Source organism: Liolophura sinensis, chromosome 6, assembly GCF_032854445.1.
Source record: "Liolophura sinensis isolate JHLJ2023 chromosome 6, CUHK_Ljap_v2, whole genome shotgun sequence".
NCBI lineage: Eukaryota > Metazoa > Mollusca > Polyplacophora > Chitonida > Chitonidae > Liolophura > Liolophura sinensis.
The window spans coordinates 26955048-27094729 of record NC_088300.1 but is presented as its reverse complement, the minus strand read 5'-3'; the positions used below and the strand labels follow the sequence as shown (position 1 = coordinate 27094729).

General features: G+C 40.0%; 2 protein-coding genes across 2 annotated transcripts; one reads left to right on the top strand and one right to left on the bottom strand.

Annotated features, from left to right (window-relative positions):
• The first annotated feature begins 72820 nt into the window (after positions 1 to 72820).
• On the top strand, positions 72821 to 107827 carry LOC135466214 (sodium channel protein type 4 subunit alpha B-like). The gene is made up of 27 exons (XM_064743617.1): positions 72821 to 72935; positions 74684 to 75025; positions 75682 to 75800; positions 76107 to 76193; positions 77399 to 77527; positions 78251 to 78342; positions 78830 to 79027; positions 79815 to 79872; positions 80480 to 80624; positions 81215 to 81379; positions 82276 to 82515; positions 84357 to 84836; positions 85960 to 86065; positions 86761 to 86817; positions 87216 to 87457; positions 89036 to 89209; positions 90252 to 90587; positions 91185 to 91493; positions 93157 to 93537; positions 94330 to 94503; positions 95452 to 95574; positions 96956 to 97222; positions 97907 to 97960; positions 99783 to 99920; positions 101002 to 101109; positions 101707 to 101977; positions 103223 to 107827. The coding sequence occupies exons 1-27, from the start codon at positions 72846 to 72848 to the stop codon at positions 104332 to 104334; spliced, it is 5997 nt and encodes a 1998-aa protein (XP_064599687.1). The 5' UTR covers positions 72821 to 72845; the 3' UTR covers positions 104335 to 107827.
• Positions 107828 to 113029: 5202 nt separating this feature from the next.
• LOC135469101 (beta-microseminoprotein-like) lies at positions 113030 to 116458 on the bottom strand. The gene is made up of 3 exons (XM_064747629.1): positions 116169 to 116458; positions 114099 to 114222; positions 113030 to 113549 (listed from the first exon to the last, which is right to left on the bottom strand). Exons 1-3 carry the CDS (start codon positions 116263 to 116265, stop codon positions 113426 to 113428), a joined length of 345 nt encoding a protein of 114 aa, XP_064603699.1. The 5' UTR covers positions 116266 to 116458; the 3' UTR covers positions 113030 to 113425.
• Between the last annotated feature and the right edge of the window lie 23224 nt (positions 116459 to 139682).

The following is a 139682-nucleotide window of genomic DNA, read 5'->3' as shown; positions in this document are numbered from 1 at the left end:
AATAGACCTAAATCAGAAACCGGCCCCCTACCCCCCCCCCCCCCCAGGAGATTCCGCCGCACCTGAAAATTTGATTATCTCACGTGCCTTGTTTAAGACTCCAATAACGACCCACTTTCTTGGTTAAAAATGGCCAGGTTCTCCAGCCATCGAGAATATTGGAGCCTCCATTTATTGACTTATTTATTTGATTAGGGTTTTACCCCGTTCTGAAGAATATTTCACTTATACAACGGCGACCAGCATTATGGTGGGAGGAAACTGGACAGAGCCTGGGGAAACCCACGACCATCCGCAAGTTGCTGTCAGACCTTCTCACTTACGGCCGGAGAGGAAGCCTTGGAGCTTCCAGGAACTTTGCCTGGTGAGGTAGGAAATTAAACAACAGTCAATTAAATAAATCCAATCTATCCCTTCTGGTTATTCCCTTTGGGGGCAGAAGTGACAGTGTGTGACACTGGTTGACGTAGTGTTAGAAAATTGACTGGTTCGTGTCAGTACGAGAAATATGTCAGCTTTGAGATCGGCCAGTGACAAGGAGACACAGCCACAATGTGGTTGATATACTGTTTAAACGTCAGGCAAACGAAAGAAACATACTGTAGCATGGGAATGTATAAAAGAAAAAAATCAGATCAGTTTTTGCAATGTGAGTCACTGGAACAGGAAACTACATATATCCTCAAATTGAATACACTGATTCACTGGTTGAATTAATGGGCCATTATTGACATTGCGTAAAGGTGCTTTTGCCGTAATCCATTAGCCCTCACCGTTAACTGACCTTATCTTCTGTTTTATGCCCGCCAGGAAGCTTATCCACTACTTCTAGGTTTTATGCCTTATTTTAGGCCCTGTCCTGTATTATCATATCACCATTGCTGCTACTGAATAACCTGAAACAGGTGAAGGTGGTTATGACCGAGTCGCAAGAACACACCAGGTGCATATTCAACTCCAGCGTTGGACAGGGGTTTGTGGATTCCTAGCTCTCACTGCTCGCGGGACTTTGTTAACAATAAGTGGTGCTTACGTTGCTTGTCTTTCACCATTAAGTAGCCCTGTCTTAATATGTAGGCTTGATGTTGAAGAACTTACCAGAGATGAGTGTGTTCTTCGGCAAACACAACTGATAACCATCGGATAAGTGAAAACTTCTTGAGTATTGCGTTAAACAACCATCAAATAAATGATACTTCTGAAGGAGTTCAAATACATACAAAAGTACTTATGGATAATTATTTATTTCGCCAAATGGCATGGTAATGCCTGTGAATTCACATGACAACCTTACTAATTTATTATTTATAAACAATCTGGTACGTTTTTCATCACCAACCAGTTTCTAATTGCCTCTCAAAGTAGTTCTTACGTTTGATTTATTTGTTTGATTGCTGTTTTATGCCGAACTAAAAAACATTCACTCATACAACGGCGTTTAGGATTACTGTGGAAGGAACCAGGTAGAGCCCGGCTTAAGGTTTGATGTGTTACTCCAGACTATGTCACGTGTCTTGTATCACACAACTGTCTGACCACTTCTGTAACCATGGGATCGAATGACATGAAATGGTAGCTCCTATACACCTCATCTCTGGAACTGAGGTTAACCTATGAAGATCGGGTATCGTGTGCTTTACGTCTGTATTAACCAGTTAGTATTGACTGTCAGTCTGGTACAGATGGTCTCCATGGACCAGGCTGTAATAGTAGATGCAGAGAGCAGGTGTACTCTTTGGTGGATCATCACTGTTCATCAAAGGTCAGTCTTACTCGGCGGTTAAATGTCATTAGTGCTATCACTATCGAGTGCTGTGTGTAACCGAGGGGAATTTGAGAATTTCTGACCAGCCAACGTCTCAGTTACAGAGTGATTGGTGTGGAGGATAGCTTAAGTGATTCTGTGGGTTCGAACCGAAAAGTAATTCTTGTCTCACAAGGCTGACACAAACACACGCTATTATTCGTAACTGGAACACGTGCATACAGTACACCTTAAAACTGAAGTGCTGTGTATAACTTTAATAATGTTGAAATAATAATGTTAGATTAGATTTTTAATAAGGTTTTGGAATCTTAACACATAAGAAAATGCTCGGAGAATGTTGTGATCTAATACTACTTAGCATAGTGTGAAATTAACGTATTTATGTCCGTGATGCGTTTCATGTTATACATGTATGTAGGCTGAAAAAGTACTGTAATCCATCGTGGTGTTCAGTTACTTTGGATGTCAATGAAAGAACCCATGTCTCTGTTTTCTTTTATACAGATAAAGAAAACAGCAACCCATATACCAGTCATGTCTTAATATACCGAGGCAGTGTAAAATGTATGAAACGTTAAGATAATTTCTTCGAATATATATCGTTTAACGAAACAGTACAGAAAGCCCAAATATTACAAAATGATGTTAACATTTTAAACTGCAGCTCGGACGATGGAAACATGAGACACATATCGTTCTTTCCATGATAAAGGTTACAATAAAGGTTGCATTGTTATTGTATGTGCTTAAGATAATTTTTCTACACCGGAACCGTGTACATAATAGATATATAGGGTGCGCTGGGGCAGGCAGATTATAGATTCAGTGGTCGCGGGGCCATTGGTGACGAATGGCTGAGTGCTAGGCTCATGCGTCCATTTATGCATTCTAGCGTTCGTTGAAGACTACTTGTCCTTCACTAATATGGCCGGCATATCTGTGCCGCACAAATGGTTTACAGGTGTTTTATCCACAGCATTCCGGTTTCCTCTGGCCATAGTGCTGATCACCATAATATAAGTGCAAAAAGTCTTCAGAAATGCTTTAAACAAAAATAAAAAAAATGAACATAGAGCTTGACACGCATGAATTGAACGAATGTTATAAGTTATCAAACACAGCAACATTTCTCGGATAATACAGCTTCCACATGGTCATAAGGATATTTGCTAATGATGAGTTAATAACGCCATGGCGTGATGATAATTTGAGTGAGTCATGGGGAGTTAATTAGTCATGGATCTGCAACTTACACCTGTAAGTTTTTTTATGTTGGCAGAATGAGTAACAAGAGGTGTGGGACAAATGAACCCAGAGAGTGTGATAATGGAACATAATGCTACTGTTCAATACTAATTTGACATGGGCGCACAGATAGAGCCAGCGCGTAAGCGAGAAAAATCCGGCTCCAGCTGAATGTTTGGACTATACGTATTTCTGTAGGGATGAATGAATGAATGCTTGGGATTTAAGGCCCTACATTGCAGTTTTTCAGTCATATGACGACGAAGAGTCATTAGGTGTGGGTACATATATTCTGTCTTCTTTTGGCAGGGCGCCCATACCGTCAAAGAGCCGCCGCCACTGAAGTATCGTGCCGAAAATACCAGACATGACACCCCACACTGTCCATTATGCTGATACCAGGCCAACCTGTCCTGTTTCCTTGCTGTAACCCCAAGCGCCAAGCGAGGCAGCAGCAAGTACCATTTTTAAAGTCTTAATTTATAATGTACGCATTATTAGTTCAAACCACAACAGTGTCCATGCACACTAGCTTTCTGTTGAAGACAACAGGGATCCGTACCACGAAACGTAGCCTGGGCTACATAATGTTATAGGGGGCCGTAACCACGATGGAAGTCAGTATATGGCCACAGACCCCCATAAGTTTTCCATAAGCGACAATGTTAACATTTGGCGCTGTAGCTCAGTCCCAAATATTCCGTGGCCAATAAGCTTTGGTGCATACCTGGCCCAGCCTGTGAGAAAGAAGCCATAAAAATCTTGACATAGGTTGACCGTCAAAATCTGGACCTTTCTATGCCGGCAGCTGGGAGGGGTGCCTAGCAAGGCCAAGTGGACGTCACTCGCAGCCTCATCACCACCTGTCTCCTTGTGTCCTCTTGCCCAGAATTTCAAACTTTCATCATTAAGACTCATACCTGCCCAAAGCTTAGAAAATTTCCATCATTTTGATACCAAGCATGCACCTGTACACCAAAAACGGCAGGCTGGCAGCAAAAAAAGACTTTACACCCTAAAAAACACAGAACTACAATCGTCCCTACCGAAAAACGGAAGTTGTAATGGGGGTCTGTGTCCATATCCACTTGCACGAAGCCCTCTCTCTTGACGTAACGAGTCCGTGGCTGCCCTGGCGATGTAATGTCTTCAGTCCTACCACGGTTGCTATGGTCCGGGATAACAAAGTACATTGTCATATTGTGTCAGATCTGACTAATATTTAAACTTAAACGTTCGAGCCTTGGTAAAACTGGCCTATTTGCTGTGTATGTAGCTTTGGTAATTATGTTAACGTTAGCCGCATATGTATAGCCCTCCAAACCCAATTCAGTCACAGTATATGTCGTCCCATAATTCTGAAATCGGTTGGCTATCGTCTCAGCTCGGGTTAAGGTCATCCTACTTCTTCTCAATATCTAATTAGTTCCTTCAATTAATTTTTAAAACAAAAACTTAAACTTAAGGCTCCCAAACAAGTTGCCCGTCACCCTTTGTATGGGGTAATATTCTTGGTTACAATCCAAATATTCCACGAGTTCGTCTTTACGAAAGCGGCCGACTCGTATCGAAAATGAAAAAAAAAAGGCGCTTAGCAAAGTTTGGTTTGCTGACAATGCTCCAGGTAGGTCTACGTATTCGTATTTATATCGATTCTAGATAGCAGCATCTTCTATAAAACAGAAGCACTTGTGGTACAGTTATTACAGGCTTTTATTCATCATATATGCCATATATTATTCATTATTTAGTTATAGTTATGTGATTGTAGTTTAACGTCACACTCATTTTTCACATGTTCGATGACGGTCAGTTTTATGAATGAAGGAAACCGGAGTAGCCGAGGTAAACCTCGATCCTTTGACAAGTTAATGGCAGACTTTCCCACGTTTGGCGCACAGATATTGGTGAAAGACAAGTTAAACTGCGCAAACGGTCACAAAAACGATGTCATATTCCCTGTCCGAGGTCAGGATCGAACCCGCATCTTGTGTGTCCGATGGCGATTGAAAGACAAGAGTCTTAATCACTCCATCACCATCCGCCTCTGTGTGCGACGCGTGTGTATTAAAAGCAAATTCGTGACGTCTTACATGAAAGCTCTTAAAGAAGTCCACGTGTGCAACCAATTAAGATAACTAAAACGCATGGTCTAAAGGATAGAATATCTTCTCAAGTATACCGGTGGTGTGATAAGAAATCTCCAAAGATCCATCTGTTGTTACTTATGCAACCTAATACTTCCGGGAACGTCTACCATTCCCCTGTCTTGGAGGTCTTCCAAGCATTTCTTCTGGTTTGTGGGAATATTTATAAGCGAGGCATCTGGTCATATCTGTCAGCACTTCAGTTTCACCAACCTATATACAAAACTGATGATATACCACAGTAAAGCTCTCTGTCTGTCAATACATTGGCTGAAAGCCCGGATGGTCGAGATGGATTGTTCAAGACAGCAGATCGGCAACACTAAGGAATTTATGTTCTCTGTTTCCAAGTCTTGGCTGCCGTGTCAGTCAAGTTTTGTTTCGGTTGGTTGTCATGACCGCTACTCAAATTATACTCAGGATACATGACTTCCTCCCACATACTCCTACTGGCTATAGCGTGCTGAGACTCAGGAGCCTCTTCCTAATGCAATGACTGTGAGTTCAAGTCCAGGGTCATGCTGGCTTCCATTCTGGTTGTATGTGGATATAGGTCAACCAGTATCCTGTGGACTTTCCTCGCCCCCCGCCCCCCGGGGTTTCCTCCCACCATAATGCTGATCTTCGTTGTTTAAGTGATATATTCCTTCGTCGTAAAACTCCAACTAAATAAATACATAAATAAATGCATCATGAGCTGTTTAATTTATCCTGCTGGTCATTCCAGTTTGATTATAGTGTATTGACATGCTGTATTTATTTGGTTGGTGTTTTACGCCGTACTCAAGAATGTCATTTCCAGGACGGTGGGCTATGATGTAAGATGACACTATCTATACAGCTTGGACCTTGTGTATCGTTGAAAAACGAGGCGGTCTCCGCCACATTTGATCGATGGGAGTGGAAGGTAGTCGAAAGTTACGGATACACGATTAAGGGCATGCTCATCAACACAGTGGTCTTACTTTTTTCGGTTTGAAGAGATCTTCCTATACATAGCCTCCATATTGTCTCAGGCGACAGTTAAATTTATTTACACTGACATTCAATACTGCTGAGTACTTACTAAATGTGCATGCACCAAACACTTAATTCGTCGTTAACAGCTCTGTGAGACATTACTCTTCATAATCACGATAGGTGAGGATGGCAGAATATTGACTTGCCAGCTTGACAACAATGATGCCGATTTTCTTTACCTTGTTTCCTAATGTGTCCAAGCATCTCTACCAAAATTTCTACTAACCTAAGAAAACACACCTGGCAATACACGTCATTGCTTGCCCTATGAAATGACTTCCACCAATGTGCAGACAAATAAGTAACTGGAATAACGAACGTTTCGCCTGGAACCAGGGAGTAATGGTATCACACATGTATCTCTCTGGAGCAATTCTATGTTACTTTCTGTTGTTCATAAGGTCAATGAAAGCAAACGTTCGCCAGTTTAACTTACCAAAATTCCTTGCTTTATTCTCTGAACACTCTTGCTTCCTTCACCCATAATACAAAGGCGGCCATTTTATAAGTGAAAAACTCAAACGTATGGCGTTGAAGAACGGTCAATAAATTAGTCAGTTAATCAATAAACCCGTCAATCTAAACTGTGAAAGAGGATCCTTATTCTACTAGCAGGATATACGATACTTAGTATACAGATAGAGGGGCTGGTCAAATTTACCACGAATTAAGCACACCAAGTGCAATCAAGTACTTACGTTCTTCCAAAAAATCGCTTCAATAACATCAAAAACTGTTAAGGCTTTCTTTGTGACTTCGCAAGTTTTGTAATGCTCAAAGACCCATTCTCCTCGAATATACGTAATTAGATGTCAAATTTACTTGCTCTGTTCGCAATTACTCCAGCAGAGATTGCCATGGAATATCTCCCAAAAACTTTAATGCCCGATTGGTGCTCATCTTGGTTGCAAATCTAAATTGAATTTACATTGATTCAAAGGCTCTGTGTAGCGTTGTGTTGAAGGAATCTCCGCAGATATACTCGAATATCATACACTTCCTTGCACATCTTTTAGATAATGTAGGATGTGTTTCGAAGGCCAGTATACAGGTTGGTTTTTACATTTAATCAGGATTTGATCATAGATATTTGTTAATTTTTAAGAGCTAGAAATCACTGCCCAGTTGATGTACATGTACGATAATCGCACATTCCGCTTTGTGAAACCGTGCCCAGGTGATTTGCTGCAGAGACATTTATGGACAGAACATATGAGGACCGGAAATAAATGGAATACATGAGTGCCCGTATGTGGACTCAAATATAAGCCAGTTGGGATTAAGACCGGGACTGGCTTTAGAGTCTAACGCCTTCATCAGATCTCAGCTTAGTGACCAGTTATCGTAAACTGTTCACCTTCCCTTGGGTCAGCGTCTTTATCGATTGCTTACCCTTCGAAAGTTTCCCATCAGAGAGTAATTGAGTTGACTTTGTTACAGATCCATTAAGAGGAGTTGCAGATTCATGTTCATAGGAAGCAAGGAAAGAAAAGAAAACTAAAGACAAATAGCTCTTTCTTAACCTTTGGCATGCTTTTGTTTCAGGTCCAATGTAAAGACCGTGTAGCACTGCGTATGCTATGATGAGCGACTCCCAATCATTTGCAAAGGTTGTGCAAGTTCATTCCAGGCGTCGGACACGAAATTTCTTGATTTCCCCACTTCCGTTATTCGTCAGACCTTAGTGACAATGAGCGGTCGACGATGCAGTGGTATGTTTGTTGAAGATCTGTTGTCTACCACTGATGTATAGCGTCCAGATCTTTAACTTGTCAAAGGTTGATCTGAACACCATAGCACATGTATTTACTGTTTGTATATATTTATATCATCTGGATTGCTGAGTAGGAACCATAGTGGCCACTAGTTTGGGGACATCCTCTATATATAAATAAAGCATTAAATTAAATTAAAAGAAATTTTTGTATTTATGACGCTAAACAGCAAGGAGACATGTTAACAAATTTATGACAATGGTGTAAACTATGTATTTTCATGTTTTTGTCATTTTACTTTAGCCGATAAATGCGACAGGCATGCATATGCAGATCGTCAACTGTGAACCTAAATTAACGTTCAACTAAAGTCATCTAAAAGCTGAGAAAATATCGGAAATTAAAAGCTAGTAGTTTCCAATGACGTTCGAATGCTCTGGGCATATACTTAGTGCGATTTCGATGATTAGCCACACGAACAACAGTTTCAATTCCGGCCTTGGACAAGCCATTGTAGACTCACCCCTCCCCCCACCAACATTCGCCGAAGCTCTTTTGTCTTGTGTACAATATTGGGTACAAGTGGCAACGTTATTCAGTAACTGCCAAAGGTTATTGGTTTCCTACAGCTTCACCGCCATCGTACATGTGAAAAATTCTTAAGAGTGGTGTTTAAAGACAAGTAATTAATTATTATTTAATACTAAACACCCATTTTAGAAGACTGCTGGGTGCATCTGAGTATACGCATGCAGTGACGATACGGTTTAGCACGCTATACATGTACCCACCCAATATAGAAGTGAGTTCGGAGAATTGAATGAGTCAGTGTGGCTTCACACCGATTTTAGCAAAACGTGGCGATCTGATCAGCTGCATTGATACAAATGCTCCATTTGTGTTTACCAGCATGTACAATACACACATTATGAAATTTAGGAGACATATGTTTAGTGTGAAATATTTTTATGGAGTATTAGCAACTCTGTATAATTTTTTCAATCTATAATTTATGTCATTCTGCACTTATTTTCGATTCGACTATAATTTTAAATTTACGCTTAACACATACCAGTGAATACATTAGCAGATTTCTGGCGTGTATGTATGCATGCTATAGGTTTGAGCAGACAGATACAGGTCTGGGGCAACAGGCCATACTGTGTTCAAACTGTAAATAGAGATATCGACAAAACTTTTCCCCGCGGGACCTACGGCCGAGGTGGAGCTTAATACAAGAACAGTGCCACCTAACTGGTTTCAACGTCAGCAAGTCAGGTTAAGGCAAATGATGGGTGAGTAGAGTGAGTGAGTGCTTGGGTTTTAACGTCGTACTTAACAATTTTTAAGTCATATGTCGACGAAGCAGTTCTTAAAGTGTATGTACGTGTAATGTGCCTCCTTGTTGCAGGACGGATTTCCACCGCTCTTTTGTCTAGTGCTGCTTCACTGAGACGACTTATCGAAGGTAAGTAAGCCGTCCCACCCGAGCCATTATAATGATACAGGTCAACCAGTCGTTGCACTATCCCCTTGATGCCGAACGTCAAGCGAGGAAGCTACAACTTCCTCTTTTCAGGTCAGGTGTGACCCGACCCAGTATTGACCCTGGATTTACCGCCTCCCAAAGTGGACGCTCTACCAACTGTGCTATCGGGACCTGTACGGCAAGTAGAAAAGGTGCTGAATGAATATAGTCGATGGTCAGAGAAAGAAGAATGGGTTTGTAGAGACTTTACATGAAACGATCGTATCCACAAGCAGATACCGCGGACAAAGACTATAATCAGTATCTAGTGGACTTGGTTTTGTCAGGCTGTATCGGTTAGACTCTAAATATTACACAGTAGAGACATAAAATGCACATTTTGTTTGGGGATGGGGGTGTTGATGTCGGTCTGCTTAAGCGTTTTAGCTGTGTCTGTTATTTGGTCGGTCGGTCGGAGGGGACAGTCGTTTTACATCTTGTCTTTTAACGTTTGCAATTCATCTAACCAGGAACCGGTCGAAAATGACTTCATACTGGATGTTGCAGCTATCGTAAAGCATTTGTGCTTTTGACCAGTTGATTTATCGATAAACCATTTAGTTTTCTGATGTAAGATCGAATTCAAGATTCATTCCTCCATCAATCTGCAGTTTAATGTATAGAGTTCCGCGATGTGTGGAAGTATGTGTAACTCGCGACGTAAGACATCGACGTTGCGGCCATAATAACCTTCTAGAGCCCCAACAGTCGTCGAAATTGCTGTATTTATACATCTACAGACGAGAACTGTTACAGACGAATTTATTCTTCGCGGATTTGTGTTGCATCATCGCAACAGGGCTTTTCTTTGCGGTATGGGCCTATATACCTTAAAATGTGTATACTCACATAGCTTGGATTTGGTGAATAATTGCTTAATAAGTACACCCAGGCATTACCTAAAGTCATCTTTAGAGCTCAAAAAAAAAATTCTGGCTCATTATAAATGGGTAGAAATTTCAACCCCTTTGTCAAAGAACTCTCTAGAAGAAACAACAACTTTCATAATAAAAGTGCTTCACATCCTACCGTGTCTTAGTCCCCTAATATAAGTCTATATATAATCCAATCGGTCAGTGTTAAATAGACACAGATGATGGATTGTCCGAGGGCGAATGTGTAAAGCTACAGGGGGCTCTTGTACAAAGCGACCGTAGCATTAGTTGATTGTAACTACCGTGGCAGCCTATGTTTTTAACATGTGTCGATGTGGTAGTCATCGTCAAATTAGCCTTCCTTCCCTTTGTGCAAGCGGACTCTGGTCAAATGGGTCCTAACTGTCAATTTAGAACGTCATCTTCCAGTGTGAGATCATCGTTTTACAGGCCATACAGATCCCTGCTGGGACCTTTTTCCTTATAGATCTCACAAACAAGCAATATATATAGGGAGGAAAGTTTTACCTTCCCGAGTGAGGTTAGACCTTCGAAAATGAGGTTAGACTTTCGCATACATGTGGACAGGGTAAAGATGTTTGTATAAGATTTGAACAAGACATTCGAAAAGCCAGTAGTAAGTGGATGAAGATGTTAACGAAGAGGTAATAAATGGATCGTCTTTCTCATGGAACAGCCAACTTAGGAAGGACATCAGAAGAAACAGAAAACAGCAATTTTACATCTTTCAAAGACGGTGCAGGCGAACAGTGCCTCCCAAATGAGACAAACTATCCTGCCCTTAAATACAAATTGGAATCCATCCGTAATGAAGACGGATTACAGGAAAATGGAATTTGCAGATTTGGAAGAGTGATTTAAGTACATTGGTGTGCTGTCAGGGAATGAGTAAGGATTGGCGTTCGGCGTATAAACGCTAATACAGACTAATTAGTGGGTTGCAGTTAATCCTGTACGGCCAGGATTTTGGACTAGCACCATATAAACGCACGGATGAAATCACTCCCGCAATGTCGCTATATTGTTGAAGAATTGCAATAATCTGCAAATGATGTCCATGCAAATTTGCGGCTTTTGATGGCCCGTCTGTCAGTGACAGTTGTTAGGCCTACTCAGTACTGTCTCCATATCCATGGTTTGATGCCGCGGAAAATTGGGATAAGGTTAAAGCCGTATGAATACTAATCTCTTTGTGCGAAGCTTGGCCGGCTATATATGCTGGAAAGCTGTGGAGACAAGGGGTCCAGGTGGGTCTCGTATACAGGAACTCTACCTCACTCTCTACAGTAAGTCTTCTCCAACGTAACGATCGATCTCTGCAAGTGGCTGGTCCGCAGTTATATATCCGCCCGCCACCATGTGCAGAAGATGGTGAGCGGACTTGGTAAAACCACTCCTGAAGGAATTGAAGGAATTAGTTGTTCACCGACGGGGGGCCTCTGGGGTTCACCGCAGCCGACCAGTTAAATAAATATAAGAGAACCAAGCCCGCGAGAATTCCCAGCTCTTTATACCTCCCCGCCAGCCATGATGTAAAATGGCAGCCCGTTCCAAGACGAAATGCAACACTGCGGGCGCAGGCTTAGATGTGGAAGCAGAGCTGTCTCAGCCTGTCACTTTGTCCTAATATGGCTTTAAGATTTACGCTACACCAGAGACGCCCAGAGGAAATAACACAGCGAACAGGAAGCTTGAGCAAATTTAAAGCTTTTTCAGATTTATTTCGTTTGCCAGCAAAATGACATGGAACTACGTAGAGTGTGGGTTACTGTGTAGAGGTATCACGTTTGTAGACACAGCTGCGGAACGCTGACTCAGAAATAATTCAGACATTTCAAGGAGAAATATTTAAAGATCTTTTTGTGACTAGTGTTACAGAAGCCTAGGGTTATCCCTGCTTCAGAAATAACCGTGAATTTCTTACACACCTTAACAACAGTTCTGACACAAAATGCAGCTGATTCCTTCACTTCATCCAACTAAGATTTCAGTCTCTGACAATACATATTTATTTGATAATTCTTTAACTCCAGACTCAAGAATGTTTCACTTATACGGTGGCGTTCAGCATTACGGGTGGAGGAAACCTGGGGAAACCTAAGATAATCTTTTGGCAAGTTTCTGATAACTTTTCCACGTGTGATGTACAGATCTGCACACCATGCATATTCGTTAATGGAACGTGGTCTTCAACCAACTTTAGACGGAACAAATCGCTACACGAGCATCATGGATTGCTTCCTGTCACTAAGACTTCACGTCAACAGTGAGAGATGTGGAATTTGCAAAATTGGCGATTCAAGACTGGGATTGAATCCGCACGTGTCTTAGCGTTTGAAGGAAACTCGGCTTGACCATTGTGCCAGAATCATCTTCCTCTGAAATTACTGACAATGACGAAAACTTCGTGACTATTTTATCTTGTTGCCTCTAGATAGTATGGTGAAATGAATGTACTGTACCAGATTTGCAAATATCTTGACCCAACATAAACAACATGTGGATGTGGGTCGTACAAGTGAAATATTCTTGCGCACAGCGTGAAGCACCAATAAATTAAATAAATTAATGAATAAACCAACATACATTATTGACGTAAAATATCTTAACTTGTTTGCATTCTAGGGTCGTCGCTGGTTCATTCCACCTAAGCACCGATCTCGGGCTGATCAGGGTTCACAGCCATCAGGATGTCGTTATTTTGACTGCTGTTAAGAAAGGACCTAGTAAAGCAGGAAATCTGTCTCAGACAAATTCGATAAGAAAGTGCAAATCTCGAAACCCGCGCCCAATTCTGTAAATTCAAGAATCAGACAGGAGAAAAATACACTCGTAAAATTTCGTGGCTATTGCTCCTGACCTATGTTTTTAATTTTATACATGAATAGATCGACGTTAACCGTTAAATATTTTTATTGAAACTTTCAGCATGCATATCTACTTGCGGTCAATCTATCGTTTTGGTTAATGTTTGTCTTCATATGTAAACTATAAACTGTAACTGAATTATAGAGCTGCAAGTTTTTTTTATGTGGTATATACATTTCGACATTTTACAGTGCTTAATGATAACAAAAATTATTTCAGTGTTGAATCTCCCAGTTGTTTGATTTGAAGACTTTTACACTGCTAAGAAGATATAACCTAGCGCCACGAAAGAATTAGCCTTCCTCAACTGGGTATCTGGTGTCTGCTGAAGCTGTATTCGTTTTCGATTCTTCTAAGTGCTCAGTTTCTTGCACTTCTTAACATTCCTGGTTCTTTGTCAACTTTTGGTGGTTGTTTCGTCTGAGTTCTACTGTTTCCTCAACCCATGAACTTGACCGCCCTGGTATAAAACCGTTGAATCACAAATCAAATAATAATACTACCAATAATAATAATAATAACAATTATAATTCTAATCCAAAAAAGAATTCAGGAGGATATTTGGGACTTTTTGTTTGGAGTTTTAGTTTTTGACAGATTAATAGAATATGAATTCAGCTGAACTAATGTCTTAATTTATCTGATTGATGTTTACGCCGTACTTAAGAATAATTCAGTCATACGAGGGTTCCCAGCATTGTGGTGGGAGGAAAGAACAAAGAGACCGGGTGAAACCCACGACCACCCGTAGGTTTGCTGGCAGACAGCTGCAACTAATGATAAGAAAATACATGAAGTACCAGGTCAGATAAAAGCGCATATCAAGCCTTGTAGCAAACGTCAAGCCTCAGAGCAAGCGTCAACATCATGCACGATGTACTTTCCCAAACATACCAGTTGGATTGAGCGAAGGGTCTCTTAAGTGGTTCAGCCAAAGTATACATATACTCATTGATATCACAAAATATATATTATATTTGAATATATATGTGTATAGTTGTGTTTGTCAAAGTATATATATATATATATATATATAATATTTGTATATACATGTGTATAGTTGTGTTTGTCAAAGTATATACTCATTGATTTCACTATATATATATATATATATATATATATATATATATATATATACATATATACTTCCTTCAATATAACATTTGAATTTTTGCATAATCGGCTATACACGGTAATCCACATCACACTAATATTACGCACTGCTCTGTCCACATCTGTAATATCTGCTACGCCTACATGGATTACCTGTGTAATCCACAACCACGCTCACATCTGTTCCATCTACGTGTCATTTGTCTCCTACTAGTCATCCACTGCTCTGTCCACATCTGTAATATCTGCTACACCTACATGGATTACCTGTGTAATCCACAACCACTCTCACATCTGTTCCATCTACGTTTCTTTTGTCTCACACTTGTCATCCACTGCCCTGTCTACATCTGTAATATCTGCTACAGCCTTGTATCATTTGTCTCACATTTCTGTCATCCACAGCCCTTCTTCACATCTCTAATAGCCACTACAGCCTTGTATCATTTGTCTCACATTTCTGTCATCCACAGCCCTGCTTCACACGCCACTACAGCCTTGTATCATTTGTCTCCCATTTGTGTCATCCACAGCCCTTCTTCACACCTCTAATAGCCACTACAGCCTTGAACCATTTGTCTCACATTTGTGTCATCCACAGCCCTGCTTCACACCTCTAATAGCCACTACAGCCTTGTATCATTTGTCTCACATTTGTGTCATCCATGCCATGTCCACATCTGTAATAGCCACTACAGCCTTGTATCATTTGTCTCACATTTGTGTCATCCATGCCATGTCCACATCTGTAATAGCCACTACATCCTTGTATCATTTGTCTCACATTTGTGTCATCCATTGCCCTGTCCACATCTGTAATAGCCACTACATCCTTGTATCATTTGTCTCACATTTGTGTCATCCATTGCCCTGTCCACATCTGCAATAGCCACTACAGCCATGTATCATTTGTCTCACATTTGGATCATCCATTGCCCTGTCCAAGCCTGTGATATCTGCTAAAACTTCGTATCATTTGTCTCACAGTTGTATAATCCACTGCCCTGCTCCACATCTGTGATGTCTGCTAAAGCTGCATGTATCTTTTTCCTCACATTTGTATCATATCATGTAGGTGGTATGTAACTAGCTGCTGTACGGCTGATTTGTCACTAAATGTACTTGATGTACATTACACAGTGGTATGCTTAGTGTCACCTAATCTAAATTTACTTTTTACCACAGCTGTTTTCATTCACCCATGCATGTTCATCATTTCCATTCAGGCGTACGGAGTTTTGATTGCACTGTATACTATAACATTTTCATCTTTACTTCAATTCCTCTTCCGCAGGATAATGGTTATGTTGTACAGTGAAAGGATACTGGTTGTGTTGTACAGTGAAAGGATACTGGTTGCATTGTACAGTAAAAGGATACTGGTTATGTTGTACAGTGAAAGCATATTGGTTGCTTTGTACAGTTGCTGATGACTGGGGTACTATGACTGTAGTCTGTGATCATGTGACTGTAGTCTAGGATCCTGTGACTGTAGACTGGGATCATGTGACGGCTGATGGGAATACAATGACTGTAGTCTGTGATCACGTGACGGTAGACTGGGATTATGTGACAGAAGAGTGAAATCATGTAACTGTAGACTTGGTTTGTCCTCCACTTTCAGCTGTCTCCTCATCTTGTAGAATGGAGACCTCTTTCTCCAGCAGTAGCTGAAGGTTTGACTCCTGATATTCTGGTCAGGTCAACATAGCCTGGAAAAGACAAATACGTTAAAGAGTACTAAGCAGAAAAAAAGGACTAACAAAGTTCAATTATTTGTCAATTAATGCACCATGAGAGGACTTATTGACAGTTGCCGGGGTAATCCACAACCATCAACAACCTGTACTATTAAAGGAACGCATATACCATACCATAGGTGTACAATGTATACTCAACAAAATTATGAACACACAAGTACAAGTACAATTCCAGGAAGTTTTACAGTCCATCATTGACTATGTGTTTATACAGATGATTAACACTGCCGCTGTAGTGACTGTCATATAAGGTATATATTTGTATATACATGTGTATAGTTGTGTTTGTCAAAGTATATATATACTCACTGATTTCATCAAATGTATATTATATATCTATATACATGTGTATAGTTGTGTTTGTCAAAGTATATATATACTCACTGATTTCATCAAATGTATATTATATATCTATATACATGTGTATAGTTGTGTTTGTCAAAGTATATATATATTCATTGATTTCACCAAATGTATATTATATATGTATATGCATGTGTATAGTTGTGTTGGTCAAAGTATATATACTCACTGATTTTACCAAACATATATTATATATGTATATACATGTGTTTAGTTGTGCTTGTCAAAGTATATATATATATACTCAATGATGTCACCAAACATATATTACATATGTATATACATGAGTAAAGTTGTGTTTGTCAAAGTATATATATACTCACTGATTTCAGAAAATGTATGTTATAGATGTATATACATGTATATAGTTGTGTTTGTCGGGCCGAATAGTTCATTAGAAATATATCTACAAGGATAAAGGCGGGTAATTTTTTTCAGAACTGGGGTAATTTAGGTGCCATATTAATGAACTCAATGATGATTTTGCCAAAGAGACCTTTAACGTGGCAAGGATTTCGAATTTGTAATCTCTCTAGACGTATTAGCTGTATATTTGAATGGTTGCGTCTTATAACGGCTTTAAACAGGTCAATGTCATATGTAAACAGGGAAAATGTCAATAAGCAATTAAATAACGAAGGCACTTCATGTATGTACACAGAACAGAGGAAGACATTGCTTCTATGTACACATCTTACAGATGAAGACACTGCCTTTATGTACACAGCACAGAGATGAAGACAGTGCCTTTATGTATACAACACAGACATGAAGACAGTCTTTACGTATACAACATATACAAGAAGACACTACCTTTGTGTACACAGCATAGAGATAAAGACATTGCCTTTATGTACACAACACAGAGATGAAGACACTGCCTTTATATATACAGCATAGACATGAAGACATTGCCTTTATGTTCACAGCATAAAAATTGCCTTTATGTATATATTATAGATGTAAAATTCGTTCCAAGTCGATAACCGCAAGATCCATTTCCAAAACAACGTTAAACACTAGCTCTCAAAGACAAAGGTATGTAAGAAATTATACAAATAGGAAGTAAAGCCGGTAACATTGCTAGTGAATAAAGCCAGTGAAGACACTGCCTTTATATACGCAGCATAGAGATGAAAACAATACCTTTATGTACACAGCATAGATATGAAGGCACTGCTTTTATGTACACAGCATAGAGACGAAGTCACTGCCTTTAGGTACACAGCAGAGTTGAAGACACTGTTTTTATGTATACAGCATAGACATGAAGACACTGTTTTTATGTATACAGCATAGACATGAAGACACTGTTTTTATGTACACAGCATAGAGACGAAGTCACTGCCTTTAGGTACACAGCAGAGTTGAAGACACTGTTTTTATGTATACAGCATAGACATGAAGACACTGTTTTTATGTATACAGCATAGATATGAAGACACTGCTTTTATGTACACAACACAGAGGTGAAGACACCGTTTTTATGTACACAGCATAGACATGAAGACACTGTTTTTATGTATACAGCAAAGACATGAAGATGTGAAGACACATTTTTATGTACACAGCAAAGAAATGAAGACACTGCTTTTATGTACAAGGCATAGAGAGGAAGACACTGCCTTTATGTACACAGCATAGACATGAAGACACTGTTTTTATGTATACAGCATAGAGAGGAAGACGTGAAGACACATTTTTATGTACACAGCATAGACATGAAGACACTGCCTTTATGTACACAGCATAGAGAGGAAGACACTGTCTTTACGTATACAGCATATACATGAAGACACTACCTTTATGTACAAAGCATAGACATGAATATAAGCTTCATGCCCGACATTCATATACCATGCGTAGTCCGTAAAGGGCGTTCCAAGTCGATAATCGCAAGATCCATTTCCAAAACAACGTTTAACTTTAACTCCAAAAGACAAAGGTATGTAAGAAATTATACAAATAGGAAGTAAAGCCGGTAACTCACAAGAGAGAAGCGGTCATCAGTTTTCAATAATGCCGGGCAGACAGTGGATGTTCCAGGCATGAATTCCACATCAGAGTTCAAATTCGTAGTCCATGAATGAGTTCCAGGTCAAATAACAATTAAACAAGGTATCTCAGTCGCGATTTGATTACAACTGTTCATAAAGGCATCATGCAGATGTAATGAGCATGGCTGCTTTTACGGCCCTTAACCCCAGATTAAGTGGTATTAGATACAGTTCGAAAATGACCCGCGTTACAAACCTTAACAGAACAGATTGTGATTCAAAAGTAACGGACGATTACGCCTTTCCCGTTAATAATTAAGGATCGCATACTACAAGAGGGACATGACCTGCTGGTCTGTATAAAAGCTGTCTACAAGACAGACGGTTACGCTCAGCAACCATCGCCATCTATGTTGTTAAATACCATGTGCGCGATAGATATGTACATCAGGATAACATCGCCGTCTATGTGGTTGATCACAACGTTGATTCTTAACGCTCTGTCCATACCTGCTATACAGCATAAACATGAAGACATTGCCTTTATGTACATAGCATAAAAATGAAGACACTGCCTTTATGTGTACAACATAGACATGAAGACACTGTCTTTATGTACACAGCGTAGACATGAAGACACTACCTCTATGCACACAGCATAGACACATAGTATTCCAGAATTGCATTGTTTCTTGAGGGGAAGCTTACATTTCTTTCCTGTTATATCTTAACAACTGGCTACACTTGTATGAAATATCAAGTTCACGAAGAGCACTTCATGAAGTGAATGCAGCTAACAACTTCAGTGCTGATGAGGATTTTTTTGTTGGTAGTCTTTCGACAATTGGCAGCATAGGGAATACCAGTAGCAAACCATGGACAGCCGACGTCTACCTGAAAGAACATGTGATTTCATTTAAACTTTATACGGGTGCAGTCGTTACCCTCCTCCCCGTCAGTGTGTACACTAAATTAAGACAGCCAAAGCCACTGAAACCATCTAGTAGAAGACTGTACAGGCCCTGCAGATATGAAATGGAGTATAAAGGAACATTTACAGCGTCATTTTTCCTGTGAGAGACAGCAGTAGAGGAAATATATGTCATAGAAGGGTGAGGACAACCATTACCAGGCAGCCAGGCTGCCGATAAGCTCAACATGGCTAGCCAAAGTGTTGACTATCTCTCTGTGTCAAAGTCATCAGACTACAAGTCCACAGCATTGAAAAATCAACCTAAACTCTTCAAGGGATAAAGAAAAATGGACTCTACATACAAAATAACATTTAAAGAGGATGCCAAACCGGCATTTCCAGACAAATACGACTTCCGCTGTGATTTGGACGAAGGTACAAAGAAAGAGCTAGGCCGCATATTAGAAATATCAATGTAGTAGACAACCCAACAGAAAGGCCCGCCTTTTTATGGCAGTAATATCAAAAGCGAACGGAAAGATAAGAAAATGTGCGGATTTCTCTTTGCCTAACAACTACGTATAGTGCCAAACCATCCACAAGCAGCAGTCGACAAGACGTTCAGCAGATAAGCAAGACAAAGCATTCTGGAAAATCGACGCTAACTCGGGATTCTTGCCACTCACAACATTCATCACCATATGTCTGTTTCTACGCATAGATAGATACCAATTCAAGGTCCTGCCATATGTAATCATCTGTGCATCAGAAAAGTTTCAGAAGTGTTTGAGTCAGGTGTTGGAAGACCTTGGAGGACTCGAGGCCAGCATCGATGGTGTCTTGGTTCACGGAAAATCGCAGGCACAACATGACCAGAGACTTGAAGATGTCCAGAATAGTCTTGAGAAAGGTCATATAACAAGGGCAAAAGTCAGTTCAGTGTCACAGAAATAGAGTAACTAGGGCACAAGATGAGCGGGAACGGAATAATACCAGACGTTTCAAAGATCAGAAGCATTGAAGAGATACCACCGCCCATCATCAAAGAACATTAAGGAAGGTCGAATGTTTCTAAGACTGGTTAACCATCAATGGACAAAACCAAACCGATAAAAGAGTTACTTCAGTGCAACATGGACTGGGTATGGGGACAAACTCACCAACATACCTTTAAACAAGCCAAGACTGAAATGACGAAAGCCACAGTGTTAGCTTTGTATGACACAACTCAAGAAACAAAGTTCCTGGCGGTGCACTGTCACAGAAACAAGACGGCGATACATGGCCTCCAGCCTGCTTCATGTCAAACTTACTCTAACGTTGACATGGGCCTGTGAAACGAACAGAGACATAATAACCGGGAATTAGCGGACTATTTCTCTCGTTAGGCTGATGTAGCAGTGATGACAAACACCACGAATACTATAGAAGTTACTACAGCTCTGAGGTATCTTCTCATGCCATGGTATACCAGAAGAACATCGTTCGGACAAGAGTTCTCATAGACAGTGCGGAATTCGTCCTGTTTTCCAAAGAATTGGGATTTCCACATGATACCTCAAGCTCATGTCAAACACAAAGCCAAGTGTGCGTTTTAGACCACCAAGAATATTCTAATTAAGGGATTTGACGTAGCAAAAGTTTTGCTACCTTGCAGGTCGACTCCACAAGCGTGCTTTACGCACCACAATACTAGTCATTCACACAGAACTGACTCCATGATGGCCCAGTTTGGAAAAACAAGCGACGTGGGAGAAAAAGAACAGATTAAGCAGAGAAAGCATACTATGACAGACACCATGGTGCTCGCTCGCTTGCACCTATTCCGCGTGGGACACCAGATAACGTGAGGGATTTGGACAGAACAGGAACATTTCTTCAGAAGGGAGATAACCCTAGGTCGTACATTGTTGAGACATCAGGTACAATTGTGGCCAACGGACATCACTTGATTCCATTTCCTTCCCACTTTACTCCACTACAGTCAGCAGTACCACCTTCACCAGGAAGACAATAGGAATTTCTCTAACCATCCTCTGCCAAGTCTGCAGTCATGTCCCCCAGGTGTGTTTCCGCCCATCATAATGCTGACCGCAGTCGTATAAGGGAAATATTTTTGAGTATTTAAATAAATAAATCACGTCTCCGACCAACAGTCTAACGATTTAAGTTCAGCTTTAATACGTTTAAATTTCATACTATTTCAAAAAATTGTGTCGCTTTTAAAGCTGGAGATGTAATCTAACCTAATACATGTTACATATACATGTTAGCTACATGTGTTTTTGTTCAAATATAGTCCTACCTCACAACATTACGTGACGGGGTCGAAAAAAAAGTGTCAAGTCTCATGTATGAACGCTCGTTGTCAACAACATAACAGCTTTTATCTGTCGAGCCATAGTTCACACAACCTGAATGGTTAGTTAGCTGTTAGTTAGCTGCCACATCCGCGTGAATATAGCTAGTTAACTCACTGACCAAACCGGTGTAAATGGCCAGCTAACTGATTGATGTTGGGTATACACACGGCCACATCAGAGTGGATATAGCTACAGTCTATTTTTTTAGCCAGACGCCTATATTCAATGCGTGTAGAATCAGGCAAACTCACTACCAAAATTGAGTTTAGTCAGTGCCAGGTATCAACACACGTTAAATGAAGCTAAAATACTCAATACATTAAATACATTATACATTAATACATTAATTCATAATGTTAAACTACATCACTTCGGTTTCGACGGTAAGAACGCATTGCCTCAGGTGACGTCACAATTAGTTAAAAAAAACACTGCCATGGTAGAGAGTATGACTAATTTTGTATATAACAGCGCAATAATAGATACATGTGTTTAGTCACCTTAGACCCAAACATGTGACAGTTTACTTTTCTGACGAAAAACAAACGATCATAAAAAGGAGTAAAAAAAAAACCAAAAAAAAAAAAAACCCCGGAGGTTTATTGATCTAAAAGTCCAAACGACAGAACAACATTCCATTGTTCAGTACCGGTGTAATCATTTCATACAGGGAGAAGATGCCAATAACCGTAGGCTCAGATTTGATCAAACAGAAATCCCTATCAATTTTGACATGGTGTTAAGTAATCCCTGTTTACATGCAAGACATGTACAAGCAAGCAGTTCCTCAATAAAAACTTCATATTGAGATAAATTCAGGTTAGCTTGGTTTTGTTTTAAAATCCTTTGAGCTGTTTAAGCGCTCTTGTTTTTTTCGTAAAAAAAAAAAACTGTTTAGTTAGGACATTCGTCTTTGATCGGTGGAAGATGGAGATAATGTCTTAGGAATTATCAGGATTTAACGATGTTTTGTGAATGTGATGTGATGATATAGAGTCATCTGAGGTCCATCTTTAACCTCGATTGCACAACTGTTGATAGCGAAATCGAAATGTAACATTTTAGGAAATATCTGATTAAAATGTAATGCAAGGTATAATATGTATTGGTACATATTGTGACCATAAATAAGCCTGCATTAAGCTATTTGATTGCACCAATGTTAGCTTTGATGTATTTATGTGAGTATACCGTCTACATTTATGCAATTAAGAAAAGGTCCCTCAGCCTAATATTTAAATTTCAACGAAATATAATGAATAGGTGTGTCTCTATCCGACCCACAAGGTGGCGTGCTTGTCGACTTATCCAGCGCCACCTGGCAGTGCTACCTATAAAGCAGGTGAATGGATTTGTTGCAGGTCGAACAAAAGACTAAACAATGCAGTTAATTTTGACATGTAATTGATTTAATATCACCACCGATGTCCTATGATGAAGGACAGCGTAATGGTGTAACACGTTTAAACAATATCCATTTGAGCTGCATAGAAATCGATTTTCAGTGTTCCAGAACTAACAAACACAGAAGTATAGCTTCTGTGCATAGATACACCACATTCGTTTATCTCATTCGCTTTGGAATATCCACATTAGCACCATGGTATTAAAAATCAAATTAGTGTGGCGTTAAAGAACTCAAACACAGATAAATAAATTATCAGTAAAATGTGTTTAATTAAGGCCAATATATTTTCGTGCATATTCAGTAGAATGGACTTTAAATGCTCCAACGGAATTATTTAAAAATAACACACACAAAAGTTCTTAGCCATGTTTGCACAAACTTTTCTTTTACCAGATGTGTAGTTTATTTAGTCTCTCATATGATCTGGTGAAACTTAAAAGGATTCACATGCGTTTTTGTCAGCTTATATTTGTAAAGCTTTATTTCAAAAAAGCTGTAAAAGTAAAAGTTAAATTTAAAAAATACGCGCCTTGCATGCATAGTGGTGTCAGTGGCGAACCATACTTGTCTCCTAGATTTCATGCAAGCATTGAATGGTATAAGGCTGAGATGCAGCAGTGAATAGATTCTGGGGGAGAGGGTTTCAAAAGGTTCTTCGGAATATTTGATGAACAGACTTATCCTGTCGGACTTTGGGGGTGAATTTCAGGAGTGGTTGTGCTGAATATTATAGTGTACATTGGGCCTACTGGATCAGGGAGTACATTTTGTCTGCAGTCCCCCAAGCGTCTGGGAGTTTCTACTGCTCTCTACACAGATCGATAATATTCTCATTTCCTATGCTGATATTGTCGGGCGCTATAGCACTTCTGCCGTGCCGGGAACACGAGACAGAAACATAGCTCAGCTCTCTTTTCAATACAACCTCCACCCATCCAAGACCGGCCTTTCCGACGTAATACAGTTTCTTCAATATTGTAAAAATCTACAGCCCCTATCGCCTGTATTCTAGCAAAATGGCGGCCGGACTGCTGAGCTATGGCCTCCGCGTGGACTAGAGGTGAGGCGGTTACCGTACCGAGTGTCGTCTGGTTCCACTAGAAATAGTCAATATGGCGGACAGCGACGGAAAGGATTGCCGTTTCAAAAATTGATTGCGCTGGCAATGGTTGTGGGGCTGTTCGTAAGCTTCAGCACAGGTTAACACCAACACATCCAGGTAGGTGCATTCCATTCTCCGCTTCTTTTTTATCCAATTTTCCTCAGCAAATAGTTACAGCGCTCCCATAAATTTAAAAGATTGAATCTAGCACAGTGACGGAATTATGGGTTGGAGAAGTGTGAAGGAAAGGGGTTAATATGATATTGATTTTCTACACTGGACATAATGGCAAACCGGTGGCACGATGTATTCAGATACTAAACATTATCTCTGATATACCCGAATGTTATTCCATACACTAAACCTCTGCTCGTCCAGACGAAGGCATTTTCATAATAAATTCTATGCCTATAGCACCAAAAGCTCAATCTTATTGCGCCTGTAAGCTATTACCTCAATCCGAGGTTCCCTCGTCTTCTGGGCTGTGTTCAACCAATCATGTCTACTTCTGTCATTTGCCGTTACTGTGTTCAGTTTAGTGGCTTCTCACTTTTGTGGTCTCGGATTTGTTCATGAGCAGAGGATTCCACGCAGAAACCTGCTAAAATCCACATTTGAGAATAAATGCGCAGATATCATAGGTCGGCATTAAGGCTTCTGGTAAGCTTAAATATGCATGTAGATTGGCGTATGTGTCGCCTGTGGTCTCGCTAACCTCGTATTCAGCATAATAGCAATGGGGCTTGTGTCCACTAGCTTATATCGGATTTTGTTAGCGCGGATAACTTATCTTTCGACCTGGAAATTTCCAATGGTTTCTCTACGCCCATAAAACAAGATCTTGTTCATATACCGTGGTGCTATTATACAAAAGACGACCGCATATCTTTACTTTACCTTTTGCCTATTTAGTGACGTGCAGCTTTAGGCAAATTATATACAGGCGGTACCGTCATCTTCATTGCAGTAAGGTCATATGAGATAAGAGGTTGTGGGTGAAGCTATTGCAACATAGCAGCCTTAACTCTTATTCCCTGTTCTCAGTGACCAATTTTGGTTTTATCATTTGTGGAACCTGCTAATCCAGTTACTATGGCAATATTATTTGCATAGGTGTACAGCGCTGATTGACAGATAGTCCGTCCATAGCGTTGCTTTGAAATGATACTACATGGCTCCGTGAGATGAATGGTCATCTAAGCAATAACAGAGGTATGTAATGGTAGAATACCAGCTTTCTGTTGATAAGCAACCCCATTCCCCAAGTTCTCCATTCCTAATTGATCACTTCTCGATTCAGAACAAATTATCTACTTTATCCTGCTAGAAGAGAAAAAGAAACGCCTTTTGAATTTTTTGTTTGTCCAAACTGTTTTCTTTGGTGCATTGCATGCATTGGTATTGCGAAGGATACAACAGAATTTATGATCTGTCAGATGCATACTTTAGTCAAACAATGACAGAAGCTTTCGACGCCATTGGGTTTTCTTTTTATTGTCATTCCTTGAGTGCTTCTCCTCAAGACAACACCACTCAACAAGGCAATGTTTTTTCGTGAGATTGCCTTTCGCTCCCTGGTCATTGGTAGTGCAACCTTTATTGGCTACTGTCTCATTCATTAAGCTTCGAAACAAACAGCACATTTTCTCGAGCATGGCTTGATTTGTAACACGTTGCACAAACAGTTGTATTTATTGCTTGTGGGATGCGTTTGTGTTTGGAGAAATAGATGTTACTTCCTTTTTATGACACGAATTTATTGTGAGTTTTCACACTGGTCATAATTTGACGCGGCTCATTCAGCCAAAATGTTTTGGTGTCATCAAGTTGCAGCAACATGGCTGTTCTTCCATAATGGCATGGCCATTTGCATGCGTCTTGTCGTCTTTTAACATCTGTAACATTTAACCTTCGTGTCATACCTTTTCCCAACTCGGTAGGATTGTCATAGCAGCTGATTAGCCTCTCAAGTATACTACGTTTTACCTCAAATGTACTCTTGATCTCTGGTGTTACACAACATGTGACGTAGTAGACATTTTTCAGTATTCAGACTCTGGTATGATGCAATTAGTGGAGGACTTGCTGCTTGTACGTGTATCCGTATAGTATAGGGTGAGACAGGGCTTACTTAATCCCTGGTAAACATACCTCACTATTGATTTACCCCACTTGATCTGTTGATTAGCTATTCATTCTCCACGTGCAGTGTACAGAAGCTTGCTCGTTATACAACTTTGCCTAGTGAGTGGATTCGCTGATGATAATAGTACTGTGTCACATGTTCAGGCTGGGCAGATCGGGTGGAATTAACATATTGTGTTATGACACAAAACGATTCAGACATGATTATTTTATTTTACTCTTTATTCATGAGTATGATATTAACGGTGTTTTATTTATTCATTTATTCATATTTTCTCGTCATATGGAAAAAGCTTTCCGACCTGACGTTAGTCGGGTCTGTGCTGTGTGGCAGTTTGTTTATTCCTGCCTTTGCGATGACGTTTTGTGATCGAACTGGTGCCGTATTACTCATGTAGGACAAGATTCAAATCATCTCGGATCCTATAGTCACCAATGTGCAGGAAAATTTACTCATTGCATACACACACTCGCCTCAGAATGAACTCAGGTAGGCTTTCACATGGCAAGATAGGAGACACTCGACGCTCATCAGTCACGCACTACAATAAAACAAACGGAGATATTTAAAACATGACAATGTGCTGGAGTTCCCGCAGCTGTGTGCCCAGCGTGTAGCGCCACTTTTCTTGCTATTATTTTCCAGATAGCATCGATGTTAAGAAACATGTCAAGGCATGTTCTCGAAGTCTGCATATTTAGGGTGTCGTCAAAATGTTCTTAAAGCTTATTGTAGGTAAATACACAAATGTACTGACAATGACTTCTGTTCTTGTGGTTTACTGTCATCCGCAGTGTAGACCTTCATTCGATATATATCAACTCCGTGGTAGAAAAACCGTTGGACACTTTACCCAATGTTAATTCCAGTCAAATGTGACATATCCTTGTCTTCAGCTAAAAACTTGGTGTTCACTACTAGAGCCTCTATAGGAAGGGGTGTCAAACCATTATATGGATGATACTTGGAGGTATCCAGTTTTCAAGTAACCAGTTATAACTTCACATTCATTACTATTTTTTTTCTCAAAGGATATAATTACGATTAATGCAGATTGTTGAACCAGATTTCAGCCACGTCTTGATAATTTGGTTTAGCGAAGCAAGCTTTGCACTTCAGAACACTATTATGGTCTCTTCAAACCTTGATTAACATAAATACATGTATACCAACTTTTGTTGTCGAGTCTATATTTAAATTTAATTTTAACTAAGCCGTTTGCAAGGTCACAGGAGACAAGGAATGAAGATTATAATCACAATAGCAGTTGGATATGCCTTCCTGTGTCTGGCTGTAAAGGTGTGAATTAATTCAATCCATAATTCCAGAATGATGTTTTTCATGTTAGTCCATATTGTCAAAGGTAATTTTTTTATATTTATATCCCGTCGATAAAAAAGAATACAACTTTAACAATAGTAAACCATACACACAAGGTGTTTGGGGTTCAGTCTGATTATGGAATTTGACCTTTGACGCTGCAATAAATTTTCCGGATTAACCAATCTCCGAATATGGTAGAGTTAAACCTGCATGTAATAAAATGTTTTGTTTCAGTTGCTTTCGAGTAAATTGTATGTTTTCGTCTGTAAAATATAGAGGAATGTAAAGATATTAAATGAAAACTACTTGACTTGTTCTGCGTTGTTAATAGCGGATTCCATTATTTGGAATAATCACTATGTAAACAGTATGGGTGTACATCACGCTATAGCAGCTCACGGATTCGCAGAAAACATTCCACAACGTTAGCCCCACCGTCAGCTTATTTGTCATGCAAAAGTAAAATGATTAGGTTGTTTCATATACAAATGAGTAACCAATGGAATAAAAAAAAAGACACCGGCTTCATTAGCTCATGGTTGAGTTCATTATCAGACCATTACTGGATAATTATCATGCTTTGATTATACACTATCATGTTTTAGCAAGAAATATTAAGCATTGGCACATCATTACGAATCACACCAGTGTCCTTTTTTTATTCCCTAAGTAAAACATAATTATTGCAGGCTAGGAGCATTACAGTTGTGGTGTGTCTACAGGCTCTTATTCCCCTCGTACATTCACAGTACTATTGACATAAAATACGGAGAGAAAGAGAGCCTAAGCTTTAAATGCATTAATGAAAATAAAATAAGTTCAAACTTCAGGTATTACCGAGACTCAGCATTGTAATAATGCAGGGGTTTTTGCAAAACTGGCATTGTAAGCATTTGCATATAATGGCAAGTACAATACAAATCATATAGTCGTTGAGCACATTAGTTACGGTACCAAGCGAGAAGTGATTTGATCTTGTGGGTTTGAAATTCGTTAAAATAAAAGCCAACTGGCTTTATTTAGGCACGTGTTATAGTCCAAACTGATACTGCTGCGCTGCGCTGCGTGGATATCACAGTTATGTTTGTACCAGATAAGCCTATGAAGCCATACGCTACTACAGTGCGCTATGGGCGTTCAATTCTCTTGCATTATGTACTATAAATGTAATGTTAACAAGCTGCATCAAGGGGTTCCTTTTGAACCTGGCATGTACGCACAGCACACCTGTCACCATGCGCCTATTGTAGTATTGTACAGCTACATGGAAATCACACACGGACCCGCTGAGAACTAGGACAGGTATGTCGACTGAAAGTCGCCAGCCTGTGCCTGGAAAATCCCTACCATTCATATTGTAGCAACATCCCGGTACACACACACATATATATATATATATGGCGGTATCCCGATACAATTATGGCATACAATGGTCTGTTTCGAGCGTTGGTAAGGTAACCGATTCGCTCTTTGCGCTATTCAGACCATTCATGTTTATTTAAATGGTCAGTGACCAAAACCTTGTTTTGTTGCCCTTAACGGCACATACTGTAAATGATCTAAATTCTGTCCATGATTAAGTTACTCGTTTTGCTTGTTTCTGAGAGTTCTGTAAATGTTAGAAAGGTGTTTTAAAGTTTGTAAGGTAGGTTGATATGTTACTGAAAAAAATTTAAGTTTCGGCACAAAAAGTAATATTATATGATCTTTATTTACCTGTAAAATGCACATTTTGGGGCGAATATTTAGGTGAAACACGGTATCCTGAACCTCACAGATCAATAGGTTTGACCGTTTGGGACAGCTGAGTATTGTCAGCGGGGTATATCGTGGACGGTATAGTTCTATCTCTAGTCAGGGAGATACCTCGATTTACGGGACTGTCGGGTCAAATTATAACACACGTGTTTGTTTAATTGATTAGCGTTGAACACCGCTTTCCTCGCAGAATACTTGTGGCAACCAAATACCCCTTGGTGTTGCTAGCTATGATGTTAACGCCAGTCTATCGAATAGCCCAATCAATAAATCTATCAGTCAATCCATCGCAGACTGAACAATACAGCCAGTTTAAGTATTGGATTACTTGGTCTTGTACAACAGAGAAACATTGCCATTGAGTATAGAACCAGAGCGAGTTGGTTTTTTTCTTTTTATTACATAACAGACATGAATGCAAACAATCAAAGTAATACAGAAGATTACAACGTAGAGAGTTAAACTAGAGCAGTGCGACGTCACTGGTCTAGAAACACTCTAGAAATGCTGTTTTGTCATCATATTTAACAATCACATGAAAAGAAGGCCATAAACAGACCTCTGGGCATGAACACCCACATTACAGCATCATCTCAATGGCCTTCTTGGAATAATTTCTGATGTAATTTCTGCGATAATATCTCAAATAATTGCCAGCTGCCCTGATTATAAAAACTTTAATATGAATTTATGGTGTTATTTGAATTTTATGCCTCATTTGTCGACATCTATATTGCCTTGTCCTTCCGACGGTACTTGGAAGACATGGCTGTTTCAGGATGGAGCGAAGTTAGGGAATTGTTTTAAAGGGTTTTGAGAATAAGAACCATTGCTTTGGAATGGATTTTGAGAATAACAACAGTTTTTTTTTTGGAACTGGGTTTTTGAGAATATAAACAGTTGGTTTGCAAATGAGTTTTGGAAATATTGAATATGAGCGCTGTATATTTCCAACCTTTATTTCAAAGGTTTTAGGATAAATGTGGAAAAAGGAAAATATAAAAGCTTGGAGATTAAGTCTGAAACAACGACGACAATGTAATAGTTCTCACATGAAATCCAGCTTCTGGCCAATTTCCCTGTTAGGGTTTTATTTTAACTGTTTATTTGAATGCTTAAACAGTAGCAACTAATGCTTTTTCTAGCACCAAAGCTTAAACAGAATTAGGTAAAAAAAAGTGCGGCGATGTTAATTGCAAATTATTACTAACTGGCCAATGTACTGACACAGAGATGGACGACGTTCCATGAATAACATGGGCGGTATAACAAAAATTCCCATACGTGCATGGCGCCACATAAAATATGCCAGTTTTTGTAGTAAAAATAAACACAACATTGCCAGAAAGCTATTACCATAGAGTCAGCTAGCACACCAGCGATCACCATCGATCTAGCGCAGCATGCATTATCTGGCGAGCCAGCAGATAGCATAGCATACAGTATCGCCCTGGAACACAGTAAATGTAACATGTAAGTACAACACTAGTCAAAATATTTAATTCCGCGCGGCATAGATTAGCAATGAATAATTAAAGACAACAATCAATTAACATACTACATTAATAAATGATGTGCACGATGTTGCCATCTGTTAATATTACAGCCTTTACATTGGTACGGTGTTACGACATATGATCGATTCTGAAAGATAACGCCTTAGTATAAATAGGGTGTAGATCCCGGGCAGAAGGCGAAAAATCGGGGGTGGGGGTTTTTTAGGGGGGTGGCGTTACCACGGCATTTTATGACTCAAGATTCTTACGAAAGTGATAATACCAATAAATTACTGATAGGTCTAAAGGAGAAGTTGACCGTCGTGCTTAGACATTACTGCTCCAAATAAAATTGGTGTTATTACTTTACTGTATAAGTCCACTCGGGAAGAGAGTACCATGTTACATGGCTTTTATTCATTTGAGTATACTGTATTCAAGCATATGCCATATTACATACACAGTATGCACACTACAAGCTTGTAAACTGACCTTTCTGATATTTGATAATGACATTCTACCAGGTGCTGTACAGCCGTACGGCCACGTATTTTATGTATAATTAAAAATTTGACTCGTGTATTACATGTAAATCACGTTTTAGATCTTTGCGAACATGACTGTAGGAAATAATATGGCCTTGTGGTAACAATAAATACGGCTATGAACGTGACAGGAATATATCAGATAAAATCAGACAAAATTCTAAACCTGAACAACAGCACCTCTATATAAGCCTGAGTAACATCACAATAGCCCTTGTAACTGTTGTCATGGAAACTTGAAGCGGAGTTTAAATCTCAATTTTAACTGGAGTTCTATAATATACACACCAAGGCTTTATATGGGCGCAGCGAAAACAGGTATACCATAGGTTCACCCATCCTGGACGAGACTGCATGGAAACCAACGGTTGTCATGGCAACTGATTACCCAATAAATTACAAACGGCTGCCTGAGGAGGTAGAGTGAAAGTTGGTGCATAGATTTTTCTGTATTGTAACCGAGGAACAAGCACGGTTTGTATTTATTCCACCATTCTGACCGCCCGTGTTTACTTAGATGCATTTAATATCTCAATACTTCAGATTGAAAGTTGATTAGATTTCCTGTCTGACAGAAATCAGAGCGCAGGTTTATGAAAAAGCTGTTTGACGGAAAAGCTATTACGGGCAACTTCCAATCGGCCTGAATACTGGTGGCCTTACCAAAGCAGTGGAAACTGGCATGAAGCTGTTTGAAGATCTACAGTATAATATGAAGTGACTTGGGAATTTCTGCAACTTAATATACATTATATGCGATACGATGTAATGTAATTTGTAATTTGGTTGAGGTCTAAGTCAGCATTGACGTGACGACTTCACGCCTTTCGTATTCAGCCATGAGTATGTGTTAAATCGAACATGACGAAAGAGTATAGCATCAGACTACGATCTCCATGTGGTATGTTCTCGTGACACAAAAGTGAAATTTTTATCGTAAACACGTCTACTGTTGACAGCTTTTATTACTTGGATATTAGGCACGAAAAAAGTCACATGCTGTACGTCTTTAGTTATATACCTTACACTGAACCGCGCAGTTATGAATGAACGAAACTCCTCCCTGCCATTAACAAAGCGGTCCAAGGTTATGTGCCCATTAATTGTATCCTGTGGTACGTCACACTTGTCGGTATGCATGTGCCCATTAGCTGTGTCCTGTGGTACGTCACACTTGTCGGTGTGCATGTGCCCATTAGTTGTATCCTGTGGTATGTCACACTTGTCGGTATGCATGTGCCCATTAGTTGTATCCTGTGGTACGTCACAGTTGTCGGTGTGCATGTTCCCATTAGTTGTATCCTGTTGTACCTCACACTTGTCGGTGTGCATGTGCCCATTAGTTGTATCCTGTGGTACGTCACACTTGTCGGCGTGCATGTTCTCATTAGTTGTATCCTGTTGTACCTCACACTTGTCGGTATGCATGTGCCCATTAGTTGTATCCTGTGGTACGTCACACTTGTCGGTGTGCATGTTCCCATTAGTTGTATCCTGTTGTACCTCACACTTGTCGGTATGCATGTGCCCATTAGTCGTATCCTGTGGTACGTCACAGTTGTCGGTGTGCATGTGCCCATTAGCTGTATCCTGTTGTACCTCACACTTGTCGGTGTGCATGTTCCCATTAGCTGTATCCTGTGGTACGTCACGCTTGTCGGTGTGCATTTGCCCATGAATTGTATCCTGTTGTACGTCACACTTGTCGGTGTGCATGTGCACATTAGCTGTATCCTGTGGTACGTCACACTTGTCGGTGTGCATGTGCCCATTAGCTGTATCCTGTGGTACGTCACACAGATAGGTACTTACACATGCACCACAGCGTAGCAGCACAAAAGTGTGGATTTTTGCACAATTTAGAACTCTTTGTTTAGCCCGTCAGTGTCTGACAATCCCTGTCCATACTGTATCAGGAAACGATAACGAGGTATACAGAAGATTTTCTAAAACGTTGAATGCATAGCTTTGTTAGTCTTGTAAAGATGATTTGAATGTGTGCCCTAAGAGTTGTATTTACAAAACTAATTCACCAAGGACAAGTATAGGCAGCTTATATTCAGTCTATATTTATTCTTAAATTCCAACGATGATAAATGTAAAGTGATAGGCCTAGTTCAGAATCTTTGACGGTTGATGTCATGGTTATATTCTTTTCATCAGACGACACCGCTATCTCCCGTCAGATTGAAACAGATCAACATGATGTTTTTATTTACCAATACAGAAGTTGGAAATTGAATACTTGGTAGACGCTTAAAACACTGATGTATAGATTCCTGTCTCCACTGAGAAGCTCATATAAGTTTGATCATGCCCATTAGGGATTGAATTATACCTTTTTATATGCATTGCTTACGTTTCGAAAATTGTTGGAGACTCCTGAGGATCAAATTGTGTTGTAATTGTCCTACCACAACATTAGTTAAGTGTTCCCAATTTGAACTCCGACCGTCCAACCTTTTGAATACTGTTTTAAATTTTGCTGTGCGGAGTGGGCTCCTGGTCTAGCTAGCTTCAGCTATTCTCAATGATACATTTGTAAACTTGCACATGGGTTACATACTTTTCCAATTGCTTTTCACATGTGTGCATCTGTCTGGCACATGCTTCGTGACAAACTACAATTCAAATTCTCACATCGCTGGGTGTAAGGTAGACTAATTTGCACATATCTGTGGACAAATCCAGTTAAACTGAGCAGCCGACCTTGTGACTCTTCCCCGGATCCACACTGCCTGCAATCAGCCCCATTTGACGTCGTTAGCAATAAAGAATACAGCATCAAGTCCATGTCATCAGGAACGTTTCTTGTCCAATGGGAAAACAAATTGGCGCTGGCAGCATTTCCGGTAAATAACACAAATTTTGGCACGAAATGTGCCTGGTGAGAGGCTTGAAAGCGTGACGATGACCCATCCTGGCGGCAGGACATCGATCGCGGACTCAGAGCTAAGTGGGGTAAGTCTTCACATGAGGACACATATGAGGATTTGTGAGGGTGATACAGGATACGTGCAGTCTGGGCAAGTCGGGTGCGTCTAGCCTGGGGACTCGGATCAACTGTCGGGTGTAATTCTACGTAAGACATTATCAGCTTCTTGATACTTAGCATATTCCCGGATGACCGTTGGTGTCTAGCTATATCATACGACTAGCTACCTGCGTAGCATATTCCCGGATGGTCGTTGGTGTCTAGCTATATCCTACGGCTAGCTACCTGCGTAACATATTCCTGGGATGATCCTTGGTGTCTAACTATATGATACGACTATGTATTAGGTTTATAAATTAGTAATTTACCCAATTTACAATTTATTAGTACACACATCAGTACACACACGTGTAAATAATATCGATATACTAGTATACGTGAAGTCGGTATTTTTTACGCAACACAGCTGATTTGTAGAAGGTAAATAGATCATTACTATGTCTCATTATAAAGTCTCATCATGTCGCATGAATCGCTTCAGGATAACTGTAAAACTATCATATCATAATTCCGAAAATTTGGGGATGGTAGTGGGGCGTGACCCAGTACCCAGTGACCCTTCGTGGCTAGCGCAGAGTAGTGACTCAGGAGTTCGAACTCGTAGTTCGTCCTCCTCATGCTGGCTACCTCTCAAGTCGTCCGTAGTCTAACAGCTACGGAGGTCTGACAGCAAACTGCGGATGGCCATGGGTTTTCGCGGGCTCTTCTCGTTTTCTCCCACCATAGCGCTGACCGACATTTTATAAGTGAAATATTCTGGTGTACAGATTAAAGCACGAGTGAAATTAACAAATGAATGAATCCAAAAAATATTTTTCTCGAAGTCTTGAAATATGAGTCCGAAGCTTTGTTGAATACTATCAGTTTCGCTGTTTTCTAAGCAGGAAATTATAGACTGAGTTAAAGCTCGACGTGATACAAACATGGATACAGTCGCCTAGCCATTAGAATAAAATGGGTCTCCCAGCTCTGAAAATGGGTTAAAATATCGACCAAATCTGTGTAATCTGAAACAGGAAAACATACTTTTGTATACCCGGATTAACCGTGGAAACTGCACTAACTGACTTTGAGAGCAATGTATTTTGGGGAAACTGTCGTGTGTTAAATAGGGGCATTTGATACGAGCTTACAAATCAGGTCAGTCTATGTTTCCTCCGATATTATATTACGGTGGGATTTCAAATCAAAGGTTCACGGAGTTTTCTTACAGGCACTGCGCTTAACCAGTGAGGTTAACAGGTGCATAGACTTGGAAGTGGGTTCGGCTCTGAGAATTAGGATCGCTAGATCTGTGAGGTATTGGACAACTAGCACCAGGGGATTTACAACTGCAGCTTTGGTGTTTTTGTACAGATCATCGCAGGAACTTCTGGATCTATCAGAAACCCGTCTTAAAAATATTCATGCGCAACCTGTCGTGATGCGCAGTTCCTGAATGCAGTTCGGTTGTAATCGCATAATTTTCTTAATGCACGGCTAGTTAGAATCAAAGTACGATCGATTGCTAGTATTCAAACACGAGACAACAGCGAATTGCTGCATGGTTGACATCGCTTCAGTCGGTGTTTACATAACGAAATACCGCTGGTGGTCTCTAAATTTGGTAATCTTCACTGCAGAATCAAGAACCTACGTGATTGCACTGGGCGAAATTAGCGTGATTTCCACTGTAACTTACAGTGGAGCATGACAGATTGTAGCAGTGGCATGTCTGTGGCATGTTTGCAAGAGACATGTCAGCCACAGGTCAGTCGTGTATGCCCTACAGATGCATGTCAATCGCATTCCAGACACACGTTCTTGTGGGTATCTACATGATTCAGACTAAATTTTATACCGAAAATCTGGGCGTCGCTCCATCACATGTATTGCATAGAGTAAATATAACTGGCTGATACCACGCATATTGCAACAACCTTAACATCAAACAGGCGTTTGCTTTAGTGTTCTCTATTTATTTGGTTAAACTTGCGGATGAAAAATGCATGTTAACGAATGCTTATCAACAGTGACATTAAATTCATTCTCAAAAATGTCTTGATTCAGTAAAGCATTTCTTTAGTGACATGCCACCCTGTCTGTAATATTGTGGTGAGATCTTGTAGTTAAGTGTGTTATTGAACAGTTGCAATGAAAGAGTAAATGAAGAAAGAGTAGTATGAAAGAGTAAAGAGCATGAAATTTACATCAGTCATCCCTCATTTTTTATATACTTTGTTAGTGTGGGTTTATGTTAAAGGTGGTGTGGAATGTGGTCTAGCAAATTTTGACATGGAACGGCCGTGATAGCTGTCGACTGGTATGCGAATATATATTGTCTGTTTTGATGTTTTCTGCTGTTATTGATCCTATTACGGGGTCCATGCGTGGACCTGATGGATTTTATGTGAACAAAACAAAATAAAACTACCAAATGACAGATGCTTAGCAACATTAAATCCTCTGTCCCTTTTAGTCCTTTGGTTAAATCACAAATCGGATCGCCCCTTTAAGTGAAAAATAAGAAAAAGGCACACCAAACATTAGCCTAACTCATTTATAGAAAAGTAACTACAGTACTGATCGCCATGGAAGTTAGGTGCACTTAACGTTTCATGTGAAACGTTCCCCTGTTTTGCAACTATAACACAAGGCCTGTTATATGTTCTATACGCTACAATGCACATTTTAGCACATATGACACAAGAGGCCTGTTAAGTGTAATGTAATCTACATTGTAAATGTGAACATGCAGCTGGGAAACTGTAAGTCTGTTAAGTGTTTATATCATCTACATTGCACATATAACCAAATGTGACACCAGGCCTGTCACGTGTTTTATAACATATACATTGCAAGTATAGCCAACTGTGAAACTAGGCCTGTCACGTGCTTTATAACATAGACATTGCAAACGTAACCAACAGTGACACCAGGCCTGTCACGTGTTTTATAACGTATACATTTGCAAATATAGCCAGCTGTGACACCAGGCCTGTTAAGTGTTTTATAACATATACATTGCAAATATAACCAGCTGTGACACCAGGCCTGTTAAGTGTTTTTTAATATATACATTGCAAATGTAACCAGCTGTGACACCAGGCCTGTTAAGTGTTTTAGGACATATACATTGCAAATGTAACCAAATGTGACACCAGTCCTGCTAAGTGTTTTATAACATATACATTACAAATGTAACCAACTGTGACAGTAGTGTTTTATAACCTATATTGCAAAATGAATGCGATCAGCTATGACGCTATTAACTGTATTTGTATATGACTCCTTTCTTGTGGGATACAATCTCAAAGACCATCCTTGTAGCCACGGTCCACTCTGGCCAGCTCAGATATAGAGATCTCCCAACAGCAATGATGACAACCACTCAGCCATCCGTTGCTATAACTCCCCTATAGGTCTGTGTGTTAGTTACTTAGTTAGGTGTAGATTCCACATGACTCACTAGGGCTACATCCGCAGAGGTGAGATATATAGAATCCCCGCCTTTGATCAGCCTGTCGACCGACCCTGTCTTTACCGAGGTCAGTCTGTCCAGTCCAACACGTGAATAGGGGAACGCCTCCCGGCTGATTTGGTGACCGATGTTTCCAGAATCTTCCAGTACATACGTCCAGCTATCGATCCCAGGTCGTTTAGACGGCGATGACCGGACAAACTAAACCCTTGATTTGTAGGGCTGGAGAGAGGTATTAACTTCCACTCCTTAAACACGTGTCTTCCCACAATGCTGTATATGGTATCTTCTCCCCGTTTTTGTGAAGCGTTTTTCGTCGCGGTCACGTCGACCGTCCTCTGTTTATTTATTTATTCGTTTGATTGGTGTTTGCGACATACTCAAGAATATTTCACTTTTACTTCGGTGGCCAGTATTATGAAGGGAGGAAAGCGGACAGAGCCCGGGCGAAACCCACGACTATCCGCAGGTTGCGGAATGACCGTCCTCTCAGCCTACTTTGTCACCGAAAGACATTTGTATTACATGAATTCAAGGTTGACTGAACACATTTTTATCATCTTGTATTTTATCGCAGTATTCTATGATGGATTTTGGTAAGTGTCTGTAAAAATATTTGAAAGATGTCGTTTCATGAGTATAGAATATTGAAATTAAGACTGACCATTCTCCTCTTTGCTATGTGGTTTTTATCTTAAACGCTATCTGCACGGTAGTTGTTCTTTCGTACGGAATAATAATCTAGTTCACTCCAAAAATACCAGTTGCTTCCTGTGCGAGAGTTCAGTTCTTTCCAAATATAATCGTTGAGCTTGTATTATTTTATATTACACCAATAGTAAAAATCAATTTGACGAAATAACAAACAAGCTAAGCACTGAGAGGTGAAGTTTTGATTTAATTTTCTTCGCAGTAGTTGCTCATGTCAGAATTATGACGTTCTGAACAAAATTCGAGAAGCCCTTTAGCCCTCACTGAAGGTCGGTTTTTTGAGTGCCCTAGCTATCTATGCTGCATCTTGTAAAACTGCGATGGTATCCACGAATAAATGTTATATTCGTCAGAAATATCAGAAATGGTAAGTTGCATTCAGTATCTGCGGAAATGAGTGGTAACCAAACATGTCACAAGTAACGCTGTATCAAAGTAGCAGATATTCAACAGCGAGCTAGGTAAACAGTTGATTGAAAAACCCGTGTAATAAAGCAGTGAAGAGTAATGCCTGCAATCCATCATCCGTCAGCAAATACTCTCAACTTTGAAAGCAGAGACGCTTTTTGCCATGTTCGGAGAACGGATGAAACCTCTCATATTGTTCATATGTTAGTTTAGTGATTGACAGGCTGCCACCCTGATTATGGAAGCCGCCAGGTTATGTCTCTGCAAGCTATAACACCCGGGGTGCATCTCATTACCATTAGCAGGTCTGAGCTAAAGTTGGCGTGTAACCTTGGCGCATATTAATGCGTCGTCGACGCAAATGGCCCAGTGATAAAGCGCTGGCCCTTGACGCTAATTAGGTCCGCTTCCGCGACAACAAAGTAAATCGGACTGTGGCTCCAGGTCTTGATAAATCGTTGCAGAAGATTGTTCCGGCTGGCAGTTTTTAGATTCGATTTTAGTCATCAAACCTTTGAGATGGAAACCTTTTGCATATCGCCGTCTCCTAGGCGAAAAAGCCATGTCTGCTTGCATTTAAAAACCAGTCTTTTGATTGGAAGCAGCCAGCAATGATCAGAATAAAAGTGCAAGAGCCGATCTATATACATATAGAGGTGCCAGACGGATTCCATTGCCGGAAATATGTCAATGGAATTCCTTTCTACGTTGTAATGTACCCATTATTCTAAGTGCCTTACTGCGTTTGGTTGTAATATACAAATGTAGTTGCGTTGCATATGATGACCAGGGTGCATCGAATTCTATGCACTATTGGGCAGATAGTTATACATGTAGTTTTATTAATGAGCGTATAGTCATTTGGTCACGCACAAAATGTTCTCCGTATACAATTACATTTTTGAGGATCACAAAGTCGCATGGATATCATAACAGTAAGTGGCCATAACCAATATTTACATTGTTTATAATTGATAAACTCAGGGTTTCCTGTTTAGCATTGTGTAGAAAATACATATATACCGGGCGTCTACATTGTAAAAGCAATTGTCGGCCTGTTTACTGGCTTCACTCTCTTGCTTCACTATTAGGTTTTGTAAACAGCACACATGCACGCAGAGCTGCATGTTTTAGTGTTGGGGCCACGTGGATTTTTGTTGTAATGACTTGCGATTGATCAACAATCTAAAATCACAACAGCACTGACTTGTCATTTATAATACGTCTGAACTACATGAGGCCATCTTGTTTACCACGGCCAACAAGAACCGATCTTGTATACCATAAAGAATGTACAACGATTTATCGATGGGAAGACTAATCACACCAATTATTTTGTTTAACTACAGGTTTCGCAAATTGATTTATTTGTTTCTCCATAGTTTCACGTCACAGATTGTGTAATGTTTGCGGCTAGTGAAGATTCAAGGGTTTCGATAAGACAGTTTAAAAATAAGTTTTCTTTCGCTTCGTTTCTATTTAGAATAGGGTATCTTCTTCCCATTAGTCTTGTGAACAGCATAAAACGAGCTTATAAAAATAGCGACCTTTTTTTAACCTCGTCTTGTGTTTTTTGACTGACTGGTCAAATTTTAAGTCTTACTTTAAGCATCTTGTCCGTTCTGGTTCGTGTGACTAGCACATACTAGTTTAACGTATTATAGGTAAACGTAACAAAAATCACAGTATCTTAGTTTTCACATTTCAGTTTTCTTGAACCGTGCAGGGTGTGCTTTAATAAAACCAAAATTAGAAACAAAAATGCCATCTGGTTTAATAAGACCGAAATACAGGTGCAAAGATGCCATCTGGTTTAATAAGATCGGAATACAGGAACAAAGATGCAGTGCTCGGCCTTTTTCGGAGTTGTGGTAGTCTTACTAATTCATATACATTTCCAAAAATAGTTGTGGCCATTCAGCATTATAAGACGTATGAATCTCAATATAGCAGTAAAATAGACGAAGGATTAACTACAAACTCGTGTTCTTTATACGTGACAACACCTGGCAATAGTTATTCTGTTTGCTTCAGTTGACTATATCAGATTTGCCCGAAGTGTTACGCTTCATAACAACGTGCAAATTTAAACTGCCCTGGTTGAACTTGCCTTAAATGACAAATGAGTGACCCAATCTGGCCATAGATTCGCGAATAAAATGGTAATTGATTCGCTTTTAACATGATCCTAGGATATGCACGGGTAGGCCCCCTGTAATCTGGGTTCAGACAGGTTTTAATAGGGCGTTACTTTGGGTGGAATCTCGTGGGGTTTATTGATTTTAACGTTTAAAACTTGAATAAAAAATTGAAAGTCTATAAATTTTTGGTTAAAAGTGAGGATCCTCACAAGAGCAAGCCTTTATCGCCTGGTATGGCTGGAAATTCTAATTAACCGAGCACATTATTACCAAAGATCTGTTTACTTATATGACTTTACAGCCGAAGTTATATATCTGTTGGATGGAATGAACATTTCAACACCTTCGAATCCTTAAAAAAAGCTGTTGTCTGAACAAGAAACATCAGACGGTGTTAAAACCAAGGCCATTGGCAGATAACATTATCCAGCTGAATGAAACCCTGAGATTTCAGTTAAAAAAACATCCAAATTTTAAAACCTTTTGAAGGAAAATTATTTTTTTGCAAGATATCTAAGAAATGTGTGGTCCAGTCTTTAACGCGTCAGCCTTTGAATCGGTATGTCACACAAGGTGTAGCTTCAGCAGTATTGTCGGCCAGGTAGTTTTCAACATTGCCCTACTTCAGTTGCTCTCTGCATCTTGGCAGCCACTGACGTGATCGATGGTGTTGTCTTGTGTCCGCTTACATGACGTGTACTAGGGACCACATACGTTACAGGTGGCAAACTTCGCCAGTATATAAATTAAAGGACATGGGACACTACATTTATTTATTTATTTCATTGGTGTTTTTAACCGTACTTAAGAATATTTTATTTATACGAGGGCGGTCAGCATTATCGTGGGAGAAAATCGGATAGAGCCCGAGGGAAACCGAAGACCATCCGCAAGTTGCTGCAGACTTCCCACGTACGGTCAGAGAGGACAGTGGCACTACAGTATTCCTGAACCCATAACATAAGTGACAAACCTTTGAGTGCGCCGTTAAGCAATCAATCAATCATGTAAAATGCCAAAGAGTACCATCGCTGGCTCAGTCAGCTGCAGCGATGCTCTCGTTGCACTAGCCCAGTGAAAGTCCCAGTGTTTGGTTTTGCTTTAAAACCACTTCTCCACCTGTAAAACAGTCAACAAGATATAATCAAAATATTCCAATGACAAATCATTAACAAAATAACTGGTTGAAAATATGTCAACTGACAGAGCCAGATTTAGGGAGAATTGGTGAGAAAGTCGTTGTGATTAAAGAAGATGGTTACACATAGAGAAAAATGTACGCTTCATCTTCACAGGAAATGAAACCTTCCGATTTCGGACCTGTTTTGAAAACATTCTAATGTCACTGATGATGTTCAATTCGTGAAGTGTACACCCAGCCTTGTTAGTGGCAATTCATCGATGCAGCACGGTGGAGGTAATGGACACAAACCTGCAGCCCACGAGAGATTCGCTACGGACGAATGACCTGGGATAGTTTCCGATAAGAATGATTGTATTAAAAACTTTCTTTCGGGTGGCTCTGGTTTCTTATTCTAGCAGAGAAAAGATAACCATTTTCCAACTCTCCGGAGACTCTTCCATTGTCTAGTAGGTGCTTCACTGACACACAAGACAACTAATGTCCAAACTCGACATGAGAGGAAAGCCATAGGAAGATGGCAGATGGTCAGACCATTCGTTAGGCATCTACAACTGTATAAGGCAATCTCCGGGAAACTTTGCTGGAAAGTCTCTCTGTAAGATCTCTCATGTGGCTAATCCGAGGAGGAAGACAGCGGTGGCCATCACGGGAAACAGACGATCATTTCCGGTTGGCAGTCAGCAGTTCGGTATGAATATCATTTTCACTTACATCCGGTTGGTACGCCAGGTCATTGTTTAACAGACGTTCTGACCTCACCTACTGAATCTTTAGGGCCATGCATGAATTACTCGAGAGATAAGATACAATCCGTAAAATTTCCGCCAGCGTTTTTGAAGCTGTTAAGAAACTTTTTGCCATAACTTTGTGTGTGTGTGTGTTTTTTTTTGGTTTTTTTTGACCAACTATACTCCCATCAATTAGTAGACGTTCAGCTAAACAAATGCATTTCTGTGAAAACCACTTTGACTTGCGGTTGGGTACATTTAGACTTGCGGTTGGGTACAGTTTGACTTGCGGTTGGGTACATGTGTATCTGCTCCGTTGACACTTGTATCCATATATTTTTGGCGCCGCCATTTTAACTTTGGTGCAAAGGTGGTATACAGCAGTTTCACGTTGGAACCTTTCCTGACGATCATGAAATTCAGTATCAATGATGTTTAGACATCAAAATCTTTAATAGAGTCTGGCTTCTACTGCAGTCAAGTGAGATATGAACTGTGCAAGCCTGCGGAAGGCTCTCTGATCGATTCGAGGCCGTCTGGGTGAGAGGAACGTGGTAGGGAGGAAGTTGGCGGGTATGTCATGTACCACTCAGACTGACAGACACGGGATAAGCTAATCTTGCCCTCTCCACATCTAGATACAATCTTTTTTTTATTTATTTTCATCTAAATCCTTCGTTCCTAATAATGCCTTCTGCGGTCTTATTCGAAGCTTCGAATAATTCCGTGTTGGAGAATATGAGGTTATTTTGTGTTTTTCCCGCACACCAAAGCTTGATTAGATCTGCTTTACATGTATGGCTAGTAATAATTTCTTTAAATGCTTCTCATGAGGGGATACCATTACTGGAATCTGACGATATTTGGCAGGAAACAGACTTTTGGTAGATGAACATTAGATACTGTGCACAGAATAGCGAAAATTTTATTTATTTATTCATATTTTTTTCCCATTTATTTATTTGATTGGTATTTTACGCCGCACTCAAGAATATTTCACTTTTACGACGTTGGCCAGCATTATGGCGGGAGGAAGCCCGGCAGAATCCGGGGGAAATCCACGACCATCCGCAGGCTGCTGACAGACCTTCCCAGCATAAGCTAGACTTGAACTCACAGCGACCGCATTGGTGAAAGGCTCCAGAGTCATTGCCACGGGGGCCCCCGAAAAATTTATTTACTGCAAAAAAGCATACACAAGAAATGTTTTCATGTCTACATCATGCACCCTTTTCTTGTGCAAAAGGAATTCAGTGTAAGGTCAGTAACAAAATTCATGAGTTTCCGATAGATTATTGCCATACATGATAATGTACTTATTCGATGATTTCAGATTACTGCATAGATCCACGTGCTAGTGATGCTGGAGGTCATTTGTGAAATAACAATTACCGATATACATTTACTCAACTAAACGTAATGTCCTCGTGTCTGTGGAAAGGATATGTAAATCCTGGAGACTTGTAGATTCAACACACAACGGGTTACAAATGATGAAGTCTTCTTTCTACTCGAATATGTCGCCAAATTCAGACCAGATAATACCGTCTTCGTCTATACCGTGTTTCTCCACAACGCCCTTCAAAAACACAGGCACAAGATTGCATTTGTAACCGCGGCGTGATAGGCTTGTGCCGTTTTGGCAGCCATTTTGTTTCGATTTGCCACTCATTTTTGATCATAGGAGCATTCAAGTCCTTGGATGTTTAGGCAGGTGTATTTCTTCTGACTTGCAATTCACAAATCCATCAAAAAGATTTTGTTAGACTAGGATATAAAAAATCTAGGAAGAAAAAATCTACGATAAATAGAGCGTTGATTTCATTGGATAAGCTGTCCTTGTGATTGACCAATGAACTGCGGGATCGCGCAATTCAAATGTCAAATCATTGAGTATATGTATAAACGAAGTCAGTATGGGGTCAGTCATTTTTAGGATGTTTGAGATCGTATTGTTTACTGGTGTAAGTACCAACTGGTCAGCGCTTGTTCCTTTTACTGGCGCGAAACTTTTGGCAGCCATGATGAATCATTTTGTAATCAAATACATGTATTTATTTGAAACCTCGCTACATTTATTGTTCTAATCTCGTCTTAAATGGTGTCTAACTTGGAGCCGTTAGTCGACCTGTGTTAAAGAAAGACCTTTCAGCAACGACTCTGGCTTTCTGTATTTAGCGACAAAACAAACTACTCGAAGAAAGGCGGTTTAAGCCCTTTATCACTCTCTCGCCCGCCCTCGCAAGATGAGGCCAGGGATAGAAGGCAGAATGTTTCCATGTTGCTGGCCAAGATCCAAGAAGCCCAAACAGAACAACGGCAGCTACTTTGGCTGGCACTTTATCACGACGGTCCTTAGTACGACTGGTCAGCCAGACACAGTGCTGAAGAATCTATATTATCGTCGTATATCCTCTGACACGAAGACACCAACGTTTGGTCAATAAAATCGCCAAAGAAAAATGGCAACTGTTCAAGAAAAAGGCTATCCATGTAGATGCGATCAGACTAGACAGTGGAATGCAAATTGATAGCGTTTTCATAGTGCTTCTCCCTGTCTTTACGCGACCCGTGGCGCCAATGTCTTTAGTTATTCAATTGTAAATGTTTCGTCTTCACCTTTAATTCAAGAAAAACTTGGGCAAAAATGCTGTTCACCATGACTGATCTATTCATATCGGTAGCAGCAGTCGCCATATACGAACTATAGGTACGCTCTTATTGGTATGGATGTCTACACAGAAGCCAACTCGTTTCGCGGGTTTAGGCCTGTTTGATTATTTCTGATTCAGCACGGGATATACGGTTTCATGCACAAGACGTGTTCTTATCGAGCTGTCCAGCTTTCTGCGATTCCCTAGTTCTGTCGGAGGCCCGTTTGGTGCCAGGCTTTTGCGAAGGCGGCAGTCCGATACGGCTGCAGGTTGTCTGTTACTACATAAAGTTATTATTCGAAGCCTTGTATCAGTTAATGACGTAAACCGGTCTGACGATCAATCCGGGTATTGTCAAAGCTCTGTAGAACGACGGCAGGGTTGTATGGTCTAGCTGTATACTACAGCTAACCGTCACACGAGCCCTGCTCCTGTAGGATAAACATAGCACTGGTAGATCAATATATAGACGTATTCATGCATAAGCAAATATACTGACTAGTGAATCAATAGTAATTAGATAAGTGGATGGAACGAGATGGTGAATATATCATAGATTATAAGGCTAAAGATTTAAGCGTTAACTTAACCAGGCCGGCCCTCGCCCCGGCCATGTAGTGGGTTTAATATTGACCGGTAACGGGTTTTAAATTGATGGTGGCGAAGGGAAATGGCCACAGCCGTGTTGCAATCCATGGGGGGGTCAGACTTACTATTTTGTTCCTTCTCCGTCAGTTCATATGCATAGTGTCTTCGCCTAAAACGCGTGCCTCGCTACGGTTGAGCTGTCCATACCCAGTGACGATCCTGGTTCTACACCGGCTCTCGCTAGATTGGCTGTACCTGCAGATACCTTAACGTTTCTCCCGTAAATTACGAAGGTCGGAGGGTTTCGCTGGGCACCTAGGCTTTTTCTACCAATAAACATGGTGTATAAGTGTGAACTCTTCAGCATACTCTTCATATTGACAGCTAATACAGATCAGCTAGGTAACCGTCTTTCTTTGGCCATGAATAAGATTTTTCCAAGGTTCCCCTTACTGTGACTATGGGGTTTGTACATCTGTGTATTGCACTTCATTGTTTGGACTAACTTCATTAGTGAATGAGCAAACATCTGCTGTTTTCCGTTAGCTTTACACTTTTACAGGCGTCCCTGATCGAACTCCATATTTTGACTTCGGTGTGTGTATGTCTGTAAAACATTTATATACAATAAAAAAATTCTTGTTGGAAACGTAACTTTGTGCACTTCCTCTCTCGAATAAAAAAAGCGAAAAAAATCAGATTTTATTCATGGTGGACTAGTTTAATTACATAACGTTACATTTTTTTGGAAAGAAAGGAGACTTGAATCACACGCGCCAATTGAACAGTCCATGTGTTTTCCGTATGCTGAAGTGTCTCATTTCTTGTCTTTTTAGCGATATGCTAATCTTTGTATTTATCCTCGATAAAGTATAATGTAACTGTAAATTCATGTAATTGTCGCAGCTGCACAAAATGACACGACATCACTCCAATGTCCTTCTGTGCCATTGCCAAACAACGTCAATAAAACCAAGAGCTTAACCTTGATCCCTGCCAGCAGATATTTGGCTATAAAACTTTATTACCACATCTTCCGGCAGCAACGCTTCTCGCTGAGAAATTTATTTGAACATTTGTCCACAAGTATACTCTACAGGCGGAACTGCAGTCTTCCCATATTTTTTGTAGCCTGTTGTTTTAAATATCCCTTGGCACTTCTATATAGATTGAGAAAATAACTTGCGAACAGTTTTGCATTTTTTGTGGATTAGAACGTTTGGATTTTATAAACTCTTCCGCAACCTTTTCCACATATGAAAGAAATGAAACATAACAATGTAAGTTTTTTTATCGGCAAAGGCGCGGCTGTACATTGGAAAATCTGCCAGTTTTTATGATTTCCTCCTGGTTCTGTCCGGTTTTCATCTCACCATAATGCTGCCCGCCGTTGTATAAGAGGAAACTTATTGACCACGGCGTAAAATATCGTCGCAATTAACACATATGTAACTGATATACGAACTCGGAAACCAACCGAACTTCACAAACCGCCATTTTGATGTCTCTTGACTGTTGCTTGGATGGACGCTGGTGTTCTTGCCAATTAAGACCAATTAACTTTTCACAATAGTACGTTGCTTATACTTTATTCTGTTAATTATTAATGCAAAAATAAAAGTAAATACTTCCAAACAAGCTGTCAATTGCCCTTTTAATGACGTACATCTTGCTGCTTTCAACACAAACGTTCCACGTGTTAAACTTTTTCCGGCACATGCCAAGTGTGGCTGCCTGGAATCGAAAATGGCGGTTAGCAAAGCCTGGCTTTCTGTCTACGCGCCGGGTACTGTGTTAATCTGGCCTTGTTGTCTTTGTCATTCATGAAAAACTAGACGATATGACGTCAGAATTGCCGTATATATAGAAGCCTGTTGTAGCGGACAGCTTGACGTTTTCAAGACAGCACGCTACTAAAGAGCGAGTTCCAGGTTAGTGGAGGGAAGAGAGTACATATCTTCATTTCTGAGAGCTAAGCTGGGATGAATGAAACACTTCTCAGATCTAATGTCTTTTGTTCGTTTTTACTTGGAAGCAACCTTGCAACATTTATACATGTTGTTGTCCCGAACCTGATTAATATGCCTGACTTCCTTGAAGGCCAAGCTCTCCCATGCGGTCAAATCACTGTTTGCTACGAAATTCTTTCAAAGAATGATTTGAATAATTTGAAAGTTATTATTCTCAAAAATTTTGCATTCTTTAATTCAATCATATTTGATGATTATAAAATACAATATCATGTAACGCTGATACATAAAACTGTTTACTGCTGATGCTGTAACCAACGTGATTCAGGTAGACACGTAAAAGCGAGTTGAACCGCGCAGTAATGAACAACCGTTATCAGTTAGATATCTCGACATTAATCGGAAAATCGGATATATGGGAATCTCGATGATGCCTCATGTGAACGCGCAGACTGATGATTAACAACGCCATATCCTTGTGATAATAAAGCATCAGCATCGTGTGAAGTGCTAGTTCCTGTCCCCAGGCTACATTTCCCAGCAACAATCCCCCATGTGGATTGGCGCCCATTCTCAACAGCCCTTCATAGACATGTCAGTCTATCCAACCCGACAGCGAGTAGGCGTAATAAGTTTACTCGGGACACCATTTTGACTTCTGTCAGAATAGGCTGGGAGGCCATGCACTTAACAACAGGAACGCTGTGCATGAGTACAGCAAGTTCTTTCTCCATGCAGAACGTCTGATATCATTTCAAACATTGCCTTTCTCTACCCAGAACGTCTCGTACCATACCAAAATTTGTCGCGGTAGGTGTTAATCTGGCATAATACACACTACACACATACACACTACTCCTCGACCATGTCAATTCCTCTACAGATGTGGGAAACGCGAAATCTATGAAAGACATTTTTGTTCATGTCTATTGACCGAATAGCTGTTGAATAATGTAATCATTTATTTATTTATTTATATCATTGGTATTGAACCCAGTACTGAAGAACTTGCTCAGTAATTTACTTCCAAAAGAATGGAAGTCTGTGCATGTTGGTGTAAGCACATAAAAATACTCCATTCTTTTTACTGACTTGGACCTGGTGTCATGAAATTATAATAGTAAAAGAAACGGATTGAAATATATTTACTTGTTTATTTAATTGGTGTTTTACGCCGTGCGAAATTTTCATGATACAACAGCGATTAGGTGTTTGGCTACAGGAAGATGAGAGGTTGGCTTCCTTAATACCACGTACCTTCTCCAAAGACAAAACAAACCTAATAAATTAAAGTCTCAGCTGAATTAGCGGAAGCTCGCTTCACCGGACAAAGGCCCGTCGTCTATACCAACAATTAGGCGTCTTTCTTCAACTAAATGTATGTACTGATATATATTAACACCCATTTTTACCCGAGAAGACCATTTTGATAGTAGAAGGGCGTTAGTGTTGTTTTTGGTGCCTTTTTTAACTGCGAAAAGCAGTCGTATAACAGAATGGCGATGTTGTTGTTGTTTTGGTACCATTTTTACCGTCAGAAATCAGTTCTATGATAGGAAAGCGTTATTGTTGTTCTTCTCGTTAACGATAGTTCTTCTCCCTGATAGTCGGATATGTTTTTTTCTCGTAATTTATTTCTTAGAAATACAGACTTCCAGTTGATGTGACTTTTGCATCTCCGTGGATTGCTTTATGAAACCAATTTTACTGCAAATTTAATGACTTATAGTAAGCTGTTGCCTTTGTTTAAATAATTAGATTACATTACACTGAGAATGAGTTGATTGTAGCGATCTATTTCGCCAATTGTATTTGTAATCTGCTTTTATTAGTTGTGAAATGTGTATACATGTCTCCCCTGGACATGTTCAAAATACCAATCGTCTTGTCAGGACTCCCTGCCAGATCGCGGCTAAATGTAATATAAAGCGATCAGGTTTGTGTCCATTAACACAGATTGCTCGTGTTGGTGCGAGAAACAGTATTTAATTCATTGGGCGTTGCCGTGGACAGTTCCGAGCATTAGGGGCCCGCCAAGCCATGGGAGGCCACATTTGGCCGTTTCAAAACACGGACTATGTGAGAACACCACATATGGACCTCCTCAACAATTCTGACAATCTACCATTCAGAAGTGAAGACCTTTGTTCTGGCTGAGCAGGGGCAGTGGACTAGGTGTGTTTGTCTGTCGCAACCTCTGTGAGGAGACTTGATAGTAAAGCTATGTCGTGATTTGTTCTCCACGTCTCGGACCGTGCCGGCTGAATAAGCGCCGGGTAAGCGTCAGGGAAGCGTCCTGTTAAAAGAGCCCGAGTCGTGCAGAGGCTTGAAGGAGGGCGTATCGACCCAAGGCTGGCCGACACACCATCGACCGACTGCAGGACTCCGAGTTGAATGAGAAGCCACCCTGCAGTACAAACTCCTTTAATCATTAAATGAATCCTGAAAATAGATCATTGAAGAAGACTTACTCTTCCCATCAAACACAGCTGTCGATCAGACAATTGCTCTAATTTAGCCGGGATTTTTTTTATTGAAAGAACGCATCACACTCTAGAATCTGCACCTTAATTAATTAAAAATTACTGACCATTCATTTAGAATTCTAATCAGTGATTTCACTTTACTTTGTCGCATGCGTGTGGCGTAACGCCGTGGACTGCTATCGTTAACGTCATAGAAACTGAGGCCGTGCTGCTGTACATTTAAATAGACATCGATTCTAAGGATAATAAATGTAATTTAAAGTTGTCCTGAGTTTGAGGGAATACAAGCCAGAGCCAGTGGTGGCATAAATCTCTTTGTCTGCCTGTTTATGTAAAAATGCCAACTTGTGCTCAGAAGAAAACCCACCAATCTTGGCTACACATTCAGGGAATCACATTTCAAATAGTATCAAAGGCTTCCTTTGCATTGAAACAAAAAGATAATCCAAGCATTGTGATACTTGCCAACACAAGGCCAATTAGGGCTGTTGGTTCATAATTGTAAGTGAACATCTATTCTGTTTTCGTGTGTGTTGCCCCCCCCCCCCCCCCCCCCCACACACACACACTCATCCCACCCCCAATGTTTTTCGTTTGTTTGTCATTAAGCCTTCTCGTATACGTTAGAAGCTGAAATAATCAGTAAGCATTATAACCTTTAGATTTTCGTTGGAGTATAGTCTAAGAAGGTTTTGTCGTAGATTTCTGCCAGAACAAAAACATATCCCTCTGGAGAAAAGGCATTTTAGGCCAATGTCCATGGACTATGAATCGGTCTTCATTTGCTGGTGATTGTCAGTTGTAGCGTATGGTCCACTTACTCGGCTCTACAGACATGCAGCACAGCTGATGCCATCATTCTGATAACGGTTAACAGTCGCCAGTGGAGGATTAAAGATGCCGTCGGGATCCCCTGTGAATGGTGGAATGGGGTCAGGAAACGAGCAGCATGTTCAGTCTTGTCAAGCCACTGCCGTCCTGGGATAACCGGCGTATATGCGGCCAGTAGATTCTCGTCTTTCCCGGACCAGATGCATGGCATTATATACGCCAGCATAGTCAGTGGCACCGCTTTTAATAATCGTTGGTATCGAGCGTTGGAAAGGCTGTGTAATTGTGCGCCCAAACACACAAATGACCAGAGCTGATCAATACTGTGTGTATCTGAGCTCCCACGCTCTTATAATGAACACTGAGTGAAACATTGTTGGACCCTATTGACAATGATCGCATGTCGGAGCAGGCTTGAATGTTACCTGTCTTGCACCAGGGTGCCGATAGTGTTTGCGAGGAAACGATGGACAAAGATGAGACATTACTTGAAGATAAATAAACAAAGTGCGCTTTAGTACTTCAGCTAGTCAGCAGATTTGCCATGAATGGATCGTGTTTGTTCACCCGTTGCTAGTTATTATGCTTCTATAGTGTAGACGGCTAGAAAATCACTGCAACAGAAAACTCAATGAATGCTGGTCATTCTGCCATTACCACAAAAGGTACGGCTGATCAATCATATTAAATGTGCTGTAAAAGACATTCCAGTCTCCAATGAGATTAAAAGACAGATTACGTGGCTTAGTGGTATGAGATTTATACCGCCTTCCTTTCTTCGATTTATGAAATAACTGTTCCGAATGTATACAATCGGCTAGGTCAAAAAGTGCTCTAATTTACTGATTGGCCAATTAAAAATAAATTATTTCATTGACTGATGAACACACTGGTTAATCTGTCGAGGTTATGATGGACAAATCGATCTTGTACATGTATTACCATAAATTCTTTTTTTTCTGAATCATTAGCTGCTGCATTTGAACGGAAATCTATGTGTAAGAGTCTACTTATCGCGCCTAAAGGAATCCGGGTATAAGCTGTGGAATCTGTTGCGCATTCCTGCTTTTGTAAACCAGAAGGTGTTTTATGAGGAAACCGGTAACATATTTATTCATGCATTGAATATCTACTAATTAGCTAGAGACCGAGTCATCAGTGCGCGGGAGAGTGTACTCCGTTAAATTAACGAATCGAAGACTGCGTCTTGTACGTTTTACCACATCTTGATTTTATCACTCTACATCAACTTCGTATGTGTTGTATATGTCCTAATGCCAACGGGCAATGTCCATCAGGTGTAAATGAACAGGTGAAAGATTGACAGCTAGTTCCGCCCTACTCCGCCATTACAAGACGAACCACATGCCCCCCTCCACCCCACCCCCCCCCCAACTAAGCATCTGAGGCTTTGTTAGATCACAGAGCCTGTAGGGTCGATTCTGCGAGACAGAGGAGACGGTTATTGATGTGACCCTACGGACTTGCTTACTTGAACACAAATTATGCTACTGTGTTTGTAAGCCTGTGTATTCCCAGGCCCTTCCACGTTCACAACTCAACACTATATTTGAAAGTGACAGATGACCGACTTATCCAAACCCAACGTCTGATGACAAAATAGTCCTGAAACGAAGTATTACAAATAATACACTCCATTTCGAAGGCGAACTGGTGCGGTGTGCGAGAGTTCCGGAACCCCTTGCTGCTGTTGCCCGTCGGATTGCTCATTTATCAGCTGTGATTGCTGTTCTACCACAAAGGCCATCCTTCTAGAGTCCTCCGAACAGTTGACGAATAAGGTCACCTTCAGCTGTATTGCAATCTTAAGAATTCCAAACACAGGTTGTCACAAAGGCGAGCGCATACAGATGTAGATAACGGAGATAAACAGTCTTGGAAAATCGTAAAACTTTTTGCCCCTTTCTCCGGGATAATTTGTCTTTTGAAATCCTGCAAAGGGCATACATGTAATACCCGTGTTTCAGGGAACTGTCTAGCACAAGCTGCCCTTCTGCTTCAGATGAACATGTACTAAGTGCAATTGAGACTATATACTGATGATTTAAATTTTCATTTTCTTGAACAAATCCGATAGCACAGTGAATAATGTAACCGCTGAACACTAGTTAGTTTTTGGTATGCTTAGCTGTTGGATCAATAACGATTTACAAGTTATTAACACTATGTATACGCTTAGAACATCTGTTTCATCTTGCAGGCCTCAATGGATACTCCTGGCTGTTCTCCTTTTGCATGACACCATTCTGGGTCCTTGCCTTGTTCAATTTACCTGTTAGTGCCTTCTTCATCCTCATTGAGCTAGCCTCATAACAGCGAGCGAAGGTTGAATTTTACCCTCATCACGGTGTCTAAATTATATATCGTCATGACCTTTGATGGCTTCAAGACATCTTGATCAGTTTAGGATGGAGGCGACCAGGAAAGCGATATCAGGGTAAAAGATTGTGCTCAGAGCCAATTTCTGATCGGGGAATTAGGCAATGACACTCTATTAGCACGCACGTTCCTTGCATTCCTAGGGTCGATGGAACAGCTGCAAAATGGCAAGAACCTCCTCAGGGGTGCCTGGCTTCTTCGTGGGGCCTAGTGCTTAGCGTGATGAAGTCGTGCTTGGAAATGACAAAATGCATTTATGGTTTCCGTCATGGTAGGTGGCTGTAAATCACTGGTTATCGAGTGTTTTTATAAGATCTTAACCGAAGCAAACATGTCTCACCTCGATGCCGACACTCGCCTGTTTAAGCCAACGCTGTGGTAATCGATACGTGTCGTACAACCCTTTCCCATCTAAATTATTTTGAATATTGTTTAGGCAGAATTACCACTTTTTACTGAATAGAGACATGGGCCAAAATGATACAAATCAATCAAACCGCTGAGGGGAAATTGATTCCGGTAAGAATCAGAGGCTTGACGGTAGATGCGGCGCTCATCCTTAGCCACGGGCTTGGGAATAAATGCACACGTTTGATAAGTCAGCTCCGGTTATAGTGATTTGAGCCAATCATTATCACAGCTTCTGGAGAGGCCTTATTCCAATCTTACAAGCATTGATTGTCAAAGGAAACAGCTCAATCGAGTGCGCCTCATGAACGCGCCCTATAACTTACAAGTACTCTTTGCCAATCACCGGATATTTGCAGCGAATATTTTAACAGCTTCAGATTGCTTTTTTATTTCCTAATGTAGAGGTCATGTTATATTTAGTTGTATCGGCCATTTTGAAGTCCAGACATTACTAACACCACAGAAAAACCTCCATCATGGCACACACATTCATGTCTATATCTACCCCATGCTAAAGAAATGTAGTGCACTTTTCTCACATGTCATGCTTCACCTTAAAATGGATGACTTTCTTTTAGAAATAGTAGGTCAGCACGGCTCGAGAAGCCTCTCACCAATGTGACCGTTGTGAGTTCAAGTCCAGCTCAGCTCATGCTGGCTTCGTCTCATGGGAAGTACGTGGGAAGGTCTAACATTAACGTGCGGTTGGTCGTGAGTTTCCCTTAGGGTCTTTCCGGTTTTCTCCCACCATAATACTGACCGCCGTCGTCAGCATTATGAGTCCGTAAAACATCAATCAGATAAATAAATAAATATAATGGAGGGAATCTCCTTATGTCAGTTCAACCTAGTCCTATCGACTGCATCTACACTTGTGTTGTTGAGGACCCAAGGAAGCGCAATCTCGAGTATTCGAAAAAATGCGTAAAGGTATGCAAATTAGGCAATGATGACGTCACAAGCGCTTACCCCATTAGTTATTTTATTGATATTTTCCTATACAGGGAACTGTACGGCAAAATGATAGGCTCTTCGCTCTCCAGCTGGCGGACCACACAGATGTTTGAATCGCCACCGCACGACACCATGAACTGTGGGGAGTTAAAAACGACAGCTGTTGTTCGTGTCTTGTTCGACGGATCTCAGAGAGTTGATATTCCGTCGCCTTGACGCAGCATGGACTTGGACAGGGGTGTTACTGATTGTTCAGCCATAGCGTCCCGGCAGACTCTGCTGCAATCGCGTGTTCGCGTCTCCGTAATGAGGAGAATTATTCATTGGTTTGAATCCCAGGGGAAAGTCTCCCTATAAATACTAGGCTTCCAGCATTCACTACTTATGCTGCCATCGACAGGCAGAAGAATTACGTGCAATTCGCCGGGTGCCAGCAAAGCCTGCTGTGTAGTTTGATATATAACGTAAGCTGGTCAGCAATGGCAGACTGTAATAGCATCCTAACGTTTGGCAGACATTGACTGCTTCATTTCAAATGCTCGCTTCAGGGGATAGGGCGAGCAGGGGGAAACTATGGCATGGCGTGCTAAGCTACACGACCGTTCCCTCCAGTCAGAGCTGGGGCAGTTTCCATTTACAATTATCATTAACTTGGTCCCGGTAGGAATAATCTAGACACGGCCATGCATGAATATCCGCTTGTGTTTCATCAGCTAGAACCATTACCCCACCTTACATAAGCAGAAGCTGTCCTACCTATAGTATAAACTTGGTTAAACCTAGGTATAAGGGTATGGACCATCCGGCATCCCCAAGGCCATGCTTGTATGTTTATGGAATCAATAGCTGTTTACCACACATAAACGTCCCAGGATAGATGTGCCTTGTCCAGCTATGAATATATTCCAGTGCAAAACTTTGAACACTTTAGTCCATTAGAATATCCATATATTATGTCTTGTGAGTACAGAACCATTGGTATATAAGGGACATGTATTAACTTAGCTCCCTTTGTGACCTCGTGGACTAGATGGTTCAGCGCGTGGCCCACTTTCACGAAGCCCTATTTAACGTTATAAGCACGTAATTGCCATGGCGACATGGTGCCAAGAGTGCGTCCACGTAACAACAGGAGGGCTATATGCAAGCTGGCCCTCACCTCTAGATCTTGATGAATTAGTTCATTTGTTCAAATCCGCTGTGACGGAACATAATTGTGACTATTATTTATATATTTATTTCATTGGTCTTTAACACCATGTGCAATCTAAGCTTGGTGTACGCTATTACAGTAAACCATAATAATCGCCAGACTCTAGTTTCTTGTTCGACTTTTTCGCTTATACGCTGGCTGGCAATGTGGTAAATGGAGGAACCAACGTGTTAAGGGTAAACTACAGTGGATCTTTGGTAAGATACTGGCAAACATTTTCGCGTACGACTTACAGATTTGTCCACCGCATTGATGGAGGACAAGTATCATGCAACGTACTTGAGACTGCGAAAAAGGACAAATAAATGCCGCACGAACAGAAAAAAAAAACGGAGAAATCTACAAATTCCAATGATTAGAGCCGCACCTCTTGTTTCAATCGAAAATCAAACATGTGAACCACTTGGCCTCGGGCCGCTTCCTTCTATCTATTAATTAATATTTATTCGATAACGGTGTTAAATACCATTGAAATAAATAAGTACATTTACCAACACAAAACTCAAATGACAAAGCTAAAAAGACTAAGCGTATACATTATAACATGTACAAGGACCGGAAGAAACCTTATTGGTTAGATTGCTAAAGCTATTGCTCGACAATGACTACCAATCATACTGCATTTGGCAGTGATCATTGTGAATATGTAAACATTTGTTGTGGATATTCGTATCAACCTATAGTTACTACATTTGGTGCATAATGAAACTGTACCGGACTCGAATGAAAATATCGATATGTTTCTGCCTGCGAAAACGGACAGCAGACACTATCTTCCTCAGACTGACAGGGCCCTTTAGACAAGTGTTCAAGCAATCGAGTTCGAAGGCTTGCTTCACAGATAGTCTAAACGCTATGCATAGACGACTAGCAGTTTTTTGCCTAACGCATTTCACAACGGAGATATGTGATGGTTGACTAAAGCTGTTTGTCTTGGGTTTTGAAAGATAGGCCAAAACACTTAGTCATGTCCGATTGTGACTAGAAGGAAACACATTCGGCGTTAGAAGTGTTAAGAGTCCCGTTTGTGAAAGCTCATTTATTGATTGGAGAACAACAGGACTAAATGCGCTTCTGTCACTAAATGAAGGCCCCTCGAAAGCTCACAAACCACTCAAACTCCTCCGTTGTTTTTGTTTCGCTTCGACTCTCTCTTGTACGAATCATCGTCCATCCTGTGCCAAGTTTGTTAAAGAAAGAAAATGAAAAAGAAATTTTCCTCTTTCTGTGTTGTTTATATATAGTAGTTTATTTATATTTTGAAGCCAATTTAACAATTATCATCGTGGAGTCTACGAAATCAATTTGCTACAGAACGGCCTCATAGCCTAGCCGGCCGACAGGCGCTTAGGCGACGAACAGACGTTAGACGGCTACGGAAGTTTGGTTAAATGGGCCGACGGTGCAACGAGCGAGCCCTCCCACGTACATCTTCCGCACACTATTTTGACCTTTCCTAATAACTTCTCGGTTTTGTCCGTTTGTCGTCACTTCGAACGGTATACACTGCTTGTGAGGTCTCAACAGAGCATCACCTGACCACTGCCATGGTAGATCTTGAGACCCTCTATTACCAGGCAAGATAAGGTAGTTTTTCCTAAGCACCCCAAGTTAGCACCCTCCCAAATCCTGACTAGCGTGCTAAAACTGAATGACATATCCCTAACAGGTACGGCGTGAAAGATCGGGTAAACAAATAATCAAATAAATCATTGAAGTTTCATGTCAAAACCATGACAACTGACAGTGATTGGTACCGCATCAATAGTTATTTTACCCTAAAGAACGTGTAGTGAATGTTACCTTCCATAGGAGTTGCACTCCGTTGTAATGCCAAAGCGATTTATCAGAAAACTGAACGACTCACTTACTCCCACTGTCTCCTGTGCAGTCAATGACGTCAGGACACTGGATTTGATCATGAGCTAATTATATTTTTGGATCAAGCCTACGTCAAAGTTCCATTATTATTTTACACCTTTCATGACATTTTTTCGAGGGAATTTATTTTATGTACTTGCTCAGGTAGTATGACACACAAATGCAGGGATTACAAATATACAAGATTGGCACTTGGATCATTTCACACTATAAGAATTGACCTCTGAGCTGACCCTTGCACTGTTCACTGTTTTGTTGTTGGAAAAGTGTGAACTGCATTAATCAACGGGCTTTTGACTCACGTTCATGTTAGTTTTCTGTAGGTATATTTTATTTATACTGTTTGTTTGTTTTTTGTATTTGAATCATTTGTTTGAATTGTTTATGAGTGTGTGGGTAACCACAAATCGATCTTGCTCTGTTTTTAATATTACTGTTTATCACTAAATTTGCCAGGCGAAGCTGTAAAGACTAGAAGCACATCTGGCGATATCACGCGCATACTTTTATCGCAGCAGGAAAAAGGCAGAGCGGTTTTCGACCAGAAAATCATGGCCCTGATCGCGCAAGTATGTGCATGCATTTATGTATAAACAGTCAGAGAGGTTTCAGCGCATTTATACAGTATAGTAGTTTGTTTAGAAGGTCTGCGACGCCCTTTATGCTGATCTGTATACACACATATATTAATATGGGAGAGCATATTGATTCTATAGCCTGGCTCCTCGGTCAGAGGGTCGCACGCTGTGTCGATTTCTACATCATTTTCCTGTTATACTGCGATAATTAGGTTTGTGCGTTATTACCCGGCACTGCCATTTCTCACTTACTCAATCATTTAGATGAAAGCTTACATCTTGTATAAGCATTTGCAAAACTTCAGCTGGTCTACCATAACTTACACTCTCACGCGATGCTCGCCAGGAGAGGGCGGTGATTCGGTTGCAGCAGGCGACACACGCACGAATCACGCGAATTCTTCACGCGCCAGGCAGGTTAGTTTTGTCAAATTGCGTTATGTCACGCTACGTCAAAATACGTGTGAAAGCAATGACTCACAAGCCCGTGTTTCGTTTCAATTCGGAAAATGTAATTTTGTGTGCATGGATGACGAGCAGGTTGATTAGTTAACAGCCTTGGGGCCTGGTTAAGTCATGACGTCATCTTAGAAGAGACAGTATTCGATAAAACATTGTTGATACATGGGAGGACAATTTCGAGCGCTATAGCATGATTATCGTGGGCTGTTGTAACAGCATGATCATCGAGTCCCAACGGACCAAGATATGCTTATTGCTTCCTTTGGGCTGTTTTGCTATATCATTTTTAATTTTCATTTTTCAAGTATCCCCAGATTGATTATACTCACAGGCCTTCAGAAACACATGTCGTAAAGAGAGTAGCAGTCTAAATATAACACTGAAGACTACAGCACAGAGAGTAAAATCAGTAAAGTGGCGACAGTTTGGCAATTAATAACTCGTATTATCAGTGAATCCGACCATTTGTCAGTTTACCTCAGCTAGGGTTTTATTCTAATTGTTCATGTATATGCTTAAAAAATAACAAAATACACGCCCCTCACACCATGGTTTAAGTATAATTGAGTAAAACATAGTGCATAGTCAAGTTACAACCACTGTATGGGAAATGAAAGTGTCCATTTGCATTGGAGCAGGTTTCGATTGAAAAACAGATTTTATGCCATGCGTTTGGCTCTGAAACTCGGAAATATCCAATTGTAATTTGTTGGAATCTTTTAAGATTTCTCTTTTATGTCCTCATAGGATTCTCCCTTTTGAGAAAGTTAACTTTCAATATCTGTACTTAAAAGGACAACAGGTAATAAGGTACTGTATATTGCGTGGCGTTTGGATACCATACACGTGCTCGTTACTGGTAAGAGGAAACCCTACATACAAGCTGGTCATCGAGGTGTTAAGTTTTCAAGAAAATAATATTTCTGGTATTTTTATTTATCTTACTGTGCTTGTTTGAATGACTATAATAAATGCATCCTTCAACGTAATACCGATAATGAAATAATACATTTGGTATTTTTCAGTGAGAAATAGCACTTTTATCTATGAAAGAAGGCTTGATTTCTCTCCCTTAATAGATAACAAGTTATATCAAACAACTGGACAGTAAAAGTGGGAAGATCTGACAGCCACCTGCGGATGGTCATGGGTTTTCCCCGGGCTTTGCCCGGTTTCCTCACACCATAATGCTGACTGCCCTCGTATAGGTGAAATATTCTTGAGTACGGCGTAAAACACCAATCAAATAAATAAAATAAATAAAAGGGGCAAAAAAACGGTTGTGACTGGTTCTCTCTATGTATGTGGAAAATGGAGGATAATGAGAAAATCATCGCCAAGGAAACATCAGTAGATTTGTGCACGTTTGGCAAACACAGACGTCCAGTAAATGTACTTAATAAAACTTGATGCAAGGGCATTCAGTAAACCGGGGATTAACTTAGATAACAAAGTCAAACTTTCCCTTTTGAAAAAAACAAAACCGTTGCATGGATTCAGCCAAGTTTTGGGCCGAAGTGGATTTGACTAGGATCTTCGGAAGTTCGCGTTCGTGCCTGTTTCAATCCTGTTTTTACAGCGCTCACTGGCGTGACGTAATAGGGCAGGTGGGCCGTCGTGACTCGGACCATTGGTTCCAGCACTGACGGTTCAGACTACAATATTTATGAAAGAAACCCTGGAAAATCATATGTGGGAGCACTATTGATTGAATTAGCAGTGTGCTTCCCTCTGCTCCCTACGGATATCTCTCCAACCTGCCTGGCACCAGTTAGCACTCGTCCGCGAGACAAAGCGCAAAGGCAAATGGCGCGTGAAACTTTCATTTGGTATCACTATTTCCTGCAGCTAAAGACAGTGCCACTAACAACATATTTTTCTGTTTTCTTGAATTATTTGCGACATTGTGACTTTTCTTTTTTGTGACTATGGTTTTCAATCAAGTTATATGACATGAACTCCAAGCATCTGGAAAATCACCATTTATGAACAGACCTATATTAGATGCTTTCTCAGCTTTGCAAAATGTTTATGGTTGAGACGTTCTTCCGATTGATCTTTCAACGATATATTGTTTCTTACGACACAATTCAGAATGGAAGAAAGTGACATGCAGAAAATAACTTTTACTGGCGATCAGTCAGTTCATTAATGGACTAAACATTAAACTCATTAGGCTCCATATCTGCTCATACTGTTCTCTGAATGAGGCCATCCGCCAGCGTAGGCCGTACTTGAATGTTCATTGCAAAACATGGCAAAAAAGTTCTTGCTTGATATAACTGATGTTAAAAATTCCACTTTCCATAGTCTTTACACAGGCTGGAGAAATTGTCGCGCGCACTGCCGATTCGCACCGTGTTAAATGATCCTTCAAATTATAAGCTCATTCATGGAAAGTCATCTAAGGTCACTTCTGCTAAAAATTAAGTATGTCACGCCTTCCCTTTCGTCAGCGAGGAACCTTCTGCACCAAAACCCTGACTGTCGTAGTATTTTTAAGCCAGTCGAAAAATGCTTTCTCTTTTTGTATTTCCCACTGATTAACCCAAACAACCAAAAAGGGAAGTGCAGCATTTAAGCTATACGTTTCACGTATCATTTTTTACACACCCACATTCAGTTACTTATATTACCAAGACAAACTTCTTCACGGCATTAGGGAGGATCTAGAAATATGCTATTTCATCCTATTCTACATGGTTTTTTAAGGTTAACTTTCTTAATAGGGCTTATTTCCTGTGAGAGTATTCACGACCATCACTGTTATCTGCAATTTGCTGCCATCTACAGTGTGTGACCTCTCCGACCAGGCGTTTGAAGTAGAAAAGCCTTTGGGAATTCGCCCCAATTGCCAAGTTTTGTTGGATTCGTTTCTGTTGCTCTTGACCTGCTGCTTTTAAGCAAGACTAAGCACGTTGTTCTAGTACCTAGAGATTTCTTTCCCATTCAGTCGCTTGTGGTTTTTATCAACAGCTCCATAATCACCTTCTTAGGTCTGAAATCTTCTGAGTACCCTATGGGATTAGCAGGCCGATGGCATGAGCGAAATCGTCGATAAGGGAGTCCTCCTCCATTGGTATTAGCATGCAGACGGACTACCTGGCACCACCAGCCTGCCTTGAGCATCGAACAATGTTTAAACTTTAAGTGTTTACCTTCTACCTTCAATATCACAGTACACTTTCCTGGACATTTTCATTTATTAAACGTCCACATGAGGAGAAATGCTTTTCGGATTGCTGTTTTGTGCTACACACATTATTTCATTATTTCTCATGGTTGTAGAAGAGATTTTTTTATCGTGGGTTTGTCTATAGGAGGGATGAAATCGCTGTTCTCACTCTTCGCCCACACTCATCGGAGAAGCTGTACAAAATGCCCACCTTGCATCACGTATTTCTGCCTATACGTAAGCAAATGCCGATGCATTCTTGTTCGTGTCAGTATTAAAAACCCTAGCATCGAAAGAACAAGAAAATAATTATGATTTGCCTGGCTAAGGCTTATAAATCTAAATTGAAACAGTGGGGACAAACCATATAAGATTACGATGTACAACAATAACCAAAATAATTAAAGAATCAAAGTATTCCAAAAATAAATTGCTGAAGTTTTGTTATCGGCCTGTACTTCTGTTTGGGTTTTTTTTTCTATTCATAAATATGAGGTATACTGGACGTTTTATCGTCACACCGAAATTGCTTGCCTTACACCCAAAACTTCCAGTAACCAGCTTTTGTATCTATGTCATGCAGATGTTTGCACCTTCTCATCATTCTTTCGGTCATTACCTCGTCAGGCTCGCTACTTAACTTCATTCGACTTCACTGTCCTCTGCAAAAGATGTAATATTGCTGATCGACCAAACTGAAACTCAGATTTAACGTTAAACCAAATATGAATCTGTTTTATGTGCCATTTCATTCTTAGATAAATGCCACATGTGAGACAATGCGAGGCACGTCAACTTCTTTGAGCAGCCTACTCAAAGTTTCACCCGAGGGTACTCAGTCCTCAATGTGCACCTCTGATTTGTTCCAAAATTTGATCTTGGTTTTAGTCCTATATCAAAGGGTGCTTTTTGACTGAATTGAGCCAATTGAGTGAATTCGGAAATGCCAGGGAGTTGTATTCGATCAGCGTTGTTTGTTAGTGATCTACCGACGATCCAGCCGTTTTTCGCGGGTAATTTCCACGAGAATCCGCCCGATGTGTCGCTGGGATGATTTCATCGATCAGTTTGCAGACTGTCCTCGCCGTCTCCAATTGTTCTCACTGGCACCACAGCGGACACAACCACGCGGTGTGCTGCGCGCAAATTCAGTTGGATTAAGTACATCTGAAAAGATAAAGCTATCATCAAGTCAGGCGTTGGTTTTCAACGAACGTGAAAAGCGAGTGGAGAAGGCCATTAAATTGAGGATTGTAAGGTTATTGTGTAGGACTACGGGCAGTCAGGTCGATACAGGACCCATTGATAACAACCAAATACCGCCCCTCACCTATTCAGATAGCACAATGCCCTTCTATATGGGAAGGTCGGTGCCGTGAAAAATCAGTGGCACTAACTGGCCCAACCTTAAGTAGTCCTCCAAGAAGGACACATTAGCTTTTATTCACTCGGTTAAGTAAACTGATTGAACAATGCAAGCGTGTTCTTCGAATTATACGTTTGATATCATAAATCAGTGCGATTTATATATTTGAGCTTGTTATTCATATCATGGCATTCGGTTCCATTCGGCGGAAAAGAGACCTATTTCTTAGATTTTTTTCGCTTGAGAGAAACAAGAAAACTGCTCTAGAAAAGAAACTTCGAACTTTTTCTCTCAAAGCTAATAGAACAGATTAGCTTAATATATGCAAGGATTTTAGAGAAGGTCTTTCTTTACCTTCAAAAATGTTGTGACTTCAAAACCGAAGTTCAATAGACTGGCCCTCATTATTTTATTAAAATGCACATTTGACGAAGATGCTTAGAATTGCTCAATTCACAGACTTTCTCTCTGAGTAATGGATTCGTCTATACCTGTGACTGAGAGTCAATACCAGCTCTGTTAACTCCTCGTCAATATATAAGCCAACGAGCTCGATACCATTCTCTTTGAAGAATTCGATTTGGTGACGCATGATTGTAGTTTAACGGCAAAGTCAGCCACTGACAGCCACTTGATAGACAATGAACTCGGCTTCTTCAGCTGTACCTTGATAGGTCAGATATGATACTAGTCCCTTGCACCTACCGAACACATCGGCAGAGATATCGGATATCCGATTTTACTTGTACTCGAAGCTGTGCCCTCTTGAAAGGGTTAGCTTAAAAGTCTGCGCTTTCGTCAAAATGCCACTTTCTTTGACCCAGTCGTCGAGTTTAAATTCTGTTTGATCTCCGGAAAGATCTGCCAAGATCAGTCGACAGCGAATAAAATATATCACTATGAAACACCGAGGTATTATTCCACAGGAAAGCATCTCGCCATATCCCAGGAATGAGTAGATTGTCGCGTGGTCGCGTAAGATGGAAATAATTGCCTGGATTAAGGGATTAGAAATTCACCGATTCTGGGGATTGGGTTGCTTTTAAAAACCCTATAGCTAGTTAGAAAACTGAGTGCTGATCGAAGCGAGCAATCTATTTCATGTCTTGTTGAGTCTGTTGGCCAGGACTTTGAAGCTAGTCGGTTTGAAAACACCAGACTGCGCGTCATTGCACCTCGATTACTGGGCTCTCAGTGACCCGCTGTCGCTATCGATTGGTGGCTGTTTAGAATGAGATACCACCGAGAGATTCCACTGTTTGCTTTACGTGATCACGGAGAGTTCAGGCGCCGATGATCACGAGCGTTTACGTAACAGATACACCCTGTGGAAAACAAATGGCTATTACTTCATGAACGGATCCCGTGAAAGCGCATGCGTATTAGGCAGGTTTGCCCCAACGAACAGGCGATTTACATGCATCCGCTCACTTCTTCCACACAAATGTGTTTCTCGCCACACAACGTGATATTGCCGTCAATAACAATTATTGTGTTTTTCTCCTAAAATGTTTAGCTAGTGCTATTAACCAGATTGGGAAACTTCCATCCAGTTCAGATCAAAGTATCTACTCAACGTCAAAGTCAAGACAATGTCAAAATAATTGATTGGTGCTTATAATTCCAAAAATGTAATGCTTTGCTAATGATTTCAAATCTTGTCATTTTGGTTTCGATCATCATATATCATAACAGACACAGACACAAGATAAATGAAGGCAATTTTCCCATGTGTAATAATCATAACATGCCTGTGACTGTTCAGTAATCTTCTATTTACCTCGATCAGCAAACTGGTTAGTTGACAAAATTCTTACTAAAATATCTTACTTAGATAATCAATTCAAGACAAAAACATTCAATTTGACAATCACTGAAAATCAACCAAAATTTATTTAATTATAATGTAACACCATGTTTTAAGCCACTGACGTAACGCCACAGCCAATACAACTGACCCAGGATTCGGCATCGTGACATCGTTAATCTAAGCCATTGTTAGTTTCAAGTATAATACACTCGGTCTGGGGACCTCCCTTGACGCAGAAAAGTGAAACTATGCCGAAAATGATGGGATTAAATATTTTATTATCAGGTGTGAATATCAATTAGCTTTAGGATATAGAAAAATGTCGGTGCAGTGGTGTGTTATTGGCTTTAGTTTATGCAGCTTCGGGTTTCGCTAATTAATTAATTTCTGTAGTCTCTATTCTTCTCTGTTGTATATGTTTGCCTGGAAAACAAAAGAAAAAAGCAGAATAGAACTGCCCTCTGCTTGCAAATCTTGCTGCTTGGAGGGCCGTCTCTGGCGGCATGTTGTCTTCAAGGGTGGAACATAATGTAGGTGTACAACAAAGGTGTAATGTACTCTATAATGTATAGATGTTTACAGAAAAAAATATGTATTTACCGAGAAAATTCCCTGTGCAGACTCCCACAATACACTTAAAAATAATTATCCCTGTTAAGTTTTTAGTGTTATCAACTTTATACACTTTACATGATAATCTTAGAACGGAACAGATCGTATTTATATTCTCCTGACCAACGCCATCATTTGTGTACATCGATTTCATTTGCGTATCTCGCCTGACCACCGCCTTCATTTGCGTATCTTGCCTGGCCACCGCCTTTATTGTGTGTCTTGCCTGTCCTACGCCTTCGTTTGTGTATCTCGCCTGTCCTGTGCCTTCATGTGTGTATCGCCTATTTTCCGCCTTAATTTGTGTGTTTCGCAAGTCCTCCGCCTTCATCTGCATATCTCGCCTATGAAACGCCTTCATTTGTGTATCTCACCTCACCATGGCCTTCACTAGCGTATCTTGCATCTGTTGGAATAGATCGAATCCTGAAACTCTTGCTACCAAACCACGCCTTGTTCGAGATTCACGCACCTGTCTGTTCTTCCACACTACCTTCAAACAAGACCAACAGGATCGATATTCTATGGACCTATTTTCCCAGGCGGAATCATACACGTTGTAGGGTTATGTTTTAGCTCCTATATTCTCAGGCAATTCAGGCAATTGCTGTAAATATGTTTCACCCCTTGACGTAAATGTGATATTCGCATCAAGTAATGGGTTCCTTGCGCGTCCTTTTGTGGGTGTGTTAGCCAAGATAATGGTAAATGTAGCTATTAACGATCCTAAAATACATTACAAGACATTATGGAATCGGTTAACTCCCTGGATGAGCTCCTATCTTGGATATGGATGGCCATATTATAAGCTACACTAAGTGGCCATCGGACCGTTCTTATATGGTATTACACCAACTAAGCCACTTGCATTCCAGTCGCGGGATCAAACCTGGCGTGCACTGGGAATTTGCCATTCCGCTTGCTTTCCACTGTTCATGGCGCCCATGGTTACAAGGAGGTGTTACTTGTGGGGATGGCGCAGCCTAAATTTCGTTGAAGATCGCTGGTCTCCACTAATATAGTGTGTATATTTTTCGTGAAATAAACAAACACTCCAAACATTCCGGCTTCCTCCCTTCATTCAGTACAGTGTTAAACAATTAACGGTTAAATAAATAATACAAATATACAGTGTTACCTGAAGGACTGTAGGATTATAGAATCAGCTGGATACCTGTGTGAACACAATTATGGCACATAATATGATGTGGTTTAGTTCAAGCCAACCACTGAAACTAACTTTTTCATTTTTAACTTACACTAAATTTGAGCATTTCTGGATTAGTTTGAAATTACTTTTGGATGGTTTGTGCTTCTGGGCAAGTTTATTCTCTAAAACACAAAATAAAACTTCAGTTGTCATCTATAACATGTGTTTCAGGAGAATTTGGCCGGTTTCGTGGTTAAATTATATTTTAACGTTGGCCCTATATTCATCTATAATTTATGAAAACGTCCAAACATTAATCTAATTTTAAATATTATTCTGGAGGCACTATTTGTTATGCAGATCGCAAATTCAGTCGATGCTCGAGGTGTTAGAACCTATAGCTTGTGAACTCTATTAAAAAAATAGGTGATGTTATTTTCAGCGGTTTTGTTTAAAGCAACCTTGAATTGCAAATTATATTAGAGTTTTGTGGCTATTATTCTTGAAGCGTTGATATTTATACCTTCTCTACAAACTTCGTTTGCATCGTTATCTAGTGCAAGCCGTTACCTTAAAAATAAACACGATAAACAATGAAAAACTATACTGCCTCTTTGAATTTGAGCCAACAATATTGCAGGTAGTAACAGTGTAATATACGGGTTTTTTTGTAATTCCTAAATCCAGAATTATATTGAATCACGGCCGCAAATTTGAAACTTTTATTTTGTTCTACGCGCTTTGCATTAATAACACAGCTACGTGGTCCCATATATGTTATAAAGGAATTAAAGTGATTTAAATATTTGAAAATTATAATGGACTTTATAAACGACAAAATATAACAGTGTCAGGGTAATCGCAAGCCACAACTGATTTCTGCTGTATCTTGCTGTGTGGGTTGTAAGAATAAAGGCCTTAGAAGAATCTTTCGTAATTATAAACAATCCTGAGTGCATATGAATAACAACACAGGTTGATAAGGGTAACTGTCTAAACAGCCTCATATATGTCGTTGGATGCTTCGTATCTGCCGACTGTCTTTTGGATTATCACCGCATATGTCAAGTAACTACACACAATTAAAGAATATACATAATTACGCACGAACAGTAATTTCCGATTCGCGGCGCATTATCATTGTTAAGTCAAGAGTTTCATTTTACAACAAAATGTCAGCATATTTTTTTTACTATTCAGGGAAAATGGCTAGGTGCATGGCATGTTACGCTGACGTGTGCATACAAGTATTCCATACTATGAATGTCTGGGGTGGGTGGTTTAGGGTTATTGCCATTGTTTACAATGAAAGATTCGACGCGTTTCGTTCACTACACTAACCCTGCCTTATTAGGCCTACACCTGCCCAGTCATAATGGTCTCTACTGTTAACTGCGCATGCGACGCATGTAGAATCGGGTCGATCCGTCTGGCTAAAAATAGGTGAATCAATAGATCGATAAGTTAATTGCAATTTCGATAAAAATGTGCGACCAGATTGTGTATGTCACCTCAACCTAGATGTATATATTTATTGGCGTTGTGGAGCTAGGTGCGGCGATACTACATTCCTTTTGATGTACGCTTTATTGCTGGTGGGAAAGAATAGTTTGCACTGTGTGATAAATTACCATTAAATACATACTGAATATCTCTGACAACTCAAACAGACACATTACGTGTTATACTGTTTTGTGACTGTGAAGGTTATTAGACATTCAGATTAGCACTAAAGCGGAAAAGCGGAAGACTGATCTACTCGAAAAATTGTATATTTATCATTGACGTTGAGGTGATATCCTATCACCTTCAACAGAGTTTATATTGTTTTGTTCTGTGTTTTTTATTTATTTTTCTTTCTTTCTTGTTCAGCTACGTTCACCACTACATAGCTTGTGATTCCCTTTCATCACCACCTCTCTTTAGCCTTCGTTACATGATACAATTGTGCATGAGATCATTTACATAATAAAAATATCACTATTAATAGCTTAAAAAATTACGGAATCGTTGAAAAACTTTTGCTGTTTGGTCCATGTTAAGAACTAGTGTAATAATTCTGGCTGTCTGTGTAAACTAATACAAGATTTTCCAGGTGATCAAAGGCGACTTGATTTGCAGGTGTAATGATATAGCATTAGTTACTTCAACATTTAATGAATTAAGCCCTAAAAGCACCTATAGTCACTCGACACCCTGGCATAATTATTTTATCGAGTTGTGTTTGCCAATCTTATTTATTTATTTATTTATTTTTTTATTTATTTTTTTATTTATTTATTTATTTATTCGATTCGGGTACACGCTGTATTCACGAATGTTTCACTTTTACAACTGGGGTAAGATCTATAGGTGGAAAAGCGGAAGTATCCGGGGTAAACCACCGATCTCTGGCGAGTAACTGATGAACTTTGTCATCGGTTACACAGATGTTAATCCACAGACCGACCTCAAGATGCGTGCCCAATACGCAGTTTTCGAGTTACGTCATTACGACAACAGAGTGACGTCCTATTGCAAAATGACGTTGCCACTTTACGGACGGTACGGCTAACTGCCTATCTTATAACATGGCACTGATCGTGTTTAGATCAAAGTACCGGGATAACATCATTATTTTTGCAATATTGGGAACCCAAATCCATCCAAAAACATGATTCAGAAGATCAGTTAAATAAATAATAATGCTTTTTAATTAGTACTTTATATTCTATGTACGACCCCATGTTAAAATTAACAGATTGGCCCTACTGTGCCGTAAAGCGACGACGTTATATAACAAAGGGACGTCACTCTGTTGTCGTGACGTCATATTCGAAACCTGCGTATTGGGCGAAAGACATTTGATGTATATATTGCCAACCAAAAAGGCCCTAAATCCACTGCCGACTCGTTATAGCATTGGATTGATCCAACACCTCGTGTGTCCCAGCGATTGGAAGAGAAATAGCTCAACCACTCTGTCACGATCTGTCCCTTATTACACAGTCACTTTGGTCCTCGTCTTTTACAATGCTTGTAATAGCCAGGAAAACAATTTACTTTCTTGCAGTGAGATCTTTGTATCAAAATAGGAACCATCTGTCACCCAAACGCCGATGACTGCTCCACTGACTTGGCGCCGTCATTCCATTATCACTCTCTGTGGGGTGGATGGGGTTAGTGGGGGGTCACACAGTAGCCTATAAAAGCTGTAAATAATTACCTGTTATTTACCTGGTACAGCGGAGCATATGCAGAACTCTTTTGAGAGTTAACTGGACCCTATATATGTATATTTGCCGTTCGGAAAAAACTATGGTGTGTATTAGAAACTTTTTTTTCTATTGTTCCATTTTGAAAAATGTCGTAGTAGGTTCGATTTCTGATTTTAAATTCGTCTTGCTTTTACATTCATTTTCTGAACTTCAAACAGAAGGTGGCAAAATAGTATGTGGTTATAATAAGATGTTAACCTATCGCATGTTTGTCTGGAAACGTCACATAATACATGTGGAGATTTAAAAAAAATTTTCGCCATTTGGAAGTGTGGCGATTTACTTTCCTCTTGGAAAATATGCACTGGTAGTTAACATCAATTTATGATGCCCGTTCAGTGTTGATTTGATTTGATTTGGCCTTACCACGGTGAACAGATTTATGGGTAAAGGACAATGTGCCGCGATTATCAGAAATGTAGATCTCAACAGATCTTATGTAACATGTGTGTCTTAATGTAACAACTGTTTATTAAAAATATTGTTCGATCGCTTTTCATAAAATGTGACATGTACAAGGTTTTTCGTGTCTGATGCTTAAAGAGTGACCTGAATGTAGATTGTGATTGACCTAATTAAGTATCTACGCACGTGAGCCTGGCCACTCTTCATTGTCGCATACGACTTAACACGTCGTGGTGCAAGTGTGCAGCTGTTCGACTTAATCCCAATGTGTTGAGGGTAAAATGACTGACAGGTGTCATGTATACCAACAGGCGCTGTCCTTCCATCTGGCACACCGTAGAACGTTTCACTGCATGCAGGTAGATGGATTCTCAGTCTCACATATTTATTCAGCCGTTGTGCTGGTACTGTTCCACTTGACGCGTGGTGTCACTCACGTTCACTGAAATTTGACGCAAATATAGGCGTTTTATATGGAATACCGTCGTGAATTGAATTTCTTTGGTGACGCCTCAAAACAGCTTCTCAAACCGTTAAGGTAAGTTAAGGTAGTTGTTCGCCCTGTACACCTGGCTGGCCGATGCACTGTAGAATAACCATCACGCTCCCAATATAGGTCTCAAGATTCAATTCTTTCAAAGAAATCACACAGTGCCGAGCCATTTAGATTTATGGTATAGAAGTGCCCTATTCTGTGTGAAATAGCTGCTCTGTTTGGATTCTGTAGCCATCTTTGTTGCTCAGGACATATGTATCTCTCCATGTTATCAGATGGCAGCAATCTTCATGGACAGCCTTATACACAGATCTGCCAACAAAAAACTTCATATCGCGATAGCCTGTAAGCATGTGGTGCTTTTCATGGGTCGATATTGTCGGATTTCGCACCTGCTGTTGAATTATATAACTAATATAACTAACTAGTGGGAAACATATACATATATAGGACGCATAATAATATACATGTGTTTGTACATTTGAACATTACGATCGAATGATTTACAAAATGCACGCGTCGAAATATTAGACATTTATGCAAATGGCGTAGTAGTGTGCAAAGGCGAGATTTAAATGGAGTCTAACAGTTCTTCTATGAGGCGGATTTGTCTACTCATAACAACAACAACAGCACCTGTCATTTTCTCAGTATCATTCTCTCAAGAAATCATCTCGGGTATTGTAGGAAAGAGGGAAATGTGGGTCTTCTCAAAAGACGATCGTTTGACTGCAGTAAACCTGACTCTGTCAGTGTCATTAGATCTCAGTATACATGCTTAGACGTTGGGCATTCTATCTGACATACAGTCTGTCGAATTTATAATGTCGTTGAATATGTGACTTGCATAGACTCTCACAGAATGATTAAGTCGATCTGTTTCAACGGCGTAGAGTTACATCTATCATTCATTAAACATACTTTACGTATGCTTTTATTTACCTTGCTACTACGTCGCAAGTAAAAGATAAATAACTTGTCAGACATCAAGGTGTTCAGTACTAGTTTTATTCGTAATATTTTCTTCGTTAATTTGAAAAAGAAGTATTCTTAAAACCCCGACTTGCAATTCCCTTTCATTTTTTATGTGTGTGTTGTTGTCAGGTTTGGTGAAGGGGCATGGAGAACTGTCACGTGACAGGAAAGAGTCGCGTGCCTCGGTCTCAATACTACAGGTAAGTCGGCCATTACGCGGACAGTTACATAAATGTGCGAATAAAAAACTGCGTGAATCGATAAAAACACGGCCTATTGACGTGTTTTAATCCCCAGGAAGCGGATTTCCCCAGCTTACATGAAGGTGTTTATCCTAAAACTTCCAGCTGGTTGCGGTGATCGGAGTGGAGAAAACTGTCGACTTCCAAGAATACAGTAAATAAGACCCGCTGAAAAGTCACGTGATGACTACATTAGAATTTGAACAGAGTCATGTTCTGAAATTACAAAATATGTTTGTCTGAATTATTTCTATTTCGCCACCCTCCCCCCACCCCCATACGTGATACAGAAATGCCCATGTTTAATAATTTCTCTTGGGTCACTTGAACCGTATCCACACGGACTACTGTCAGTGTGAAAGTTACATATCAGTTGTAAACATATAGAGGCGAAACAATAATATTTTTGATTATTTTTGTTAATGGCTTATATGATAACAGCGACAAGTAATGAACATGTTTTGATGGGTGATTAATGCATCATTATTTATTAATTTATTTGATTGGTGTTTTACATCGTACACAAGAATATTTCACTCATACGACGGCGGTCAGCATTATTATGGGAGGAAAACGGGCAGAGCCCGGGGGAAACCCACTACCAGCAGGTTGTTGCCAGACCTTCTAACGTACGGCCGGAGAGGAAACCAGAATGAGCTGGACTTGAAATCACAGCGACCACATTTGTGGAAGGCTGCTGGGTCATATCGCCGCGCTGGAGTGCTAACCTCTCGGCCATTGAGGCCCATGCATCATTATTAGAAACATAGGAAAATGAATTCGCGTTGGGTTTGATATCATGAAGGATGAAGGATAACTTTTCCCATATTAAGTTTCGGAAAATATCTCACGAGGCTCTGATGTTTGATCTGTTATTTGTTTGACTAATGTATTCAAGAAATACCTTTATCGGCTAGATTTCACTGTTATGTAATCATTAAACGGTACAGAATTGTCGATGATTGGCGGATGGTTTGGGACATAGACAAGTCCAGGCATAAGCTGAATTTTACGCATGGCACATTTATTCAAGCGTGACCAAGGCTGTAGATTTTATCCCAGAAAACCCTATTTCGATTCTATTTCCCTTAATAGCTGTAGCTGTCGACTATTGGGCTGGAATCATCCGCCTCACTGAGTCAGGTTCCTGACAAACATTTCGATGGTAAACTAAAGTCACAGACGAACATAGAACATCCCACTGGATTCTGACCAGCGATAGAGGGTGCTTTATATCAATTAGCCACTGATGACCGTATGTAAGTGTGCGCCTTATACCTGTAGTCACCACTAGGTTCTTGTCCGTAAAGGTACAGAATCGTAGCTGATTGGTTGGTGTAGGACTGGCAAGTCAACGCTACGCCTTGCTAGACTAAGCTGAAATTTAGGTACTGTACATTTATTTAATCGTGACCAAGGCGCTTGATTTCACCCACGAAATCGGTCAACCAATCAACGTTGGTTCTGTATATAACTTTAACGCCTTATTCCTTTTTTCTAATATGTATATTTAATAGCCGTGATGAAATGCGTTAGTTTATCAAATATTTTATGCTAAACAGCAGCAATTTTATTAATGATAGCATCAGATATTGAAGGTGATCTTTTGGATTGCTTAGTTGAATTGAGTTGTCCTGTGACACTGTAAACATGACACCGTATAAGGGTATTTTTTGTTTTGGCAGTTAATTTTCTGTTTAATTAAGTGTATTTGTTTGTATGTTTCAGATGAAGTTGTGAAGAAGAAAGACAGAATGAGTGCTTCACAGTGTGAAAGGATGGAGGAGAAGCTCTTCCGTCCGTTCACACGTGACACCCTCTTCAATATTGAGAGGCGTATCGCCGAAGAGCGCGCCAATAAGAGGGCGGAAAAAGTGGCCGATTCAGACGACGAAGATGCCGAGTCGACGACGGAAGAAGTCGAGCTAAAGCCGAACCCTAAACTGGAAGCGGGCAAGAAACTGCCGCCATCTTATGATGATTACTTCCCCTTGGAGTATGTGGGGCGCCCCCTGGAAGATTTGGACGAGTATTATCACAACAAAAAGGCTAGTTTTTCTGTAGAAAAAATACATGTATGTTTGAGTAACATGTGTCTTAAACTTTTGATAGAGTACAGGTTTTCAATTTTGTGGATTGTTCGATTACATAAGTTTCAAAAGCCTTTCTGCTGTTATTAGGCCTATATCTTGTACCTAACAAGAGCTTGATTTTACCGCTGTTTAACGCCGTGGACTCATGACTAATTAACTTGTATGCGAGCATCAATACGATGTGCATATCTGTAAATTACACATGGGAATGTTCGTCAGTGGCTTGCCACAGGTCACTGATTTACAGATATGCACACCATATTGGTCTTCAACGAACGTCAGGCTTCGCGAACGATCCATATATGTATTTAGTCAGAATAATACTGCTTAAAGTAAAGGTGCTTTTTTCTTTAGAGAATACTATGGTTCTAAAGCCGCATACTTATAGAGAAAAGATGAACGAAAACATGATTCGCCATCTTTCACAAAACTTCGTTAGTCAAATTTCTCGTCAAACATTTTTTCATGGCTACAGTGCCATAAGGCGACGTGACTAAGGAGGAAATGTAGAAGCCAAAAATTAAAACATGTATGAAGTTTTGTGAAATTGGGCCCTATGTTATCGTTGTTGTTGTTGTCTTTCTCGACTAAGTATACCGTTTCCATTTCAGACATTCTGTGTGATTGGACGAGACAAAACGCTGTTCCGCTTCTGCGCAGAAAACACCTTGAAATTGCTGAGTCCCTTCAACCCTATACGCAGAGTAGCCATCTACATACTGGTTCATCCATATCCTTGACACAATTCTGCTGACATTTATTTAATTTATTTGTAGTCCTAATGTTATAAGTTAAGATAAGTTAAGACTATAAACACGGGTTTAAACAATGCAATTTGGGTTACCTGAAGTTTGTCATTAAAGAAGAATTTAATTGATTGATAAGCATCAAGGCGAATATGTTTGGATTTGTTTTATTTCCTTAAAGAAAAACATTGCAGCCTTGCATCTTAATAAACCAAGGCTTCAGACTTTATACCACTCGGGAATTAAGAGTTTTTATTGCTAATGCTCAGAAAGACCTTAACTGTTTTCACATTGTTCAGTCTTCTAGTCATATTAACAATCATGGTGAATTGTGTGTTTATGACGTTACCCAACAAAGATCTGTCGGACAAGTCTGAGTGAGTATTTATTTATTCATTTATTTATTTACTGGTATTCACGCCTTTACTACGATTTCACTACGTATGTTAAAGAGTTTTCGCAAAATTACGTATACATATAAGCCCACGCTTACGAATAAGTTTGCTTTATAGTTTGCTTACACACGAATAAACTTTGCGAAAATAATGTTTGCTTTTTCACTCCTTTTACAATCCGATGTAACACACACGACCATCCCCGGGTGTGCGCATGCACACACACAGGGATGGTCTGTGTACAACGATATACTTCATAGAGAACGCGCAAAGTGATGACGTATCAGTGTCCTCAGGGGTACAAATGACGATGTGAAACCGCTTTATTAAGGATCAGGCCATGGGATCACGAAGAGAGTCTTAGACTTCAGTCAATATTTCAATCATTAAACTTGACATATTCTTTTCCGTTACTTTAGCTGAAATTTTTTTACAGTAACTTATCCAGAGTTTACTTTGTCAAAAATACTTTGACTGTGTTTCGTAAGAAATAACAATTTTAAAGTCAGGTAAAATTTTGACTTAGTCCAAGAGCGCTTTGTGATCCCAGGACCAGGTTGTTTATGGGTACAGCAAGGAGAGTCACTAAGCACAGTCTCTTTCAATTTCATTTATGTTTAGCCAGCGAGTTTCTAAACATCGATTTCCACTTGTGTTACGTAGTAATCGCGAATATTTTGAAAAGCATAACTAGTCAGGGCAATATGCCATAGTATCACCCGATAATACTAAAAACAGTTTCAGAACTGAACCTGCTTGTTTTCATGTCTTTGTGGTTTTGAATGTCAATGTTACACCCATGCAGTATGTTTGAATCTTGATTCAGGTTAATAACAAATATGTTTCAATGCATATATATTACATTATTTCTCTGCCACAGGATTTTACTGAGGTAGGGGTTCAATCCCAGCCTCGGAAAATCCTTGGCCTTGTGTGTCTATTTTTCATTAAAGACCAGTTGTCTTCCACCAGTACGGTGTAGGTATCTGTGTTTGTCGGTAACTTGCCCAGTCGGTGTTTTACGCGAACTCGCCGGTTTCTCCGCCCTTAAAACTGACCGCCATCGTTAAAATGAAAAATTCCTGTGCATAGGGCTAAGAACAAAAAGTGAATAAGTAAAGTATTTTAACCTGTATATTTGTTTTGTATGAATACTTCTACAATACATACATTTCTTTGTGTTACAGGCCAGTGTTTAGTGGTATATACACAGTTGAAGCATTAATTAAAATCATTGCTCGGGGAGTTATCCTGGGGCAGTTCACCTATCTACGAGATGCCTGGAACTGGTTAGACTTTATAGTTATAACTTTAGCGTGAGTATTTTACCATATTTTTTGTGTATTCACTTTACTTTCAATTTAAGTGTCTTATTCTGTCTTAAATGTACGTATTCCAATTCCCACACAGCTGCTTGTATGTATCAGTTGCTTTTTTGTGCGTCTAACGTGTACCAATGTTAGGTTTGTCATTACGCTTCAATGTATGTTGTATGATTTTATATGATTTGATTTGTGTTTTACGCCATACTCAAGAATATTTCACTTATGCGACGGCGGCCAGCATTATGGTGGGAAGAAACCGGGTAGAGCCTGGGGGAAACCCACGACCATCTGCAGGTTGCTGGAAGACCTTCCCACTTACGGCCAGAGAGGAAGCCAGCATGAGCTGGACTTGAAGTCACAGCAGCCGTATTGGTGAGAGACTCCTGGGTCATCACGCTGCGCTAGCGCGCTATATGTTTTATGAAGGTATGAAAAGCAGAACCGCCTTGCCAGTCATTTGCTGTATTCTTGCTTCTGAATATTCAGGTGGGCGATGGCCTTCTTCATGTAGCATTATGTAGCATAACCTGCTGTAATCAGTGATCCGCGTGTGATCTCCTGTGATGGATGCCGGAATGATGCTGGGCAAATGCAGGATTAAACGTTTTTTGTCCCCCGCATAAGGGAAAAAGCAGCTCTACGTATGAACAAATCAATCCAAGAATTTCTTATGTCAGTACTGTTTATAAAAGGTGCTATATATATTTCTTGCAGATATTTGACCTTGGTGTTGGATTTAGGTAATCTGTCAGCGTTACGAACATTTAGAGTTTTACGAGCGCTTAAAACAGTAGCTGTTATTCCAGGTGAGTTGGCAAAATGATAGTCGCTATTCTTTTCATTGTGATTTAGGACTTTATCAGCGTTCACATCATAAACCACAGTGTTTATACCAAAAACAGTTAATCCCTGACCAGCTCTCGTCAATCAGGGCGGCTCCAGCTTTAAATAAGGAGGTTTCTTAGGTACCTTAATTGAGAACAGCCAGCGTCTACTCTTTGCTATCCGGATTGTTCAATCGAATAATTAGAACACTTTAATTTTAGCCAAGTATTGATGGATGATCACGGGAGGACAGTGCCCGGAGAATACTACCTATCTACGGAACAAGCCTCTTGATGCAAAAGAAACAGCAAGATGTGGATTTCAACACACGACCTCATTGGTCAGAGGCACCAATCAGGGAGTCATTCGCTTTGGTCAGAGAGATTTGATGTGAACGAGTTTGGGAATCAATCGAGTCTATGCTGATTTCGTTGGTTTAAACATAATTTTCTCTTTGTGCCTTGTCAGGATTAAAAACGATTGTGGGGGCCTTACTAGAAGCAGTTAGACGTTTGAGAGATGTAATGATCCTTACTGTCTTCGTCTTGTCCATCTTCGCCTTGGTCGGCCTTCAGCTGTATATGGGCGCGCTTAGATCCAAGTGTGTTGACAGTATCCCCAACAACCTCACCGACCAAGAATGGCACGATTATGTTTTCAACGAATGTGAGTTGTCGCCCTTGATTATGTTTCCCATTGAGATTGTGCATATTCCTTACATCACATGAGCTGCTACTCTCTACTCTCGCTTTACATCTCTGCCACTACATTTTTTGGAGACCCAGCAAGGCACGCAAGCTTGCTTAGGAAAAATGAAAATTTTGCTTTCGTTGGTAGTGATGTAAAGAGAACGGCGCATGTGTTGTAGGAGCATGTAGATTATGGATTCCATAATCTGTTGCAAGATACTATCCGTTTAAATACGAACCCAGCTTCATTTTCCTGTTAAAAGAGAAACTGTGGTCTGAGTGAAAAAATGTTGTTAACTTTAGGCAAAAGTATAATACCTGCATGTGAAAATTTACTACCGAGGACTTTCAAATCTTAACATAGGATGACTTTGATGTGTTTTAAATGTGTGAGCTGCCATATATAGAAAATGGAGTTTTTACTGCTATAACTTACACATGAACGAACCGTGAATGATTGAACAGTAAGCAAAAATTGGTAGAAGAAACCGGTGTGAGGGAGAGATACGTTAGCTTAGGAGGGGGAGGGTGAAATTACGGGTGTTAACCGGAGTTACAGAAGTTTTAACCATCAGGCCCTCTTTCACAAAACTTCGTAAATCAGTGTTTCTTAACCTTTCTCGTAAATGATGTCGCTTAATGACACTATAACCATGACAACGTCCTTCACAAAAAAGTTACGAGAAATATTACTGACGAAGTTTTGTGAAGTGGCCATAGATTGATATACATTGGTCATGATAACCTTGACCTTTTGATTCCAGCAAACTGGTACATTAAACATGACGAGCCTGTCGTCTGTGGGAACACAACTGATGCTGGGTAAGGGGTGAAAACCTTTTTCTTTGCTTTGTTTTCCCTGTGTGCAATTCATTGGTCACGACGATGGCTTCATGTAAAAATGGTAATGTTAACACTGACATATATAACTGCAACGCCAAGCCCGTTGTCGCCTTGCAATAGTACATTAGAAATCAGTATTAGTGTAACGGGAGCAGCTTTCCTGTTCTTATACTAGCAGTAGATGGTGGGAAGGTTCATTTAGCTCAGTTGGTAGAGCGCTTGACTTCGGATGAAGAGAAACGAGTTCGAACCCTTGTGTGACCCACATAGTGAAATCCTTCGACCATTACACTGGTGTTGTGACCTAACGGGTTCCAAGAAGCGTGAGGCTCTGGGCGTGTCAACGTGGGTGTGTCTTGGGAGAAGGAAAGGATTTAAGTGGGGAGGAGTGTAACGGGGGCAGCTTTTCAGTGCTTATACCAGTATCAAGCGGTAGAGCGCTGGTCCTCGGCTGCAGAGAAATGAGTTTGAATCCTTGTGTGACCCACGTCACTTCTACCATTGCATTGTGATACACTTACTACAGTGACTGATTGTTTAAATTTAATAATTTTTATACATTTGCGCTTGTCTTGCTTTCGTGAAGGGAATGTCCAGCTAACTATTCGTGTATCAAGGAAGTTGGGCCAAACCCTAACTATGGCTATACCAGCTTTGACAACTTCGGCTGGGCCATGTTATGTGCATTCCGCCTGATGACGCAAGATTACTGGGAAAGCTTGTATCAGTTGGTGAGTCCATACGGCATGAAAACTTATGTAAATATGTTTTCAACTGGAAATGTTACGATGGGCGATTGAATAAATTTTAGCCAGGAAAAATAGCTCTTAATTATGAGAGTGTGCATTTCGTTCACATGGTCTTTTTAAAATTTCATCTGACTGATAACAGTCGGTTCTGAAATTTTATTCCCACAGCATACACAGCCATTATTCGATTATTGTCCTCCTAATATGCCCCTAGCTGTGCAGTTCAATTTGCCTCACGCGTGTTTCATTTGTTTATTCATTTGGTACATACGAATTGGCCCAAGCGCCATGAAATAAAATGTGCACTTATTATGAGGTAAACATTAGCACGCAAAAATGTAAGTTTAAAGACGAAAACCAAAGGTCATAAAATATTTCTTTCAGGTATGAAACTCACATTTTCGTTACTTTCCAAACAAACTTTAAATCATATTCTGAAGATGAAGCGAATTTTCAAAATCAGGTAAAATGAGTAATTTAGTCGTGTTTGAAATTTATTTGAAATGCAGTTTATTACACCCAAATAGTTATTGTGATAAAGATTGATTTTTTGTTTCGCTATCCTCTCCTAGACGCTGCGGGCTCAGGGTCCCTGGCACATGCTCTTCTTTGTCCTCGTCATCTTCATGGGGTCCTTCTACCTGGTTAACCTCATCTTAGCTATTGTCACAATGTCCTACGACGAACAGCAGAAGCAGGACAAAGCGGACGCCGAGGAAGAGGAGGCCGAGCGACGGGTGAGGCATGACCAATCCATCAGACAGCCTTAGATAGTCGATAACGTTCCTCTGTTTTCCAGCATATTTCAGTCAGAGGCAGAATAAGATTATTTGGACGCGTACAATTAGTATAATATGCTAAACATTAGATAGTTGCTTGTATGTATTTAAATGAATGTGGCTCAGGCAAATGTTGACTAGTTTTCTGGTCTTGCGCACGCGAACATGTTGGATGCTGGAGTGTGCACACACAATGCGCATATGCCCGTATAATTCTTTTGAATTATGCTTTCTTTCTTTAGAGATCGAAAGTGGTCTCAAGTTGTAGAGCTTTGTTAAAACCCTAGCAGATGAAATTAAGAACTAAAAATGTGATACGCTCAATTATAAATGATCTTCACTGGCTTAAGTAATTGTGGTGTCTTGTTCAGCATGAAGTAGAGCTTTGACATATTCGAGGCCTCCGTGTCCGAGGAATTAAGGTGATAGGTATACACATTGACCCAGAAGCCTCTCACCAGTTGCCGCTTGAGTTTTCTCTCTGGTCGTAGGTTGAAAGGTCTTCCAGCAAACTGCAGATGGTCGTGCGTTTCCCCAAACCCGGTTTCCTCCCACCGTAACATGCTGGGATAAAAGTGAAATGTTCTTGAGTGCCAATCACATAAAAATAAAAAAAGAAATCTTCATAATATTGGCTTCATTTCTTATGGTTTAGCATGGGGAGGAACGAAGAGAGGCCAATCATATAAAAATAAAAAAATACTGCTACTGCTGCAGATGGTCGTGTGTTTCCCCAAGTCCAGTTTCCTCCCACCGTGATATGCTGGGATATAAGTAAAATGTTCTTGAGTGCCAATCATATAAAAATAAAAAAAGAAATCTTCATAATATTGGCTTCATTTCTTATGGTTTAGCATGGGGAGGAACGAAGAGAGGCGGAAATGGCCGAGCGACTGGAGCACGAGGTCAGCGAAATATTGGGGCATCAGGGCATAGTGAAAAGCCCGTCGGATTTCTCTTGTCGTAGTTTGGACTCTTGTGGAAATGGAGAGAAGAAACTGGACGAGAGAGAACGCCTGAGTATTCACTCGGAGACGAGCAGTGACGTGCAGCGACGTCTTAGTGTAGCTTTAGCAAATGGCAAATCAAAACGGGTAGGTATTATTATATCCTCCAATAGGCGCAAATTGGAGTCCAAACTACGTATTGATATATCAGAGTTATTTTTATTCCGTGTGTGTTTTATACTTCATTTATTGACCTCACGACGAACTCTCATCGACTTTATAAAGGTTCCCCATAGATGTCTTCAGAAAGTACCTGAAGGCTTTTGCATGGCGCCCAGGCGAGCCTGTAGTGATCAAAGAAACCAAGTCACGGTTGTGAATGCAACCGACTGGCGTCAGTGTTTCGTTACCTTGTCCTTCCACTGTACCGCTGGATAAGTTGTGCTCTTTCAGTAAATGTAATACTGCTACTGCTGCAGTAGTTGTACCGTAATTTCCCTGGAGTGACAAAGCTATATTTTGTATCACTGATTCACTTGTGCTGTATATATGGTTGTAATCATGTGTATGACTGATTCTGTTGTCTGGTATATGGACTGATTCAGCTCGTCTCCTGCTTATGTCCACAGTTACATCACTAATACCTAAAAGCTTCCCTATAGCTTTCAAAAAAGGTGTCGGTGATTTAGCTGTTCATATTTCGTCTGTGTTTGTTCTTCAGATCATGGTACTTTGCATTTTATGTGGATGATCAGCCTTTGAAACACTGACTTTCCTCCATTGTGTATTGTCAGGTTAACCTGTATACCGGATGTTTATATATAGTCCATCTTTACTCGCGCTGTAAAAGTATTCCTTTCTCGGCCAGTGTAATTCGGGCCAAACCTGTGTAGCTGTATGGTTAATTCCTGCTTTTTGTGATGACGATTTGTGTCAACGTATTTAGAACTCGTGTATTACAAGGGAATAATGATCCATCCAGCTTGGACCCGAGTCGTCACTGCAGGAGAAAAGTTGTCACACTTCAAGGTTGTCGTTAATACACAATGCCACAATAACACATCCATTGCTATATGAAGCGAAGAAGCTGCATGGCATCTGAAGAAATGTCAAACACACGAGACTTGGAATCGTATAATCAAGATTTCACTGGACACCTGACATACAGATTAGTAGATGAAAAGTGAAAATTGTGGCTTCCAATAATCCTTCCTTGCTGGTCAAACATCAAGCCTAGGCCAATGACAATCCTAATTCGACCCACATAGATTGTAGTTCTGCCAAGGTGGTCACGGAAGATATGCGTTCGCATGTTTAGTGTTTTGCTTGTCCCGGTGACCTTTGCATGGTGTTGGCGACCAACAAGCGTATCTTTCCAACGGATACTGTTGCATGCGTTTTTTGTCTGCAGGTGGTAATGCGCTCCAGTCGTTTACCCTCTCACTCTCTCTTTCTGCCGGCATTTGGTTAGTTTAGCCTCGCAGAAGGCTCTTTAGACACAATGCTGTTACTGATATGCAAATACAGCAGTAGTAAACACGCTATGTAGGAGACACTTTTCCAACTTAAAGCATGACCATCCAAGCCTTAAACAGTAGTATTGCTTGGGCATCTTACAACTAATAGCTCAATCTCCGCGCTGTTGTTTGCCCTCAACTCTTCTGTCACCCAAACAGTTTTCATATAAATGTATAAATTTCTTCTTTATTCTCAACGACAAACAAACTGATGGCTCTGTTTCGATTACGTTTTGGGAGACAAAGGTGTTGCTTGGTGAAATACTCCCCCAGTACGCTAAGATGGGGCACAACAAAACTGCTAAATCTTTTTGTCATTCAGTCATGTCAAATGAGGAAGGTTTAACATGCTGTATGCAGACCAAAGCTTAATTAAGCAGTCAAAGACAGAGGGCAGTTGGCAGCGTTGAGTTGTAGAAGCTATGGCTGATGTAGAGAGGCTCTATATCGCTGTGTTCTCTCATCTTTCAGGCCAGTTTGAGCCTCCCTGGCTCCCCGTTCACTCCCCGGCGTGCCAGCCGGGCCAGTCAATTCAGTTGGAGAAAGTCGAGGCCTGGTCGCGCCACAGACCGCACTCCACTTGTCTACTCCTACTTGGAAACCATTAACCTACCCTATGCCGACGACTCAAACGCAGTCACTCCAACATCTGAAGAACTATGCAATGTACCTCATAAAAAAGATATATTTAATGGTAGACGGGGTAGTTTTGTATCCCACCAAAGTCGGCGTTCTCATCCGGATGGACCCAAATCACCATCTAGGAGAAGTAGTTTCGCTTCACAAATAAGTCGAACATCTCGGAACAGTAGGTTTTCCTTCCATTCGCCTGGAGAGCACTATAGGCCGAAAGAGAGCAAAGAAAGCAAACTAGAGAGTTTATGGAACAAATCGAAAGGAACCCACCTTCTACCGGAAGTTATTGTAGACAAAACAAAGTCGGACGACAACGTGAGTGTTCAATATGTTTTCTGTTACACTTCAGAATCTCAACCAGAATCCGGCTATGTCTTCAATTCTTCCTGTTCCTACCACGCATGTCTGTATTGGTGGCGCCATCTATGTGTGTATACACCCGCTCGGCTCCTATTTTTGTCTTCCGCAAAAGTTTTGACACTTCTGTGTTTTTCTTTCTTTAAACGCTCTATACTGCCTAGTGACGCCCGCCACCGCACAATTGCATGCCATTAGTTTCACTTTCTTTTCTTTATTTTAAGTATTTAGTTGAGTGGCGCTCTCTAGAATTTGAGGACAGAGAAGCTACGAGAGCTGCTCTTATTCACTGCGCAAGTCCAGCCAGCAAGTATTTACGACCAGGAGTCCGTCTTCATCAGTCCAGTCATAATATCAGTTGTAATTCTGGACACGTGTATTTTTTGTTCCTGTCTACACCAATTGGACATATTTATTTTATTTGGGTGCATTGTATATTATCCGACCCTGGTTAAACTGCTGCATTCTGAGTCTTTCACTTGATGATATCAGTTTTACGATCTCACGTTCTTTCACCCTCTTCTTTAGAATGCCTTTTGTGTTTTTAGATAGATGTGGAATGCTCCCTTCTGTTTTTTTTTACATCTTCGTCGTCTTTTGGTATATTATCCCTAAAGCCTTTACGATATAAATTATTACATTTTTGGAACTCGTCCTCAGCCATTTTATCGGAAGTTGGATTCAGAAGTCCTTGTTCAACATTTCAAGGACTTGATTTTTGGCATCAAAGTTAATGAGCAATAAAGATTTAGTTTATCCAAAAAATTGTATTATAAGTTCCATTTTACTAAAAAAAAAAGCATTCAAGTCTCAGAACCAGAACAAGTTTTACAGTCTTACACTCGTGACCTAACTACCTATATGTTAAATTCAATGATATAGTAGTGTTCTTTCCATGATTTAGTTCAACTTTTTCATCTCGATATTTAATCGAATTTTTCATTCATCGAACTGTTACACATCGCATGAGGGCAATTCACATTTTGGTTCACCTTTGTATGTAAATGTACTATAGTCGGATAGTTGAATTATCACTGCAGTTGTATGTTCAATAAATAACACCTTTGATCAATCCTAACAGGAGTCTTCCAGCGGAGAAACGGATTGTGAGACGGCTAAACAGAAACTGTATGCAAATAACCCGTTCCTGTGTCGAACTCCCAGCACCACCGGTTTAGATATGAAAGGTACGTCGCTTTGGCCCATGTCCGCCTCACACTTGGATATGGCATGCAGGGTTAAAAGGAAAATAATCTCAAAGGTGTGAAATCAAGCGGTACCTGCATGGTAGTTCCTTTTGAAGTTCAATGGTTATTTGGTAATAGGGGAACGGAGGCGGGCAATGATTACATTTACGTAGCCTGTAGGTAACTACCAGATAACTGAGTGGAGGACTACCATTAAAAGCACTGCACGTGGGAATTTCCTTTGGACGTTACAAGTTGGTTACTATATTCTTGGCTTTGTACATCTACTTTCTCCTGGTTTGAGTTCACAAATGGAAAGCGGTCAAAAGAACACGATACTATGCATTTCATTATACTAAAGGAAATCATCATTATTCACCAAAGCTATTATTTGAAGAAAACGTTTCCAGAATGTGTTACCGACGTATCACGTGCTTAGATTGCAACCAATTTTAAGATGTTGTGGTGAACAAAAGAATAACAACAAAAATAAAACTTAAAATATTGATAGCAGTCAGATCACAGCAATTTTCACGGTGGCCTAGTCGTAATTAAACATTGTAAGAGATACGGTCACAGTATAGATATAGGATGCGCCTGCTTTTAGGGTCATGAATATGGTGGCATAATTAGGCGAAAACATGACCGAGTTTCCCCTTTCAAAAGTAAAAAGAAGATCTTTTATTTTTTTCCAGATGTGATGGTATTGAAAGAACTGATTGAACATGCATCAGGTCCTAGGAGAAGTAAAAGTGAGTAGATAATAAAATGTCTTGACACAGAAAAAATGATGTTAATATATTGTGCAAGAAAATGTTGAGATTCTTTCCTTCCTTATTTGACGGAATAGAGAACCTTCCTCGCCTAATGCAATTCGGGACAAAGCTATGTAGTGTATTGTTCATTCATGCCTGTGCGATGACTTTTTGTGGACACTGATAGCGTATTACTGGTGCACAGCAAGAGAATAATGATCAATTGACCTTCGACCCCAGTCGCCATTGCGTGGCAAAAAAGTATCCTATATGACGATTGAAATCTGTATTATATTGCCGTTTTGCAAATTATACCTTCTGCACGTTAAAAGCAAAGCTTCATAGTCAACAAAGAGGCAGGAAATCCATATGCTGTGTTTAAATTTGTGTTTTAGGTTTTGTCAGCGAGCTCAGCGGTTACAAGGAACCTATGAAAGACAAATTGTTTCGATGGTTTTGTGTTTGGAACTGTCCCACGTGGTTCCTCGTTTTCCAGAAATATGTCCGCTTGTTTGTTATGGACGCTTTCATGGACCTCTTCATCACTCTATGCATCTTAATTAACACGTTGTTCATGGCTATATACCAGTACCCCATGGACGAGGAACTGGACACGAACTTGGAGAGAGGCAATTTGGTAAGTCCTTAGCTGGCAACTTTGTATGGCTGTAGGTGCGAAATTTATGGTTAGTTCTTAGTGGATATCTTTACGATGATGTGCTTGTAAAATTATTCACCCAGTCTTTGGTCTATAACTTTAAGACGGTACTGGTATTCAGTCGATAGCTTAGTTGTGGTAAGTTATCTGTTTATGGTTGTAAGTTCATATTTGTACGATGCTGTGGATTACTAACAATCTGCTTCACCGTTGGTCGATATCGCCAAGGTGAAGCTGAGGTAAAATTATCTGTTTTTTCTTTTTTACCTTGCTGTGTGTGATAAATGTTATGGTTAGTGTTTTGTCGATACAGGATACCGATACGGTGCTGTGTGTGTTCAATTATCTGATCAGGCTTTAGTCGATATCATTACGGTGCTGTGTGTGTAAAATGATCCGATCAGCCTTTATAGGATATTATTACGGTGCTGCGTGTGTTCAATTCTCTGATCAGCCTTTAATCGATATCATTACTGTGTTGCGTGTGTCCAGTTATTTGACAAGTCTTTAGTCGACATCATTACGGTGTTGCGTGTGTTCAATTATCTGATCAGCCTTTAATCGATATTATTACTGTGTTGCGTGTGTCCAGTTATTTGACAAGTCTTTAGTCGATATCATTACGGTGTTGCGTGTGTCCCATTATCTGATAAGTCTTTGATATCATTTAGGTGCTGTATGTGTTCAATTCTCCGATCAGCCCTTAGTCGATATCATTACTGTGTTGCGTGTGTCCAATTATCTGACCAGTCGTTAGTCGATATCATTACGGTGCTGCGTGTGTCAAATTCTCTGATCAGCCTTTAGTCAATATCCTTAAGGTGTTACGTGTGTCCAATTATCTAACCAGTCTTTAGTCGACATCATTACGGTGCTGCGTCTGACAGATTATCTGACCAGTCTTTAGTCGACATCATTACGGTGCTGCGTCTGACAGATCATCTGACCAGTCTTTAGTCGATGTCATTACGGTGTTGTGTGTGTCCCATTATCTGACAAGTCTTTGACATCATTACGGTGCTGTATGTGTCAAAGTATCTGATCAGCATTTAGTCGATATCATTACGGCGCTGCGTGTGATCAATTATCTGATCAGTCTTTAGTCATTGTCATTACGGTGCCTTTGGTCGATACCTGGTGCTGTGCATGGGTGTATCTTGATCAGCTTTAACGTCAGTCAGTACCTTTACATTGGTCCGGATATTATATTATATGAGTACCCTTAGTTCACAAATAATGTAGTTGTAAAATGACCTGCATTATCCCCAGTCAGTATCTTTACCATTCAGTAAGTGTAAGATTATCCGTTTAATCCTTTGTCCCAAAACTTTATGCCGTTGTCATAAATTATCTGTTTCACCTTTTCTTGATATCTTTAAAATTATGTAGGTAAAAGCTACAAACATAAGTTTCTCATTGCCAGTGCTCAGGTGGACATATTCTTACTCTTTACGTCTTTTTATAATTCAATTTTTTCTGCTTACCTGAAATGAACAAGTACAATTTTTTTTTTAGATTCTGCCATCTTCATTGATTAATACTTGTTTATGTTATCAGGTATTTACCGGGGTGTTCGCTTGTGAGGCCTTCCTCAAAATTATCGCGCTCAATCCGCTGAACTATTTCAAGGAAGGATGGAACATCTTTGATTCGATCATCGTCTGTCTGAGCCTTCTGGAGCTAACACTGGATGGGGTCGCAGGGTTATCCGTACTACGAACTTTCCGATTGGTTAGTTATTTCTTCCACACTGTACAAAACCATTCAACTGGCCCTTCAGTGATAAGAAATGTAGGAGATTCCTGCTTACTTGTTGTGGATTTGCACCACGGAAGCCATGGACATGCATTGCCTTTCGTAAAGATTGATTGATTCATTGGTTGAATGCTTGATTTGTGAATAAATCAATTGATAAAAATAATTGATAATCCATATTCATATTATCTATATTTGTTAAAGCCTTCCCTTGCAGAACACTTTTTATAGTGTTATAAAACGTCTATATCCAGCTCTCTGTAAACTCAATCATACTCACTACCAAAATTGCGTTTAGTCAGTGACACGTAACAACACAAGCTCTACTCATGGAATGTTTGAAGTTCATATTCTTACAAGGAAAATGATGTTAGAACACCTTTTCTAATTCATAATGTTTAAGTCAGTAAGCTCGGTTTCGACGATAAGAAGCCATTGCTTCGTTTGACGTAATAGTTATTGAAAACCCAGTGGCATTGTCTTCGCTCAGCATGCACAAAACTGTTTTGAAGAAATAGACTATAATATATGTATTTTCCTATTTCCGTTAACTTTGCGATGTTTTATTTTCTTATGCTTTGTACTTATCCGTTTCTGTTGTCCTTAATTTCAAGATTTTTTCGTTCTTTGATTTGAAAAATAGGAACAGTTAAGTGGAACTCTTCCAAAGAAAAAACAGTATTGGATATTATAATTCGTGTTGGCATGAACGAACGAAAGCATACAGTATAGGCTGTTCAGGACGATAATTGCCCAACACGCCAATACCGTGCAAACGTTTTTCATTGCATCCACGTGAATATGTATGCATTTCGAAACTTGACAGTCAGTTTCCATACATTCGACTCATCAAATCACGACTAAAACTTGGGCATATATCGTCAGATGTCTCAGTGTTATCGATCTAATTGAAGATATTAAATATTAATGACTGAAGCTTATTGTGGAATTATTTACTTATTTCAATAAGTATATGGATGTACAATAATGTGTTGAAACGTTTTATTTTCCCTTCCAGCTAAGAGTGTTCAAACTGGCTAAATCCTGGCCTACTCTGAACATGCTGATCAGCATTGTGGGTCGGACGATGGGCGCGTTAGGGAACTTGACCATTGTCCTCGGCATTGTCGTCTTCATTTTCGCCGTAATGGGACAGCAGCTTTTCGGCAGGAAGTACGTGAAAGTGGACGGTCATTACCCTCGCTGGAGTTTTGTGGATTTCCTGCATTCGTTCATGATCGTGTTCCGCGTGCTCTGCGGTGAATGGATCGAATCCATGTGGGGATGTATGAAGGTCGCCGATTGGCCGTGTGTCCCGTTTTTTCTTCTCACCATGATTATAGGCAACTTGGTGGTAGGTATTCTGTCGATTTGTCCGAGTGTCTTTATTACAAGTAACTCAGACCTGAACTGCGATTTCTAATGTTCATTCTTGCCTTTGCGATGATTTTTTGTGAGCAAACTACCAACTAAGTACTTGTGTATTAAAACTGGCAAATATTCAGTTTAGCTTAGTATATACACTTGTCAACACTAATGACCACTGCACTGGAAAAGATATCCCATTCTTGGTCAAAAATTTATCCTAAATCATATATCCTTTCCAAGCGAATATTCTGAAACTCATGTGGTATTATACTAAATACCGAATTTACGTTACAGATCCTTTTCTCCGATTTTTTCTGGAACCATCTTAAAAAAATTCTATGCAGCTAAAGCGATTCCCGGGCATATGTTTTACTTGCTTGTACAGTAATTCTATCTCAGCGTATGCTCTATAAACTGCTTTATAAAGCATTTGCAATATTTGCTCTCAAATAAACCGTTGGGGAAAATACCTATTTTCAAAATATGACGCCATTCGCTTAGCTTTGTTGTTTTTGGTACATTTATTTTTCTTTCATCCATTTTGAGACATGCACTTTAAAAGTTCAATCTCCATCTCTTCCAGGTTCTTAACTTGTTCTTAGCTCTTTTGCTTAGCGCTTTTGGTGCGGAGAGTTTGCAGTCCGGGAAAGGCGACGATGGAGAAGTCAACAAGCTGACGGAGGCTCTTGACAGGTTCAACCGATTCTTCGCGTGGGTCAAAGTTCATATCATAGTTTGTTTAAAGATGAGGGTGGGCCGGAAGCGGAAGGAGCGAACGACCCTGGTGATCGAACCTGCTGTGACCCGTGTGGATGTGAACGGAAAGGAAGTGGTGGTAGATGGCCAACTAATGATGAGAAACGGTACGCTTCGGGTGGAGACAAACGATCAAGTGTCTCCTTCAAAGGCCGGTGAGACCAATAAAACATTTACTGACGAAATACACTATTTACGACGTTCGTGGAAAATTTGCGAGAGCAACGGAATTTGGAGACTATAGGGTTAACAGATTTCGGAAAGGCGTCGTCACTTAGCGCTGAATTTGAATGAACGACAGTTGCACTTTTGGATTGGTAATTATGCTAAAGCATTCTTGACTACAATAAAAATACATCGGGTACAAACAAATGATTCATCTTCCTATATCAGTTCAAAAATCCCGAGTGACAAGCCTTCTCTTACGACGTCTTGCTTGTACTCGCAAAATCCTGTGGATCTCGCGAGATTTCCGCGAAAGTCGAATGCCACTTTATTGTTATATGCTTTGCCGTCATTTGACAAAACAAAATTTCGATATTTTTTTTAGATTTTTCACTCCTTCATACATTTCTGTAGTACTAACGGTTAATTTTCGAAAAGTTAAGCGTTTTTGTACTATAAACTGTGTTACCGCGTTGACAGGTTTTCTATAGCTGACTGAGCTGAGAATAGCATTGTAAAGATAGCCCATGACATCCATGTCCTTTTTGGTTACAGTAAAACGTAACAAATTGTAAATTAAATTCTTTGAAGAATATGCGCAATTAAATATTTGACGCTCTTTAGGGTATAGCGGGTCTTAAGCAAATGAAACATGTATATACCTTAATTTTGCAGAGGAATTTGTGGTCGAAGTAGGCGAAGGAAATCAAGTGGTAAGTATTTAAAAGCGCAAGTGTAATAGTTTGTTATACTTTGTCCTTATTTTTACACACACAGCGTAATTAAATTGGGTTGTAATTTTGCCGAAATTTGCTGTAAGGTATAGCTGAAAAAATATGTGTGGCACAAAATAGATATTCCCACGGTCCTTCTAACTTTAAAGATTCGTTTTCAGAACATAATGCAATACGCCATGTCATTCATTGAGCGACTGGTTGTTATTTGTCCACTTTCATCATGCCATCCACACGATTATGTTATTAATCCATGGCGATGGGACTTTCATCGGATGATTCAGGCTCTCATCCATTCATCCAGTTCTGCGATGCCGAATCTAGCATTTACATCCTTCACTCGTTCCGTCATGATAGTTGCTCATTCATTCAATCCAAGGATGTCAGTGATGTAAAGTTTTCTTCCCTCATTCGTTCCCTCAAGGCTGTCACTCGTTCAGGCAGTTCCTTCAGACAATTCTATGCGTCGAAACAGACATACCTATACCAGCCGTCAACCAATAAGAAACTACTAGAACTTACTTCCTCCATTCGTTCCCTCACGGTAGTTATTCGTTCATCCATTTCCACGTTGCTATTCATCTACTATTTCCTTCCCTTATTCGTTCCCTCACAATAGTCATTCGTTCATCCATTTCCATGTTGCTATTCATCTAGTATTTCTTTCCCTTATTCGTTCCCTCACGTTAGTTATTCGTTCATCCATTTATATGTTGCTATTCATCTAGTATCTCCTTCCCTTTATTCCTTCCCTCACCGTCTTTATTCATTCCTCCAATTCCATCTTGCTATTCATTTAGTATTTCCTTTCATCATTCGTTCCCTCACGGTAGTTATTCTTTCATGGAATTTAATGATACCATTCATCTCGTCTTCCTTCTCTCATTCGTTTCGTCACAGCCGTCTGAGGCCCCCACTCGTCCGGCCAGTCAGGCTTCGTCATGCCGGGACTATCATGACGGGGAGCCGCGAAGTCCCGTAGACTCGCACATTTCCGGCAGTTCCAGCTCCCTGTCCACGCCTGACGAGACGAACATCAACCTGAAGGTGCAGGTAGAGGGCGAGCCTCAGATCAACGAGGTGGACGTTGTCTACGTTCAGTATCCGGACGACTGTTTCTGTAATATCTGCATCCGGAAATGTGCGTGTTGCACCACCTGCCCCAAAACCAAGATAGGTCAGCTGTGGTGGAAGCTCAGGTGTGGCTGTTACACCATGGTGGAGCACAAATACTTCGAGGCCTTCGTCATGACGATGATTGCTGCCAGCAGTATATCTCTGGTAAGCATTTGAAAGAAAATTACATTTTCTGTACTGTTTTTCTGTTAATGCAGGTACTATGATCTATGTCGTACCAAAAATACATGTACCAAAACACAGTGGCTCTAATTGGCATGTACCTGAAAGTAGAAATACAATGATTTAAGTTATAGGTGTCTTGAAATGCAATTTTCTAAAAAGGTGTATATCTAGAAACACAAATTCCATGATTTAAGCCGGATTTACCTATAAACAATAGTTGTGACGTCATCCTTCCCTAGTTTCTTTTCTAGAAATGTATAGATACTGTACATACTGAAATGAAAGTACACATTTTGTATCCGTTCTAAATAGTATCTACCTTTATATACAAACACAAGGTTCTAAATCGTATGTGCCTCGATATACAAACACAAGGTTCTAAACCGTATGTACCTGGATCTACAAACACAAGGTTCTAAATTGTATGTACTTGGATATACAAACGCAAGGTTCTAAATCGTATGTGCCTCGATATACAAGTCTCAAGGTTCTAAATCGTATGTACCGGGATATACAAATATCTAAATTGCACATGTATGTGTAAAATTCAAGAGAACTGTACAGTGCAGTGGCCCAGAAATAACTCTCCATTATTTCTTACAATAGGTTTTTATGACTTATGGAATTATAAAAAGTACTGACTGCATGTTGAATTTAAGATGTTATTGAAATTTATTTGCTTTTGTAACCGTGTAAAATATGCCAAAAATACAATTGTGCTGTGACATATTGTTTTAAAAATGTGATTATTCCTTACTATTCCGCTGACAGGCCATTGAGGATGTGTATCTCCGAGAACGCCCAATTCTACAGCTCATCCTGTCTATTCTCGACCGTATCTTCACCATTGTCTTTATCTTAGAAATGATTCTGAAGTGGGTAGCCTTCGGCTTCAAGAAATACTTCACCAACGCATGGTGCTTGCTAGACTTCTTCATCGTCTTTGTAAGTTAAAGCTATACATTCCAGCACATATATGAAAAGCGATGTATCGTCTAATTATGGACAACGTGTTGTATGTGCTGTTAGCTATTTTTGTTTTTTATGGAGTATTATTTCTCAATTATTATTACCAGAGGTTGAGTTTTCTGTCTACTGTGTACTTAATATGGATACACTAAAAAGATTAATCGGTTAAATTTAACAGAAAGTCAGTTGTCTGAGTGATGCTAGAATGTATTCTGTTATTATAACACTGTACTGAGTCGGATTCAACATAATATCCTGTTAACCTAATAAAGTGGTTATGTTGAATTGATAGAATACGTGTGTTATATTTAACAAAATGACCTGCTGCAATAACAGAATACAGTCTAGCATCACTCAGATAACAGACTGTCTGTTAAATTTAACAGATTTATTTTTTGAGTGTTCATGGATAACTACAATAAGGTTTGATCTCATACGAAAGACATCGTTCACTTCAAATACACCTGGAAATTGACCTATGCCCCGAGAGCAATAAAAGCAAGGGACTCACTTGTGATGATAGGTTTCCACTTTTTCTCTGTCCATTACTTGTGCTTGAACTTTAATTTTTTGACCCAGAACACCACCTCAACTCCCCCACCTTCCTTACCAGTTCCCATTTTTCATGTGGCGTTTTGAGAATAGGCGATCGACGCTGCTGTCGCAAACGTTTGGGATGTGCAACGTTCGTTGAAGACAGTTTGTATTTCATCAATATGGCGTGCAAGGTCTGTACGTCACCGTGAGAATATTCGTTAGTAACTTGCCAACGGTCGGTGGTTTACCCCGGGTATTACGCATTCCTCCACCCATAAAACTGACCGTCATCATATAAGGGATTTAATACATAAAGTAGTATAGATAATATTAAATAGTTAACATACACAAAGAAATAAATAAATTGCTGTTACTTGTTTCTTTCAGATCTCAATTCTCATGTTTGGAGCTGAGTTGCTGGAGCTGCCAAAAAGCGGCGCGTTCAGAGCTATGAGAACACTACGAGCGCTAAGGCCTCTCAGGGCCGTCTCTCGTTGGGAAGGGATGAAGGTGAAACAAACGTTGGCTTTTCATTTGTCGTGCTTTCCATAACAATGATTGCATTATTAATATGGATAGAAGTTATTTGTAATTGTAAATATTATTATAATCTAAAGCAGTAATAGTTGTAAAAGAGCTTGCATTCTTCCTCAGAGCCATCGAAGCTGGTTTACTGATGTTTCGACTCGGTCTCACAGTTATGCTGGTTACTTTTATTGCAAAGTCAGAAGTTCATGCAGAAACTATATGCTGAATATTTTAGGACTATTATAATTATTCTCTTAACATCACAATGTCAAGCCAGGTCTATCTTTCAAGAACATCAAATTCTAATATTATTTCTGGAATTATTTTTAGAAAGAAACATTTTCAGAAACCGTTTTTTGTAAGATTATATAATTCATTCCTTGATAACTTAATATTACAGTTCGGTCAGGGAATATCTGTTATAACAAATATATATATATATATATATATATATATATATATATATATATATATATATATATATATATATATATATATATATATATATATATATATATATATATATTCTTAATTTTGTTTTGCATGTATTTCGGTCACATATCTCACTCAATTTCCGATGTTGTCATAAATGTACTGCAATTAACATTTTACAACATTATCAAGCACCATCCACTGGGTTTATTCTGATATTACACTATATATAAACGTTTATACATTTATTTTGCACAATGGGCTTAAGACTCCACCCATTATACAAATACATTTATACAGTAGAAATAATTCTCTGGTTAGTATTCCACTACACTCTGTATATTCTATTGTTCAGAATCCTGTAGTGCCACTGATAATTTTTACGTCATACATAAGTAATGTAACTTCCAAAAGAAACCGAAGACTTCATTGAGGCTCATTATTTCGACATTTCATTTTGCCAGCATCAGGAAAGGTATGGCTGATGATTGTAAAATATAAAATGCCCAAACATTGAGCCACAGTGAAGTAATCTTGTTTCGGAGTCACGCCAGTTGTGTATCCCAAGTTTTGTATTGGTAACATTTGCCTCAATATGCTCAGTGCCCATTTCAGTGCTATAGGCCTGTGCTTAATACCAGAACGAGGCCTTTAGAAAGAGTGACTTGTGTCGCCCAATGTTTTGCTTGGTTTATTGACGATTAAAATTAAATATAACCAGGTCAATGTATGTATCTGATATGGCTATGTTCTGCACAACACAGCTTCAAATCACCAGGCATAAAACACTGTACCGTTTTTCTCAAAGTTTATTACACTTATATTAATCGTTTTTACTGATACACTGACTTTACTACTCTTTTGTTTGCTTTTAAGATATTCTGCTCACTCGTTTTGCATCGTGTTCACCTAACCGAACTATTGTCCACAGGTTGTCGTCAATGCATTGATCAAGGCTATACCCTCCATCTTTAATGTATTCCTGGTATGCGTTGTGTTTTGGTTGATATTTGGCATAATGGGAGTACAACTGTTTGGAGGCAAGTTTTGGAAATGTGTCGATGAAGACAAGAAGCGACTGCCAGCTTCGATTGTCGATAATAAGACGCAGTGTGATATGTACCCCGAGTATGAATGGGAAAACTCTAAAGTCAACTTCGACAATGTCCTCAATGCCTATCTGGCTCTCTTCCAAGTGGTAAGCACCACCAAAGCTGTTTGGAGTTCATAATGGAAAGGTCAGGGGTCAGAAGTGAAAACCTAGTCTCGTCTCATTAATCTGAAATAGGAGATCCTTCAGCAAAGCATAAAAACAGATTTGTTACCTATACCCTTGATCTTTCCAGCTTGAGTCATTGCTTGTTACTAAATTGAATTCATATTTTAAACTTGGTGATAGACCAAGTGAGTTTAAATGTGAATCTGGTAATTGCGCTGGGGACGAGGTGGGGAAGGGAGACTTTTGCACATTTTTGGAGTAAATACTGCATTAACGTTTCTTGATGACGGTCCACTATTGCTTTGTTTCTCCATTCCCACTTGTTCTGGAGGCAACCTAATTCAGTTTGGTAAGGTACATAATAATACACTACCATAAGTTACATCAAAAGCATGCCTAGCCAGCAGGAATCAGACTATTTTTATAATAAATAAATACGATATATTGTAATATTTTAATCCAAATTGTCCGTGTGCAGCTATGGAAAAATGTGCGTAGGTGGAAGTGACGGAAATTTGTTCAGTCTTTCATGAAACTAATTCTGTTCTCTATGACTCTATGGGCAATGCAGTTAATATTAGTCGGTCGGGACGATGTCATAATTGTGTAAATACTGTATGTGTTCAATGAATGCGCTATATTTAAGATATGCTCTTTTCCTAGGCTACTTTCAAAGGATGGGGTCCTATTATGAATGACGCCATAGATACACGAAAGGTGAGATGTATCAAGCAGTCAGTCGCTGTAGCTGCTTCCGCTCTGCTTGTGACAAGCTGCAGAAGCCTGGCCGTTATTGTTTTGTTCACGTACTTTACTGTGATATAACAATCTGTGTTGTCACCAGTTAACTTCATAGCGTGCGGCAGAAATCTAGAGGGAATACTCCACTTATGTGGTTCCGGATTATTATGTGACAGCCGTATGCTTCTGCTATGCTTCTTGCTGTGCAACAGTATATGTATATATGCCTGTTTTGCTGATTGCTTTGATGTTTGGATATAAGTGTTACCAGTATGCCATTTGGTAAAGCAAACAAGACGTGCCTTCCATCCTGCATAAACCTGTATAACGCTATAGAATACCATGCGGTTAAAAAAAAAGTGATGCCATGCCTGTACTATCGATGCAATCGTGTCTATATCATGTTAGATCAAGGCATTGTACTCTCAATTATTTCAGGAATTTGATTCTGTTGTCGTTGTTGTTGCACTGGGATACTCTACAAATCCATTTGACTAATGGTATAGCTTGTCCTGGTCGACTGTGCTAACTTTAGGAGTCAACCTTGTGTTGCTTAAATTCTAATTAAATTTGTCATTCAACTTTTACATGATGATAGATTTTACACTAAAATATAATGTTTTTGGGGTATTCCCCTTATTTTGTTAGTAAGTATTAATATATATGCGTTTTATTAATTTTTAGATTGGTTAGCGGGATTTTATATTTAGGACCATACATCTATGTTATCATGACTGGATTTTGGATGGGTTCATGTGTTACTTCAAATGATAAACCGACACCTCTATAAGTTCATGCCATAGCTGAAATATCCATAACTCTTTCGTCCCTCATTCGATGTACTATTATCCACTAATATATATTTGTACGTATACATATAACTGTTACACACTTACCTGGCGTCCAAATAAGCCGAACCTTGGACTTACATTTCAATACCTACTACAGCTTTCCGTCATCTTACTGGGACGTTCACATCGCTTGAGCGTTAGATTTACTCACTACATGCACCTTACCCAAACCTTACTCGCTTCGGCTTCCACAGGAGCGAACATTACCTAAACCTTGTATGTATAATAACTTGCCCAAACCTTAGTCGTCTTGGTTTCTGACATACAGCTATCATACAGTTATGCCCATTTCAACTTACCCTTACTTTAAATACTCGTTTGGTTTCTGACCAAAAGCGCACATTGGATTTACCCCTCTTAAACTCTTGCTTGCTTACACACATTTTGTATTTTATAATAACTTCCCTTTGCCCCCTGTCGCATGGTTTCTTACCTAGAGCTAACACTACACGAACGTACCATATACCCTTATACACTACAACTAACCCATACTTTACTCTGTTGGTTTCTGACCAAAAGCTTACATTGGATGTACCTTTACCCTCAATTACTCGCTGGTTTTTCACTTAGAGCTAACATTATTCGAACCCTCCGATGTACCCTTACCCACCACAACCTACCCTTGCTTTACTCGCTTGGTTTTTGACAAAGAGCGCACATTATTCGAGTCTTCAGCCATAGTAGTTATAGCATCATCATGTAACATTCCCACAAGTGTATCCTTTCATATCTTACACTATACATAACTCAAACAACATTCTTTGAAAGGTTTTTGTCGTTGTTAAACCTAATCATCCTTTCCAGTCATACGTATTAAGGAAGTTTTGGCATCTGTTAATTGTGAATGTATCCTTAACCTTGGTCCAGTTTTTACGTTTCATGAACTAGTATTTGCTTTTTGGTTTGAATCGACATACTGACCCTTGTTTTTGAATCCGCTTTACCAGATTGACGAACAGCCAATACGGGAAATCAGCATTTATTACTACCTGTACTTCGTCCTTTTCATCACTTTTGGCTCTTTTTTCACCCTCAATCTATTCGTTGGTGTTATCATTGAGAATTTCAACCAGCAGAAGAAAAAGGTGGGTAGAATACTGCCTTGAGTCGGTCACCAGTGTAGTTAATATGACTATAGCACGTATTAAATAATTTAAACACAATACCGTAGTTGCATTTTAATACAGCCAAAACAAAACGGTATTTTTATACTTCTATTTACATGTTAGGTGTTAACACCCTACTGAAGATTGTTTTACTCAGACGATGGGGGCCTCCGTGGATCAGTTGGTTAGAGCACTAGCGCAGCGTAATGACCCAGAAGCCTCTGACCAATGCGGTCGATTTGAGTTCAAGTTCAGCTTATGCTGACTTCCTCTCCGACCATCCGTGGGTAGGTCAGCCAGCAACCTACAGATGGTTGTGGGTTTCCCCCGGGCTGTGCCCGGTTTCCACCCACCATAATGCTTGCCGCCGTCGTATAAGTGAAATATTCTTGAGCACGGCGTAAAACACCAATCAAATAAATAAATACTTACATGATGTTATTAATGGAGGTCCCAATTCACCTTTAAGTCAAAAGCTTCCTGTCGGGTGGGTTATCATTTCCAGCTTGCATGAGAAAAAATATCTATGGTATTCAACCTTCAGTGTTCAGTATTCTGTTTATTATTTATATTTTGACAATATCATGATGTTGCGTATGTGAACAAGTTAAGTAATGCTTTTTAGATATAGGCCTACATAGGCTTGTGTATGTATATTTACGTAATGTCTCATTGTTGTGTGACGTTAAAGTTGACTAAATTGTTGGGGAAAATGTAATAATATTATCAGGGAAGGAAATCTTGGCATTTCAGATGTATATAGATATACTAAGTTATAATATTATGTTCCTGAAACTGCGAATTGTTGTGGGCTTCCCCCGTGCTCTGCCCGGTTTCCTTCCAGCATAATGTGCGTATAAGTGAAATATTCTTGGGTACGGCGTAAAACACCAATCGGATAAATAAATATTATGTTGCTGTAACGCAGTCTATTCAAGCATCACTTTGGAGTGTACTAATCATCAAACTGCTTGAAATTACTCAGTTTCGCTGCTCGTTCTCGGGGGATCTTTACGAGAATCATTGGCTGTTATGCTATATATGTACACCCGTGTTCTAGGCTGGTGGCTCCTTGGAAATGTTCATGACAGAAGACCAGAAGAAATACTACAAAGCCATGAAGCGTTTGTCGTCGAAGAAACCACAGAAATCCATTCCGAAACCCAAGGTATAACAATAAATGCCTATAATGTCAGGTATATGTCATATGAAGTGCCATTAAATGCCGCCCCAGTGAAATGCATTTGATAAATTAAGTTGCCGTTTTTCCGGTCATATTGTGACCAGTGACGTCAAATCAGGATTTTGACACTGAAAATAGGGAGACCCAGAGATCAAACGCGAGTCGAGTCATAGCAAAGACTTTAAAAAGGGTACTTCCTGCTGCCTCGCTTTACGCTCAGTACTGAGAGGCTAAAGCAAGGAAACATGACTGGCTTGCCCGGTGTCAGCATAATGTGACTGGGTGGGTGCCATGTCTGGTGTTTTCCGCATTATACTTCAGTGGAGGCAGCATTTCGGCGGCAGGGATTCGCCCTGCCACAAGAATGCGTAATACATGTACACGCACATAATGACTCCTCGTCGTCATTTGACAGAAAAATTATTAAGTACCACCTTAAATCCCAAGCACTCATTAATTCATTTTAGTGTTTCCATTGCCTTTAACTTATTGCCCTCACTTGACATATTTTCTCTTTCCCGTGCATATCCGGAGTTTTCATATAATGATAGAACTCCACGTATGTATTTGTTTTGTTTATAGTTTTGGCTGGCAGGACTCTGTTACGATTTGACCACGAACCAGAAGTTTGACATTGCCATTATGATTATTATCATGCTCAATGTTCTCACGATGACGATGGAACATTTCCAACAAGAAAAGACGTTTTCCGATGTAGTCCATTATATCAACTTGGCCTTTGTCATCATCTTCACGTTCGAGTGCGTTCTGAAGCTGGTAGCCCTCCGTCATTACTACTTCAAGGAGCCCTGGAACGTGTTTGATTTCACAGTTGTTGTAATCTCTATTCTAGGTAGGTTATGTTATTGCTGGTATGTGGACATTGGTCACGCAACTATTCGTTCATTCAAATCAAAAGCTTCAAAATGGACAGTCTTCATGTATAAAAACGAATATGTATATAAGATATTTGTTGTGTCATACAATACAGTGCTACTTTTGCCAAGTCATTAGAGTGCACATCTCCCAACATGGACATCCAATGAGCTGGACATGTTTAGTGCAGCACAGCTTTGGACAAGCCATTAGAGTGCCCATCTCGCAGCATGTAGGCCTATACAGAACCCTTCAGGATTTACACTAAATCGACGAGATTATTATAAGATCGGAGGTTCCATAGCCCTTGAAAAGCGAAATTACAGGTTCAGATTCAATTCTCACTGGTTTGGCTGTGGTGTTAAGTTAGGACATTTGTCAGGTACTTGGATAGGTGTAATGGTTTCCCTCTGAACTCGTATTTGTCATTCGTGTGAACAGAGTATTTATACATAACATACTTTTATATACATATGAGTATAGAACTTCAAAAACTTGTGGGTGAATCGACTCAAAATTCTGAGAGCCATACATCAGATTGGCAGAATCATTGAACTGAGTGGTCAGTGGACTTACTCATCTTTTTGTGAGTTTACAATGTAATAAATTGCGTCATAAGACTTAATTCGCGAAATTGAATTGGCCCAAGTTGAAATGTCAGATATTTGTTAGTCTACTGATCCTAACATTTCTGTCAGTGTTGAATATAAGAATGTTACTGGGTTTCTTTACATTGTGGATTATAGTAATAACAGTCGTGGGCCTTCCCTGGGTTGTTACTTATCAGGTAACTTAAGACTTAAGTCATAAAATGCAAGCCCTTAAAGCGAGACTCAGAAAAGGGGTGAGGGGCTCAAACAGTGGTTAGTATATTGTTCTACAGCAATGAATCAGTGTATAAATTTTAAACTTCCTTGAGCTAAATATTTTAATTTTAGTTGTTTGAAGTTTTGATTGGTAAAAGTCCATTGGTAAAAGTTGGCCCAGTGCAATTGGAGTCAGTAGACACGGTGCTAATAAACCAACCAGGTGTCATTACCCTTTGACGATTTACTCCATTCATACATCTGACACTCACACCTCCTGCTCAGTAATTTATCTTTACGCCAAAAATATGATAAATCATATTTCTTAATCAATCAAATCACATATTAGACCAATGTGCCAACCAGTCAATTGTGAAATATAGTTTGTGTATTGTTTTGGGTTTTTTTTATTCCAGGCATGAGTTTGAAGAAGTTTATCGAGGAGTACCTGGTGGTTTCTCCAACCATGCTAAGGGTAGTGAGGGTGTTCCGTGTGGGTAGAGTCCTCAGACTTGTCAAGTCGGCCAAAGGCATCAGGACTCTTCTCTTCTCCTTGGCCGTATCACTGCCCGCTTTGTTCAACATTGGCTTGCTTCTCTTCCTTGTCATGTTCATCTACGCCACCTTCGGAATGTCGTTCTTCATGAACGTGAAGCACACCGGTGGACTCGATGACTGCTTCAACTTCGAGACTTTTGGCCGGAGTTTAATATTGTTGTTTCAAATGTCGACGTCAGCAGGTTGGGACGGGACATTGTCTGGCATCATGAATGAAGAGGACTGCGATCCAGGTGACCCTAAAGATCCAGATTCCATTAGTAATTGCGGGAATGCCACAGCCGCCGTGTTGTATTTGGTCACGTATCTTCTTATCAGTTTCCTGGTTGTTATTAACATGTATATCGCTGTTATCCTTGAGAACTTCAGTCAAGCCACAGAGGATGTGCAGCAAGGTCTGACGCCGGATGACTTTGATATGTATTACGAAAAATGGGGAAAGTACGATCCCAATGCTACACAGTATATTCCATTGCATCATGTATCTGACTTCATAGATTTTCTGGAAGAACCACTTAGGTTGCCCAAGCCGAACCATTTTATGCTGGTGAAGTTAGATATTCCTATCTGCGAGGGAGACAGGTGTCACTGTGTGGACATTCTAGATGCTCTGACTAAAAACTATTTAGGAACAACAGATACAGAGGCAGTGCCCGCTGATGTGGCACCGAAGGCTAAAGAAAAAGTCGACTATGTTGTTGTTAGTTCTACATTAAAAAGGCAAAAAGAACATTATGCTGCCCGAATTATTCAGCGAGCTTATCGGCGTCACAGGCAAAAACGATTAGACTCAGGCGTAGAGTTACCGCCTAGAAGGGAAGTCGAAGAGAGTGAAACGGAAGCGGAGGTTGAGAAAGACAATATGGACGATGACATTGAAGACATTGATAAATCTGCCAAGGACTCGGATTCTTCGCCTCGCGAGGGCAAAACTGTGGAGTTGTATGCGCATAGTGGTGTGGTCGCTTAAGAAGAAATGCTTGCATTCCGAGTGCCCAGTCCAAGTCTGTCGGAGTGTTTAAATGAAAGTGCACTGTAATAAACTGGATTACGGACGGATGATGTCACGAAAAATATTCTCGTAGCGGTAGCTCTCGGTGAGGAAGTTGTCGTAAGTGTATTTTACGACGTTGTTGTTTTTGGTTGGTGAAAAGGATGTAAATGTGATTTGCTAAGCATCTGGTTATTGGAAAAGCTACTGTGGCAGAGTACACAATACAGATTTTATGTATTGGAAAAGAACTCAACTTGAGAAGGGTTGAATTCGCCGTGGACATGAATGTGTGGATTTACCCCCATCTGATGTAGGGGTCATATTCGACGAGATACCAATGCCACGTGATACGTGCTTTACTTAGACACTGTTGTGGCCAATGAAATCGCCATTGATAAAGCTCATTTACATTATTCTCTCGCACGCATGTCTATTTTTAATCATTTATTTATGGCGTAACGTGACTGTTTTTTCTCTGTATACGGGATGCAATGGTAGCCGTGCTGTTTACGTGACATATTGTTCACTTCTTTCGGAAAGTTACTTTTTAGCCTTGTCATTTCCGGTTTGACTTATAGCAGTTAGGCTTTTAGTGTTTATGATTTTGAGTAGTATCGCATTGATCATGTCGGTACATAGTGATACCAGTCTTCCCACGGCTATCCAATTCTCTGTGATTCGAGCAAGATGCTTGTATTTGTATGGCTTATTCATCAATGCTGAGTAGCAGCTACAACCACCGAACAACCACTGACTGTCCCGACACTGGATGTACATGTATACGACAACACTCTTGTCGTGAGAGAGGATGCTACCCTTGGAATTTCAATCATTTTCCACGTGTATATTTATCCGAGTGACTTGTTTGTCGTACAGCGTATAGAGTGTTTGATAACCATGGAATTATCAAGGGCCAAAATAACAAATACGGTGTTTCAAACAGGCCGTTACACGCTGCAGCTTTTGCTTGTATTGCCTACAATCTATAGTTGTCTTTCTGTGATAGTCCAGGTCTGAGGCTGGGTATGGTTACATCATAACATCAACATGTTTTACAGACATTCCCCCTTATTCTGCTGCGAAACAAGGCAAAAACAAGAATGTAACTCTTTAGAAATGAGGTGTCACTAGCCCAACCTTCACATCGTTTTATCTTGTAGGAACCGTTAGATTTCCGTTATACCGACAAAACTTGCGCCTTCTCTAAAACGGCTCAATTTGCGACATTGGTGTTAGAACTTGGGCCATAGTCGAAACGGCTTCTTCTCCCTTAAGTTAAGGTGTATCCCCCGCTCACCACCCTTCCCAAGGAGAGTAGTAATAGTAAACCTCCAGTGACGCGATCGGAAATGTAGAAGTCAATGCATGACATATACATCGATCACAAAGCCGCGCAGAAAGCCAAAATTAGCCAAATCTGAAAACAAAATATGCATTAGAAATGGTTTAACTCTCTTAGCTTGATATTTCTGGGATTTTTATTTGAACCGCATGATCTCTTGTGCAGGCTGATTAGTTAAGGCCGTAAAACATAAAAGCATACGGGTAGATGAGGTTGTAGTCCACTCCTGCAGATCGGTGCAGGCAAGTAAATGATGGAATCGTAAGTGAATGTCAGGTGGTCACCAAGTGGACTGAACTGTAGCTTAGCGGAAGGTGGATATGATGTCGTATCATCCACGATGTGCAAAAGACTGTAAAGCTTAGTGGAAGTTTGGGACAATTGGCCGCGGACAAATCCCTCTGACCACCTCTTCTGACATTTATTAATGCAAGCGTTTTTTAGTTGATTGTTCATAGCTGATCTGATTGTTGTGCACAAGGAATTGCCTTCGAAATAAAATACTAGCTACATGTGGTAAAATACCTATAGTTAGTTAGAAATAAACCGTTAAAAACCACACATCGCGTCACATTACACACGGTGTTTCTTGCTTTCCACATAAAATCTGCCACTCATATGTCCCACCGTGTGATAATGCGCAATGTGTCCGCTAATTGGGTATACCATAAATATCACAAAGTAGGCTTCAAATTAAGTCCTAGGTGATTCCAAGATTCAGGTGAGTATACCCTCCCAGTTGATGATTGCGATTTGTATCCACATTTACCAAAACAATCTGAATCGGTATCTTCACGTTAGAAATACTTCTTTCTTTTCGTGGCTACGGTTTTATCAGTCTTCATCAGATGACAGAATCAATGTCAACCATGCATTTCGGTGACTAAATTGTCTCGCTAACTGCACGGTGGCTGTGTCATATTCCCCCCTTGTCACCGGATACATATCACCCACCCCTTTGGTGGTTGATTTTGTTTCACCATTACTGTGAACTTTTCTCAAAGATATATGCAAGTACTTATATAAAACACGTCTTTGTTTATGTATTTTTTTCTTTTGTTTATCAAATTGCATAACTGTGATGATCTGTTTAAACGAAGTGAAGATTTGATGACGTATGAACTCTATAATCACGTAACGGCAAGATTTGGTGACGCATGAATTCTATAATCACGTGACGTGCATATTCTGCCGTAGATTAGACTAAATGCTGACTTACGATTGTGAAAATGTAGACGTGTTTTCCGCTGAGAAATGTAAACTTTTCCCAATTTTAGAAAGAGTTATACTCGCTCTTTTAAATTCTCGTAGATGCACTTTTTTCGAATCGTTGGTGATCTTATAGATATTGTAGGTGTCACTTACCACTTGTCTCTCTCCACTGTAAGAAGAAGACGTCTTGACCTACTTTTAAAGTAGCTTTTTTCGTCTATCTTCACATCGTCCTAAGAATATCCTGGCTCAGACCACACTAATACGAGTTATGGGTGAAATTTGTCACCTGGAACGATACTAATGCTGTGTTCTTTCAAGCGTATGGGTTGGAAGGCCGTTATTCTGAGCGTTTCTTTATATATCAAGTGATCTTAAACGAGTCACGTGGCACAAATCACGCGATATTTAGTGGGCGTCAGACTGACGGCAATCTCGCTCAGATGCTCTCTCCGCGCAGGGTTGGTCTATGACAGGTTACATGGGGAAAGACATGTCCCGAGTGTAAATGTATAGCATATTGTTTATATCTGGTATAACAGCTGCTTTCTAATGGACACAACCCTGGTTGGAGAGTGGTTCATGAAAGAACAACAGACATCTTTCAACTCAGTCGGCGTATTTTGATCTGTCAGGTTAATATTCTCTCGTTCAATTTACCAAGCAGAATTTGGCAGATAGTGTAAAACGCTTTTATCGCAACGTATATTGCAGATCTATTGACTTTTCCCCTCCCCTCTTTCCCTTCGATCTTACAGGTCACGTGACTCCTCTGCTCGCTTGGCTTGATGGTGTCTCCATGTCACGTGTAGATGGTCTGCACTACCGTGTCCCAATCATTACTTCACTGTATTATTATAACTAAAGATATCATATGAAATGGTGTAATACATTTCTTTGTAAATAAAATCTTTGCTACACATCAATGTGTCCGGCGATCGTTTACATGATATTAGTTATATGGCACGCAAATGTGACACTCTGTTCGGCTAGAATGGATCCAGGCGCAAGTTATAAGTGAATATTGCTTTCTCTAGTTGTGAATTGTTGTCGCTATTCACACGTGAAAGTATTTATTGGACTTGTAATTATTTCTCTTTACGACCTAATCAAGACTTATACATATATTCGCTATCTCATATGAATACGAAACGTGTATGAACACGTGACATGTATGAATGCGAGACAGGGAAAGAAAATCAGAGAGGACCGGCCCGATAGCACAGTTGGTAGGGCGTCCGCTTCGGGAGGCGGTAGATCCAGGGTCGGTCCTAGGTCGGGTCCTAGGTCGGGTCATAACTAAAACCTTAAAAGAGGAAGTTCTAACTTCGACGCTTGGCGTTCAGCATTAAGGGGGTAGTGCAACGACTGGCTGACTCTACTTACTTGCCTTCGGTAAGTCGTCTCAGTGATGCACATTACATGCACTTTAAGGACCTTCGTCGTCATATGACTTGAAAATTATTAAGGACGACGTTAAACCCCAAGCAATCACTCAAATCAGCTAGGGAGTCACAAGAATTATGGCCTGTTTCTTTCAACTTGTCACCTATATTCAAGTAGGTGTATAAAGTCGATCGCACATACTCATTCCAAACAGACCGGCCCCGATGGCACAGTTGGTATATCAAGGAGGAGGTAGACCCAAGGTCAATCCTAGGTCGGGTCACACCTAAGACCTTAAAAGAGGAAATTGTAGCTTCATCGCTTGGCGTTCAGCAATAATGGGATAATACAACGACTGGTCGACCCTTATCACTGGCTAGGACTTGGCGACTTATTTGCATTCGGTATGTCGTTTCAGTGAAGCAGCACTAGATAAAAGATCTGTCCTGAAACAAGGAGGCACATTACATGCACTCTAAGGGCTCCATCGTCGTCATGTAACTGAAAAATTGTTAGGTACGATGTTAAACTCCAAGGATTTACTCACTAACTCACACCCAAACATGCCTGTCGTAGGTGAGACGTAACACCACAAGGTGTAGACATCTATATGTTGGACGTCCATTTTATTGTATATAAAATAATGTTCATAATGATATATTTTTAAGCTTGTTTCCGAGTGTAGTGGTCAAACTTTGCCGCCTGTAATGGTCTCGTGTATATTTGTCCGTTTTCGATATAGTTTCTCTTCAGCGTTTAGTTGAACCCAGATAGAGCAGACATGATAATTGTGTGCGAGAAGCACGCTGTCGGCCTCTAACATTTTCAGTCTCATTCCGTGGATAACAGAGGTCTGCCAAAACGGTCAAATATTTAAAATGTTTGATCTGATACCCACCATATTTTGTGGCTAATTTTTTTATGAATGTTCTTATGACCTTTGTGTGTCAACGTTAAATGCGGAAATGTACTCTGACAGCGATAGGTACCAGTGAAGGGAGATAACTCCATGTAAATTGTTCAATTGTATATCAGCGTGCAGGTTAAATTCTAAAACTTGTCTTGTCTCTTGCTTTCAGTCAGTCTGACACGGACACTGATATGGATATTGATACAGAACATACTGATTCATATTGGACTGTGGTTCAAGATAAAAGGATGGTGTTAACATATATCACTGGGCACCAAAATAAAGACTACTAATATCCATGCATCCATGGCGTGCATCCTCGTTATTGAGTCTACATCGAGTAACGTTATAAATATGCGAACAGAAAAGGCTTGTTGAATCATGCGCGTTGAGAGTTAGTTATCTATTATACTACAGCTGCAACCCAACCACTTGAAAAACACCGCCACGTAGTTGCACTTGCAGCCTACACTAATGTCTCTACGAATAGACCTCATTGGTTTCCTGATAATATTTACTTATTTATTTGATTGGTGTTTCACGCCGTATTCAAGAATACTTCACCCAAACGACGGCGGCCAGCATTTTATCATAAAATTTGTTAATATCGAACTCCCAAGCCATGTTGTCGCTAGATCATCAACTAGAGACAAAATACAATTCATTTGTAGGATTATGTTATACCAAAACTTTTACAGACGGCTGAAAATAGGCGACTGGCTAAAAGAAATAGACTATAGCACTGTAATTCTCAGCCAGACAACCCAGCGAAATACACAAGGTGTTGTGGGCCACAAACGAAAGGCAGTTTTGGCAGTTGAGTTTGTCATTTTACAGATAGTTAGAAAGAAAAAAAGGCATGCATAGCTGCTCAAACTGCTTGGAATGGTTTCAGACGCCAAAAATGAGATTTCGCCAAATAATATGATATATTCCACACCTGCATCACACTTATTTGAAAAAGTGTAAATACTAGCGCAAATTAAGATAGGGGACCTTGGGATAAAGGATATTTTTACTCGGCGTATTTTTTTTACATATATACAGTGAACAAACCAGGATAAGAGTTAGGCGATATTCTCTTGGTATCATTATCCTATTGGTCTTGTTAATCTCGTGCGGTAACAAGGGAAACAACTCTACTTGACTGCTATCATTTTGTTAATTCTTTCCCATATCAATGCAGAGAGCTACGACATTATATATTCAGTTAACACATGGGCATAAGTACATGTGGAATAGTAAATTGTATTTCTTATGATCCTGTTTTTGTTTCACTTGAAAACTTCATCGCTCACTACCAACGAATTATTTTGTTACTCCTACTAGCGTGGACATTGTAGAATGTGACAAAATTTTAATTTTGAATGTAAAATTTGAACTTATAGGATTTATGAAAAACTGAACCTTGTGTTGAGAAACATATTTGCAGAATTAACTTCATTAAAAAGACGTGTATTCTACTCCCGCTACAAATTACACGAAATTCCAATCATTTATTTTTTGATATTTTGTGACGTTGACATCTTCAAAAACTGAGATCGGTTTTAAAAAGTTGAATTGTATTTAACTTAGTGCGACCTTAACAACGATCATGTCTTATCAAAATGACTGGAAGCTTAAGACAGCTCTTTGTTTCATGGTTACAATGCTTTATTTGGGCCAAAGACATAGATTTATGACCAATATACTCCTTTGTATATTAAGTACTCTTTCAGACTTACACCCCAACCCACTTTCTCCCCCACCCACCGTATATGGTTGAGTCTCAACCATGTGGAGGGTTGTTCTTTGTTTCTAGTGACGCAGTATTCTGATCACCAAGACAGTGATGGCTACAAACAAAACTAGATCGACATTCCACATCAGTGCTTGATAAGGTTAAGCAGATCTCGTTCGTAATACAACAACCTTTCCTTGAGAAAACCCAGCGACGCCCAGCATTCGTTACTAACAAGTGTTTTGATTGGATAGAATTCGGGTAAGTACAGTTTTATTGATTGGATTATTTCCAGATGTGAGAATGTTTGCTGGGCAGCTTGTAAACAATTGTTTTGAACGAATGTGTATGTGGATGTGGTTTGGTACTAAGACTTTGCAAATACTGCGTAGCAGTCAAATCGCTTATTTTCCAACTAGTAAATTAATATACTGTGTCGTTCATTTAGTAAATAAATGGATCACTTTACGACCTATACAAGCTTGTATTTATCGTTTGCTTTGTTTGGTAACTGGTGAGTAAATACAGATGTTATGAATGATCTGGTGAGAAAGATTGGTATCATATTTTTGAAAGCGATGTATTTAAAACGGCTTCAGATAAGGCTATTTTATCAAAGTTGCCTTCCAAAATCAAGACTGCGAGGGGTTTGTTAAAAATAGTACGACTTATATTTTTGGCACAAAAATGTATTGTTTTTGCGAAAATCAACTGTTTCAGATGACAAAATAACTTCTCTAGTTGATACCACATGATGTTAATCACCGGCTGCGCGGCTTCTCTCGCGGAACGATCGGGACCACGTGACGTCATTAAGATGGCGGCTAATGGGTCACACACTTTGAAGTCGTAATGCCAAGCTGAGGAACAAGTGTAAAACATGTGTGGTGTGACCTTCAAATTGCTGTGTAAATACCATCCACACAAGGAAAACATACGCGACACATTATAGACAAATGTTGTATTGTAGCTTCTCTAACAGCTTTGCCATTATCAACCAGAACAAACTTTAATACGTTAAACATTTCTACACACCCTTACTCCACTTTAATTCAAGTGATGCCATATTATATCTCTGTTGTAAAAAAAACACCTATAAGTGACATTGCATATAAACACATTGCATTAAACTCTTTTAAAACACTTCTTTCATTATTTTGAAGGTCTGACAGCAACCTGCGGATGGTCGTGGGTTTCCCCCGGGCTCTGCCCGGTTTCCACCCACCATAATGCTTGCCGCCGTATAACTGAAATATTCTTGAGTACGGAGTAAAACACCAATCAAATAAATAAATAAATAAATCTGATGCATGAAACAATGAAACATATTCATTGTACTCTTTGATGACAACCTTTATTGCACGGCCAACATGATCAGCCTTTATTTTAACAGCCATCAGTATCAGCCTATATTCAACTGCCAATGTTATCTTGTTATATCAGTGTTTTTCTACAATACAGAGTGTAACTCTCAATTTCATTTCAGTGGAGTCATGTTTATGGGTGTAGGAAACCGGAATACCCCGGAGTAAAGCGCCTCCTTTTACCGTGTATAGGTCTACTTCTGACTACCGTGTACACAAACTCCTGACTAAACGCCAAAGCGGAAACAACGAGTGCTGGCATTCGATCTCATCAACGGCCCTGCATTCGCCGTGGTCCAGCACTTGAAAGGTAAAGCCATTCAGTGAAGGCAAGAGTTCTAAATTTGCATGCATATAAGCAATTACTTGAATCAGTTAGAAACACCCACACTACAATCATACGGTTATCAGACACCCGGGTTCAATCCGGCAGACAGGCCTAAGACTTCATCATTGGCAAACTATTCCCCAATTTGCTGGCGCCATGTCAGGATGTCACGATACCTGTGGTACTGTATACTGTATACCGTGTATTGTGTGTGCCGTTATTTACACCGACCTTATATTACGTTATGTAACATACAATATGTGACATGTTATGTTACATGTTATATTGTATGCTAAATTATGTGTTAATTAACTTGAGCTAATTGTTTAAATAAAATGTGAGAAGAAAAGCCCGAACTAGAGGATGCTAAGCTGTTACCGGATTCTCAGTAAGTTAACAGATGACATCATTTCAGAAAATTTCCGGCCCCTGGCGGAAAATATAAATAAAATAGAGGGATTATTAGAACCGGGATCTTTGTTCTAAAGTTCTTTTCATGAATCCCTTAATCCTTTTATCCCTTAATGTTATGCATTAGCTCTTACCAAAACATCTGTATAACATTTAATAGCTAAGGATTTCCTTTAACAGATTTATTATAACGCATATTTTCTTTAGGTGAAAATGTGACAAATTTTTATTTGAATTGATTCTATGAAATACATGAATATGTGTTCATAATCACACAAAAGAAGATGATCCAAAATAATTGCACATTGGTGGTAACAAGATTTCTGCATAAAACCTTTTCCTTAAATAGTTCAATAGCATATAGTTCAAGTAGTTCCTTCTCTCTGAACTTTGGTCACTTGTCTGGTAACTGGCACTGCTGCGTAGGGTCATCTGCGCGGATGAATCTGACCTGACAACCGTCGGACACGGCCCTACATCCAACCGGACCTCTCATCGTGCCTGTGTTAATACCGAATCTGTCAACAAATTATAAATTTCATGTAGACTGCTTTTGGAAACGGATGTGTTATCGGACTTCTAACCTGTTATCGGACTTCTAATCATATACTACAGAGAACATGTACATAAACATATTAAATATCACTGAAACTCTTAGATCAGAGCTCTAATTCGAAACACAAATAAAGTTCAAAGAAGATTTCTCATACAGTTGTATTATTCAAATTTTACCGTTTTTATCTTTCTCCTACCATTATTTATTTATATACCTCCCGTCATCCACCTTTGAATGCATGCGTGTAAAGATAAATGTTGAGAAAACGTGTTTTCAGTTAACGACGTGCACGCTTTCAAAATTTTCTACGCTGTGAATACATCGAGCGAATGTCAGCGTTGTGTCCTGATTCATCAATCGCACACCACGATCATGCCCATGTATGTGCGTGTTTGTGTGTGTGCGTTAAAATGTTGAAATTGACGCAGTGACGTGTTAGCTGTCATTGCTGAAGTTCTTTTACGGGGTAGAAAAACTTCATCAAAACACATCTGATTTGTTTGGTACATACCCGCAAGCTTTCAGGCCAAATTCGGAACAAGACACCTTCAGACAACTTTCCTTGTCGTAGAGTACACTACCCGGTAAGATAGGCATCCCCCGCCACTCGCAGTAGCGAACGATCGTGCCGAATTCTACAAGCATAAGTACATGATTCGATTACTACTTGTAAAATACAAATTAACAGGCTTCGATAAGGATATAAAAATACAAACGCCACATCTTCATCTCAAACTCCCTGTCGATCTTTTCTCTAAACTAAATATGACCCAGAAATCTGACCATGAAATGCGGCGGCTGTGAGTTCAAGCCCAGCTAATGCTGGCTTCCTCTCCGGTCGTACATGGGGAGCTCTGACAGCAACCTGCGGATGATTGTGGGTTTCCCCCGGGCTCTGCCCGGATTCCTCCCACCATAATGTTGGACTTCGTCGTATAGGAGAAATATTCTTGATTACGGTGTAAAACAAATATGGGTTGAAAATGGGCAATACATAACAACGCACATCACAGCTGTTTTATTTCGGTGGTATGAACAATTAACATTAATGCTCCGCTGAGATACACCTCATCTTGAGCGTCCATCTCGTGCGTTTAAAGGAGAAGAAAAGTTAAATATCAAACAAATACCACTGAAACCTGCATTTTCTCGCAGGTGCATGCCATAAAAAAATCTCAAATGTACCTCAAGTTGATTACTTATAAATAAAATCAGCGCCAAAATCCGCAGTGGGCGACTTCAATTTTCCTAAGAACTAGTCCTGGTGTCTTCTGTGTTAGGAGGGAAATTGCCAGCTTTGCCGTTTTCAGGCTTTACGTGTATGGCAAGTAAAAAACGCAAAATTATGCAGCAGGCACCACCAGAAAGAAAAAAATGTGCTCTTTTCAGCCTATAGTATCATGATTTTAAGTTTTCTTCTCCTTTAATAACGAGGTTCAAGTCAGAGGCAGTTATCCTAGTTAAAACTTTAAAATTCGAAATCTCTGTGCTTCTATGGTGTGGCGCTGAGCAGAAGGGAAAGGGTAATGCAAGTTGAACTGATCACTATCTGAAGTGACACCATGCCGGTATCTTCTGTATGCATGACGTTACACTGAGGCAGCGCTGTAAATGTCGATACTAATTTTTATTGATTTTTGATGACATGACAACATAGCGTTTTGAGTATTGATTGAGTAGTGATGTCTAGTACCATCACTGTACTTTTTTTACCTAATTCTTCGGGCATGTTTTAGGGCTTATGTAAGTTCCTGCTTTTTAAATATTTATATGAACAGTTGTATAAAACTCTAACTGAGGTAATCTGACACGTGACCATTTTCCATCACTGTCACTGTCGTCGCTGCTCAGATTTTATTCTCTATATGTTGTATAATATTTCATAATAATAGCTATATCCTACAAAAAGACATCTTTGTGGCATTCGAGCAAATAAAGTTCAATTAGCAAGCAATATTCGCCTTGTGCTCTTGTTTTTCTCAATGGTCTACATGAATAAGAAGAGACTTTCTAGACTTAGACTACACCAAACAAAACAACCACTCTTTTAAGAATTGTACTTATCAAACTACATAGGCTTATATGTACATATTTCGCGTACATCGCCCGAACAATTAGTGACATTTTGTTTACACACAAATACCTAAATTCCTCCAATGAGAGTTAACATAAAAACAGGTCAGCAGATTCCGTGGGTTACCTAAAGCCAGATGTGTATTATAGATGAGTGGCATGGCTGAAACTGGAGGCTGGGCATGGGGAGAAACAGATTGGCTGCATGCGGACCCGCAAAACACGTGTTACACATTACCAGCAAACCAGCTTAGCTAGGTGTCCACAGACAGGCATGGATGTACAGTCGGGGTATGCTCGCCTGTTTACTCTCTTACATACACACTCAGGAAAAACCAAGGCACCGAGCCTCTTGGAAGGAGCCAGCAGCTCCATTCCCCACCGTCTTACTAAGCGCCACCGTCTACCCACGTATTATCTGAGGCGCCGGCAACGCTGAATGAGGTATATTTTATCTGGTTTATGAGGCGTCATAATTTTCGTTTTCCGTGGTTTGTAAGATTCTTACCGGTAATCTCTTGCTGAACTCTTGACGAGGCGCAGAAACCGCAGACTTCTTCCACCACCACGGCTGCCAGTGCCAGTAGCATTATCCATGAACGCATGTTTTTTTGTTGACCACTAAACCTGGCTTTCCAAGACCCCAGGTAGCTGTATGAAATATCCCTTACACATTAGTCTTCAGCGAGGTTTTTCAGACATCCATTTGCATCCCTTGTTTACTTGTTTGGAAATCGCATCTTGACAAAGATGACCGACTGTCCGCCATTGCTTGAGGATTCACTGGGCATGCGCCGCTGTTCTCCTCGAAGATGGCCACAGACCCCCATTAGTTTTCCATAAGCGACAATGTTAACGTTTAGCGCTGTAGCTCAGTCCCAAACATTCCGAGGCCAATAAGCTTTGGTGCATACCTGGCCCAGCCTGAGAGAAAGAAGCTGTAAAAATCTTGACATAGGTTGACTGGAAAAATCTGGACCTTTACATGCCGGCAGCTGGGAGGGGTGCCTAGCAACGCCAAGGGGACGTCACTCGCAGCCTTGTCACCACCTGTCTCCTTGTGTCCTCTCGCCCAGAATTTCAAACTTTCACCATTAAAACTCATACCTGCGCAAAGCTTAGACAATTTCCATCATTTTCATACCAAGCATGCACTTGTACACCAAAAACGGCAGGCTGGCAGCAAAAAAAGACTTTACACCCTAAAATACACAGAACTACAATCGTCCCTACTGAAAAACGCAAGTTGTAATGGGGGTCTGTGTCCTATCACACCAGCCAACTTTTTTTAAAATCAATCATTTTTGCACCACATAATGCTTACTACCTCTAAACCTCACACATAAAGTTACAGCTTGATACATGCAAAAACTTTTCAGTAGGAGGAATTTAACTTGGGGTACCCCTATCTTGGAAATGTGTCTGTTTGTCCGTCCTCAAGCACCAAGTTCAAAGCTCTGTAGTGCACATACCATTGAAAATATCTTAACCAGGTCAAATGTTTTGGAAAGCTGGTATGTATATCTGCAAGAAAAATGAAAAAATTCCAATGACAAAGTATTTTACATTTTCCATTGACAAACATTTAGAAAATTATGGATTTTCAAGTAGATTTTCTTGTTTACAGCAGTGTTAAGAAAATACTTAAAAGCCAAAAGTGTCAAAATATATATCAAAAGACATGTATATTATCTGACAATTCACTTACAAAATATAGGACATACCTTTTAGCAACTTTGTGCAAAATTTGACTTAAAGTGATACAGGTGGGTAGCAAAGCGGAGTTTCAAAATTCCAGAAAAGTACATTTTGATCACCATCAAAGTAAACATATGCATCCAAATTGATATAGAAATGCTCATAGGCAGAGTTTCCATGGATAGGGCTAAAGAAAAGACTAGTATCCCTTTTACATAGTGATTCACATGATAAAACCCTTTAAAAGATCACCCACTCCCCCCCACACACACACTACCCCCCTTTCCCGTCTCCCCCATGGCTGCCATTGGTTGGCTGGCTTACCTCAACTCACAGTGCAAAAGAATCCCACCACCTGTGTTGTTGCCTCAGACTAATTTAGTACTTTCCACATAACAAACACCAAAGTGTGACACTGGCATCTACAAGAGATAAGTAGAGGGGAGAAATATGAATTTGCCACTTACAAAAATAAAGCCACACAGTACATGCACATTGGTCATTCAGACAGTCAGCAAGGCAACCCTCCCAAGACATGTTGAAGGGACCCAAGAAGAGGGGAAAAGCTATACTTTTTAACCTGTAACAACACAGAAATCCTCAAATAATCAGTGAGAAATTACATCCGTAATCAGGTTCCACACTGGGTGTTGCTGGGTGGGCATGAGGAATGGACATTCAAACTGTCCGTATATATATGAGAAACCTGTGACGTTTCCCCGGTTGGGGGGGTGGGGGGGCCGGAGGGGTATGTGTCATGGTGTAGTACCGGACCAATGACGGGGATTCTAGGTCGGCCAAGGGAGTGGAAGACTGCATCCGAATGGTCAGGCCTTTGAGGAAGCTGAACGGCTAGCAGACCCCACTCACCTAGGTAGATCCCAGTTCAATATATGCATAAACAAGGCAAAGTTCACTGACGCCATGTTTGGGAGACAAGATCTAAAGAGGGAAACCAAGACAAAAGCTCAATAGGTATTAAACTAGGATGTGAAAGACATATGTAGCTGTCTAATTTCTAACTTGTGTGTGAGGACATTGGAAACATAAAAAAAATCCCAGCTGCCCAGGGAGGTGGATGCCACACTGGGCCAGATACTAAAACAAAAACTCCTTTGAGATGTCGCAGGAACAGCGTACTATGTTCTGGTGGAAAAACAGACACCTGGTGGGGCAGAGACTCATTTTCACAAGGGCAATATTCCAACAGATCACACTCACATGTATGCTAGAAACTTGAAATTGATCATTTTTGTTCCAACGCCACACATACTGTGTGAGTGCACATGTAACTTGTCAGAGGAATGAATATACACATGCAATGAAAACTACATGCCTACAGTGGTTTATTTTTAAGTTTAAAGAGGAAAATTTACCTTGTCCACTTCAAGTCTATGCCCAAAACAGCAGACAGTGTTTCAGCAGAGATGCCTGTTTTTCATGTTTTGTGACCTGCAGGATGATTTGAAGCACATTTACCTAGTGTGTGGTGGCACACATGGGAGGAACCTGACTTGGTTTGTAAATTAAATGCACACTGGCCCTCTCTACTACTCTAGCCAAGTAAATTAATCTGCTGATGTGTTTTTATCCACCTGTGTGAGGCTGGGCCCTTATATGTGATGCAAGGCCTTATTGACCATCCTTAATCACACCACCCTATCTATCAGCCACATACTCCAATTTCACTCGCAGCACTCAAATTTTGCATTATTTATCAAATGTCAGCCCCAAAAGAGACATTTTAAAAACCAGGAACAATGAAACATTGTCTGTGTTTGTTCCAGTCTGTTTATACTCCTGTACTACCCTTGACCACAGAGCGTTTTAGCCGATTTTTAGACAAAATGGATATGTGGGGAAAATATAGAATTAAAAAGCTTTAAAACTGCTCAATCAAGTTCCATGTCAATGCAAACCACATCGCAGATGTACCCACCAAATATTATCAGGCTGTTGCCAAATCTGAGCACACAGTGACATATTACATGTTTTGGCACAAGTGGACAGATCAGGCCACAGACCCCCATTAGTTTTCCATAAGCGACAATGTTAACGTTTAGCGCTGTAGCTCAGTCCCAAACATTCCGAGGCCAATAAGCTTTGGTGCATACCTGGCCCAGCCTGAGAGAAAGAAGCTGTAAAAATCTTGACATAGGTTGACCGTCAAAATCTGGACCTTTACATGTCGGCAGCTGGGAGGGGTGCTTAGCAACGCCAAGGGGACGTCACTCGCAGCCTCGTCACCACCTGTCTCCTTGTGTCCTCTCGCCCAGAATTTCAAACTTTCACCATTAAAACTCATACCTGCGCAAAGCTTAGACAATTTCCATCATTTTCATACCAAGCATGCACTTGTACACTAAAAACGGCAGGCTGGCAGCAAAAAAAGACTTTACACCCTAAAATACACAGAACTACAATCGTCCCTACTGAAAAACGCAAGTTGTAATGGGGGTCTGTGTCCTAAGATGCGCTGAAAAACAGCGGTTGTAGATCGCGGCAATACTGAAGCCGAAAAAAGTTAACAGCAACTTACAATTATATCACCTGCTTAACTTAGCAAATTAATACAGTGAAGGTGAAACCACTGATAATGTAAATTTGTACGAAAGATTTTTGAACTTTTTTGTATGACACTTTTCAGTGTAAAGAGAATAGAAATCCCGTAAATAGTACTAGTTCTGGTATGGGCGTCAGGGCGTGGTCCAGGTACATACCCTTCTATCGCTAGGACACACGAATTAATTCCCGGCGAGTACGACTTCCCTGCTATCACTGTCCATGTGGCCTTGGTGACAACCGCGCTCGTGGACCGCTTCGGTGGCCTAGTATTCCGAGCCCCGCCTCGAAGTCGGGAGACCCGGGATCAAACCCATGTCGGGTCATACCAAAGACTTTAAAATGACACTTGCTGCTGCATCGCCTGTTGCTCAGCACTCATAAAAATTTAATTCGAAGAATATATTAAATTATAGTATTGAATTTTCGCACCACATGTATTTGGATATATCTTCTAGGTGCCCATAATCCCAATGTATAAGATGTCCTGTAAACAGTGTTGTTGCAATTCAGTGGCCCAGCGTGACAAGAATGAGCTTCATTTAACTGCCTCACGGCTGAGGTATTACCAAATACCATGTCCAGCGCCAATTAACCCAACAAAATCTGTGCCAAACCGGTGTAAACATTCAGTGAGCAAAGCATCACCTGGTAGTACGTACATAACCTTCGAATATACTTTGGTATAATTCGTTTAATTTAAAGGAAACTGAGAGTGTTTAAAAATATCCCTTGGTGTCGGTATCTATAGGAGCTTTATGGGGAACACGTGGCGGGATATTTTCCGGGTTTAGAAGTATAATTAGTCATGAATCTAATTATACTTTCTCATCACCTGCCAAACTGATATACTTATCCGCCCCACCACTCAACCCCACACTTCCCCACAACGCCTGTCGGAGCTAACCCTCGAGGACCTTGTCGCTTAAAGAGTAAGTCTCGCCGTGCAGCTGCAAACTTCCTGTTAGAATTAGGTGAGGTCCAAGGTTCGAATCCAACTATCGCAGGTTCGATTCAGTACGTCTGGTATGTTGTAAACGGCAATAATCTACATCTTGGTTTTTGGTCTCATCTAGGAAAAAACACCTTACGGCCATTCTATTTAGGGGAATACTTTTTAAAAGAAATGACCACGATAAAATAAAAACCTTACTCATCGCCCTAAAGGCCATTTCGTGTTGATTTCAAACATGACATTGGATATTTTTTTTAACATTCTTATACAGTGAAAAAAAAATGATTGAAAACCTTCGTTTGCACTTTCATCTAGAAAAAGCACTTAGCGCTCGTTCTGTTTCATTGATTACTTTTTAAATGAACCGACCAACTTAAAATAAAGTCTTTTCTCGTCGCCCAAAAGTACTGAGCCGTAAAAGTGACATGGTGAAAATAACATTTTTGGAAGAGAGGGAAAAGGGTTCTTGGAAGGTAAAAAACAAATGACATGGTGAAAAAAAAATTTGGAAAGAGAAAATCATTTTTTTTAACCTCCGACGAGCTTAGAAGTCTGGGCTCGGACTCAATTGGCCATTAATAGGTCGTTTGCCATCAAACAGTCAATATGGCAGCCATACACGAGCATTTCTCACTGATAACTACATATTTTGACTAGGGCCTTACCAGGAGATAAATAACTTGTATTTTAAAACAATAACAATGATTACAATGGGCATCATCGTCCACACGGGTTAATTCCAATCTGTTTTAAAACACATATTCTCAGCTGCCGTGCTTGACTGGCACGACTAGGTCTACGTAGAAACACTGACGTACTGAAAGAGTACATCAGTCGAGTCCGACTTGTTTTAGGCGGGCAATGCATTTCCCTATACCAACGAGGCAGCTTATTAATAAACAGATTTCAAAGAGACATATGGACTAAATAAAATACAAAATACAAGGAGCAGCCTCGCCCTTATATAGCCTAGCTCTTTCGACCTCAACTGCAATAGCTATATGTGAGACACTATTCGAATGTACTTCATCCAGCCAGGGTGGAACAAATACAAGCTATATATACTTTAGGACCAAAGGCCTTAACTTTATGTCACATACATATCTGAAGTCGGCTGTGATATTTTTAATCTTATCGTATTATTTGGTTGAATGTTTACTTTGTTAATAATAATCCCAGATTGTTTGAGGTTTTCCTATAAATCGTGTTGGCGTTTCTTGTCGTCTAAAAGAACAATTTGGGGCTGAGAAAGTGTAATTTGCAACCGACAAGATTTAATTTGGAAAAGCAGAATGGCACCGACGATCAGGCAGTAGCCCCCTATATACAGATGATATTATAGCGTAACCATTATGATTGGTCAATTATGTCGGGGCCCTGACATGTAAACTCAAGGCCCCCACTTGTAATCTCGGGGCCCGGTTTTCACCATCTCACTTTTACAGCTTTGTACAAAAGGCCATTTCGTGCCGATTTCAAATATGAGGTTTGATCTTTTTTTGTACAGTGAATGTGCAGTGACTGAAATGAATAAAACCCTTGACTTGGTCTTTCATCCACAAAAAGCACTAGTAAACTACTACTTAAAAGAACTGACCACCTCCAAATAAAGTTTTTACTCGTCGCCCTGAAGGCCATTTCTTTCTGATTTGAAATATGATATTTGATTATTGTTATTATTTTTTCTTTTTACATTTTTGTACAGTGAATAAAATGCAAATATAGACTGAGATTCCAGACGGTGACCTTTCTGGACCGCATTGAACAAACACATACCGTGACGTCACCGATTCTTTTTAGGTGGTCACAAAAGAAGTTTATACTCATATATCATGGTGGCCGGTTTTATGAGAGAGGATAACGGAGTGTCCGACGTGTACGGCCGACCTTTGGCAAGTTTCCCAACTATCCATCGTCGGCAAGCCCCCACGATTAGTGACACTGAGTTAAATACACAAATTCACGCTCCAAGGCTGGGATTGAACACGCCTCTCATGTGTCAGAGCAATTGAAAAACCGACACATTTACCACTCGGCCACCAACATAACGCTTACCGCCTCCTATATGTGAAATGTTCTTTGCCACAGCGTAAAAAAAACAATTAAATAAATCAAATAATTGCTATAATGAATCTGGTGTTTTACATTGTTTTGGCAGTGCGCATTGTGGTCAGTTTATTCATCGTGTTTAATTATATAGCCAAGTTGTATATCTGAACAGCTGCAATCAGAGCTCAACTAAGATAAATATTTTAAAAAGTATTTGAATATTGAACTACTGAATGTTTCTTTTTGCATAATTCCGTCCTAATTTTGTACTTGATATACTTTCTTGGTTTTTTGGTGGTTTGTGTTAAACGTCGCTTTGACCTTGTAACCGTTGATCTGGAACGTCTATTTTTGTGGACGGCTGGTATACAAATGTCTGTTTAGTCGCATAGATTACGGGTATCGACTTGGAGGAACAACTCTTCATGGTTTACGTGTGTCATGGTTTACATGATTGTCGGCCAAGGCTAAGGCCGAGAGGGCCCCAGTTATCCATTCCCCTCTTAGGTTATATACCATGATGTACTCTATAACATCAGCGTCTTACTTGACGTTATCTCAAAATACCTTCCTGGTTAAATGAGCAGTTCAAATGGCGCCGTCCTTAAATTTGATAGGGGAATATGATTTATTTCTTCTCCATTCACGGGCTTGGCCATGTTTCTTCTAGTATTCTATATCTAGATGACCTTGACCCCATGTGTAACAGCCCGTATGATGCCGATGAAGGACAGTTACGCATAACCAATGGTGAAAACAACTCAGTAAGACGTTATTGTAATTATGATAAGGCAGATATTCGTAGACAGTGAAGCGGCAGAAATAGTCGAGGCCGTGACGATCGAAAATAACGACAGACCACGGATTCTCTCGAATTGCACAAGTGTGCTTGTGAAGACGTTGATGGGCGAACATTCAGGAATTTGAGACAATGCTATATTATTTGAACCAACCAGTGAAAAAAAAAGAACTGTCTTAAGATTTTAAAATGAAAAAAGGATTGAAGAAATAAATAAAAGAGCAGGATTTAACACCATATTGGCAAGACTTCAGCAACATATCTTGTCGAAAACACGCCAGAATCAGGAATAAGCATCAATACGTTTCAATATTTGAATGACATCACCCACAATCAGAACAAAAGCAAACAAACACTTTTTCAGTAAAACCATGCAGCCAAAACCCAAAAATCAATTAATATTCGAAGATAACATTAAGTGTAGTTTGTCTTTTAAGTATTTATGGTAGTGCCTTCACTGAGGACAAAATAATGTTATAAATGAGTAGCCAATAGGGCAAGTTCTCTTCAGCAAGAGAGAGAACTGGGTTGGTCGGCTCTTCACCAAGTTTTTCTCATAAAGGACCGTGATGTTATATTCTTTTCCCTGCCCACGTCAAGGGGACCTCATGATTCGAAAAATAATAAGTAATCTCACTCCTTTCAGCTTGATCAATAACTGGCCAGGAAACTATAAACTGACCATATCTATCAATTAAGTTAACACATTCTCCAGGTGCTACAATTATACAATGATATTTACTAGATATTTACTTATGATATTTACCTATGTGTCAACATGCACGCTGTAGACTACATGTGCACATAAGCATGATTTTCGTGTTTAATTAGAAAATATGACAAAATATCACATAAATTGCAAACGTTGGATGGTGTTAATCTCATTAAATATCTCACAACATTTCCAGACGTTGCCTGTTGTTTTTAGCAAGGTGGTGAAGTTATTTATACCAAAAAACGCTTATTCCCGCCAATCACATAAATATCTACTATCTGCTTATATCAACACAGTAGTTGCTCGCTACTGTGTATTTACTGTTTATGCATAACTATATTCACGCCTTCGTGACATACTAATGGAGATAAATGAGTGTTAGCTTTCTACGGTTGGGAGGTCTGGGTGTTTGTGTGGGCAGTATGAACGGGGGCGAGGGAAATGGTAGAGATCACACTGCTGGGAGGAATGAGTAAATGCGAAGATACGTATTTGTACATATACAGGCAGGCAAAAGTAAAGGCCCACTCAGAGCTGTGTGAAAACACATGACTCTGCCTTTACGCCATAGTGCTTGTGAATAATAAAACTTTTTTCTTTAATCGTCGTGTATATACATACAGAAAACGTGAGCTAAATCAGGACTTGTTTTAGGCGGGTTAATTTGTGTTTCTGATCACGACACATACCGCCTTTCATAGATCTAACTCGATTCGAATGTATCAATGACGAATGAATGATTATGCATGAATTAACGCCGCTTTAGCATTACTTCAGCCATATCGGGGCGATGTATGAGAGTGCTATGAAATTCTCCTGATTTTACAATCCAAGCATACGTATTGTTTCCACTTTGCAAAGGTCGGTGGTTTACCTCGTACGCTGTGGTTACCTCTGTTTACAGCATTGACCAACATCTTAATAGGCCAAAGTCACACGTGTGAGATACACACATATGCATTTTATAGTCACTTGTGTTACATAAACAGATATGCCTAGAATAGTTATTTGTGTGACATATACAGATATGCATTTTATAGTCACTTGTGTGACATATAGAGATATACATATTATAGTCACTGGTGTGACATGTACAGATATGCGAATTATAATCACTTGTGTGAGATATACAGATATGGTGAAAACATGTGGTCTTCTGCACAAGTTGCATTGTGTGTATACAAGCGGCCATACAAGCCCCGTCCACCGATTATTGTCACCGAAGCACCACGAACAATGAGATCGGGGAAATGTCTTCATTTTGAAAGTATATGATTTTATTCTAGGCGAGAGTATATAAGCATGTCATCAGTGATATTTGAACGGTCACACAATCTGTGGAGATTAACGTGTTAACTGTGCTTTCAAGGTCGCTTCCAACATTAGTTGCATGCATGGTTTTGTCACGATAGTGCCCATTTGCACAAGTCCAGTACCAGTACGTCAATTAGCGATTGATCAATAAGATCGTTTATCAAATCCAGCCCATCCTCGTTCAGCTCCGACTCCCAGTCAAGAGATATGTCAGGGCTTCACCTTGTTTCTTCCAACCAAAAATCTGACTGCGTTAAACCTGAATTAAATGAACAAGAATGCGAATTCATGGGCGGATGAAACTCCAGAGTAAACCAACACCCTTCGCTTTGTACATGATTAATTAAACATCCTGGCATAGAGAAGTTCGAACTTGCGAACGGCTTCAGGGAGTCCATTCTGACGCAGGGATATCCGTACAATATTGGTGGCCTTCATTGAACGTTAGAGCGTACAAACGGGCACATGAGCGTTGTCGTCCGCTTTTGGTCGCCAAGTTCTAACGAGCAGCGAGCCTGTCCATGACCAAGTTTGATGTATTTGTTTGATTGGGGTTAACATTGCTTCCATCATTATTTCGGTCAAGGCCGGGTTTGAACCTGCACCTTTATCGTATAGTAATTGAATAGCTATCACCTTAACAACTTAAATTCGCGACGACCCACTCCCATCATAGATTTATAACGCCTCGCGGCATTGTTGTTGTTCCCCAAATGTGATATACATATGGGTTAGTCCGCAGCATTCCGGCTACATAGTGAGCCGCTGATGATGGCCCTGTTTTGCCAGAACTTTGTGTAATGCCTCTCCAGTAAACCCAAGAACATGATGCAAATTTACAGTAAACAAATGGACCGTTTTCAGCGTATACAAACCCAGAGAGAGACTGGTACAAATGAAATATGTGTTATACTCCATCAAATGTAGATCCAACTTGCCATACAGGAAAGGTAACAGGAGATATGGGTACACCAAATCCATACTGAATGAACACGTAAATAAACAACATTGCATTACTAAATGTTCAGCAGTAACTTGCCAAAAATCACTGGTTTTCTCTGGGTATCGTATTTAGGTGAAGCATTCTTGAAGATGGCTTTAAACAGAAATCAAATAAATAAATAAACAGCATTATTTTTAATGACAAGGTAACTCGAACGTACCATTGAAATTGGATGTGTTCATCATTTCTGACTATAACCACTCCAACACGCTATATTTCGTTCCCTAAAACGAAAAGGTTTGATACTTTGAAGCTCAGATGAATATTTAAGGAGGTTGTTTTCACTTTGTCAAGGGAACTAAAAATAGAAAGACTTAGTTTCCGTACATAGATTGCATAATTCACATGCTTTAATCTGGGGGGATGCCAGGCAAGTACGTCCGAAATTCCACTCCGGTATCTGCTGCATAGTCTCACTCTCTCCAGAAACCACTTCCGGTTTCAGACGCGCGGTGTTCATCTCTTTAGGGGAGTATACAAACACGTTACGTAAGTACGTATATATTAAAGCAAATCGGAAGTTTAGAAATGCAGTGAAATTCTCATTTGTGGACTTCCTGTTGTGGGAGTTGGCCAGAGGAATGTGGAGCAGCCGGGCCAGCTGTTTGGCCAAGGTGCACGTGTGCCCACAAACGTCCGGGCCTTGCAAGTTTTACACTACACAACAATTCAGTCAGTACAAGTCTTGAGGGACGTCCTTACGCAGGCAACAAACTCTGCAGGAAATAGTAGCCACTTATGTTCTGAATCCTGGGCTACGTCTGCTGTTGTATTGCTACGAAAGAGTTATCGTCCTTAGTTTAATATGGCCGCCATTTGTTTCTTCGGATACGCATTTCGAACAATACGTTAACATGCATGGGTTTGCTGTCTTGGGTAAGAATTGATGTGAACGTCACTGTTTTGACAGCAAACAGACGCGTACGTCGATTTACGTTAGCCAGTGCCACCAGAAAGCAATCGCCAGTAAACATAAAACTCATCCGAGTAAATAAAATCTAGAAAAAATCGTTTGTCTAAGCCATAAGTGTCTTATCTTCGCTCGCTAATGTCATTTATATTAATTATTTCGCAAGTCTGTTTATTGATTAATTAATCAAAAATGGTTGTTCTCTGTGATTGACTACAACTGTTTTTTTGTTGTTTTCTTGTCTTATATCGATGTATTGATTAGTGTTAAACGCTGTGCCAAGAATTTTTCACTAATGTAAGTGACGACGATCAGGTGATGACACTGAAATGTATACGGAGTAAACCACCAGCCTTCGCCCTGCATAACTTACAAAACTCCTGACTAAAGACCGTAAACCAGAGATACCAGCTACTTAAATTGCTTTTATAGAGTTGCATCGGCCACACTACACTTCCTTACGATGCATTCTATCTTGTGTATTTTGTATTTATATATATATATATATATATATATATATATATATATATATATATATTGATTATGTTGGGTACAAACCAATTGTTTATATGCACTGAACACACCAAGTTTCATGAAAAGCCGCCCGGGTGCATACTGTACATAGCTACAACCCACACAAACCATTACGATCAGAAATTGCTTTTTTTGTGTGGCTCAATTTTTATTGATTACACGCATGAATTGCGTAACAGATCTAGTTTTATTTAAATTGCACCACCTATTTTCAGTACATTGCTCTATTTGTGGCCTTACATAACTCGTTTGGCCACCTCAGTTGAGGTTAGATTGCCCCGGCCACGTATTGCGCGTTTACCAGTGATCACACAAGCCACTCTCGTGTATAAGGTACGCCTCAGGTAGAAAACATCATAATTGAGACTTGTATGGAATATTTCTGATTGCCATCTCCTTCGCTTGAGCAAATGTAATCACCAGTTAATTGGTTTCCAGGCAATTCGTCATCAGGGAACCTGATCCAGAAACAGGTTAATCAGTACTGCCTAGAAAAACGGTATATAACATTCGGTCTAATCTCCCTTATGAGAGATTGCGCACCACAGAGTGTTTGATTTGGCCACGCGTTAATCTCTCTTACGGTTTTACCTGCACGTAACCCCAGTACTTTCTCGCCTTGTATGGCCTCAATCAGTTTGAAGTTGTAGACTAAAAAGAACATAACCCGACAGCGGCCAGTTATGTGGTCAATGATGATGATGATGACGACACTATCAAGACATCGGCATTCATGATATAGAACAATCAGGAGGATTTAAATATAAATGGTGAGGCAATGAAGATGATGATAGTAATACTAATTAAGATGCTGACGATGACGACAACTATGACGACGACAAGAACCGCAAAACATGGGAGTAACCGTACGAAAGCCTAAACTGATGATACAGAAAGTAATCACGAAGACAACAACATGGACGATGATAATACATGTACAAATGATGATAGAGAAAGGATGATTTTGATGGCAGTGTTAATGAGAACGATGCTGACAATGACGACAACGATGACGATAAAGATGACGAATACAACAAACTGAAAGATGGGCGAAGGCGTAGATATTGATGATGATGGCGATCAAGACGATATGTCAGTACATGCAATACTGATATAGCAAATGATACATTAATATCAGACTTACATCTTTCCGCAACACGTTTAGTTTCATACAGAATTCAAGGTCATGAACACTGTATTTTATGTGCATTTGCCCATATCCATTACCCCAGCCTGTAACAGTTCATTGAACCTCACGTATATATCACAGAACAAGGGTAGTGTGGTGTCGTTCTTAACGATAGGGAAAACCTTGAGTGTGTCTGCTCGGACTTCAGCTATACCATGTAACAGATGGCTGTTGTATATCAAATTTACAAGCCCCCCTCCCCCACCCACATCTTACCATTCCATCCTTCTTCATTACAGTCGTATCCCTCCCCTTGTCCACCGCTCTCCCTATCCCATCTCTCCCACTCAAGTGTCTCCCAGTTTTGTGGACACTTGCCGTGAGAGTTCTCTGACGAAAGCTGCTATGGTTAACATTTCAAATTCCTCTGCTTCAACAACTTAATGGCAACTCACGGTCCGCTGATTAAACAACTTGTCCTGTTTTTTTGTCAATGAATGGGACATAACAAGATAGTTGTGACGCGAACTGTGACGTCACCGAGATGGCTGCTCATGCCAATAGAGAGATAACCAATGAAAAGAATATCCAAGGTTACCACTGTTTACAGAACACTCCCGTTTAACAACAGTTAAATGTTAAGCGGTCCTTATATGCCTAAGAGGCATAGAAGAACATGTCAAGTATTATTTCGTAGGTAATACACATAGATTTCATTTATTTATTTGACCTTTTTCCTTTTTTTTAACTATTTCCTTTTTGATTGGGGTTTTACGCCGTACTCACGGGAGTTTCACTTATACCTATTACGGTGGTCAATATTATGGTGGGAGGAAATCGGGGGGAGCCCGGGGAAAACCCAGGACAGGTTGCACGTACACGGGCCATATGCCACCAGAGATAAAGCCAGCAAGAGCTGGACTTGAATTCAGCACCATTTGACGGCGGTTAGATTTAGTGGTGGAGGAAATCGGAACACCCTGAGTAAACCAAGGACCTTCACCAGGTACCTGACAAACCTCCTGACTTAAAGCCGAGTCATGGAGCACTAGCTAGATTCGAGCCTGCGACCTCATTGTTCAGAAATCAATCATATTTCGCGAAACTATAACTCATTAGCCCAATGTGCACAAACGTATGCACCTTGTAGTTATAAGGATCCCGTGATGTTTTGATCGCAGTAGTTGTTTTCTAACATAGTCATAAATTATTTTCTTTCCTAAGAAACACCATATAGTCAGTAGCAGCTATAATAATGGTTTGGCGGATTACACCATACTCAGAATCATTGGCGCAACCTGCAAATTCTTATGCAAGTTAACTACATGGTGGTAAAAACACACTGTAAAAACATTACAGCACGTAGGGAAAGATTTAAATACTTTTTTACGACATAATTTAAGAGACAAACCAATTAATCCAGCATCCATTACGATAGGTTAATTTGTCATTCCCGGGATTGTCCACATATTTTCTGAGGAGCTAAAAGAGACATTTTTGTCATTCTGTAGAAACTCAGTCGTGCTTGACTGACATGTACGGACCGTTTTAGCCTCGGGTGGCTAAGGTTTAAACAGCCAGTTGACAAGAGAACCTGATTTACGACCATGACCGGCTGGGTACTTGACAAGAAAGCTATTTCTCGGGTTTCTTTCCATGTAAAACATAAGGGCAGTGATTTTATCGGCACTAGCTATCAGGCTGCTTGGTGTCAACTGCTCTGCGCATTGTCCCACTACTCTCTCTTCACGTATGACGATAGTCGGACAGTTGACATAGCTCTGTATATGTGTCAATTTAGGCCAGTATAGAGTCAGAGTCTTGACAGATGCGTGCAACTCAAGGAGCCATGCCCCATTAGATTTCATCGTCTTTAGTATTTAGCAGATTTGTCACAATACACCCGGGTGTTTGAAAACAACATTCCGCACGTGCCGTGATGTCAGGTATGCGTTTGTATGACAAGATAGACGACCTAGTAGTGAATATCTTATATAATCTCATTTGACGTCATTAACATGAAATCATACATTTTAGTGCTAGTAATTATTTTTTTCTCCTTTGTCCAAATTTAAAACAATTATATAGTCCAAAATACAGCATTTCTTTCTTTTGTTATTTGACAATTGCAAGCGGTCCACTCGGTGCCCTATCTGTTGAGATCGAACTTTGCCACTGGACGAGAAAGAGACCTTTTCTAATCTAATATGTTATGGCACTAGGACTGTTTATTTACATTTCTCTATTTATTTATTATTTATTCATTCACTGACGAACTTCCTTCCGTGTGACACAGGCTTCACACCAGACCAACAGATTAAAATAATACTGTTCTGCAATTGGTGCACTTCATTTTGCTCTGGAGCTTACCATAAGACAACAAAAAGGCTTCACTGAAAGAATCGAAAGCGGCCTCAAGAGCAATAAATAAGTTTCCAAGTTGAGAGAAAGGCCCAAATCGGACAATTGTTGCTGATAGGGGAGCTTTGACGTCCTATAAAAAATGAGCCCTATTATTTTTTAACATTTATTGTCACATGCACTGAAAAAAAAACGCGTGAAGTTATTCGGAGTAGATGAACGATGTGAAAAACCGAGGAGCTAAGCGTTTGTGAATGTAAGAAATTTCTGAGAATGGAAATGGGCGTCATTTGTGCCTGGAACATGGTGAGACAGCTCATCGGTAAACTGATGTCAACACAAGTTGCCTAACATTTTTAAAGTCACATCATGTAGTAGGACTTTTAGCGACAAAAGATTTCGAACTCTAAACTCACCTATTATGCATTTTCCAGGAGCGACCAGGTAAACAGAAACAGTATTACATATTGTTGACTATACAAAAAACTCCCATGGACTCTAAACAATTCTTAATCACCATATTTGAAAGCCCATAAAGCTTAGATTCAAGTGGCATATTCAAGATATCATAGACAGAGTATGTTTTTGATGGGCTTTAATTTCACTTAAACTTTCCTAAAATAGAAAATAGTAATTCCTTTTGGAAAAACATCTGGACTTCTCTTCCAAGTAATTCATTTTAAGCATGTTTCTATCACAGATTCAAGGTAAAAGATAATTATAGGCAAGGAAATGTATTCCTTTACACCACTTATGCTTAAGTATAAATATGTGTAAATAACTAGACAAGGGGAAATAACACCTGAGTCCGTGTAATTCTTTTTTATAAACAGATCGGTCCAGACATGGACGAAAGGGCCTAAAGTGAATAAAACTCTATTTTACACACAGATGCAGACGAGAGGGTCATTAGTCCTACGTACGTGTCCACATTAAATCTCACAACGTTTCAAAAACTTGTATATTGTGTGATGAGTTGATATTACATGCTATTCTGTTTTTTCACTTCAAACATGTATATTTTGGACACCAATGATGCTCAAGGAATGTGGTAACATGTCAGATAATTGCCTTGTTTTCGTGTAGAAAATATCCCGAAGGCTATAGCTGACAAATTGAGAGCGTATTTTTAGACAGTGTGGAGAAGCTATTAATTGGCAATTATCAAAGTGGCGTTCTGCAGACTCTCTGCAGGGGAGAAATCCAGTCGACTGTTTGCGGGTCAAATACCCAGGAGTGGCGGGCAAAATCTATGTGGACTCGGTCATTATACAGCGCTTGGATTACCTCCTGCCAAATACAAGACACAACGCCAGGGGTTGGCCGTGGAATTTTAATTCAATCACCAATTAAACGAACCAAATCGAAGTACAAGCGTCAATGAACCAAAAATTTCTCGACGGCTAATTTAATAAAAACCGTTACGAATTACTTGAACAAGTTTAGGATTCTGATTCAATCTTTGACACCAAAATAAAGTAAGATGTGTGCGAAACTAGTGCGTTAATTATACGGAAAATGGGAATTGATTAATTTTGCAGCTATGTATATACTGACCCCAAAGTTCATTTCTTACAGATAAATTGTTTGTAAATAAAATGATTTTGATCAGTTTGTAGGCCTATCATCTGGAAAAAAACGGGTTTCGTGCTGTCTATATTTCACAATTCCACAAAACAGAAAGTTCATAGGAACAGACACTACCTAATGACCTCAGCGGTACGGCATACAGTTTCGTAGCTTTCGGCCCCTGTTAATTTCTTAAACAGTGTTAGTGAGCTTTGACAACACAGGTGGGCTATTTCTTGTGCTATTTAATCTACTGTGCTACCGAATCTGTGAAGCAACTAATCAGACAACAGACACAGGCAGCGTAATGTTGGAATCCGTCACACACGACACTTTACCACTCCATTACCTTGTCAATGAACTACTCCATCTCTGCAACAGTTTATCACTCAATGACCACACCACACTACTTCATCGACGCGTTACCGCATCGCTGTGATACTTATCACTAAACCAATTTATCGACGTACAAACTCATCATTACAATAACTTGTCGCTCCTATTGACGCACTCACCGCTACGATAATTTATCATGGCACTACCTTATCGACGCACTACCTCATTGCCACGATACTTTATCATGACACTATTTTCTCAACGCACTACCTCACCCTGATGTTACTTCATCACTGGGCTATTTTATCGACACACTACCACATCGCTACGAAACTTCATCATTTCAATACTTTATCGACGCATTATCTCATTACAACGATATTTTATCATGGCACTATTTTATCGATGCACTACCTCATCACTACGTTACTTCATCACTGGGCTATTTTATCGACATACTACCACATCGCTACGAAACTTCGTCATTTCAATACTTTATCGACGCACTATCTCATCGCAACGATACTTTATCACGGCACTATTGTATCGACACACTAGCTCATCGCTGCGATACTTTATCACGGGACTATTGTATCCACACACTATCTCATCGCTACGATACTTTATCATTTTAATACTTTATCGACGCACTATCTCACTGCAGCGATACTTTATCTTGCCACTACCTTATCGACGCACTACCTCATCGGTACGGTATTTTATCATGACACTCCCTTATCGACACACTATCTCATCGCTACGATACTTTATCACTGCACTACTTTATCGACGTACTACCTCATCGGTACAATACTTGATCAATTCAATACTTTATCGACGCACTGGGCTATTTTATCGACACACTACCTCATCGCTACGATACTTTATCACTGCACTACTTTATCGACGCACTACCTCATCGGTACAATACTGGATCATTTCAATACTTTATCGACGCACTATCTCATCGCTCCGATACTTTATCACGGCACTATTGTATCGACACACTACCTCATCGCTGAGATACTTTATCACTGCACTACTTTATCGACGCACTACCTCATCGGTAGAGTACTTTATCATGGCATTACTTCATCGAGGCACCACCTCATCACTACGATACTTGATCATAGTCATACTATATTGACGCACTGCCCCATCGCTACAACACTTTATCAAGACACTACCTCATTGAAGCACTACCTCATCGCTACTATGCTTCATCAATGGGCTACTTTATCGACGCACTACCTCATCGCTACGGCACTTTATCACTGCACTAAGTTATCGACGCATTACCTCATCGTTATGATACTTTATCACTGCATTACTTTAATGATGCACGACCCCATCGCTACGAATTTTTATCATGGCAGTACCCTATCGACACATTACCTCATCGCTACGAAACTTTATCATGACACTACCTTATCGACGCACTACCTTATAGCTATGTACAACACTTTATCATTCCAATGCTTTACCGACGCACTGCCTCGTCGATGTGATATTTTATCACTGATCTAAATTATCGACGCACAATCCGTTGGGCACACCTCCACTTAATCGATATACACGTACTTCCTAATCGATGCAAAATCTATTGGCAGCAGCAAATTATCATTACAATCCACACACAACCTGTAACTGAAACAGGGCACAATGTAATGTGTTTACTTTTGATTACCACCTATATGTACAAAATTATATTTTACTAGTACATCTTCATTGATTTGATTAAAAAATACTGACAAATTTTCCACTTTAGTATTCCATGGCGGTCAATTTTATGGATGGGGGATATCGGAGAGCTCAGAGGCACCACCGACCTTTGGTAATTCCCGACGGACATTTCCCCGTCTGATGGAGATACGCATATGGTAATGCTGTAAGAAGAGTGGTCTTAAATGACCTGCATGAATATAGAGAATGGAAAATGCGTTATACGTCTTTAAAAGGGACCTGGAAAGCATATGCCGATGAAGATCGAATACAATTTCACACCGTGCCAAGCTTCTTGTCTTGAAGATATGCATGCAGAAAATGGATAAAGTTTTCTTCGAAAATCAGCTTTCAGTAATTCTATGACTTTGAATCGGGAAACAATTTGTTCCTTTGTTCGTCTGCTTTCAGATAAGCGCATGGTTATTAGCATTATCTATGCCATAACAATGCAGAATTGTAAATTGTAAGATGTCTAGTGCCAATATCAACTTGCCTATATCGAGCTGTGTCAATGGTACGCCAACCTAATACCATCAGACAAACATGATCTGCCCAGCCACACAATATTGACAACCGGTCGGCCAATATACTAGCTCCGTCTATCTGCTAATATTGGTTTCCTGCCGACCACATGCCAAAAATGCATTCTACTAGATAATTTCCGTTTTGCGTGCGTGTTAATCAATTTGTTAATTAAATAAGCGACTATTTCAGTCGAAATTTCATATTCATGTTTGTGTGAGACATGATGGAACCGTCAGACAATTTCTGCGGGGAGGAGAACATTATTAAAGAAATTATAAAGTTTGGCTCTATACATTTCTTAAGTAACAGCTGAATACTATGGCATATTTTATGATATTTGTGTTTATTTTCAAAAGTATTCAGGTTTCTCTGTAACTTAATTATTTCAGCCCACGATCAGAGTATGGCCAAAACCTGTCGTCCATATACACATATATCATTTACGCATGCGTAGTCAGTGTTACACTGATTATAGGCTGGCGTAATATTTCCATAGACTTTTACCAATTAATTATTTGTATTACGTATAACCATGTAGGTCAGGCTTAGATGAGCAGCCTACACATATCCCAGGTCGACCTGACATTGAACCCACATATATTCCGCTTTGTTTTCACAGTTGTATTCTGATATCGATATAGTGCAACTGACTGAGTGCGTCATATTTATAGACTTATTGACATAAAACGCCAGTTCTGCCCTCAATCAACATTTAAAACCTCTTGACCGATATCTAGTTTTCAGAGCTCCAAAAGAATAAGCTCCAAAAGCACATCTTAAAGTGTGGCTTCAGTCAGAAATGGCTTTGTGACGTGAGACCCTGGTATATTCTACCTCGATCATATACTCTATGCAACACCCATTTTCTGTATAGTAAGTCGCACAGTCTTATGTGGGTCTTATATTGTCAAATGGGCCCCATTTATAGTCTACCTCTATCGTATATACTCTGTATTGTCAAATGGGCCCCATTTATAGTCTACCTCTGTCTTATATACTCTATGCAACAGCCATTCCCACCATAACACACTGGACAATCTTACACTTATATCGTGGAATGTGCACCAGGTATATTCTACCTCTATCGTATATACTCTATGCAACAGCCATTCACACCATATCACATTGAACAATCTTACACTTATATTGTGGAATGGGCACCAGGTATATTCTACCTCTATCGTATATACTCTATGTAACAGCCATTCCCACCATAATACATTGAACAGTCTTACACTTATATCGTGGAATGGGCACCAAGTATATTCTACCTCGATCATATATACTCTATACATCAGTCATTCCCACTATAATACATTGAACAGTCTTACACTTATATCGTGGAATGGGCACCAGGTATATTCTACCTCGATCATATATACTCTATCAGGAGTCATTCCCACTATAATATGTCGAAGAGTCTTATACTTGTTACGTTAATCTTGGTTTAAAAAAAGCTTGAAATATTGACCATTGCTGCAGCTTATATACTGACTGATTTAAGCCAAAAGTGAAACAGAATGGTTGTTTAATATAATTGGCTGACAATGAATATGTGAAGCTTTATTATTGATCATGTTTGACTTCTGTGGCCTGACTTTCTGAATAGCTTAAAAATTCATTTTCTCTGAGAGCTTTATTTCATACAGCTGGGATCAATAATCTTTGACGCTGTTCATTGACAGAAAAAATGGTCACACAAGAACGCACTAGATACATCTGACCAAAATGTGAAGGCCAAATTTTACCGAACAATCATTACGTCTTTCAAGTTAACTCGCTTTACTGATCGCGAATACAGATCGGAAGTACAGAAGAATGTCGCAACACTACCTTAATGCGCAGCACCGTTATCAATGCGAAATTTCACAGAGCTGTCCCCAGCACTGTAACCAATTCTGCAGATGTCCCGCTCTCTCCAGGCGTGGGTGGACAGTCCCCTCTACACAGCGGATGTGGGCAGATAAATCAGAAAGAAGCTGGGTAATGAGTTTACCACGCTGCCAAGGCGTTCACTCATCAATCCAGTAATAAATATACAGCAAAACCTGGATGAGTCACACAACCACCCACAACAGCATTTCCATGATTTATTTTTTGCTTTATTTATCAATTGCATCATGCAATTTAAGTTCATAACATTTTGGTCTTACATATACGTATGATGTACTTCCTGGATGCAATAACCAGGAAAATGATTTGAACATTTACGCTTTACGTTAAAATCTGTACATTTAATCCGATCTGATTCCAATCTGAGCCAGGTCTTGCAACACGTGGCTTGAATAGATCTACGTGGTTTGCTCACTTGTACGACTCAATGACCTTCACTGGCTACAATACAGTTGACCCACCTGCGTTGAAGGTGTCTGACGTAATCATCTTTGATGTTAAGTATATTAAGGAAAAGGTGGTCGCTGAATTTAAAACCTAATTCCTAGCTTTGAAAAAAGATTCCGACGGACTTCTCAAATGACTTTCAAAGTATTACCATGCCTGAGTTTACATCGAATGTTTTAAGTTTCGACAAAAGCCGCGTCTGATTTTTTTTCTGGGCGGATTCATATTGCCTTGTTAAAAGATTCAGTAACTTCTGTTACCTCCGTGCTCTATACTTTCGCTCAAGTCATAATTGTCATCGTAACAAGAGCGAATTAATCTTCATAATCACAATCTAACGTAATCCGGATTTCGGATTGATAATCTCAACTATGTAGGATTCTTGGAAGGATTCTCACATAAGCAGGGCTTCGGTTGCATAGAATTACATAAGTAGGATTCATGGAGGATAATATGCTCACAAAAGCAGGATTCCTAGTTATTATATATATACGTATATTATTACATATGTAAGATTTCTGGAAGAGTGTCGCATAAACAGGATTCCTGAAGTATAACCTCACATACACCAGAATCGATGTACATATTACTAAGGTGCTTTAGAGCACTCCAGTTTTCTCCATGCATCCAAAGGGATCACAATAAGGGTTTGCCAGATACTTGGAAAAGTTAGAACCGAGGTTTTGTAAACGTGAAATAGTTCAGTTTTCTCTTTCCAAGAAAAAAAGGACAGCCGTCGTAAAAGTGAATGAGTAATGAGTTTTACGATACACACTAATCAAACAAAAATAAATAAATAAATAAACTTTTCCACAAGGAAACCAGCAAACGTGGACAGATAAGCTAGATAAATGTGGATATATCTGATAAATTATCCAGTTAAGTTTCAAAGAGAAATGTAAAACACATGAGTTGATGTATTCATTGATTTCTTTCGTATATATGTCGTTAACGGTGTTGCGGTTCATAAATACCGGAGCTTTTCTTCCCAGGGTCGCCTTTGATGCGTGACACTAACATACTGTTGTACATACCATACACAGTCTACGTCTCAAATCTACAACCAGAAGTTGGCGGGCACCACGCTGAGTTGAATTCACTGAGGGTACGGTTGACTCTCAGATGTACTGACTGGATGTTACTTAATACCCCATCCACCCACACCTTCTGCCATGGAGATGTAAACATCGCTGGACCGGACGACGGAGAACACTTCCTGTCATGTGATTTCAAATGTTCTGGCTAGGAAGTTCTAGTTTCTCTGAAGAATGTTTTTCTGCTTTCACTGCTACCCCCCCCCCCCCACCCCTCCCCCTCACCTTCACACCGCCATTACCACCCCTCATCCCTGGAGCGTACGCTTCGACATACCAAAATAAATTTAATGTTAAGAACATAAACAGCGCTAAAATCCATTGAAATAAATATATCAAGTGAACAGTATGGTAGAATAAATGAATGAATGGTTTTGGCCCAGCTTCAGTGCAATGTTGCAGCC

Excerpts from the sequence above, each read along its gene's own strand:
- LOC135466214 (XM_064743617.1), top strand. The coding sequence starts at position 72,846 with ATGTGTGTGTTGTTGTCAGGTTTGGTGAAGGGGCATGGAGAACTGTCA. Across the intron at positions 93,538-94,329 it reads CTGCCAGCAGTATATCTCTG|GCCATTGAGGATGTGTATCT; the intron begins GTAAGCATTTGA and ends TTCCGCTGACAG. Across the intron at positions 95,575-96,955 it reads CTCGTTGGGAAGGGATGAAG|GTTGTCGTCAATGCATTGAT; the intron begins GTGAAACAAACG and ends TATTGTCCACAG.
- LOC135469101 (XM_064747629.1), bottom strand. The coding sequence starts at position 116,265 with ATGCGTTCATGGATAATGCTACTGGCACTGGCAGCCGTGGTGGTGGAA. Across the intron at positions 114,223-116,168 it reads AGTTCAGCAAGAGATTACCG|AATTCGGCACGATCGTTCGC; the intron begins GTAAGAATCTTA and ends TTATGCTTGTAG. Across the intron at positions 113,550-114,098 it reads TTTGGCCTGAAAGCTTGCGG|ATTCGGTATTAACACAGGCA; the intron begins GTATGTACCAAA and ends ATTTGTTGACAG.